This window comes from Xenopus laevis, chromosome 3S, assembly GCF_017654675.1.
Source record: "Xenopus laevis strain J_2021 chromosome 3S, Xenopus_laevis_v10.1, whole genome shotgun sequence".
NCBI lineage: Eukaryota > Metazoa > Chordata > Amphibia > Anura > Pipidae > Xenopus > Xenopus laevis.
In genome coordinates this window covers 126,166,837-126,303,026 of record NC_054376.1, presented here as the reverse complement: position 1 = coordinate 126,303,026, position 136,190 = coordinate 126,166,837, and the positions used below count along the sequence as shown (strand labels likewise).

Sequence of the window (136,190 nt, the reverse complement as noted above, 5' to 3'; positions counted from 1 at the left end):
GGCTGGACAATGAGCGTCTAACGACAACAAAAATAAATTCAGCCAAACCTCCAGTGATAGCAAAAAATCGAAACAAACGAGGGTGTTAAACCATACACATATATACATATTACATGAGTCTTGAGCATGTTCCATTGAAATGACAGGGGTGAAACAAACTGAAATAATGAACTCTGTATAAACAACTTTCTCCCTTCCATCCTTTGGGTCATGTCCCATGGTGACACTGAGTGCTATCTTTCTGAAATCTGTTGAGCATGCAATAATGGGCAGATGCCATTCAATTCACTTACAGTAACCACAGGCAGTTGGACCACTATTGGCATTTCCTTCACATGTGCCATCAGCCATTGCTATATTCGGCATACACCTAAGCACAGTGTTGGACAGGGTGGGATGCCAACTGAAAACTTCACCACAAGGGCCACTAAACCCATCATTGAGGCCCCCTGCTCCGTCACTACTCCCTCTTGCCCAACATGATCTCTTCCCAGTGGATGGGTTCAACCCGGGTTAGGCAAGGACTCATTATGCAAGGGTTTTAGAGTTACCTATTAATAAAAGTGGACCCGATACCGAGCCCTGAGGGACCCCACTAAGAACCTTACTCCAAGTAGAGAATGTCCCATTAACAACCACCCTCTGTACCCGATCCTGTAGCCAGTTTCCTATCCACGTGCAAACGACTTCATTAAGCCCAACCAGGGTCGGACTGGGGGGCCCGGGGCCCACCGGGACTACTGTCCAGGGCCCCTTCCGACCCCCCCCGCCCCCTACTGCGACGCGCCGAGTGCGCGCACACAAAGGCGCCGCTTGGCGCACCAGCGTGAAGGCGCCTGGCGCATGCGCAGAAGGCGCTGCGCTGATCGGCGCTGCGGGAGGAAAACTTTTTTAACGATATCTGGAGAGGTGTCTGGCCCGGTGGGGGCCCATTAAGGGTCGGGGCCCACCGGGTATTTTCCCGGTGTCCCGCCGGGCCAGTCCGACAGTGAGCCCAACAGACCTTAGTTTAGAAAGCAGTCGTTTGTGGGGCACAGTATCAAACGCTTTGGCAAAATCTAAATAGATCACATCTACTGCCCCCCCCACTGTCCAGCATCTTACTTACCTCATCATAAAAAGCAATCAAATGTGTCTGACATGACCTATCCTTCATAAAGCCATGCTGATTGCTGCTCATAATGCCATTCACTAGGACAACATTTTGAATGTGATCCCTTACTGGGGATGTTCTAGGTGATTTAAGTCCTGAAATACCAGGACCTGAAATACACTTATAGGCCAGAATTCCATTATATTAGGAGATTATTTTGTTCCCTAAAACTATACAAAGTCAGAACATTTGCAAAAGCCAAAGGGAAATTTGTCAGTAGGACCTCAACAAGTCTATATCAGCTTCTCAAAGGACATGCAAGTCCTACAATCAGCAAACACAATATTACCACAGACTCACATATCTCTGATAGATACAATATGTGGATTACTCACTCCAAGAGAAACATGGATCAATAAGTTCCAGTGTGGAACCACCAACAATTACTGGAAGTGTGTAGGGTGTGGGGCACATGCCTAGAAAAGAGTTTAGACTCAGTAAATTCCAAATCCTAAAATAAAATGGCTTGGATTTAGCCAAATCCCAAACCCAATCAGGGGGTCAGTGTATCCTATGAATGATATAGCCTTGGTCAGAAATATCCAAGTGTATACAAGTGTTTTCACAGCCTTTGCTTAAAAGTGTCCACACACGTATCGATAAAAACCCACAGATATTATAAATCAATTTGATTAAAATGGAGTCTGTGGGAGATGGCCTTCCCATAATTCGGGGCTTTTTGGATAAGGGATTTTTCGAATAGCTGCTCCAGCAGAATTCTGCACTGAAATCCACACTGAAATCCGCCTGTAGTGACACCTACAGGCTCTTTGTATAAACACCACACTAAGCATATTGACTTTACATTAATAGTGCAAACAGGTGGAACAAGGATTACATTTAATAGATATAAATACTAAATTCCAAGATTTAAGAGACACAGCAGGAAAGAGGTCACTGTCCCACAGAGCTTACAATCTACAACGGTTTTGCAAATTTGATGATATTTTTTGGCCACATCAGTGTCCCATATCTCTGGGATTCTGGGGTTCCCAGGTAGTTACGGGGTAATCTTTATTGGATGAGGAGGTTCTGGCAGCTAGTTAGGATTTATGTGAAGGATTAGTGCTTCTGCAATTGCCCAGTGTTGTCCAATCTTTTCCAGGGAATAAGATAAACAGAGATAAGGAGATATTAGAGCTACAGGGAAGGGAATTGTTTCCAAAATCCCCCAATCTCCTGTGTATTAGATACAGGAGTGAGAACTGGAGGGGTCATGAAGGGTATGGCTGTCAGTGAGTATGTGGCCAAAACCCCATAATATAAATATAAAGAAACATTTATATAAACAGGGAAGATACATGACTGGATGCAGAGGTTTAAAGCATACGAAAACCTTTAAAATAAGTGAATGTAAAATTGGTGAGGGGGGTATTCTAAGCACTTTTGTAATTTACATTCATTATTTATTTTGTTTTTATTCCAAGATATTAAGGGATACATGTACTGTTAATATGAATGAATTTTGTTCCAACAGCGCCACCTGCTGGTCAGTTTCCCACCAGTCTGACCACCAAGTAGTCAAGGAAGTTGTCAGAAGAAAGAAAGAGGCTGATGTTCTTCTGCTTAGGAAAAGAATTAGAAACCTTTCTCACATCTTTCCGAAGCAGAAGAACATCAGCCTCTTTCTTTCTCCTGACAACTTCCTTGACTACTTGCTGGTCAGACTGGTGGGAAACTGACCAGCAGGTGGCGCTGTTGTAACAAAACTCATTCACATTAACAGTACATGTACGAAAAAAAAAATCCCCTTAAAGGTGCGCCCCTCAATGATGGTGCCTTAGACAGCCACCTACTCTGCCTACCCCTAGTTCCGGCCCTGATCCCTGCAGTGAGCACCAACCATTTGGTTTTTTGGTGTGCTATTAATGTGGACATGGTCTTGCGGTAACATGGGTGTGGTTTGAAGTGGGTGTGGTCTAAAAACAGGGAGTGGCTAACACTGGCTTCCGTTATCGGCCCTCCACCATGTAGATTAGAAGAATTCTGGCCCTCGGTACCATAGAAATTGGACAGCACTGCTTTAAGGTATAATTTCGCCATCTGCAAATGTTTTCGTGAAACTGCAGCAAAAATCCGCTGTGAAAAATGTTGCTAAAAAGTCGCCAAGACAAAAAAGTCACCATAAAAAAATGTCTGTTGATTTTAATGCATTTGGAGTGAGAAAAAATTGTTGTGCGCGGAAACATTTGTTGTATGTTAAAAATGTTGTAATCCCATTAACTTCAATGCTCTAATTTTTTTTTCGCAGGGACAAATTCGCTCATCACTAGCCAGAAGTTTTATTGGAACAATGGCTGAATGACTGATAAATACAAGTTTGCCAATATCTGTAACGTAACGTTATTATTATATAAGTGGGGCCTAGACCAAAGTTTAAGCCTCCAGGGGGAAAAAGGTCACACAACCACTACCTTAGAGCCTTCAGCTTCAGTCTATAAAGATGTAAGGGAAGGAACAAAGTGGCAATCCCCTATGCTTTACATTACAAAGTTTCCTGTTTGTTGATCATTCCAGCAAATAATGTCCCTCCACTTTGACTTTTCACCCTCCACCCCACCCAAATATTCCACAGTAAAAGTTTTGCAATGCTTGTTTTGTTGCTCTTTCAAAAGTAACATGACTGATTTGCAAGCAGGATTCAACTTCATTTTCATAAAGGTTCATTGTAACTTCATTTTAAAATTTATAATGTACTATGTCTTTAAAATGCTGCTTAATAAATATACATGTCAATATATTCCCCTTGTAAGCAAGGAACGTTGTTGCAAAACAAAACCATTGTGGTTCAATAGAAATGTTGGTGTTGAGGTAGGTAAGAAAAAGGGAAAACTCTATCATACTTACCGTAATTTTCCTTTCCTGGTCCTCTCCATGTCAATACTTTTCGCGATAGGCCCCTCCCTCTCCTAATTATAGAATCCACCCATTAATTAAACCATAAATACTCACCCCTGAGCAGCCCGCCGGCGTCTAGTTACAAGTTCTTATAACATCAAACATTGCGGGCTGGGAAAACCTTGACATGGAGAGGACCAGGAAAGGAAAATTACGGTAAGTATGATAGAGTTTTCCCTTTTCCCCAGTCCTCTCCATGTCAATACTTTTCGGAATGTAGCAAGTTAAGTGTCCCCGGGTGGGAAAATAATATTCCTTCAGACATAATTCATGCAAAAATAATTTATTTAGAAGAAGCAGATTTAAGAATCCTTGAACAAAAGAGAGAATGTTCTGAGGATGCTACATCCAGTTTATAATGGGAAATGAAGGTGTCTGGAGTGGACCAGGATGCTGCTCGGCAAATCACTTCCACAGGAACCTCTGCTTCTGCCGCCCAGGATGCTGCTTGACCCCTGGTTGAGTGAGCTTTGAGACTGGATGGTTCTGGGAGATCCAAAGAAGAGTAGGCCTTCCTAATTATCCATCTTATCCAACTGGAAATGGATCTGGAAGAAGCCGCATTACCCCTTCTTGAGCCAAATGGAATAATGAAGAGTCTATCTGACTTTCTGATAGATTCTGTTCTTTTGCAATAGGCTCTGATATTTTCTGCTACATCTAGTGCTTGCAGCTCGGGAGCCCCTGGTTCTTCAGGAAAAGCTGGTAGGACCAATTCAACTTTGAGGTGAAAGGGTGAAACTACCTTTGGTTTAAATGCTGAAATGAACCTCAAGATAACTCTATCCTGTAATAAGGTTGGACTGTCTTGGGAAAAGCTAAGAGTCTGCAATTCGCCCACTCTTTTTGCTGAAGTGATGGCTACTAGAAAGACCACCACAACTGTCAGCTGCCATAACGACAGAGCCTCCGTGGAGTTATATGGAGGAGACGACAACATCTTAAAGTCTCTAGGAAGGTCCCAAGGAGGACACCTTGATCTTTTGACCAGTAAGATTCTGATTGCTGCTTTGAAAAATCTTGAGACCAATGGATGTTGAGACCATCTCTCTCCAGAAATCGCTGATATAGCCGAGACCTGTGTTCTTAAAGTACTAACCGACAATTGCTTGTCTATTCCGGACTGTAAGAATTCCAATACCTCAATTACCGAGATTGGGAAGACTCCAGAGATTCCTCGGGTGCTGGAGAATGTGTCCCAGATTCTAGAGTATATCGAGTTCGTAGAAAACTTTCTTGATTTTAATAGAGTTTGGATTACATTCTGTGAAAGGCCTTGAGATTCTAAGTTCTGCCGCTCAACCACCATGCAGTTAGAGCCAGTGACCCTGGGTCTGGATGGGTGAATGGACCCTGGACCAGTAAATCCCTTGAAACCGGAAGTTTCCATGGTCAATTTTTTGATAGTTTGAGTAGATCCGAGAACCACGGTCTCCTTGGCCAACCTGGGGCAATGCATATTACCTCTGCTTGGTCCTGCTTGATCTTCTGAAGCACTGTCTGAATCAGAGGTAGAGGAGGAAAGACATAACATAAACGGTGAGTCCATTTCTGAGTCAGTGCATCCACTGCTAGAGCCCCCGGACCCGGCTCCCTTGAAAAGAAGAGAGGACATTTGGTATTTCTGGATGAAGCCATTAGATCTATGTCCGGTTGTCCCCAAATCCGGACGAGGGTTCTGAAGATTTTCTGGTTCAGGCACCAATCATGTCTTCCTACTGCGAACCTGCTAAGGAAGTCTGTGGCTACATTCAATTTTCCTGGAAGATAAACAGCTGTGAGATTTACCAATGTTGATTCTGTCAAGAAAAAGATTGGTTCCACCTCTGCCAGTAGCGATGAACTTCTTGTTCCCCCTTGTCTTCTGATATATGACACTGCTGTAATGTTGTCGCATCTTACCTTTAGTCTTGTACCTCTGAGCTGATCTTGAAAGTGCAGGCAAGCTTGAAGAATAGCCCTTAGCTCCAATACGTTTGATGGCTCTTCTGACCAATGTGCTGGCCATAATCCTTGAGCTAATTGGGAACTTAGCTGAGCTCCCCATCCTTTTCCTGAAGCATCTGTTGATATTATCACCCAAGCTCCTGGAAACAGGTTGGACCCCTTGGACAGGTGATGAGGTACTAGCCACCAACTTAGATCCTTGATTAGTGAGGGGAATATCTCAATCTCCTGATCTTTGCTCCAGCCATCCCACTGCTGGATGAACACAAACTGTAATTGTCTCATTCTCCAATGAGCCCAAGGGACGAGCCTTATTGTGGAAGACATCTTCCCATGGATCCTCAGGCAAATTTCTGCCGATATCCTGGAGTAACCCTGACAGTCATCCTTAGAGACTCTAGTCTCTCCTTGGACAAGGCAATTCCTGGAGGCTATGATCGCTCCCAAATATTGTAGTGTCTGAGATGGCCGAAGTTGACTCTTCTGTAAATTCAGGTTCCAACCATGAGACTTGAGGAAGTTCATTGTTCGATCTCTGTGGCTGATGGATTGAGCTTGGGATGAGGCAAGAATTATGAGATCGTCCAGATAATGAAAAACCGGAATGCCCTGCCATCTCAGTTGGGCTACTAAGGTTACCATAACCTTCGAGAATATTCTCGGAGCAGTGGATAGGCCGAAAGGTAAACAGTGACATTGAAAATGGTCTTTGCCCACCTTGAATCAGAGAGAACTTCTGAAACTCCCTGTGGACTGGTATATGGTGATATGCATCTCTGGATTCAGTCAGAGGAGCAATCACACCAGAGGATTGGATGTGTTCTCTGGATATCAGAGACTCCATTCTGAATCTCTGCACCCTCAAAGCCTGATTGACCCTGTTTAGATCTAGGATCAGCCGCCAGGCCCCTGTGTGTTTTTGAACTATGAAGAAGATTGAATAGTTCCCTTGACCCCATTCTTTCCTTGGAACTAGTGATACCACCCCTTGATTCCTCAAGTTTGTCAGACACTCCAGAAAGGCTGCCCTTTTTATGAGGCAAGCGGGAAGAGGTGAAAGTTGAAAGAATGGAGTCTGAAGGTATTTGAACTCTAGGCTGTACCCATCTCGGATAATGCCCAGGATCCACTGGTCTTCGATAGACTTTTCCCAGGCGGTTCAAAACAGTATCAATCTTGCTCCTACTGCTTGCCCCTGGGGAGCACCACCTTCAGAACTGTTTCCTGGGATTGCTCGGGACTTTGCCTCTGGCCATTCTGAAGAATCCTGACTGTCCCCCTCACCAATTGCTTGATCTCTGAGCATCTGACTTTGATCACATGAAGGAGATCTGGCTCTGAACTAACCTCTTCCCCTGGCTGACTACTTATTAGGATATCTCCTTCTTTTCTTTTGTGGCAAAAGCTGACTCTTGCCTACTTAGGCCTTCCAGATAAGATCCTCCATTTTCTTACCAAATAATAATTGGCCCTAAAAAGGTAAGGAGCATAGAGACAGTTTAGAGGCATTATTGGCTTCCCAGGATCTAAGCCATAGGGCTCTCCTTGCCGAGACTGAGAGAGAGAGAGCTCTAGAAGAGAGGCGAATCTGGTCAACCAAGGCATTCATTAGGAATGATGATCCCAAGTTCCTTCAAACCATCAATGATTTCCGTCCTCTCCCGTCCTTCTCTCAGTGCTGACTCAATATTAGATAGCCAGACTTCCAGAGCTTTTTTCCAGAGCCATTGCTGGTTTAAGGGATTCTCCTGCCACCAGGAAAGCTCTCTTTAGATCTGTTTCCAGACGTCTGTCCTTTGAGTCCCTTAAGGTTGTGTGATCTTCAATGGGCAGGACTGTATTCTTTGATAAATTAAGGACTGGAGAATCAATCTTAGGGAGAGTAGAAATATCCTTGAAATCTTCCTCTTTAAATGGATATAACTTGTTGAACCGGGATTGAGTCGAACCCGGTTTGGACACCGTCTCCCAATCTGATTTCACCAGTTCTAACACCTACTGGTGTAGAGGAAAGACTTGGACTGAGCCCCTACTTTTAGGTAGAAAAGAGGATGAGGTTGCGTGTTCCTCTTGTTGCAAGGATAAGGAGCCCCTTACTGCCTTTATCAGGGGGTGTACTAAGGCTAAATTTGAAAGATTAGTCCTGTGCCTCTTCTTCATCCTCTGTTCCTGAATCTAAACCTGAACCTGCCCATAACTCCTCCTCCACCGGAGCAGGCAGATTCCGAGAAGAACCTCCAAAATCACTTGATACTGCCTGTACTTCCATGGCTACTGTCTCCTTGATCCAAGGCAGGATATCGGTATTGGGGCCCCCGAAGGTCCTGCCACCGCATTTAGGCATGCCTGGCATAATTTCTTGTCTGGGAGTGGTGACTCAGAGCATCCTAAGCATTGAGCTTGTGCTTGTACACATAGTAAGTAAGGTTGAAAAAAGACACATGTCCATCGAGTTCAACCTTTTTTTTTTTTTATTAACTACCTATCTGCCAGTTGATCCAGAGGAAGGCAAAAAACCCCATCTGAAGCCTCTCCAATTTGCCTCAGAGGGGGAAAAATTCCTTCCTGACTCCAAAATGGCAATCGGACTAGTCCCTGGATCAACTTGGACTATGAGCTATTTCCCATAACCCTGTATTCCCTTACTTGCTAAAAAGCCATCCAACCCCTTCTTAAAGCTATCTAATGTATCAGCATGTACAACTGATTCAGGGAGAGAATTCCACATCTTCAGAGCTCTCACTGTAAAAAACCCCTTCCGAATATTTAGGCGGAACCTCTTTTCTTCTAATCGGAATGGGTGACCTCATGTCAGCTGGAAGGACCTACTGGTAAATAAAGCATTAGAGAGATTATTATATGATCCCCTTATATATTTATACATAGTCATCATATCACCCCTTAAGCGCCTCTTCTCCAGCGTGAACATCTCCAATTTGGCCAGTCTTTCCTCATAGCTAAGATTTTCCCTTTACCAGCTTAGTTGCCCTTCTCTGTACCCTCTCTAATACAATAATGTCCTGTTTGAGTGATGGAGACCAAAACTGTACGGCATATTCTAGATGGGGCCTTACAAGTGCTCTATACAGTGGAAGAATGACCCCCTCCTCCCTTGACTCTATGCCCCTTTTAATACAGCTCAAGATCTTATTTGCCCTTGATGCTGCCGACTGGCATTGCTTGCTACAGCCAAGTTTATCATCTACAAGGACTCCAAGGTCCTTTTCCATAATGGATTTGCCTAGTGCAGTCCCATTAAGGGTATAAGTGGCTTGGATATTTTTACATCCCAGGTGCATGACTTTACATTTATCAACATTGAATCTCATTTGCCACTTAGCTGCCCAGATTGCCAGTTAGTCAAGATCCTGTTGCAAGTGCCATATCCTGGATGGAATTAATTGGGCTGGATAATTTTGTGTCATCTGCAAACACTGATACATTACTTACAACACCCTCCCCTAAGTCATTAATGAACAAGTTAAATAAAAGTGGACCCAATACTGAGCCCTGGGGGACCCCACTAAGAACCTTACTCCAAGTAGAGAATGTCCCATTAACAACCACCCCTCTGTACGCGATCCTGTAGCCAGTTTCCTATCCACGTGCAAACGACTTCATTAAGCCCAACAGACCTTAGTTTAGAAAGCAGTCGTTTGTGGGGCACAGTATCAAACGCTTTGGCAAAATCCAAATAGATCACATCTACTGCCCCCCCACTATCCAGTATCTTACTTACCACATCATAAAAAGCAATCAGATTTGTCTGACATGACCTATCCTTCATAAAGCCATGCTGATTGTTGCTCATAATGCCATTCATTAGGACAAAATTTTGAATGTGATCCCTTAACAAGCCTTCAAATAATTTGCCCACCACAGATGTCAAGTTTACTGGCCTATAATTGCCAGGCTGAGATCGTAATCCCTTTTTAAATATTGGAATAACATCAGCTTTTCTCCAATCCATAGGCACCATACCAGATGACAGTGAATCTGAGAAAATCAGAAATAAGGGCTGGTCTAAAACTGAACTAAGCTCTCTTAGAACCCGGGGGTGTATGCCATCAGGCCCTGGAGCCTTGTTTACATTAATTTGTATTAAAGCTTTTTGAATCATATCCTGAGTCACTGACTAGATTGAGCTGAACCATTCGTGCAGTTATTAAGTAAGCCTGTGAACCCAGACTCCTCTATTGTATACACTGAAGAAAAGAACTGATTTAACACATTTGCCTTATCTGTATCTGTTACAACTATACTGGTACCATTATTTAATGGAGCAACACTCTCAACCTGCATCTTTTTACTATTAATATATTTAAAAAACTTTTTAGGGTTAGTTTTCACCTCCACCGCAATTAACTCTTCATTTATTTTCTTAGCCTTCCGGATTGCTGATTTACAACATTTATTACAGTGTTTATATTCATTAAATGCACCTTCTGTCCCTACAGATTTGTAGTTATTAAATGCCTTTCTCTTCTTTCCCATTAACATCTTTACCTCTGTATTAAGCCACACAGGATGATTCTTAGAGCTTCTACGTTTAGTCCTTAAGGGAATAAATTGAGAACAGTAATGATTTAATATCATTTTAAAGGACAACCATTTCTGTTCTGTGTTTTTAGCTGAAAACCTAATGCCCCAATCAATGCTCTGTAGGGCAGCCCTCAAGGCACCAAAATTAGCTTTTGCAAAATTCATGGTTTTCGTTGCCCCAGTATATTTTTGTTTTTTGCACCAGACATTAAAAGATATAACATTATGGTCACTATTACCCAGGGGTTCAATGACCTGCACATTTGCTATAAGTTCTGGGTCATTTGAGATCACTAAATCAAGAATAGCATTTTTTCTGGTAGGCTCCTCAACAACCTGTGCTAAAAAACTGTCGTGCAATAAGTTTATAAACTTGTTCCCATTAACTGATCTAGCAGTACCGTTGCTCCAGTCAATATCTGGGTAATTAAAATCCCCCATTATCATTACTTTACCTAAACTAGCAGCCTTTTCTATTTGCATTAGGAGCTTTGTCTCTTCCTCCTCACTTACATTAGGGGGTCTATAGCATACGCCTTGTATATTTTCCTCTCTGGGAAGAGACTGTTCCTTTTATCTTTCTCTCGATCTCGACGGCTTCATAGTACTGTAAGGAGAAGAGAGAATAGATTAGAAGTCCTGGGACCTGCTAAACAAGCATCCCCTCCTGGACGTATGCGTGCTTTAAACCCCTGCATGATCTCCTTTTTTTTTTTTTTACCTCAACCAGGGGTGTAGTCCTTTTGGGGATGACGGCTGGAACAAGCCAGGAACTGGGAAAACCTGCCCCCCACCAAAAAAAAGCGCAACAAGAAGGGCACTGTGAATGAGCAGGTCCTGTATCCCATCAAAAAAAGGGCAATGTTCCCCTACCTACCAGAGCGAACACTAACGCAGAGCAGGAGCAGCGTGTCAGCACTCACCATGAACATGCTGAACTCTGCTTCCTGGTTCCCTATATGCATAGGAAGCTCCGCCCCCTGTATCGCGTTGCATCCTGCCTGTGCTGGCCGTGCTGAATGCTAACCTGGAAGGGCTCGTGCGAGAGAGAGAATAGCGCGGTCGCACCGGAAGCTGGGTAACCTGGAAGTGGCTTACCCAACTCCCCATGCGCCGCAAGTAATGGCTGCCGGCATAGGGCATAGAGGAAGCGACACGCTCCGCTACAACCTTCTATCCCTCGCCCCCCAGGACACCATATCCGTCGGATTGAGCTGACCTAACTGCCGCCATCCCCCCATATCCTTAAAAAGGTGAAATAGGGCGCGGGGAACCCAGCCTCCGGACGCCAACGTGGGCCGTTCTTAGGCAAAGGGCAGGGAGACTCACAGTCAAGATAAACGTGAAGCTTACCTTTTTCATGAGGCAGACTGCTCGAGAGCAGAGAAAAAAGGTCCTCTGGGACCTGCTGTCGGCAGCCCCTGCTACACCTCTGGCCAAAAATAAAAACGAGCTCCTGCAAGGAGCTAGGAGAAAGAGAGAACCCAAAAAAAGATGCCAGCGGGCTGCTCAGGGGTGAGTATTTATTGTTTAATTAATGGGTGGGTTCTATAATTAGGAGAGGGAGGGGCCTATCCCGAAAAGTATTGACATGGAGAGGACTAGGGAAAGACTTGCTTTTAAGGCTTTCAAGTCAACTGGGACAGCATAAACGATTATCAGGTACAAGGAGGCCAATAAATCATGCAAAAAAATAAAAGATAAAATCCAATGGAAAGGGTAAAAAAAGCAGTAAAAATAATCCCAATTTTTTTTTAAAAAATATGTAAATAGTAAAAAAAATTAAGCAGGAACGGGTGGGACCCTTATTATCAGAGGGGGGGTCAGCTGGTTGACGAGAACAGAGAGAAAGCAGAGATTCTGAACTGATATTTTTCATATGTATACAAAAATGAGGAACCAGTTTATGAATGTTTCCTTCTTAAAGGAACAGCAACACCAAAAATGTTTTAAATGAATGACAGTATAAGGTATTGTTGCCCTGCACTTGTAAAACTGGTGTGTTTGCATCATAAAAACTGCTATACTTTATATAAACAAGTTGCTGTGTAGCCATGGGACAGACATTCAATGTCATGTATGGTATAACAAACCCAGAACAAACCCCAAGGTCCAGGCCTTAGCTCACCCTTCTGCCTATAAGATCCGCCTTTGGCTTCGGGAGGAGCCCTCTGCTACTCAGATGCTGCCAGGTCTTAAAGTGAGAGGACAAAGGGGGAAGTTCTGGGCAGGTAAGGGAACCTTAATGTATGCAGGCAGAACAGGGAACAGAGAGTTAAGTTGTGGAATGGGCTGTGAGAGTACCAAACAGACAGTGCAGGACACTGGCATAAAGGCATAAAGGTATTCTCAGGGAGAATAACCTTTATGCCAAACTGGAAAAGTGTATCTTTGAGGTTACTTCCGTTCAGTTTCTAGGGTTTAATATTTCCAGCAAGGGTCTTGAAATGGATCCAGGCAAGGTGAGAGCTGTACTGGATTGGACCCAACCCCAATCATTACGTGCTACCCAAAGGTTCCTGGGGTTTGCAAATTACTATCGTCAGTTTATTAAAATTTTTTCGTTAATTGTGGCCCCCATTACTGATTTGACTAAGAAGGGTGCTGACCCCAGCATCTGCCCTCCTGAAGCGGTACAAGCTTTTGACTTCCTCAAGAAGGAGTTCAGTTCTGCCCCAATCCTTCGTCACCCCGATACTGCGCTTCCTTTTATAGTAGAGGTAGATGCTTCTGAAGTTGGGGCAGAGGCAGTCCTTTCTCAAAGGCATCCAACAACCAACAAGGTGCATCATTGCGCATTCTTCTCTAAGAAATTTTCCCCTGCTGAGATCAACTATGATATTGGGAATAGAGAATTGTTGGCTGTTAAATGGGCCTTTGAGGAATGGCGGCATCTGCTGGAGGGAGCAAAACACATGATCACGGTTTATACTGATCATAAGAACCTTCTGTACATTGAGTCGGCCAAGCGACTAAGTCCTAGGCAGGCTAGATGGGCACTGTTTTTTACCAGGTTCAATTTTTCTTTAACGTTTAGGCCTGGTTCCAAGAATACCAAAGCGGATGCACTCTCTAGAAGCTTCGAGTCCGATCCCTCTGAGTCTAGCGAGTGCATCCCCATCATCCCCAGGGAGGTAATTGTAGCTGCACTTGAATCTGACCTTTCCTCTTTATTGTCCCCTGTACAATCATCTGCTACGGTGGATACTCCCTCTGGGAGGCTGTTCCTTCCACAGGAGTTAAGGGAACAAGTATTGAAGGAGGTTCACGATTCTAAAATGGCAAGGCATCAGGGCATTTTTAAGACCGTGTCCCTGTTATCCCGTCATGTTTGGTGGCCTTCATTCAAACTGGATGCTAAAGCCTATGTTAATTCCTGCCCAGTCTGCCAAAGATCAAAGTCTTCTCGAAATTCTTCCCAGGGTCTGTTAATCCCCTTACCTATTCCAGAAAAACCTTGGTCCCATTTGTCAATGGACTTCATTGTTGATTTACCCCCTTCTCAGGGGAAAACGGTGATCTGGGTGTTGGTGGATAGGTTTAGCAAGATGAGCCATTTTGTTCCCCTTCCACACCTCCCTTCTGCTAAGACTTTGGCTGACCTATTTGTTACCCACATTTTTAAGTTTCATGGTTTTCATGAAAATATTGTTTCCGACAGGGGGGTTCAATTTGTTTCTAAGTTTTGGCATGCATTCTGTTCATTGGTTGGGGTTGAGTTATCCTTTTCCTCTGCTTATCACCCCCAAACCAACGGTCAAACTGAAAGGGTAAACCAATCCCTAGAACAGTACCTCAGGTGTTATGTATCTGACAACCAATCCGCGTGGGCGGAACTGTTACCTTGGGCAGAATTTGCATACAACAATGCTACCCATTCTTCCTCTGGAGAATCTCCTTTCTTTATTGTAAATGGTCTGCACCCCAAAGCTTTTTCCTTTTCTCGGTCTGGTTCCCCTGTACCTTCTGCCAATTCTTCTATCGAACAATTTTCTAAGGTTTGGTCACAAGTGCATGAATCCCTGTCAGCAGCTACTTCCGCTCAAAAAAAGGCTGCTGACAGATCACGTAGAGAGGCACCCCAGTATAAAGTGGGGGATCAGGTCTGGTTGTCTACAAAAAATATTAAGTTAAAGGTGCCCTCTCTCAAACTGGGACCCAGGTTTATCGGTCCCTATCCCATTTCTGAAATCATTAACCCATCTTCTGTCCGCCTGCAATTACCTGTTAATTTTAAGATTTCCAATTAATTTCATGTATCCCTCCTGAAACCTGCTCCTGTTATTCGTTCTTCGTCTGTGCCTCCCCCAGTGTTGGTCGAAGGTCAGCCCGAGTTTGAGATCCAAGAGTTCCTGGATTCCCGCCTCGTACGAGGTAAGCTACAATACCTTATTAAGTGGAAGGGCTATGGCCCTGAGGAGAACTCTTGGGTCTCAGTAGGGGACATCGAGGCTGACAAACTTAGGAAGAAATTCCATCTAAAATTTCCTGGGAGACCTGGGGGTCCTGTGGCCCCCCCTCGAGGGGGGGTAATGTAACAACGTTACCTGGTGGTCTAGTGGGAGGGGGTCTGCAGGGACGCCTGCAGCCCCCTCGGCGGGGACGCCCGCCTCGTTGCTCCTTTGGGCTGCAAATGGGGAATAGTTAGGGCGCGCACGGCGCGTCTCTTCCTGGTTTATGTGCGCATGCGCGCTGGCGTGTGACGTCAGCGCGCAGTGGCGCGAAATTTAAAAGTATTAAAGGCACAGTTAGGATTTTTATCATTGCCCGTGATAGGATTTTGTTCCTGGTGCTTTTGAGCTTTTGCTATATTCTGAACCTGTTTGATTCCTGTTTTTGATCCCTGCCTGGCTATTTGACTATTCTGATTTCTGGATTCTGACCCTTGCCTGATTACTGACTACCGCCTCTGATTAACCCTCTGATTGTCTCCCTGGTTTGACCCTTGCCTGTCTGATAACGATTATTCTCTGCCTGCCTCGACCCGGCCTGATCTGACTACTCCTTTGTCTAAACGCCTTGTACTGCGATCTTCTGTTCAAAGACTTTGCTTTACTGTCGTGCCCCTCTGCCTATCCAGAACCCTCATCTTGCACCTCTCGTTTAAGTCCAGGTGGCATCCAAGTAAGCCGAGGGCTCCTCCCGAGGCCCAAAGGCGGTCCCACTACTGGTGAAGCACGAGCCGAGACCAGGGTGCCTGGTGTTTGTTCTGGTGTTGGGTGCCGACCGTGACAATTACTCACTCCAAGAGAAACATGGATCAATAAGTTCCAGTGTGGAACCACCAGCAATTACTGGAAGTGTGTAGGGTGTGGGGCACATGCCTAGAAAAGAGTTTAGACACATCGACTTCACTCTGACCTACAATCTGTTGTTCAAGAATAATCAGGGATGCACTGATTCCACAATTTTGGGGTTTGGCTGGAAGCTGAACCCAACACAATCCATATCCTGGGGATGCAAATTAGGAAATTAACAGTAAAAAGAAAAATAATTGACAGGCTTCTGTTTCTTGAAGTGCTCAGAATCAGTAAATACCAAATCCTAAAATAAAATGGCTTGGATTTGGCCAAATCCCAAACCCAATCAGGGGGTCAGTGTATCCTATGAATGATATAGCCTTGGTCAGAAATATCCAAGTGTATACAAGTGTTTTCACAGCCTTTGCTTAAAGGTGTCCACACACGTATAGATAAAAACCCACAGATATTGTAAATCAATTTGATTAAAATGGAGTCTATGGGAGATGGCCTTCCCATAATTCGGGGCTTTCTGGATAAGGGATTTTTCGAATAGCTGCTCCAGCAGAATTCTGCACTGAAATCCACACTGAAATCCGCCTGTAGTGACACCTACAGGCTCTTTGTATAAACACCACACTAAGCATATTGACTTTACATTAATAGTGCAAACAGGTGGAACAAGGATTACATTTAATAGATATAAATACTAAATTCCAAGATTTAAGAGACACAGCAGGAAAGAGGTCACTGTCCCACAGAGCTTACAATCTACAACGGTTTTGCAAATTTGATGATATTTTTTGTCCACATCAGTGTCCCATATCTCTGGGATTCTGGGGTTCCCAGGTAGTTACGGGGTAATCTTTATTGGATGAGGAGGTTCTGGCAGCTAGTTAGGATTTATGTGAAGGATTAGTGCTTCTGCAATTGCCCAGTGTTGTCCAATCTTTTCCAGGGAATAAGATAAACAGAGATAAGGAGATATTAGAGCGACAGGGAAGGGAACTGTTTCCAAAATCCCCCAATCTCCTGTGTATTAGATACAGGAGTGAGAACTGGAGGGGTCATGAAGGGTATGGCTGTCAGTGAGTATGTGGCCAAAACCCCATGAAATATAATATAAATATAAAGAAACATTTATATAAACAGGGAAGATACATGACTGGATGCAGAGGTTTAAAGCATACGAAAACCTTTAAAATAAGTGAATGTAAAATTGGTGAGGGGGCTATTCTAAGCACTTTTGTAATTTACATTCATTATTTATTTTGTTTATATTCCAAGATATTAAGGCAGGGATCCCCAACCTTTTGAACCAGTGAGCAACATTCAGAAGTAAAAGGAGTTGGGGAGCAACACTAGCATGAAAAATGTTCTTGGGGTGCCAAATAAGGGCTGTGATTGGCCATTTGGTAGCCCCTCTGTGAATTGTCAACCTGCATTTAGGACCTATTTGGCAGTGCACCTGGTTTTTATACAACTAAAACTTACCTCCAAGCCTGGGATTCAAAAATAAGAACCTGCTTTGAGGCCGCTGGGAGCAACATCCAAGAAGTTGGAGAGCAACATGTTACTCATGAGCTACTGGTTGGGGATCTCTGTATTAAGGGATACATGTATTGTTAATATGAATGAATTTTGTTCCAACAGCGCCACCTGCTGGTCAGTTTCCCACCAGTCTGACCAGCAAGTAGTCAAGGAAGTTGTCAGGAGAAAGAAAGAGGCTGATGTTCTTCTGCTTAGGAAAAGAATTAGAAACCTTTCTCACATCTTTCCTAAGCAGAAGAACATCAGAGCAGCCTCTTTCTTTCTCCTGACAACTTCCTTGACTACTTGGTGGTCAGACTGGTGGGAAACTGACCAGCAGGTGGCGCTGTTGTAACAAAACTCATTCACATTAACAGTACATGTACGAAAAAAAAATCCCCTTAAAGGTGCGCCCCTCAATGATGGTGCCTTAGACAGCCACCTACTCTGCCTACCCCTAGTTCCGGCCCTGATCCCTGCAGTGAGCACCAACCATTTGGTTTTTTGGTGTGCTATTAATGTGGACATGGTCTTGCGGTAACATGGGTGTGGTTTGAAGTGGGTGTGGTCTAAAAACAGGGAGTGGCTAACACTGGCTTCCGTTATCGGCCCTCCACCATGTAGATTAGAAGAATTCTGGCCCTCGGTACCATAGAAGTTGGACAGCACTGCTTTAAGGTATAATTTCGCCATCTGCAAATGTTTTCGTGAAACTGCAGCAAAAATCCGCTGTGAAAAATGTTGCTAAAAAGTCGCCAAGACAAAAAAGTCACCATAAAAAAATGTCTGTTGATTTTAATGCATTTGGAGTGAGAAAAAATTGTTGTGCGCGGAAACATTTGTTGTGTGTTAAAAATGTTGTAGTCCCATTAACTTCAATGCTCTAATTTTTTTTTCGCAGGGACAAATTCGCTCATCACTAGCCAGAAGTTTTATTGGAACAATGGCTGAATGACTGATAAATGCAAGTTTGCCAATATCTGTAACGTAACGTTATTATTATATAAGTGGGGCCTAGACCAAAGTTTAAGCCTCCAGGGGGAAAAAGGTCACACAACCACTACCTTAGAGCCTTCAGCTTCAGTCTATAAAGATGTAAGGGAAGGAACAAAGTGGCATTCACCTATGCTTTACATTACAAAGTTTCCTGTTTGTTGATCATTCCAGCAAATAATGTCCCTCCACTTTGACTTTTCACCCTCCACCCCACCCAAATATTCCACAGTAAAAGTTTTGCAATGCTTGTTTTGTTGCTCTTTCAAAAGTAACATGACTGATTTGCAAGCAGGATTCAACTTCATTTTCATAAAGGTTCATTGTAACTTCATTTTAAAATTTATAATGTACTATGTCTTTAAAATGCTGCTTAATAAATATACATGTCAATATATTCCGCTTGTAAGCAAGGAACGTTGTTGCAAAACAAAACCATTGTGGTTCAATAGAAATGTTGGTGTTGAGGTGGGTAAGAAAAAGGGAAAATTCTATCATACTTACCGTAATTTTCCTTTCCTGGTCCTCTCCATGTCAATACTTTTCGCAATAGGCCCCTCCCTCTCCTAATTATAGAATCCACCCATTAATTAAACCAGGGATCCCCAACCTTTTGAACCCGTGAGCAACATCGAGAAGTTAAAGAAGTTGGGGAGCAACTCTATCATGAAAGATGTTCTTGGGGTGCCAAATAAGTGTTGTGATTAGTCAAATCTTGCCTCCAAGGCTGGAATTCAAAAATAAGCTCCTGCTTTGAGGCCACTGGGAGCAACATCCAAGGGGTTGGTGAGCAACAGGTTGCTCACGAGCTACTGGTTGGGGATCAATGAATTAAACCATAAATACTCACCCCTGAGCAGCCCACCGGCGTCTAGTTACAAGTTCTAATAACATCAAACATTGCGGGCTGGGAAAACCTTGACATGGAGAGGACCGGGAAAGGAAAATTACGGTAAGTATGATAGAATTTTCCCTTTTCCCCAGTCCTCTCCATGTCAATACTTTTCGGGACGTAGCAAGTTAAGTGTCCCCGGGTGGGAAAATAATATTCCTTCAGACATAATTCATGCAAAAATAATTTAATTCATAGAAGAAGCAGATTTAAGAATCCTTGAACCAAAGAGAGAATGTTCTGAGGATGCCACATCCAGCTTATAATGGGAAATGAAGGTGATTGGAGTGGACCAGGATGCTGCTCGGCAAATCACTTCCACAGGAACTTCTGCTTCTGCCACCCAGGATGCTGCTTGACCCCTGGTTGAGTGAGCTTTGAGATTGGATGGTTCTGGGAGATCCGAAGAAGAGTAGGCCTTCCTAATTATCCATCTTATCCAACTGGAAATGGATCTGGAAGAAGCCGCATTACCCCTTCTTGAGCCAAATGGAATAATGAAGAGTCTATCTGACTTTCTGATAGATTCGGTTCTTTTGCAGTAGGCTCTGATATTTTCTGCTACATCTAGTGCTTGCAGCTCGGGAGCCTCTGGTTCTTCAGGAAAAGCTGGTAGGACCAATTCATCTTTGAGGTGAAAGGGTGAAACTACCTTTGGTTTAAATGCTGAAATGAACCTCAAGATAACTCTATCCTGTAAGAAGGTTGGACTGTCTTGGGAAAAGCTAAGAGCCTGCAATTCGCCCACTCTTTTTGCTGAAGTGATGGCTACTAGAAAGACCACCACAACTGTCAGCTGCCATAACGACAGAGCCTCCGTGGAGTTATATGGAGGAGACGACAACATCTTAAAGACTCTAGGAAGGTCCCAAGGAGGACACCTTTATCTTTTGACCAGTAAGATTCTGATTGCTGCTTTGAAAAATCTTGAGACCAATGGATGTTGAGACCATCTCTCTCCGGAAATCGCTGATATAGCCGAGACCTGTGTTCTTAAAGTACTAACCGACAATTGCTTGTCTATTCCGGACTGTAAGAATTCCAATACCTCAATTACCGAGATTGGGAAGACTCCAGAGATTCCTCGGGTGCTGGAGAATGTGTCCCAGATTCTAGAGTATATCGAGATCATAGAAAACTTTCTTGATTTTAATAGAGTTTGGATTACATTCTGTGAAAGGCCTTGAGATTCTAAGTTCTGCCGCTCAACCACCATGCAGTTAGAGCCAGTGACCCTTGGTCTGGATGGGTGAATGGACCCTGGACCAGTAAATCCCTTGAAACCGGAAGTTTCCATGGTCGATTTTTTGATAGTTTGAGTAGATCCGAGAACCACGGTCTCTTTGGCCAACCTGGGGCAATGCATATTACCTCTGCTTGGTCCTGCTTGATCTTCTGAAGCACTGTCTGAATCAGAGGTAGAGGAGGAAAGACATAACATAAACGGTGAGTCCATTTCTGAGTCAGTGCATCCACTGCTAGAGCCCCCGGACCCGGCTCCCTTGAAAAGAAGAGAGGACATTTGGTATTTCTGGATGAAGCCATTAGATCTATGTCCGGTTGTCCCCAAATCCGGACGAGGGTTCTGAAGATTTTCTGGTTCAGGCACCAATCATGTCTTCCTACTGCGAACCTGCTAAGGAAGTCTGTGGCTACATTCAATTTTCCTGGAAGATAAACAGCTGTGAGATTTACCAATGTTGATTCTGTCAAGAAAAAAATTGGTTCCACCTCTGCCAGTAGCGATGAACTTCTTGTTCCCCCTTGTCTTCTGATATATGACACTGCTGTAATGTTGTCGCATCTTACCTTTAGTCTTGTACCTCTGAGCTGATCTTGAAAGTGCAGGCAAGCTTGAAGAATAGCCCTTAGCTCCAATACGTTTGATGGCTCTTCTGACCAATGTGCTGGCCATAATCCTTGAGCTAATTGGGAACTTAGCTGAGCTCCCCATCCTTTTCCTGAAGCATCTGTTGATATTATCACCCAAGCTCCTGGAAACAGGTCGGACCCCTGGGACAGGTGATGAGGTACTAGCCACCAACTTAGATCCTTGATTAGTGAGGGGAATATCTCAATCTCCTGATCTTTGCTCCAGCCATCCCACTGCTGGATGAACACAAACTGTAATTGTCTCATTCTCCAATGAGCCCAAGGGACGAGCCTTATTGTGGAAGACATCTTCCCTAGGATCCTCAGGCAAATTTCTGCCGATATCCTGGAGTAACCCTGACAGTCATCCTTAGAGACTCTAGTCTCTCCTTGGACAAGGCAATTCCTGGAGGCTATGATCGCTCCCAAATATTGTAGTGTCTGAGATGGCCGAAGTTGACTCTTCTGTAAATTCAGGTTCCAACCATGAGACTTGAGGAAGTTCATTGTTCGATCTCTGTGGCTGATGGATTGAGCTTGGGATGAGGCAAGAATTATGAGATCGTCCAGATAATGAAAAACCGGAATGCCCTGCCATCTCAGTTGGGCTACTAAGGTTACCATAACCTTCGAGAATATTCTCGGAGCAGTGGATAGGCCGAAAGGTAAACAGTGACATTGAAAATGGTCTTTGCCCACCTTGAATCAGAGAGAACTTCTGAAACTCCCTGTGGACTGGTATATGGTGATATGCATCTCTGGATTCAGTCAGAGGAGCAATCACACCAGAGGATTGGATGTGTTCTCTGGATATCAGAGACTCCATTCTGAATCTCTGCACCCTCAAAGCCTGATTGACCCTGTTTAGATCTAGGATCAGCCGCCAGGCCCCTGTGTGTTTTTGAACTATGAAGAAGATTGAATAGTTCCCTTGACCCCATTCTTTCCTTGGAACTAGTGATACCACCCCTTGATTCCTCAAGTTTGTCAGACACTCCAGAAAGGCTGCCCTTTTTATGAGGCAAGCGGGAAGAGGTGAAAGTTGAAAGAATGGAGTCTGAAGGTATTTGAACTCTAGGCTGTACCCATCTCGGATAATGCCCAGGATCCACTGGTCTTCGATAGACTTTTCCCAGGCGGTTCAAAACAGTATCAATCTTGCTCCTACTGCTTGCCCCTGGGGAGCACCACCTTCAGAACTGTTTCCTGGGATTGCTCGGGACTTTGCCTCTGGCCATTCTGAAGAATCCTGACTGTCCCCCTCACCAATTGCTTGATCTCTGAGTATCTGTTCTAGAACGAAATGACCTTTGATCACATGAAGGAGATCTGGCTCTGAACTAACCTCTTCCCCTGGCTGACTACTTATTAGGATATCTCCTTCTTTTCTTTTGTGGCAAAAGCTGACTCTTGCCTACTTAGGCCTTCCAGATAAGATCCTCCATTTTCTTACCAAATAATAATTGGCCCTGAAAAGGTAAGGAGCATAGAGACAGTTTAGAGTCATTATCGGCTTCCCAGGATCTAAGCCATAGGGCTCTCCTTGCCGAGACTGAGAGAGAGAGAGAGAGAGCTCTAGAAGAGAGGCGAATCTGGTCAACCAAGGCATTCATTAGGAATGATGATCCCAAGTTCCTTCAAACCATCAATGATTTCCGTCCTCTCCCGTCCTTCTCTCAGTGCTGACTCAATATTAGATAGCCAGACTTCCAGAGCTTTTTTTCCAGAGCCATTGCTGGTTTAAGGGATTCTCCTGCCACCAGGAAAGCTCTCTTTAGATCTGTTTCCAGACGTCTGTCCATTGAGTCCCTTAAGGTTGTCTGATCTTCAATGGGCAGGACTGTATTCTTTGATAAATTAAGGACTGGAGAATCAATCTTAGGGAGAGTAGAAATATCCTTGAAATCTTCCTCTTTAAATTGATATAACTTGTTGAACCGGGATTGAGTCGAACCCCGTTTGGACACCGTCTCCCAATCTGATTTCACCAGTTCTAACACCTACTGGTGTAGAGGAAACACTTGGACTGAACCCCTACTTTTAGGTAGAAAAGAGGATGAGGCTGCCTGTTCCTCTTGTTGCAAGGCTAAGGAGCCCCTTACTGCCTTTATCAGGGGGTGTACTAAGGCTAAATTTGAAAGATTAGTCCTGTGCCTCTTCTTCATCCTCTGTTCCTGAATCTAAACCTGAACCTGCCCATAACTCCTCCTCCACCGGAGCAGGCAGATTCCGAGAAGAACCTCCAATATCCCTTGATACTGCCTGTACTTCCATGGCTACTGTCTCCTTGATCCAAGGCAGAATATCGGTATTGGGGCCCCCCGAAGGTCCTGCCACCGCATTTAGGCATGCCTGGCATAATTTCTTGTCTGGGAGTGGTGACTCAGAGCATCCTAAGCATTGAGCTTGTGCTTGTATATTTTCCTCTCTGGGAAGAGACTGTTCCTTTTATCTTTCTCTCGATCTCGACGGCTTCATAGTACTGTAAGGAGAAGAGAGAATAGATTAGAAGTCCTGGGACCTGCTAAACAAGCATCCCCTCCTGGACGTATGCGTGCTTTAAACCCCTGCATGATCTCCTTTTTTTTTTTTTTTACCTCAACCAGGGGTGTAGTCCTTTTGGGGATGACGGCTGGAACAAGCCAGGAACTGGGAAAACCTGCCCCCCCCAAAAAAAAGCGCAATAAGAAGGGCACTGTGAATGAGCAGGTCCTGTATCCCATCAAAAAAAGGGCAATGTTCCCCTACCTACCAGAGCAGACACTAACGCAGAGCAGGAGCAGCGTGTCAGCACTCACCATGAACATGCTGAACTCTGCTTCCTGGTTCCCTTTATGCATAGGAAGCTCCGCCCCCTGTATCGCGTCGCATCCTGCCTGTGCTGGCCGTGCTGAATGCTAACCTGGAAGGGCTCGCGCGAGAGAGAGAGAATAGCGCGGTCGCACCGGAAGCTGGGTAACCCGGAAGTGGCTTACCCAACTCCACATGTGCCGCAAGTAATGGCTGCCGGCATAGGGCATAGAGGAAGCGACACGCTCCGCTACAACCTTCTATCCCTCGCCCCCCAGGACACCATATCCGTCAGATTGAGCTGACCTAACTGCCGCCATCCCCCCATATCCTTAAAAAGGTGAAATAGGGCGCGGGGAACCCAGCCTCCGGACGCCAACGTGGGCCGTACTTAGGCAAAGGGCAGGGAGACTCGCAGTCAAGATAAACGTGAAGCTTACCTTTTTCATGAGGCAGACTGCTCGAGAGCAGAGAAAAAAGGTCCTCTGGGACCTGCTGTCGGCAGCCCCTGCTACACCTCTGGCCAAAAATAAAAACGAGCTCCTGCAAGGAGCTAGGAGAAAGAGAGAACCCAAAAAAAGATGCCAGCGGGCTGCTCAGGGGTGAGTATTTATTGTTTAATTAATGGGTGGGTTCTATAATTAGGAGAGGGAGGGGCCTATCCCGAAAAGTATTGACATGGAGAGGACTAGGGAAAGACTTGCTTTTAAGGCTTTCAAGTCAACTGGGACAGCATAAACGATTATCAGGTACAAGGAGGCCAATAAATCATGCAAAAAAATAAAAGATAAAATCCAATGGAAAGGGTAAAAAAAGCAGTAAAAATAATCCCAATTTTTTTTTAAAAAATATGTAAATAGTAAAAAAAATTAAGCAGGAACGGGTGGGACCCTTATTATCAGAGGGGGGGTCAACTGGTTGACGAGAACAGAGAGAAAGCAGAGATTCTGAACTGATATTTTTCATATGTATACAAAAATGAGGAACCAGTTTAAAGGAACAGCAACAAAAATGTTTTAAATGAATGACAGTATAAGGTATTGTTGCCCTGCACTTGTAAAACTGGTGTGTTTGCATCATAAAACCTGCTATACTTTATATAAACAAGTTGCTGTGTAGCCATGGGACAGACATTCAATGTCATGTATGGTATAACAAACCCAGAACAAACCCCAAGGTCCAGGCCTTAGCTCACCCTTCTGCCTATAGCATCCGCCTTTGGCTTTGGGAGGAGCCCTCTGCTACTCAGATGCCGCCAGGTCTTAAAGTGAGAGGACAAAGGGGGAAGTTCTGGGCAGGTAAGGGAACCTTAATGTATGCAGGCAGAACAGGGAACAGAGAGTTAAGTTGTGGAATGGGCTGTGAGAGTACCAAACAGACAGTGCAGGACAGAATCAGGAGCCAGGATGACCAGGCCAGGTTCAGGATCCAGAAGAGTGGTTAAATAGGCATGGGTCGGTTCAGGTAGTGATACAGTAAGGTCAAAAACAGGCAAGGGTCAGGAACAGACGATCAGATGAGAATCACACCCAGGAAATAGACCTACATTGGGCAATGAGTGGTAAGGATCTTATAGGCAGGTAAGGGTCTTATAGGCAGCCTAATGGCTTACACAGATCACATGTGGTCAGATTGGCAACAGGTGAAACAAGCCAAGCCTACTTGCAATTACATGGAAAGTAAAAGGCGTGAACCAGGGCCTTAGCTGTCTGCTCACATAGAACAGCAGTAATGCAGATTTTCTGAGTGAAAGTTGGGGACAGGGGAGAAGAGAAGATGTAGTGTGTCATGGCAACATTTTTAGACCATGCCCCATTTGCAAAACACACTAACCACTCCCTATTTTACAAATACACCCTTAGTGAATATATAAATGAATGCAGTGGCAATTCCATGTATAATACCCCCAGAACTCATAGCAGGATGGCACAAAGGCAATTTCATGTATAAACACCCCCAGAACTCACAGAAGGATGGCACAGTGGCAATTCCATATATAATACCCGCAGAACTCACAGCAGAATTGCACAAATGCAAAACCATGTATAAATACCCCCAAAACTCATAGCAGGATGGCACAAAGGCAATTTCATGTATAATACCCTCAGAAAACATATCAGGATGGCACAAAGACAATTTCATGCAAAAATACCCCATAACTCAAAAGAGGATAGCACAAGAGCAATTTCATGTATAATACCCCCAGAACTCATAACAGGATGGCACAAAGGCAATTTTATGCATACTATCCTCAGAACTCACAGCAGGATTGCACAAATGCAAAACCATGTATAAATACCCCCAAAACTCATAGCAGGATGGCACAAAGGCAATTTCATGTATCATACCCCCAGAACACATATCAGGATGGCACAAAGACAATTTCATGCAAAAATACCCCCATAACTCAAAAGAGGATGGCACAAAGGCAATTTCACGGTTAATACCCTGAGAACTCATAGCAGGATTGCACAGTGGCAATTTTTTGTATAATTTCCCCTAGAACTCATAGTAAGCCACACACACACTGAAGTTGAGGTCAGTATTTGGGCTGATCGCACACAGGCTGACCTGATTCAAATCAATGGAGGAGGAGCACTGAGCAGATCTGCTTTTCTCAGCCAGCAAAATACACAGGCTGACAATAGCCCATAGCCATAGTGTAAATTGCAGTGTGTTGTGAGTTTCCTTAATGAGAAGAATCTAGGTTTTGTAGATAACAAGTTGTCTAATTCTGGGCAGTGTCATTCTGTGACCACTGGCATTTCAAGTACACAGAGGCCCAACCAGACCCCCACCAGCCCACTCCACAGTGACTGTCTATGGCAACTTACAGCAGGCCCTCTAGCATTTGCCAGAACTCACAGATTGCCAGTCCGGACCTCTTAGTGCAGGTTTGTAACCCTTGGTGCACTCGTTCTTGTGTATGTAGATTTAATAAAGGAGCCCTTTATTGTGCTATTTCTGCCATGAAACAAAGTAAGAAGTTGGCATAAGGTAGCACTTTTATCAGTTAGTGTAGGATGTGTTATTAAGTGAAAAGATAAAATATATAAGGTTCATTTCTATTGTCAAAATATATATGGTTTAAAGGAGGCTAGAGTGTCAGTCATGAAAATTCTTATGCATTGTTTATGTTTTGGGGTCTCTGTAAATTATATTGTTGGGTAATTATATGCATGATTGGTATCGAACTACTCAGAAGACTTATGCCATTCACTTTTATATTATTTTGTTATTATATCATTGAGATGGTAGGAAATATGATTCTATAAATTGCCAGCTTGGTGTCTCTTTTGAGAACTGCTGTTGATAATTTTAAACGTGTGGTTTGCTAGTTTTATGTAGAAAGAAGTGCATTTACATAAACATAGAGATATATGTATCAGATATAATTGTGTGCAGAAAAGATCAGTTGTCAGATGAGCAATCAGATTATATGGTAAGTAGGTCTGATCTGATGTTCTTCTGCTTAGGAAAATAATTAAAAACCTTTCCCACATCTTTTCTAAGCAGAAGAACATCAGAGCAGCCTCTTTCTTTCTTCTGACAACTTCCTTGACTACTTGCTGGTCAGACTGGTGGGAAACTGACCAGCAGGTGGCGCTGTTGTAACAAAATTCATTTATATTAACAGTACATGTATCCCTTAATATCTTGGAATAAAAAGAAAATAAATAATGAATGTAAATTACACAAGTGCTTAAAATAACCCCCTCATCAATTTTACATTCACTTATTTTAAACATTTACTTATCCTTTACGAAAAAATGGCCATTGACTTTAATGCAATTCACTAAGACAAAAATTCAGCTGTTATGAAGCTTAGCTTAGGGGTCGTCACTAAATATCCAGCAGAAAATGAAGTTGGTCTGTAATATAAGCTGAAGCTACAGGTTTGCTGATTATTCAATTCTGATGCTAATTGCACTGGTTTCTGTGCTGCCATGTAGTAATTATGTGTATTAATTACTAATCAGCCTTATATTGTGACATTTCTATTCTATGGGTACTGTATATTGTGAGTGGGTCCCTAAGCTCAGTAAGTGACAGCAGCACAGAGCATGTGCAGTGAATCAGCAGAAAAGAAGATTGGGAGCTACTCAATTAAAGGAGAACCAAACATTTTTTTAAAAAACCCTACCTCCTACTGTACATGTTGCTACAAATGGATCGGTTCCAAATTGCTTGTGTTGCAGGTTGAGTATCTGATATCAAAGACAGTTGAGAAACAGGAGACGGATATTAAACAGTAAAAAAATCACATTTTATTTTCCAAAATCAAAATAAAAGCCTGATGCATTATGTGTCACCACGGGCTCTATGACTAAGTGTCCCCTGATGACATGAAACGCGTCAGGGTTTTATTATAATTTTGGAAAATAAAATTTGATTATTTTTTTTTTAATATGAACAATCCATCTCCTGTTTCTCATCTGTTTATGGCTGGATATGTGCCAGCCTGCTTTGATGTTTCTGTGCATACTCGTCTACTTTTGAACTCTCCACATTGGTTACTTTTCTGCCTTATCTGATTTCAAAAGCAACAGTGAAACTGGTTGTGCAAATAAACAGAAGTTTCCTATGAAATGATGTCCGGTACTCCTGCGCAATGTCTGGATGTACCATTTGTAGGCAAAGTCCAAATACAAACATTAAAGTTTTCTGTTTTATTCAAATTGTTTATTTTAATGGCACAAATCCCTCGGTAAAATAAGGTTCTTGGATAGATCCAGTCATATACATTTTGCAGGAATATAATTAAAAATATAATTAAAAAATAGTTAAAAAAAAAATTAACAGAAGAAACATCCATGATAACATTTTACCAAATGTCTAAGAAGCAATTACTGACAATATATAATACAGGTATAGGATCCGTTATCCAGAAACCCGTCATCCAGAAAGTTCTGAATTACGGAAAGGCCGTCTCCCATAGACTCCATTATAATCAAATAAGACAAATTTTTAAAAATGATTTCCCTTTTCTGTGTAATAATAAAACAGTCGCTTGTACTTGATCCCAACTAAGATATAATTAATCTTTATTAGAAGCAAAATCAGCTTATTGGGTTTATTTCATGTTTACATGATTTTCTAGTGACGATTTTAAGTTATGAAGATCTAAATTATGGAAAGATCCATTATCCGGAAAGCCTCAGGTCCCGAGCATTCTGGATAATAGGTCCCGTACCTGTATTATATTATATTAATATATACTGTGTAGTGATGAGAGAATCAGTCTCTTTTCACAGAAAAAATTGCAAAACGAATAAATAAATTTGTGAAACAAAAAATTCACTAAATGCATTGAAGTCAATAGGCAGCAACATTTTTTTCTACGCGTGAAATTTTTTTACGCGCGAAACTATTTTTTATCATTCCAAATGCATTCAAGTCAATAGGGTCAATGGGCTCAGTGTGAACACCCACATGGTTAGGACATCAGGAGTAGGGATGGGCAAATTTGTTCGCCTTGTTTCGCCTTGGAAATGACGCCCATAGACTTGTTGTAATGGTGTCCACTTACCCTGGTGCAAGGGGGTCGGCCGGGACGCCGGATGCCTCCTCCGCTGGGACGCCCGCCATGCTGCCGCTCCTCTGTCGATCTGGGGCCTTGGGGCACGCGCCCCGCACGTCTCCTTTTTTATAGGCGCATGCGCGCTGGCGTGTTGACATTTTATATTTTCTAGTTGTCTGTTATAGGATCTTGTTCCTGGTGCTTCTGTGCTATTTGAGCTTCTGATTATCTGTGATTTTGACTACCTGTTGTGACCCCTGCCTGCTCCTGATGATTCTGACTTCTGTATCCTGACCCTTGCCTGATATCCGACTTCACTTATTCTTATTCCTACTGATTGATCTCCTGGTTTGACCCTTGCCTGCCTGACTCCATTTTGCATTCTGCCTGCCCCGACCCGGCCTGATCTGACTACGATTCAGCCTACGCTTTGTACCGTGACCCTCAGCCCAAAAGACTCTGCTTTACAGTTGTGCCCCTTAGCTTGTTCAGAACCCCTCGCTTTGCACCTCTCTTTATAAGACCTGGCGGCATCCAATTAGCCGAGGGCTCCTCCCAAGGTGAAAGGTGACTGTTAAAGGCGGAAGCAAGAGCCGAGAACAGGGTGCTTAGCATCGGTTCTGAATTGAGGGTGCCAACCCTGACACTTATATGGCATTGCGCGTCCAAAATAATTTCGCCGCGCGTCAAAAAATTTTTGACGTCCATAGACTTTAATGCCCATTTTGTACCCGCAAGGTACTTAATCATGGGCTAAAGTCTCATCTATAGGCAATCAGCTTTTATACAGAAAACAACCTAGAAGAAGAAAAAAATAAGAAAATAAAAAACCTTATTAAAGGGATAGTATCCCATAAAAAACAAAGTCATAAAATACAAAGTATATGACAAATTGTACAGAGTATTTAAGAGATTGGGGTCTCCAAGTTAATAGAATGATAACTCACCACATTTAGGAAGTGGCCCACGTGCACCGCCCTGAGCCCTCAGCATAGGGAGCAGACAACCGAAAATTCTTTGAAGCAGGCACTCAGTAAGGCAAACTTCCACCAGGCAAAGGTTTTCGAAGTGAATAGTAGTTTATTGTATCCACAGCCTTATGCATTTTGTGTTAACAAACAATCATAGGCTTGAGGCTGTGGATACAATAAACTACTCTTCACTTTCGAAATCCTTTGCCTGGTGGAAGTTTGCCTTACTGAGTGCAGAATTAGAGAGGCCGCATTCCAGTCGGGGAAAAAAAACCTTATTTTGTATCCACATTATTATTATTATCCTGGTATTGGAAGCTGAAAATGATTTTCAATTAGCACTTACTGTAAATTACTACAATCTTACCACTGGATTTTGAGCAGAGTGCTTGCATTTGCAAATTAGTTCTACTCTTTAGGGCAGAGACACACGCTCAGATTCGGAGAGATAAGTCGCCCATCGACAAATCTCCTCTTCTTCGGGGCAACTAATCTCCCCGAACTCCCCATTGTAAATCAGCAGCGGGATGGAAATCAGTGCGCTTCATTTTACAAAGTTGCCCGAAGTTGCCTCACGAGGAAACTTCATGCGACTTCGGAAAACAAATTGCTCTGATTGCCATCCCGCCGGCAATTTTGATTCTAGCCGACGGGAGGCAGTTTGGGGAGATTAGTCGCCCCAAAGAAGAGGAGCATCTGTCTCTGCCCTTATTGTGTTTTATAAGTGTTTTCTAATTCACATAATTATATGCTGGACGGTGCAGTCACTACTGTCAGCTGTATCTCCTGTAGTGTTGCACAATTGCATTTTTCTCCAGAAATCTGTGAGTTTGGAAATCTCTTTCACTCCACCCAGTTACTGATAGGACTGTGTACTCAAGGGCATCACCCTCACAGGGACATTCCATTTAAACTGCCCCATCCAGATGAGTCTGCTCAGTGTCCAGCCTGCACCATGGGGTATAGAACTCTCTGCCTGGTTCTGCTGTTGGCAGTGGCCGGATCCTATGCCCAACAGTGAGTATAAATTCCCTAAAATCCACATTTAATTGTCCATTCTTCAGCTCAGGCTGTTTTTATATTTCATTGCAGCAATTCTGCTAAACATTGCAAATATATGAAGTATTAGCTTGTATGGCTGTGTTACACCATCTTCCTGTTAGTGGTCCCCAACCAGTGGCTCATGAGCAACAAGTTGCTCTCCAACCCCTTAGATGTTGCTCCCAGTGGCCTCAAAGCAGGTGCTTATTTTTGAATTCCTGGCTTGGAGGCAAGTTTTAGTTGCATAAAAACCAGGTTTCCAGCCAAACAGAACCTCCTGTAGGCTGACAGTCCATATAGGGCATTTGGCATCCCCCAGGAACTTTATCATTTTTGAGCTCCCCATCTCTATTTTACATTTGAATGTGGCTCAAGGGTAAAACAGGTTGGGGACCCCTGCTCTGTATTATGTGTCAGTGACTGTGCCACGGTTTTCACACTCTTATCCATTTTTATATTATTTTAGATAACATCATAGCAGATGATCTGAATATACTTAAAGGATAAGCAAACCTTTAAAATAAGTAAATGTAAAATTGATGAGGGCGCTATTCTAAGCACTTTTGTAATTTGCGTTCATTATTTGTTTTGTTTTTATTCCAAGATATTACGGGATACATGTACTGTTAATATGAATGAATTTTGTTACAACAGCGCCACCTGCTGGTCAGTTTCCCACCAGTCTGACCAGCAAGTAGTCAAGGAAGTTGTCAGGAGAAAGAAAAGTGGCTGCTCTGATTCTTAGAACATCAAAGCAGCCTCTTTCTTTCTCCTGACAACTTGCTTGACTACTTGGTGGTCAGACTGGTGGGAAACTGACCAGTAGGTGGCGCTGTTGTAACAAAATTCATTCATATTAACAGTACATGTATCCCTTAATATCTTGCAATAAAAAGAAAATAAATAATGAATGTTAATAACAAAAGTGGTTAGAATAGCACCCTCATCAATTTTAGATTCACTTATTTTTAAAGCCATCAGAATGTTTGATAAAAATTTTAATAGTGAAACTGGGTTTCCTTGGAAAAATTCCTTCTCCCAACCCAAATGCTTATCTTGGGATCCACTTCCCTGGTTTTAAATATGTTCATATAAAACCCTGCACTACATTGATAAGCCCCAAGATGGCCAAAACTCATCTGTAGTTGGGTTCTCCTTGTCAACCGCTCTGACTGCGCCTTAAAACACAGTGGATGAGCGTAAGCCTACATGGTTAGCTCAAAAACCAGGATTCCTGCTGCTTGCCTTTCCACTTCAAATTAAATTTTTATTTAATAAAGTCTGAATGGCAAAAACTCATTAAAGGACGATGATGCATCTCAGGCCTGCCGAGGTTGCATATTAGTCAGCGGGAGAGGTCCATATACTATTTGGAAGTTTCCATGGTCTGCCCTGGAATTAGCCTGAAAATCCAACTATTTCAGGCTTTTCAGGCAAAAATACGAAAAATTCTGGCTTTTCGGGAAATAGCCCAAAAAATCGGGCAATTCACGAAAAAAATCAGATATTATAGAGTTTTTCCCTGATCCAATTAAATCTTGCTTTTTAAGAAGGTCAAATCGCGGATTATAGTTTGGTTGGACTTTTTAGTTTAAAAAAATCAGCTAAATTTGGATTTTGATAAATAACCCCCTAAAAGGAATTGTTTAGTAATACTAAAAAATACTATTAGTGTAAAATAAAAACTGGGTAAATAGATATGCTGTGCAAAATAAAAAAATGTTTCTAATATAGTTAGTTAGGCAAAAATGTAATGTATAAAGGCTGGAGTGAGTGGATGTGTAACATAATAGCTAGAACACTACTTCCTGCTTTTCAGCTCTCTTGCTTTCCACTGATTGGTTACCAGGCAGTAACCAATCAGTGACTTGAGGGGGGCACATGGATCATAACTGTTGCATTTGAATCTGAGCTGAATGCTGAGGATCAATTGCAAACTCCCTGAACAGTTATGTCCCATGTGGCCCCCCTTATAATCACTGACTAACTCAGAGCTGAAAAGCAGGAAGTAGTGTTCTGGCTATTATGTTGCACATCCACTCACTCCAGCCTTTATACATTACATTTTTGCCTAACTAACTATATTAGATACATTTTTATTTTGCACAGCCTTTACCCAGTTTTTATTTTTATACTGAACTGTTCCTTTAATGTTCAGCTGATGTGTCTTGTTTCATAGTAGACCTGTCAATCTTCACAAATTTATATTTCCAACTATATTTATACTGATGACAGGAGCCCAAGAAAAGAGAGTGGCTAGGTGATAACAAGGTGGATAGTATATAACATATATGTGTGTGCTGTATATAACTATAAAAATCACTTTATTCCCAGTTCTTTTATTTGTATATGCAAGTAAGCCAAAACTATGGCTAGGGGTGCCTTTACTATTGGGTAACATGGGAGCAGAAACAATGGAACGTTAAGTTCTAAACAATTCACTGATGTGTTCTACTACAGTACCCTACATTGGACAACTACCCCTTTAAAGGGGAACTAAACCCTAAAAATTATTTGGCTGGAATCTCAGTGGGCTCTGAGCAGCTGTTGAGAAGCTAAGCTTAGGGCTCGTCACTAATTATCCAGCAGAAAATGAGGTTCCCCTGTAATATAAGCTGATGCTACAGGTTTGCTGATTATTTAATTCTGATGCTAATTGCACTGGTTTCTGTGCTGCCATGTAGTAATTATGTGTATTAATTACTAATCAGCCTTATATTGTGACATTTCTATTCTATGTGCACTGTATATTGTGATGGGTCCCTAAGCTCAGTAAGTGACAGCAGCACAGAGCATGTGCAGTGAATCAGCAGAAAAGAAGATGGGGAGCTACTGGGGCATCTTTGGAGACACAGATCTTTACTGCTAAAGGGCTGTGGTTGCCTTGGGCTGGTACAGAAGCACAAAACATCATGTACAACATTTCTAGCTACTTCTTTAGTTAGGCTTTAGTTCTCCTTTAACTTGCATTGATTCATTGACTGGTCCATCAGGCTTTACTCCTTACTGTGATATAAAACTTCTAACTCTGGATCTGGATTTCTTTGCTTATTGATAGGTATTTAATAAAAAAAAAAATATTTTTCTCGCCACTAAAAGTTTTTATTTTAACTGGGAAGTCACACAACACTCTCGTCATCTTCAGCCGCTTCGGTCTTCTTCAGAATGACACCGGCGCTTCAGCAATTTTCGTGAGTTTCGGCGCATGTCCAGTTGTTGCGAAACAGAAAAATGCTCCAACTGTGCATGCGCCGCTTCGCTGGTCTCATTCCAAAGATTTCCAAAGAGAAGAAGATGGCGCCCGTGAACTCCGATACCTGAATCTGCATCGAGGGGTAAGTAAAACATTAGGGGCATTTGCCCGGGGTAACACTTAGGCTGGGGGTGGAGGGATGGAGGTCTATGTAGGGTAGGGGGTAGGGTTTTTTTAAAGGACAAGAACATCAATTTTTTTTTTTTAAATTTATTAGTATAGAATGAAAAGAAAACACAAAGACAAATTAAACTTTTAAATCGCTAAGTCTTTATCAAGAAATAACTTACCGAAACTCCGCTCGTGCTCCTCTTCAGAAAAGGCGACAGGGAGACGTTCCATCATGCGGCGCTCAATTTCTCCTCCCTGGCTATTTCCTATAAGGAAGGCAGGGAGGAGAAATCGAGCTCCCACACCCCATCCCAAACTCCGCCCACTACCGCTTGACTTGCTACTACCTTCCTCGTCGATAAGAGAGAGCGGCTGGGGAGGAGGGTTTTTTATTAGCTATAGAGGAAGCCGACCCCACAGTCCAGGCCCCTTCCATTTCCACGGGCCCCCCGGTTACTGCGAGTTCTGCTTTATAGTTACGCCACTAATTGGAGCAGGTTAAAGGGGTTAGTACAATGAGCGCAATAGCACACTCGGCTTTTTGTCGCCCCTTGTAACTGGCTTTTAGCTGCCACCTGAGGAATGAGTAGCCTTAGTGATATTCATCAGGGTTCCCTTAGCACGTTGGGTCTCCACACACTTGAGACTATTAAATCACACGTCCATGTCTTTTTTAATGTAGTATGCCAGATGTCATTCTACTTGCATCATCATTGGTCAATGGACATGTTTCAATGGATGCTGTTTAGAGTTCACAAATCCAAATCACCACTCTGGAGAACCAGTATACTCAATCAAATGATTCTTTATTTGGTAGCACTACATGTTTCGGATCTATCGGATCCTTCCTCAGGTGCCAGTGTTCTGAGGAAGGATCAGATAGATCCGAAACATGTAGTGCTACCAAATAAAGAATCACTTGATTGAGTATACTGGTTCTCCAGAGTGGTGATTTGGATTTATGAAGATAAGGAGAAGTGGCGGCTCCTATGCTCTGTTGGAGGAACCAAACACAATAAGGATAAAAAGAGGACCTTTACCTACACCTGATCTAACCTGTTTAGAGTTCACCCACAACGACGCTTCTCTCCCTCACAGATGCACTCTGATAACAGCAAGCTTGCTACGCGTAGAGACCGACGAGACCATTGTGGTCGATGCCCAAGGACACAACTCTCCATTCGATGCTAACATCTACATCAAGGACTTTCCTCAGAAGAAACTCAATCTTGCAACAGCCAAAGTCTCCTTGAATAAAAACAATGAGTTTCTTGGAACTGCCACGGTCAAGGTGAGATGGAATGACATGTGACTCTCTCCCAACCAGTCAATAAACGTGGCTCTCACAGGCAAAAGTGTGATTATGTGCGATTATTGGAATTGTCTTGGGTACAGTAAGTAGAGATGATTCTTTGTGGAATCCTGTGTGATATGGGAGATGTTTAGAACCCTTACTGTTTGTGTTCTGCCTATAATGTATTAATAACCTGTCTCCTCCAGATTCCCTCTGACCAACTCCCCAAAGACACAAGAAATAATCAGTTTGTGTATGTCGTTGTGAGTTCTAATTCCTGTACACTAGAGAAAGTTGTGATGTTGCAGTACAGCAGTGGATACATCTTCATTCAGACAGATAAGACTATCTACACCCCAGGATCTAAAGGTAAAGGCCATTTAATTTATTATAGCTCATATGGGGTAACTTGCAGCTGCTTATGGATATGGTTAGACATTTTATTTATGAACCCATAGACTGTCGCTGCTACTGAGAGATATAAGAAGCCAGTTGATGTCAGATTGACCTGCTCTTGCTATACAATGTTAGGGTAAAAGACAGCTAAAAAAAAAATCTCAACCCTGTTTCCGGATTAAATATATTTAATTAAACATCATCCGGTTTGGATCACTAGAGAATTAAAAGAAATGATCACCACATTTTGAGAAGCAGAGAACCTAGCCTGGTTAGGGTAAGACGGGCTAATTGGTGCCAAAAAGTCCTTCATGTGCAGCGTAAAGCCTTGTGAAGATGGAAGGTATTTACTCGCCTTGTGTCATACACATAGCACTGCCTTAAAGGATAAGTTAAACCTTTAAAATAATTGAATGTAAAATTGATGAGGGGGTTATTCTAAGCACTTTTGTATTTTATACTCATTATTTATTTTTGTTTTATTCCAGGATATTAAGGGATACATGTGCTGTTAATGTGAATGAATTTTGTTACAACAGCGCCACCTGCTGGTCAGTTTCCCACCAGTCTGACCACCAAGTAGTCAAGCAAGTTGTCAGGAGAAAGAAAGAGGCTGCTCTGATGTTCTTCTGCTTAGGAAAGATGTGAGAAAGGTTTCTAATTCTTTTCCTGACTGACCAGCAGGTGGTGCTGTTATAACAATATTCATTCATATTAACAGTACATGTATCCCTTAATATCTTGGAATCAAAAGAAAATAAACAATGAATGTAAATTACAAAAGTGCTTAGGATAGACCCCCTCGTCTATTTTATATTCACTTATTTTAAAGGTTTACTTATTCTTTAATACCACAAACAAGAGGTTAACTCTTACATGAGGCATTATGGGAAGAGACATGCAAATCACTCCTTTATGTCCCTGTGGCCAAATATGTATCTAGAACTACTGAAACCCCTAGTTTTATAGCTCAAACACAGTCTAATGCAGTGATCCCCAACCAGTAGCTCGTGAATAACATGTTGCTCTTCAACCCCTTGAATGTTGCTCTCAGTGGCTTCAAAGCAGGTGCTTTTTTTTGGATTCCAGGCTTGGAGGAAACTTTTGGTTGCATAAAAACCAGTTGTATTGCCAAATAGAGCCTCCTGTAGGCTGCTAATGCACATAGGGGCTACCAAATAGCCAATCACAGCTCTTCATTAGCATCCTCGGGAACTATTTTCATGCTTATGTTGCTCCCCAACCCTTCTTACATTTGAATGTGTCTCACACGTGAAAAGGGTTGGGGATCCCTGGTCTAATAGTTCAGAGACATATATTCGAACTTGCAGACAGCTTGTTTCAATCTTGTTAAATCTCATCAGTACAAGATATTGGAGTGTGGCTTCTGAGTGGCTAGGACTTATGGAGTAGTAAAGCAGAGAATCTAGCTTGGTTAGGGTGAGACGGGCTAAATGAAGCCAAAAAGCCCTTTATGTGCAGGACATGCAGCCTTAGGTGGCCATAGACGTTACAATTACGATCTATCCTGGAAAAGATGTTTCCAAGAAAGATCGTTCATTTCAACACACTTGTAGAGCTGAATTGTCGGATATACATATAGAAACAATAGAATTCTACCTGTATCTGATGATTGGGCACTAACTATGGCCGATTTTCAGGTGCCTTCAAAGGCGCCCGATAAAAATTTTCCATCCAGCCGATCAACGAGCCGAACGATATGCAAGTCTTCTGCCAATATCGGTTGGCTCTTTTCCCACCATACATGCACCGAATATCATACGAAAATTTGTTTCGTACGATATTATCTGTGCATCTATGGCAACCTTAAAGCCTTGTGAAAACAGAAGCTATTTACTTGCCTTGTGCCATATACATAGCACTGCCTTAATACCAAAAATGAGAGCTTAACTCTCACATAAGGCATCATGGGCGGAGACATGCAAATCACTCCTTTATGTCCCTATGTGGCCAACTATGTGGCCAACTCTGCATCCACAACTGCTGGTTTTATAGCACAGATACAGCCTAATAGTTCACAGCCATCTATCCAAACTTGCAGACAGCCTGTTTCAATCCTGGTCTCTTATGTGAGAGTTAACCTCAGTGGAGTAACTGGAGTGTGCCGGGCCCCTCCTGCAAAAAAACCTTTAGAGGGGCCCAGAGCACTACGATCCCCATCCTCCCGCCCACCACACACCCACATCCCGCCTCTGCCCCACCCACACCCTCACTGACTCCACCCATTCTGTTGAACCTTTATCTATAGATGAATTACAATTTCTGTAAATGCCTGGGAAATAAACCCAAGAGCTGATAAAGGTGAATTAGGTCTTTCATTTACTGTCTTTAAAACAATACTATTGATCTTCAATCAAACAGCAATATACTTTATTCAATCTATTTCTCTGCAGTTATGTACCGGGTTTTCTCCTTGGACTACAAGATGAAGCCAATCATAAAACCATTGGTCATCGAATTTGTGGTAGGACTTCTCTGATAAGATTTGGGGCTTTGCCAAATTCACTACAAAAACAGCAATGTATCCTGACTGAGGTTGTTATGGGTAATAGAAATGCAAAATCAGTCTGGAAATCTGAATGACTAATTCTACATGGCTTAAAATATGGTAGCCTTATTAGCCTGGAGGACAGCAGAAGTGAGGAATGAGAGGAGAAATGTATAATGGAGAAAGATGGCTTCTCTGTGGAACTTATACCATATTTGCTCAACAGAAAAGAGAAAAGTTGGGGGTTTTGGTGAGATTGACAATAACTATGCTGGAAATGTAACTGAACGACAAGGCAGTTAGAGCCAAGTAGAGTTATAGATACTGACATGAGTTTAAAGGATAAGCAAACCTTTAAAATAAGTGAATGTAAAATTGATGATTGTGTTATTCTATGAAATTTGGCAATGCACATTCATTATTTATTTTGTTTTAATTCCAAGATATTAAGGGATACATGTACTGTTAATATGAATAAAATTATTTACAACAGAGCCACCTGCTGGTCAGTTTCCCACCAGTCTGACCACCAAGTAGTCAAGGAAGTTGTCAAGAGAAAGAAAGAGGCTGCTCTGATGTTCTTCTGCTTAGGAAAGATGTGAGAAAGGTTTCTAATTATTTTCCCAAGCAGAAGAATATCAGAGCAGCCTCTTTCTTTCTCCTGACAACTTCCTTCCTGACTAGTGGTCAGACTGGTGGGAAACTGACCACCAAGTAGTCAAGGAAGTTGTCAGGAGAAAGAGGCTGCTTTGATGTTCTAAGAATCAGAGCAGCCACTTTCTTTCTCCTGACAACTTCCTTGACTACTTGATGGTCAGACTGGTGGGAAACTGACCAGCAGGTGGCGTTGTTGTAACAAAATTCATTCATATTAACAGTACATGTATCCCTTAATATCTTGGAATTAAAAGAAAATAAATAGAATAAAAAGGTTTACTTATCTTTTAAGAATCATAAAACCTGAGGAAGGTAAATCGAAAATTGAGAGAGGAAACAGAGCAGAAATCCCCTCCCCAATATATTAAAATATTTTCCTTTGGTGCTATGTTTTTATTAATGTGTTTCCATGTGGATAGGCCCTGCAGAAGGATTGAGCTAATGTTCTAGACCAGGGATCCTCAACCTTTTGAACCCTTGAGCAACATTCAGAAGTAAAAGGAGTTGGGGGGCAACACTAGCATATAAGGAGTTGGGGTGCCAAATATGTACTGTGCTTGGCCATTTGGTAGCCCCTATGTGGCTTGTCAACTTACATTGAGGCTCTGTTTGGCAGTACACCTGGTTTTTATGCAACTAAAACTTGCCTTCAAGCCTGGAATTGAAAAATAAGCTCCTGCTTTGAGGCCACTGGGAGCAACATCCAAGAGCTGGAGAGCAACATGTTGCTCACAAGCTACTGGTTGGGGATTACTGTTCTAGATCATAATGATACCTAACAGCAGTGATCCCCAACCAATGGCTCATGATCAACATGTTGCTCACCAATCCCTTGGATGTTGCTCCCAGTGGCTTCAAACGGGTGCTTATTTTTCAATTCCAGGCTTGGAGGCAAGTTTTAGTTTCATAAAAACCAGATGTACTGCCAAACAAATCCTCCTGTAGGCTGCCAGTCCACATAGGGGCTACCAATAGCAAATCCAACCCTTGTTTGCCCTCCAGGACTTTTTGCATGCTTGTGTTGCTCCCCAACTTATAGGCTATACGTTCATGTTTGTGGAAGAACTAGATGTATGGTCCCTTTTTATATTCAGACCTGAATTGAAGAAAGGCCTTGTCTTTGTAGAACCCAGAGGGCATCATTGTAGTCAGAAATTTCATCCAACCTGCCACTAAGTCTGGAATCTTGTCTGAGACATATAATGTGCCCCAACTTGTGAGGTAAGTGAATCATAAAGTTATAAGCTAAATGCAATCAGACAAACAGATAGCTACACATACATTACACTAACACATTGTCTAAAAGCTACTGATGTGCATAATTATTGACATTGCAGACAAAGGTCACCAGCGATGCTGCCCATAACAACCAATCAGATCGTTGCTTTTGTTTTCTAACTTGTAGGTGCTTGTTCAAATGTAAGTGCTGATTGGTTGCTATGGCCAGCATCACATTTATCTGTAAAAAAGAGTAGGTTTTACAGAAGCAGTTAATTTTTTTTTTAACATTTTTTTGTGTTCAATAGTTTTTTTAATTGTTTGCCATCTCCTTTCACTTCCCAATTATGAAATGGGGGGGGGGTCAGTGACCCCAACAGCCAAAAAAATATTGTTCTGTGAAGATAAAATTTGAATTAATATTTATGTTCTATTGTATTTCAGTTGGTGCATTTCCCAGATTCTAAGTAAAATTTCCCACATTTTAAGCCATACTTTTGGCCCATTTTCTTTAAAGGGGTGGTTTACCCATAAAGGAGAAACAAACCCCTTATTAAAAAACCCAACCCCCCTACTCCACACAGACCCCCCTCCCTCCTCCCCCCCAGGACAACTGCTACCCTGGGCAAATGCCCCTAAGTCTTTACTTACCCCTCGGTGCAGATTCAGGGATCGGAGTTCACAGCAGCCATCTTCCGGGTCTTTGGTAATCAGAGAAATTAACAGAAATTGCTGAAGCGCCGGTAGAAGACACGAAGACCCGGAAGATGGCTGCCGTGAACTGCGATCCCTGAATCTGCACCGAGGGGTAAGTAAAAAGTTAGGGGTATTTGGGGTAGCAGCTACGCTGGGGGGGAGGAGGGAGGGGGGTCTATGTGGGGTAGGGGTTTGTTTATCCTTTAAGTTAACTTTTAGTATGTAATAGAATGGTTAATTTTAAGCAACTTTTCAATTGGTCTTCATTTTTTCTTTTTTTATAGTGTTTGAACTATTTGTCTTCTTCTTCTGACTCTTTCCAGCTTTCAAAGGGGAGGTCACTAACCCCATCTAAAAAACAAAGGCTCTGTAGGGCTACCCATTTATTGTTATTGATACTTTCTATTACGTTCTATTACTCTCCTATTCATATTCCAGTCTCTTATTCAAATCACTTCATGGCTGCTAGTGGAATTTGGACCCTAGCAACCAGATGGCTGAAATTGCAAACTGGAGAGCTGCTGAATAAAAAGCTAAATAACTCAAAAAACACAAATCATAAAAAATGAAAACCAACTGCAAATTTACCTCATAATATCCCTCTCTACATCATGCTAAAAGTTAACTCAAGGGGAATGACCCCTTAAAAAAACACCATTTATCAGTGTCCAGCTAGCCTGCTGAGGTCCTCTGACTTTTTCTGGTGGACCCTGCCTTTCGGGGGTCTTTGCCCTTTGTGGAGCACAGAGCACTAACTTTTTTTATACCTTTTGCTGAGGCTGTCGAAATGTAAATGTTAAACTCATAGTAATTACATTACACAACCAATTGTGATATTACCATATCCACTGGCTTTTCTTCATTTGCTTCTGAACTGTCTTCATACAACTAAGAAATATGTCACCGACTGCACTTCTCCTAGATGGCAGCCAAAGACTCAATACAGACCACTGGGGTCTTTATGTTCATATGTTGCCTAGCTATTGCATCTCCTACCAATCACATATTGAACTCTTCCAATAGTACAGATAGAACAAACATCTCAAGAGAGCATATGGGTTGTGATGGCCAAGAAGCAGAGATGGTCTTTTGATCGAATATAGTTATTTCAGGACCAAGTAGAATTCAGCACATCACCCCTCAGACCTGAGAGACCAGCAAGGATACTTATAGTATAGAATACCTTCTTTCCACTCATGTTTTCATCAGCCTTCAGAACTGACTCTTAAAACATGGACTTGACTATGGTTCTCCTGAGCTTTACAATGGAAGCTATTGTCCCTTGGGTGCCACTACCATCAGGATGCTGATCATTCTCTAGTAATGAACATCTGCCCTCTGTGCTTGTATATAAAACATGGGGGATCAAGCCCAAAATGAATCAAATCCCTGAAGTCAGCCTTGTACAGTCCCACCATCCCCAATTCTTTCTTACCACTGCATCAACCTAAGGACTAAGGACTAACAGGACAACATTTGTTGTTCCAATTAATCAGGCAATGAAAAACTTGCAGAGCATGCTGGGTGATATCCCAATAACATAGTCTCGTTTGTATCTTGGCAGCACCGGCATATGGACTATCTCAGCAAAGTATCAAGCCACCCCTAATCAAAATTACACCACCAATTTTGAGGTGAAGGAATATGGTAAGTAGATCTTTGGATTGAGGCTTCGATGGCTGCGATAATATCTACCACAGGGATGGTCTTCACCTCAAAAGGCAATGGCTCACCATGTTGCAGAAGAACCATTTTGAGGTGACGGAATGGTAAGTAGATGTTCTTCTGCAACATGGCGAGCCATTGCCTTCATATGATGAAGAAGAAAGAGAACAAAAAAAAACTATTAGTTGCAAAGTGAGTTCTGTTATATTTTACCTGTAGTTAATATACTTGGCTGAACGCAATCAGATCTATCACTGGACACCTGTAATTGTGGGGGTCAGCTAAAGCAGTTTTTTGGGGGGGGTGCTACTTAACAAACACATCATGTTTATTTATTTTATTTTCTCTTTGCAGTACTCCCCACAATTGAAGTTATTCTGAAGCCTGAAAGTACTTTCTATTATACTTCTTCTGATTCATTTTCTGTTACTATTGAGGCCCAGTAAGTACTTGTAATAGATGTTTTCCTCTGCTATAGGGATCAGTGACACTCAGTGAGTATCTGTGCAGGGTGAGTGGGGGTATAGGGATCAGTGACACTCAGTGAGTATCTGTGCAGGGTGAGTGGGGGTATAGGGATCAGTGACACTCAGTGAGTATCTGTGCAGGGTGAGTGGGGGTATAGGGATCAGTGACACTCAGTGAGTATCTGTGCAGGGTGAGTGGGGTTATAGGGATCAGTGACACTCAGTGAGTATCTGTGCAGGGTGAGTGGGGGTATAGGGATCAGTGACACTCAGTGAGTATCTGTGCAGGGTGAGTGGGGGTATAGGGATCAGTGACACTCAGTGAGTATCTGTGCAGGGTGAGTGGGGGGTATAGAGATCAGTGACACTCAGTGAGTATCAGTGCAGGGTGAGTGGGGGTATAGGGATCAGTGACACTCAGTGAGTATCTGTGCAGGGTGAGTGGGGATATAGGGATCAGTGACACTCAGTGAGTATCTGTGCAGGGTGAGTGGGGTTATAGGGATCAGTGACACTCAGTGAGTATCTGTGCAGGGTGAGTGGGGGTATAGGGATCAGTGACACTCAGTGAGTATCTGTGCAGGGTGAGTGGGGGTATAGGGATCAGTGACACTCAGTGAGTATCTGTGCAGGGTGAGTGGGGGTATAGGGATCAGTGACACTCAGTGAGTATCTGTGCAGGGTGAGTGGGGGTATAGGGATCAGTGACACTCAGTGAGTATCTGTGCAGGGTGAGTGGGGGTATAGGGATCAGTGACACTCAGTGAGTATCTGTGCAGGGTGAGTGGGGGGTATAGAGATCAGTGACACTCAGTGAGTATCAGTGCAGGGTGAGTGGGGGTATAGGGATCAGTGACACTCAGTGAGTATCTGTGCAGGGTGAGTGGGGATATAGGGATCAGTGACACTCAGTGAGTATCTGTGCAGGGTGAGTGGGGTTATAGGGATCAGTGACACTCAGTGAGTATCTGTGCAGGGTGAGTGGGGGTATAGGGATCAGTGACACTCAGTGAGTATCTGTGCAGGGTGAGTGGGGGTATAGGGATCAGTAACACTCAGTGAGTATCTGTGCAGGGTGAGTGGGGGGTATAGAGATCAGTGACACTCAGTGAGTATCTGTGCAGGGTGAGTGGGAGTATAGGGATCAGTGACACTCAGTGAGTATCTGTGCAGGGTGAGTGGGGATATAGGGATCGGTGACACTCAGTGAGAATCTGTGCAGGGTGAGTGGGGATATAGGGATCAGTGACACTCAGTGAGTATCTGTGCAGGGTGAGTGGGTTTATAGGGATCAGTGACACTCAGTGAGTATCTGTGCAGGGTGAGTGGGGTTATAGGGATCAGTGACACTCAGTGAGTATCTGTGCAGGGTGAGTGGGGGGTATAGAGATCAGTGACACTCAGTGAGTATCTGTGCAGGGTGAGTGGGGGGTATAGGGATCAGTGACACTCAGTGAGTATCTGTGCAGGGTGAGTGGGGGTATAGGGATCAGTGACACTCAGTGAGTATCTGTGCAGGGTGAGTGGGGGTATAGGGATCAGTGACACTCAGTGAGTATCTGTGCAGTGTGAGTGGGGATATAGGGATCAGTGACACTCAGTGAGTATCTGTGCAGGGTGAGTGGGGTTATAGGGATCAGTGACACTCAGTGAGTATATGTGCAGGGTGAGTGGGGTTATAGGGATCAGTGACACTCAGTGAGTATCTGTGCAGGGTGAGTGGGGGTATAGGGATCAGTGACACTCAGTGAGTATCTGTGCAGGGTGAGTGGGTTTATAGGGATCAGTGACACTCAGTGAGTATCTGTGCAGGGTGAGTGAGGTTATAGGGATCAGTGACACTCAGTGAGTATCTGTGCAGGGTGAGTGGGGGTATCAGTGACACTCAGTGAGTATCTGTGCAGGGTGAGTGGGGGGTATAGAGATCAGTGACACTCAGTGAGTATCTGTGCAGGGTGAGTGGGGGTATAGGGATCAGTGACACTCAGTGAGTATCTGTGCAGGGTGAGTGGGGGGTATAGAGATCAGTGACACTCAGTGAGTATCTGTGCAGGGTGAGTGGGGGTATAGGGATCAGTGACACTCAGTGAGTATCTGTGCAGGGTGAGTGGGGGTATAGGGATCAGTGACACTCAGTGAGTATCTGTGCAGGGTGAGTGGGGGTATAGGGATCAGTGACACTCAGTGAGTATCTGTGCAGGGTGAGTGGGGGTATAGGGATCAGTGACACTCAGTGAGTATCTGTGCAGGGTGAGTGGGGGTATAGGGATCAGTGACACTCAGTGAGTATCTGTGCAGGGTGAGTGGGGGTATAGGGATCAGTGACACTCAGTGAGTATCTGTGCAGGGTGAGTGGGGGTATAGGGATCAGTGACACTCAGTGAGTATCTGTGCAGGGTGAGTGGGGTTATAGGGATCAGTGACACTCAGTGAGTATCTGTGCAGGGTGAGTGGGGTTATAGGGATCAGTGACACTCAGTGAGTATCTGTGCAGGGTGAGTGGGGGTATAGGGATCAGTGACACTCAGTGAGTATCTGTGCAGGGTGAGTGGGGGTATAGGGATCAGTGACACTCAGTGAGTATCTGTGCAGGGTTAGTGGGGGTATAGGGATCAGTCACACTCAGTGAGTATCTGTGCAGGGTGAGTGGGGATATAGGGATCAGTGACACTCAGTGAGTATCTGTGCAGGGTGAGTGGGGGTATAGAGATCAGTGACACTCAGTGAGTATCTGTGCAGGGTGAGTGGGGGTATAGGGATCAGTGACACTCAGTGAGTATCTGTGCAGGGTGAGTGGGGGTTATAGGGATCAGTGACACTCAGTGAGTATCTGTGCAGGGTGAGTGGGGGTATAGGGATCAGTGACACTCAGTGAGTTATCTGTGCAGGGTGAGTGGGGGGTATAGGGATCAGTGACACTCAGTGAGTATCTGTGCAGGGTGAGTGGGGGTAGGGTCAGTGACACTCAGTGAGTATCTGTGCAGGGTGAGTGGGGGTATCAGTGACACTCAGTGAGTATCTGTGCAGGGTGAGTGGGGGGTATAGAGATCAGTGACACTCAGTGAGTATCTGTGCAGGGTGAGTGGGGGTATAGAGATCAGTGACACTCAGTGAGTATCTGTGCAGGGTGAGTGGGGTTATAGGGATCAGTGACACTCAGTGAGTATCTGTGCAGGGTGAGTGGGGGTATAGGGATCAGTGACACTCAGTGAGTATCTGTGCAGGGTGAGTGGGGTTATAGGGATCAGTGACACTCAGTGAGTATCTGTGCAGGGTGAGTGGGGGTATAGAGATCAGTGACACTCAGTGAGTATCTGTGCAGGGTGAGTGGGGGTATAGGGATCAGTGACACTCAATGAGTATCTGTGCAGGGTGAATGGGGGTATAGGGATCAGTGACACTCAGTGAGTATCTGTGCAGGGTGAGTGGGGGTATAGGGATCAGTGACACTCAGTGAGTATCTGTGCAGGGTGAGTGGGGGGTATAGGGATCAGTGACACTCAGTGAGTATCTGTGCAGGGTGAGTGGGGGGTATAGGGATCAGTGACACTCAGTGAGTATCTGTGCAGGGTGAGTGGGGGTATAGAGATCAGTGACACTCAGTGAGTATCTGTGCAGGGTGAGTGGGGTTATAGGAATCAGTGACACTCAGTGAGTATCTGTGCAGGGTGAGTGGGGGTATAGGGATCAGTGACACTCAGTGAAGTATCTGTGGCAGGGTGAGTGGGGGTATAGGGATCAGTGACACTCAGTGAGTATCTGTGCAGGGTGAGTGGGGGTATAGGGATCAGTGACACTCAGTGAGTATCCTGTGCAGGGTGAGTGGGGTTATAGGGATCAGTGACACTCAATGAGTATCTGTGCAGGGTGAATGGGGGTATAGGGATCAGTGGACACTCAGTGAGTATCTGTGCAGGGTGAGTGGGGGTATAGGGATCAGTGACACTCAGTGAGTAATCTGTGCAGGGTGAGTGGGGGATATAGGGAATCAGTGACACTCAGTGAGTATCTGTGCAGGGTGAGTGGGGGGTATAGGGATCAGTGACACTCAGTGAGTATCTGTGCAGGGTGAGTGGGGGGTATAGGGATCAGTGACACTCAGTGAGTATCTGTGCAGGGTGAGTGGGGGTATAGAGATCAGTGACACTCAGTGAGTATCTGTGCAGGGTGAGTGGGGGTATAGGGATCAGTGACACTCAATGAGTATCTGTGCAGGGTGAATGGGGGTATAGGGATCAGTGACACTCAGTGAGTATCTGTGCAGGGTGAGTGGGGGTATAGGGATCAGTGACACTCAGTGAGTATCTGGTGCAGGGTGAGTGGGGGGTATAGGGATCAGTGACACTCAGTGAGTATCTGTGCATGTGAGGTGGGGGTATAGGGATCAGTGACACTCAGTGAGTATCTGTGCAGGGTGAGTGGGGGTATAGGGATCAGTGACACTCAGTGAGTATCTGTGGCAGGGTGAGTGGGGGTAAGGGATCAGTGACACTCAATGAGTATCTGTGCAGGGTGAATGGGGGTATAGGGATCAGTGACACTCAGTGAGTATCTGTGCAGGGTGAGTGGGGGGTATAGGGATCAGTGACACTCAGTGAGTATCTGTGCAGGGTGAGTGGGGGGTATAGGGATCAGTGACACTCAGTGAGTATCTGTGCAGTGTGAGTGGGGGGTATAGGGATCAGTGACTCCCCAGGTGCTGATATCAGTTCTATGTGCCCAGGTATCTGTTTGGGAAGCCGGTGGAAGGACATGCGTTTGTGCTCTTTGGGCTACAGTCGGACGACACTAAGAAAGGAATTCGAGAGTCTCTAGAGAGAGTACAGGTAGCACATAAATATTTGTGATCTCTTTTTACCATCACTTCACTGCACCTCTATTTCTCCACTACACCAGATGAGGGGCCCTAAGGTTCAAGTAAATAGGGGCTATGGAGAATTGGGCATAGTTTTCTCCTCAGGTGGACACCTGGAACTACCAATGCCGCACCCCCTTAACTTGAATGGAAAACAGGTGTCAAGTAAATAGAAGGTGGCAAATTCTTTGACCCTTCTTTGCTGGGTGAAATATGCCTGTACAGATGGTGCTGTTTAATTCCCCTGGGATTCTGGGGTCTAAACCTACAGATAATAGAATTATTAATGTTTGTTTTTTTTCCCTAACCCTTGTGGGAGTGAAACTTCTCCTGCTACACAGTACTACCTCTTTGGGATTAAGGGGCAGGACAGAGAGGCTTCATTAGAAATACAACTGCAAAACTGCGCTTGTTTTTGGGTTGTTATAAGGTACAAACATCTATATGCACTCGCCCCACATTTTGCTTGAAAGTGATGGAATTGGCTAATGGAGGCTCATTTTCTCCCATATTGGTGAATCATGCGCAAGTTGTAGGAAACCCTACTGACTGGGGGCCCACTGTTATTCCTCCGCTCCTCACTCAATCTCTTTATTCTCCTAGTCTTTCATTACTACTTACTATATTCTTTTTATTCTTCATTTTCCCATAAAGAAATAGGGAATGTCCACGAAATAGGCTAGAAGCAAGAAGGTCCACTGACACCTGGGCCCACCGGGAGTTTTCCTGGTATCCCGACGGGCCAGTCCGACTCTGCTCTGTAATTTGGGTTAAAAACTTAGCAGCGTGTTCCAACGTTGCTCACAGCATGTTTCACTGCATCTGTATATGAGTCCTGCTGTTCTCTAATTTGTATCTTTCCTCCTTTAATTACTCAGATAAACGAAGGTGAAGGACGTGCTGAGCTGAAAGCGATACACATTCGGAAGTCCTTTAGTTTAGCTGAGATGTTGAAATACAAGTTATACGTAACGGTCTCTGTCTACACGGCAACAGGTGAGAACTGGGGAACTTACACATCAGCGTGTGAAAGGGAGGTACTGAACCATAAAGCTCTAGTAAATTTAAATAAATAATAATGTAGGAATAGCTGACCTGAAGAAACATCTAATGCGTACAGGTCTAGACATGGGCTAAGACAGAATACTCCCTTGACATTGTCATTGCAGTGTCCGTTTCAGTGGCACATAGAGAACTGTCTTTAGGGGGTACAAAAAGCGAAAGCTGCCCCCAGCCCAACACATAATGGAGTCCTACACCATTTGTAGGAGGAGTGATTTACAGTAGTAGCAGGGCAAGGTGGGAAGAACTACAGTTTAATGTCTTGTCCAATCTGTGCACTTTCTGATGTTGTCCTCTAAAAAGTAAAGTACCGGGTTAGGTTTTGGAGGTCATGGCTGAACTCAATGTTCAAAAGATTGACTAGAAAGGGCCACTGATGTAGAGATGATTGGAAGCTTCTTCTCTTATAGACTAACATGGTTCTGCTTTGTTTCAAGACAGGCCAACAAATACCACTTGGCATTAGAACTGAGAGCATTTCCTGTTGAAAACATATTTTTTTTATAGGCTAGTGATTCTCAGATATGTTTGAGCCTGTATTGTGTTAGATATCTCTACCTTATGGGGAAAATGTATGTCTTTTGCAGGCTCTGACATGGCAGAGGCTCATTTAGAGAATATCCACATTGTGACATCACCCTACAAGATCCTTTTCACCAAAACCGCCCAATATTTCAAGCCTGGATTGTCTTATGACGTGACGGTAATAGCCTGTCTGAAATACTTCTGTTTTCTTGTATTCGAAGTTGGTGATACAAAGGCCCCCCTTATAAGTTGAAAGAAATTAGAGCCCCAAAGAATATTTTTTATAAACAACATTGGCACCAAGGCCCCCCTTACAAGTAAAAAAAATTGGGGCTCCAAATAATATTTAAAAAAAAAAACCATTGGTGGCAGGGGCCTATAGAATATTAAAATAATACATTGGCGGCCAGGGGATTAAAAAACACACATTGGTGTTCAGAGGAATTGAACTTGTGGCTTCAGGACTTCAACTTCACCTCCTTTCATGACTTTGGGTCTTTTCGCTGCTTCAATTTCGCCTGTTTTCGTGACCGGGTCTTTTAGGCGCTTCAGGACTTCAATTGCGGCTGTTTTCGTGACTTTGGGTCTTTTCTGCACTTCAGGACTTAAATTTCGGCTGTTTTCGTGACTTCAGGTCTTTTTGCCGCTTTGGGACTATCGGCTTCGGCTATTTTTGTGGCTTCGGGTCTTTTCGCCACTTCGGTACTTCGGCTGTTCGGCTTTTTCGGCATTCTGCATTTCGGCTGTTCGGGACTTTGGAAGGAGACAGCATGGCTTCGAGGCTGTCAATGGGCCCGGTACACTTGTACCCCCTATGCCCCCCCGATGGCGGCCCTGGTCAGGAGCCCAACATAGCGAATCCCTCTCATTTTTATCATCTAGAGAAGAGGAACTGGCCACAATAAAGCTTGGCCAATATCTCTATCTCTCGGGGCATAGATCACCCATAGGAAAAGTAACATCACTAGACAGTTATACATATATTTGAAGATAATACCACCAGCATTCTCCTGCCTGCAAGTTAAGGAGGCCACTATAATACTAATATTTAGCAATCCTACAGCCACTTCAGGTCATCTGCTAACATTGATTGTACCTCTCCTTCCAAAGCTGTCTTGTCTGCCCATTGGTATTTGGAACACTTATCCCTCATTCATCGAAAAAAAACCACCCACTTCTGACTGAATAGTCATTATCCATGTGTAAGGAGATAGAATAAAGTTTAACTAGCAGACACTATGACGTGTCTGGTTTTCAGTAGGGTGAAGTGTAAAGGGGTGAAAATAAAGAATTCATTTTTATAATGTAAATAGTTAAGCTAAGTCCACCTGGGAGCCTATATAAGACAGTGCCTTGCTGGGACTCTTCTTATTTTTGGCCTGGAAGAGCCAGCAGCAGCAGACTGAAGTGGCCAGACCCTTTGCAAGGTTGGTATTGTTAGGGCTAGCTAGTTGATAGCAGTGGCAAGTGAGTTTACTGTAGGAGTGAAGGCTAGAGAGGGCTAGTGAGCATGGACAGTAGGGATGCACCGAATCCAGGATTTGGTTCGGGATTCGGCCAGGATTCGGCCTTTTTCAGGAGGATTCGGATTCAGCCAAATCCTTCTGCCGGCCGAACCGAATCTGAATCCTAATTTGCATATGCAAATTAGGGGTGGGAGGGAAATCGCGTGACTTTTTGTCACAAAACCAGGAAAAAATGTTTTCCCCTTTCCACCCCTAATTTGCATATGCAAATTAGGATTCGGTTCGGGATTCGGACGAATCTTCCACGAAGGATTCAGGGGTTCGGTTGAATCCAAAATAGTGGATTTGGTGCATCCCTAATGGACAGCCTTTTGTCCCAACAAGGAGTAACAGTTGGGCTAAAGCCCCGAGGTGCACCAGAGTTATGAAAATGAGCTTTCAGGTGTGGGTTAGTGAAGAGCCTAACGGCAAAGAACGGCAAAGAATTGAGGGTTGTGATTTCCTTAGCAAAAGGGGGCCCATGTACAGCTAATAACACCCCTGTCAATGCATCTTACATGACAAGTGCCCTGGAGGCTTCAGATGGGAGAACTCTGTGTATGTGCATAAGTAGCCAATATCGTGTGACTAAGGTCTTTGTCGGCAACCAGTGCCCGTTCTGACTGTAAGCTGTTTCTCTGCCAGAGGCTGCTACATCAAAAAAAGTGTTTGAGTTCATAACATTTATTGTGGAAGTGGATTCTTCTAGCAGCAAAGGCCTAACCTATGAACATCTTAGCGTGACAGTTGCGCTCTAGCCACGCGTGGCCCTGTTATACACACTGCTTGATAAGAAAAATATAGCTAACCGGTGGTACCCAAAAATATTGTGATTTACCAGTCCATCTAGTGACTTTAAGATCACAACAGTTCATTATTGTAGAACTTTATGTCATTAAATGTATTCCCCCACATTGATAAACTTTGGTTACTCAACTCTAGGATGGTTGATTCTGCTATACCAAACTCATTAAGGAAAGAATTAATCTAATTCAATAAACATTGCATAAACTCAGCTATTCCCCCCTTCCTGACTGGGTTATGATCTCATCATGGTTCCACAAACAACACGTTGGAGTTACTGTCTTCAATCCATATTCATCCCAAAGTTGCCTTCTAGGAAGTCAGTGTGTTGGTCTACAAGTAATTATAAAGTTTTTTATGTTCCAGATTGGCCCTGTTCATGTGTTAATGCATTGTGGTTTTTTTCAGGTGTTTGTAACCGATCCCGATGGTTCACCTGCTAGTAAAGTCCCTGTGGTGGTTCAGCCAGGAAAACATCGTGGGGAAACTCAAGACGATGGAACCATTAGGCTGACACTAAACACTGATGCAGTAAAATCAAGAATGGAGATTTCAGTGAGTATCAAATATTTTGTTTTCAAATAAAAAATTTCAATAAAAACTGTTGCCCAGGCCCATCGTCATCACGGGAAGGCTCACAGTGATTGAGTATGGTAGTGCAGCCATTGCCTTTATATTTGATGTCAAATGCTACTTCTATTAGTAACTAGTTAATGTCAATAGTCCTACAGCTTTCTGCAGTGGAGAAATTCTCCTGCCTGCTTATAATCTGGCAGCTGGTAAAAGCAGTAGTAGTAGTAGTAGCAGATGTCACCTCTTTTAAGAGTTACAATGTGCCATTGTGATTGGATTAGTGGAAGAGTTTATATGCCGAGAACTTCCCACACCAGTCAGTTGAACTAAAGAAGCTGCTCGGATGAGTAGTGAAACGTCTTCATTGATTACTCTGCAAGTACAGTTGTTTTAGATTTACTTATACTAGATATACCATGACCTGGATGAATGAAAATCTTTCAAGTACCAGTTGAAGAATAGGGATGTAGCGAACGTCGGAAAAAATGTTCGCGAACATGTTCGCGAACGTCCGGACAAAAATGCGAACGGTTTGCGAACGTTGCGAACCCCATAGACTTCAATGGGAAGGCGAATTTTAAAAGCTAGAAAAGACATTTCTGGCCAGAAAAATGATTTTAAAGTTGTTTAAAGGGTGCAACGACCTGGACAGTGGCATGCCAGAGGGGGATCAAGGGCAAATATGTTTCTAAAAAATCCATTGTTGACACAGCGCTGCGTTTTGTGCTGTAAAGGGCAGAAATCACACTACGTCTCTCAGGTGGTGTTTCTGGAGACGGTATTATTATTGATATTTAGACAGAATGTGAAAAAGCTCACACAGCTAGGTGGCAGTGGTTTGAAGAACAGATGCAGATGAGAGATCAGCAGCAGGACAGACAGCTGCCCACAGCAGCTACATACAGAGCACTGCAGTAGAAGGTAGATTACTAGCCAGCAAAGCTACCTAACCTAAAATGTCCCTCAAATCCCTGCAGAGTTCTGTCCCTACAATACAGAGCAGTATCAAGTAGATTACTAGCCAGCAAACTTACTATCAACTGTCCCTCAAATCACTAACAGCTCTCTCCCTACACTAGCTCTTCCAAGCACACACAGGCAGAATGAAAAAACGCTGCAGGGCTTCAGTTTATATATGGAAGGGGAGTGGTCCAGGGGGTGTGGGGGTGGTCCAGGAGGGAGAGCTTCCTGATTGGCTGCCATGTATCTGCTGGTCTGGGGGAGAAATGGCAAAAAAAAGCGCCAGCTAAGGCGAACCCAAATTGGCGAACGTTGCGTTACGTTCGCGAACATTCGGCGGACGCGAACGGTCGATGTTCGCGCGAACAAGTTCGCCGGTGAACAGTCCGCGACATCCCTATTGAAGAACAATGCTACAATATTCGCCATGAAAATCAGCTTACACATGTTTCTAACCATTCTGATGACCAAGTAATCAAGGAAGAAAGAGGCTGCTCTGATGCTTAGGAAAGATGTGAGAAACATTTCTAATTCTTTTCCTAAGCAGAAGAACATCAGAGCAGCCTCTTTCTTTCTTCTGACAACCTCCTTGACTACTTGCTGGTCAGACTGGTGGGAAACTGACCAGCAGGTGGCGCTGTTGTAACAAAATTCATTCATATTAACAGTACATGTATCCCTTAATATCTTGGAATCAAAAGAAAATAAATAATAAATGTAAATGACAAAAGTGCTTAGAGTAGCCCCCTCATCAATTTTACATTCACTTATTTGAAAGATTTACTTATCCTTTAACAACAATTGGCCATTATGTAAAACGATTAGAACTATATTAGTTTTAGTTACATGTAAAAATTAAAAATGGAGACTTTAAGGATCAGAGGATAACAAGCATGGTAACCCAATCAGAAATGAAAAGGAATGACTTTTTGTGAATGTGGCCGTGTTTCTACTATGAAACTATCAATACCTTGTTCTGTGACCCCTGTGTATAACAATCAAGTAATAAAACAAAGCTTGTTCCTATTGGCTTAATTGTGCAGAATAGGCAAAGCCGCTGAAAGTTTAGGAAAACATGGGCCCATTTTTAGTAAAAGATACATGGAGCTATATGTTGGGCTCCTAGGATACTGGATACTTATGTTTTATATTTTCTGTTATTAGGTCACAACAGACAAAAAAGATGTGGAACCCCAGCATCAAGCAACTGCGAGTATGGTTGTTAAAGCCTACAAACCCTCCCCAGGGTCTGGGAATTACCTGCACATCAGCATTCCTGGATCAGAGCTAAAACTTAGAGACACTCTCGCAGTGAATTTCTACATCAAAAATAACGCTCCAGTTCAATTCCAGCATTTCACCTATTTGGTAACCAAACGTATAACCTCTGATTAATGAGTTTAATGATAATGACCTTTCCTAATATTGATTATTAAAACAACAAGGAACTTCAAACACATAGGTTGAAATTGAACCTATAATAACAGAACCCTAAGCCTACAGACTTCACTGCTAGTGGTCTTGTTGTAGTTAGAGTTGCCACCCGCTGGTATTTTACACCTGCCAAGACTGGGACCTTTATTAAAAAGTTACCGGCAATGCAGTTGCTGGTAAATTTGTAATACCCTTAAGAAAAGGCCGTAAAACACTCCAAAATTTACTAAGTAAAGTTTCCAAAGATTATAATTGGAGGCTAAAAGGATTGGGGTGTCTTGGACTTGATCCCCAATCATAAGCCCATAATTAACACGATGCCTAAATGGTCAAAATATGTAAGTAAAACGGCAATATTTATTCCCAACCTTGCCATTATACACATTTCAAATCAAATTAAAAACATGGGGTATTACATGTGGGAGAAGGGATCCCTCTCAAGTAAATGCTTCAAATGAAACGTACAGTCCAACCACCTTATCCCTGCTATTTATGCACAGTAACAAGCAAGTCATGGTGTGACATGTACAATAATGTTAAGCATTCATTTTGATGTAAATGTGTCCCGGGACTCAAAAACTTGTGATGGACAAAAGTCATATTCTGGCGTGGTAGCAATAAGTTATCCAACACAACCGATACTACAGCGGTTACCGTATATACTCGAGTATAAGCCGTCCCGAGTATAAGCCGAGGTACCTAATTTTACCTCCAAAAACTGGGAAAGCTTATTGACTCGAGTATAAGCCGAGGGTGAGAAATGCAGCAGCTTCTGGTAAGTTTCAATCAAAAAATGTAGGGTTTCTGCTCCAATTGGAGGTGCCGGCGTCTTGTTTTTGGATGCTGGCGACCATTCTTGGACGCTGGCGACAATTCTTAGGTGCCGGCAACTATTCTTAGGCGCCGGCGACTATTCTTAGACGCCGGCGACCGTTTTTGCGCTTGACCCGAGTATAAGCCGAGGTAGCGTTTTCATCATATTTTGGGGGCTTAAAAACTCGGCTTATACTCGAGTATATACGGTACATGTTATTGTTTAAGTTTCGGCTTGGTCGCGCTGAAGACCCATGTGTGTGTTGTAAATGTCTGGTGGAAGCCTATCCCAACGTTCCAGAAATAAAATCCCGGTATATTAGTTAGGTTAATCCTGATATCCATCCAGCCTCAGGTCGTTTATTCCACTGTACATTGTGCACGCCACAGTCCACGGAGAGGGGCCCCGTCTCCCCGATGCAACACAGCCGTTTTGCTACCGACCGTAGCTTTTATCCTTTAAGTCCCCAACTCAGCAAAGGGGAGAGGGGATTCATTGATTCTTCCGATCCATCCATAACAATGACTGTAATTGGATTGGACAGATTTGTTATGCATGATAATGATCAACCTCTCAGATAATAAATTCCGATAAATATTAATTTTAACTGATACATCAGTTTATCAATTTTGATAAGCAAATGTTTTCAATAAGCAGGGATTCGTGCGAAATTCCCCACTACGCCACCTGCAAATTTTTCCGCAAAACTGCAAAAAATTCCGCCGCAACGATAAAGTCAAAAAGACAAAAGTGTTGCAGAGACAAAAAAATCATCATAAGAAAAAATGCATTTGGAGTGAGAAAAAATTATCCCACGTAAAAAGTTTTTTTGACGTCTATTGACTTCAGTGCGTTTTTCTCACTATTTATTAAAGGGGACCCATCACCCAAAAAAAATATTCAAAATCCTATTTCATCACATTAGTCAAGCAAAATTAACTTTAATTACACTATATAAATTATTTGAATCTTGTTTCTTTCAGTCTGGGAACTCAAAATTATAGCAAGCAGGCAGGAGCCATTTTGTGGACATTGTTCCATCATCTCAGGAATCTTGTTTGTGCACCAGAATGGGGGACCTGATGTCCATCCCCATGTCCTGGTTACACAATTAAATGGTGAAGAGAATGGGGGAATGTGTGGAGAGAAGTGACATCTAGGAAGTGCTGAATGGAAAGTGAAAGTAATTGCCTGCCCCGCCTCTATGCCTAAGGCATAGAGGCGGGGCAGACAATATTTGATTGACAGCTGAGATTTTTAAATAAGCTTACAACAGTTATGAATGCTTTAATAAAAAATAGAAATTATATTTCATGTTTAGTTTGAAAAGGACTTTTATTATACAGATTTTTGTGTCTGGGTGACATGTCCACTTTAATTCAACCAGCCAGATCGTTTTCAAATCATGCTCAATTTTCAAAACAAATTTCAAATCAAGTTCAAATTTGAGATCAAATTCTAATTTAACTTTGTTTAATTTATCCCCGGGATAGAGAAGGGGGGGGAAACCCCAGCCAAAAAATATGCAAGGGCAAGAAAAAAGGGGGGGGCACGGGGAATTTTTCTACTTTTATTACCCCTTAAAAATGTCAGTGTTCCAGAAGGACACTATTTTTGAAGACTCTTCTTAAACCTGGCTATGGGGTGCTATGGGGTGATAGGGTAACTGATACTATTCATCCAGCAATTATTCTAAGTAATGTAAGAGCTTTGAAGTAAGAAGGGTGCGGTGGGATGTGACTCAGAGTTGGGGGATTATCCATCTATTTTGAAAATGTTGGCATGGCTGCTGTATATTGTACAACTTTCTCTTTAACTGCGTATCATTTCTTTCAGATCATGAGCAGGGGGAGAATCATGAAGGTCGGCAGGCAAGAGCGATTATCCAATCAGCCCGTTGTCGCCATGGCTCTGTCTATCACTGAGGACTACCTACCATCTTTCCGTATTGTGGCATATTACATGGTGACAACAAATGGAAGAACTGAAATTGTGTCTGACTCTGTCTGGGTGGACGTGGTAGATACCTGCATAGGAACGGTGAGAATCCATGTTGAAGCTCATTTAGATACAGGATAATTAGGTAGGTAGGGACTAGACTGGAGACACATGGCTTCACCTATAACTTCACCAACTTCCCATCAAGCTTCAACCCTTTTGCAACTTTCCAACCAGAAATGTGGCCTTGTGTTTTACAGAGAACCCCCGTGCCCTCATACAGCTCCATTTATAAAATAATGACCAAACCTGCTGTTATAGTACATAATATAGTCTGCAATATTTGTCTTTAGCATTGCCTGCTCAGCACTTTAAATAATTAAGTATCCAGAACAATTGTAGTACATTTTCTGTCCGGTTGTTTTAGCTACATGCTTTGTTTTTCTGGTTGCTAGAATCGCACTTACTTTAGCAATCAGGTAGTGGTTTGGAGAGCAAATTTGAAGATAATTAGCAGAGGGTTTCATTTAGACAGCATTTAATATTTCAGACTGGAGTTAGAAATGAAAGCCAAATTTTGAAAATTTTGTTGTACGGGCCCTGTGATTTCTAATGGTGGCCCTGCCGGGCCCACCCACAAAAGAACTTCAGAGGAGTCCAGCACACACTTCTATCTTATGGCCACAATCCGGCTGTCTGCCCTCTCACTCACTAATCCTCCCTCCCTCTCGGCTGACCACCTACCCTCTCATCCACCCCGCCAGTACTGCTTCCTCTATAATTACACCACTGCACCCGGGTCAGACTGAAGTGATGTGGGCCCACCAGGAACTCTCCACCCACTGCAGATCAACCTGCTTTTGATTGTCCTTCCAGGACCCACCAGGGATATTAAGGGAGGAAGTACATTTATAGCCTCCTCTATATTTTTTTTCTAATTGTCCATTTTAAACTGTTTATAAACAACCAAACCTTATATTTTTACATTGCCACTGGATTAGTCTAATAGATATACAGGTATGGAACCTGTTATCCAGAATGCTCGGGACCTGGGGTTTATCTGAAAACAGATCTTTCCGTAATTTGGGTCTTCATACCTTAGGTCTACTAGAAAATCATGTAAACATTAAATAAACCCAATGCTTCCAATAAGGGTTAAGTATATCTTAGTTGGGATCAAGTACAAGCCACTGTTTAGTTATTACACAGAAAAAGGGAATGTTTTTTAAAAAATTTGATTATAATGGAGTCTATGGGAGACGGCCTTAATTCAGAGCTTTCTGGATAACTGTTTTCACGATAAAGGATCACATACTTGTATATAAAAAAGTTAATATACACAATATGGCCAAAATATGTGAACACCCGTTTTCTACATTGGAATAGGCTATTTAAGCCACTGCCATAATTGGCCAATAGGGATGGGCGAATTGTTTTGCCTTGTTTCACCGCAGAAATTACACCCATAGACCGCCCATAGACTTTAATGGACGTTGGCAAATTTAGCTTGCAGCGAATTTTTGGAGAAAAAAAACGGGTCAAATTCGCCCAAGCCTATTGGCCAAGAATATCTAGAACATATACTGAAGAGCAAGAATAAATTCACTGCAAATTTCACCAAAATTGGCCTTCAGGTTGGACCCCCAACAGTCTACTACTACTGGGGCCACCCTAGGGGGCTCAGCTACTGTAAAAAGTTTGTAAACCTACGGTTAATTCACTGAGGAGTTCCATGACCATAGAAAGCGAAAGGTTGAAGGCTAAATGCGATTACACAGGTGACATTCAGAGATGACATTTAATATCCTCATACTAAATTATTTATTAGAATACACAAGTTTCATGAGTGAGTCGATGACATCACTGAGCGCCAGTTATAACCGATGACATCACTAAGCCTAGTTTCTAAGGATATGGTTTACAGGATATTCATGGCTCTTGTGTATTATAAATATAAAGAGCCTATTGCTTTGGTAACAGTGAGGGCCACAGAAGAGGGGTATTTGTATTATTCCTCTACAATGAATAACCTGACATGTTGATGATGGTTCTTGCACAGCTGGAGTTGAAAGGTTACAAGGATAAAGACAAAGCAGTCCAAAAACTGCCTGCAACCGTGCAGCTAGAACTCCGAGCCGACCATAAAGCCACCGTGGGGCTGGTGATTGTGGACAAGGGTGTCTTTGTGCTGAACAAGAAGTTTAAACTCACTCAGCGTAAGGTGAGAAACTCATTCCATATGCCTTATATTGATGCAAGAGAAATCCTCTATATTTCATAATACGTTTTATTAATTTGTATTTGTGAGTTGCAGAGTAAGACAATATTTACATGAGTATTTTCAATTTTAATATATATATATATTTGCTTAATTTAAAGCAAAGTAGTTTGATTCAAGTGCCCCTGCTGTGCCGGTGTTAGTTCCAACTCTGATTTCTAATTTCATGTACCTTAACATCCTATGGACACATGAAGATTTCTCCATGGACATATATTTACTGATGTCCACAACTGTCCCTGCTGCCTACAGGTCTGAATTTGTGGCAAGGCCAGAAAGGCCCGGGCCTAGTGTGGCAAAATTTAAGAGACGACATACCCCCCAAGCCGTATCTGGAAGAGCACTAAGAACACTGGGGAGCTTGCACTCCATGGGTTGGAGTTCGCGCGCTAGGACCTAGTGGCTGAGGGGTCGGCGCATGTGCTTGTAGGGAGGTGCGCACATTTGCATGCGGTTGCTAGGACCCAGGCGGCCTAGGCGACGGCGCTTGCGCTTGTAGGGAGGTGCATGCAGGCGCTAGGACCCAGGTGGCCTAGGGGCGCGAAAGGATGAAATCCGTCCCTAGCTGCCTACCATTGGCTTCTATAGGGACTGCCTGACGCCACTAGTGCAGATGATCCTTGGCTAGGGTTCCAAACTGTCCGGATTTCACCTGGACAGCCTGGTTTTTGAAAGGGCTTGTGGAGTAAAAAGTTATAAATTAGAAAATCCGGACCGGACATTGAAGTGAATGACATGGCGATCAGCCAATTGCTGATCGCCATGTCATCAGTTCCACCCCTGAAGTCACCCGCCCTGCCCCACGACATCAACGGCCCGCCTCCCAAGTCACTGGTCTGCCCCCCTGCACTTTTCACAAAAAGGTGGCAAACCTATCCTTGGCCTTAAAATGATCTAATATGCTTTGTCAAGCCAAGAACCCCACAACTGGAGTTTCCCATTAAGGCAACAAGGGGTGGCCAGGGACAGGGAAACACCCAGTGTGCTATCAGCCAATGAGCACTACAGGTAGGAAAGAGATTTGGTTGTTTCAATAAATGAGTCTCTATAACACTATGAACATAAACTAGGCATGCACAGAATCTACTTTTTGGGATTTGGACGAATCTCCAAATCCTTTGTGAAAGACTCGGCCGAAATTAGGATTCGGTCTGGCCAGACACAAGGATTCGGCAGAATCCTGCTGGAAAAGATCGAATCCCGAACTGAACCCTGGATTTAGTGTATACATAAATATTTAATTTGCCCCAAAAATCTGAATTTTAGTATCCCTATATTAAACAAAGAGAAATAATATTGGAAAAAGACAATGTTTAATAGGAAAAAAAGTGATCCACCTCTTATTTAAGAGTAAAAACTTTAGAATACTGGAGATAAGTGGAAGATTCCAAAAAGTCAAACATTTTTTCATCTTGTAGCTCATGTTAAAGGCACAGAGGAAACAATAAGCACAATGCAACTGCCTTCGAAAAATCACCCCTTTGTTTTTGGGCTGTTTTAATTCATTGCTTTGTTCAGGTGTGGAATTCAGTTGAGAAGTCGGACATTGGCTGTACTGCTGGAAGCGGTGCTAACAGCGCAGGGGTCTTTTATGATGCCGGACTTGCTCTACAGACTTCCTTCAGTATCACTACCCATCAAAGAATAGGTGAGTGGTAATGTGTTCTGCTTAGTAAATAAATTAAAAACATTTTTTAAAACTTTCCTAAGTTGAAGAACATCAGAGCAGCCTCTTTCTTTCTCCTGACAACTTCCTTGACTACTTGCTGGTCAGACTGGTGGGAAACTGACCAGCAGGTGGCGCTGTTGTAACAAAATTCATTCATATTAACAGTACATGTATCCCTTAATATCTTGGAATTAAAAGAAAATAAATAATGAATGTACAATATAAAAGTGATTGGAATAGCCCCCTTATCAATTTAACATTGACTTATTTTTAAGGTTTAATTATCCTTTAAGTGAAAAGGAACTTTAAATAAGCATTTCCATATCATCTAGATATTTTTCAGTTCTGACAATGATTTCTTTGCCCTCAGAGCCTCAATGTAAACCCGCTGCACAGCGTAAACGCCGCTCAACCACCGCTCTAATGGAGATTAAATCTGGCAAAGGTAAGATATGGTGGGTGAATGGTTGGATTCAAGATGGGTTTATATAGATGATGTACAATATTTTGCTAAATATTCCTTGATGTAGAAGAGTATGAGTTATAACCTGCACATGCTGGCTTTATATAATGTAATGTTATACAGTGAGGAGCTAAGAGACCACCTATGGAACCAGGAACCACTTCTTCTCTGATATTTTCTTTTCCACATTGCTTTATCTCCACAGGCTTTAAGTCTTAAAGGGGATGTAAAGGCAAAAAAATAAAATCCCATTTTTACTTTATTTAATGAAAAGAAAAACCCATCTCCAATATACTTTAATTAAAAAATGTCTACAGTTTTTACAAGAAACCTGACTGAATGCAGTTAAATTCTCCTTTCATTTACTTGCTCTGACTCGTGAGATAGGAAACTTCAGACGGTCCCTAACTGCTCTGCAGGGAAAGGATCATACTTTAATACTTCAGACGGTCCCTAACTGCTCTGCAGGGAACGGATCATCTTTCACAATTCAGATGGTCCCTAAGGAAATGATTATACTTTCAAACAGCAGGGGGGAGGGACTTCCCAGAACTCGGGCAGCTTTGTTTGTTTCCCTGTAGCGCATCGGCGACCGTGTAGAGATTCATATCTGCAGCAGTCAGAGCAAGTAAATGAGGGGGGAATTTCACTGCACACAGTTAGTTTTCTTATAAAAACTGAACAGATTTTTTTAATTGAAGTATATTGGGATATGTTTCGTTTTCAGTTAATAAAGAAAAAAAATTATTTTATTTTTGCCTTTACATCCTCTTTAATGTTTCCAACTCCAGCTGCAGGGACAAAGATCATGGAGCAGATAAACTGGGATTTTATTTGGATGATTTTTTTGCTGCAGCCACTGGTTTTGCAGAGTTGGAGACAGTTTGTATTAAACAATACAAAAACTATAAAATCCACATTAGATTACATGACAACACAGGACCCAGTGCAGTCTGTATATTCTGATTATTAATCAGTCTTGCTGGCAGATATTATTTGACTTGTGCTTTTTTGATAATTTATGACGATCCCTAAGCAGCCCAGAGCACACTGAGCATGTGCATAGTCTTGGTCTTGCCAAGTACATGATCGTGACCCCCTGTGGCCAATTTGAAAGCATAAATCATTTGTTTGATTAGGCTTGTGGTGCAGTAAATTCATGTTTATGTTTAGTATACAAAATACAGCATTTCTAGCATTATTCTATTTTAAACTTTAATTTCCCTTTAATTTAATTCTCGGTCATGTTACCAATTTGGATCTTCATACCGGAGCTTTCTGGATAACGGGTTTCTGGATAACCGATCCCATACCTCTATAGTCCAATAGAAAAAAATAGGACAATGAAAGGCATCCACAGGGCTGGAAAAATGAAGTACAACAATATTTATTTGTAGAAGATAAAAAGTTACACATCTCCATAGGCCCTACGCATTTCATGCCCTAAGGACACTTCTACAATTAAATATTGTTTTTTCGGCCCTGTGGATACCTTTGAGTGCTGGATAGCTATTTGTTTTATTTGCTTATACAGGTATGGGACCTGTTATACAGAATGCTCAGGACCTGGGGCTTTCCGGATAAGAGATCTTTCTGGATCTTGATACTATACGTCTCATAGAAAGTCATGTAAACATTAAATAAACCCAACAGGATGATTTTGCTTCCAATAAGGATTAATTATATCTTAGTTGGGATCAAGTATTAGCTACTGTTTTATTATTACACAGAAAAAGGAAGCCATTTTTTAAAAATTGGATTATTTGGATAAAATGGAGTCTGTGGGAGACGGCCTTTCCTTAATTCGGAGCTTTCTGGATAACGGGTTTCCGGATAATGGATCCCATACCTGTACTGGATTACTTTCCCTGAAGCTAAAGGGTTGGTGCACCTGGACCACCAGATGTACTTGCTGAGCTATTTATATTCCCTTTTCTTGTTAATAAAGGATTGCTTGTGCCAATGGTCTGATTATAGTCGGCTCCACCGACTTCCCAATAGTTCTGTTTGGATAAGTAATATGGTATACCTGAATAAAACAAAGACAGGCGGCACAATTCTTATAAATTGCTTGTAACATGAAGGGAAATACATGCTTGATAAATAATTTATTGAATTATGTATGTATGTTTAATTAACATGTGTATTAAATAGTAACATAGTAACATAGTAACATAGTAAGTTAGGTTGAAAAAAGACACAGGTTCATCAAGTTCAACCTTTTGACTTTTTTTTTAACCTGCCTAATTGCCAGTTGATCCAGAGGAAGGAAAATATCTTCCAAAAGAAGGAAAGAGATAATTACTTACCGTTAAGAACTGAATGGATTTTTTTTTTTGGTGTAGTACCTCTTGACCGCCTATGGGAGCGCTATTATTCTATTATTGATTTGCTTTGATATAAATGCATTTTAACTTTCAAATATACACATTTCTGAATTATAACACTAAGGGGGTTATTTACTAAACTCTGAATGCAAAAATCCCGAAAATTTCGTGATTTTTTAAAATAAAATCAGACTTTTAAAAAAATCACAACTTTTTCAGAATTTATTAAACTTCGGGGATGGAAAAGTCCGAATTAGAAAATCCAGCATCTCAGACCTGTCGAGGTTGCATATAAGTCAATGGGAGAAGTCCCAATGATTTTTTTTTTATGTGCGCTGGGTTTTGGGGTGAAAAATCCCAAAAAAAAATCGAATTTTTTCCCACAAAGCAAATTTTGCGGGAATATGTAATAATAAATAAGTGTAAAAAACTCGAGCAAATTTGATCCTCTTGTGCTTTTTATAAACTACCTTATGTTACAAGTGTTATGGGTAAGTAGCCTTAATTCCTTGTGTGTTTGCCATATGTTATCATAGAATCAGTAAAGAGAAACGCACCATGATATGTAGAACATCCCACATAAATTGTATGATCCTACAGCTTCAAACTACAAGGACAAGGCAAAGAAGTGCTGCCTGGATGGAATGCAGGAGAACCTGATGGGCCACAGCTGTGATCGACGTGCCCGTTACATCTTGGATGGGAAGGAATGTGTGGACGCTTTCCTGGACTGCTGCAAATACTATGAGAAGAAGAGGGAAGACGAGAGAAAGAGTAAAGACGAGGATACTCTGGAAAGAAGTAAGGAACCGTGGAAAGTTAGGTAAAGAGAGATATTTAAGGGCAAGGAAAACACTCCCCTTACCATTGGCTTCAAGTATTTTCACCCATAAAAGCATCATTGCAGTGCTCTTCAAGAGTGATTCAAAATTTGATGTGTATGGAAAACCATTGCCTTGGCCATCATCAAAATTATACACATACCTGTATCTGTATTTCTAATAAATGCTTAATACAAACATTTCATTGTTATCCCATCTTTAGAGATTAACTAAAATGCATCTGCAGGAAAAAAAAATACCAATTGATATTCATTCAAAAATATTTCCTATTGGCCAAAGGTTCTCATAGATAGAATTTTCACAAGCATTTTCAATTTTTGTGACAGAACAAACGGCGACCAGGCCACAATATCGGTCAGAGGTCATTATGGTATTAGCTATCTCTGATTTCATAAATATCTTGTGCCACAGGTGAGGAGGAATCTGATTACATGTTGGAATCTGAAATTGATATCAGGTCGGACTTTCCAGAGAGTTGGCTCTGGATAGAAAAGGAAATGACCGGAGTTCCGGACAAAGACAAGTTAGTGATGAAACCTTTGGCCAGCCCTATTTCTGGCTTGCTAAGAGAAATTCTTTGGTGTAAACAAAATCCTAAAGGCAAAACAAGGTCCAACTGGTCTTCCACAGTACCAGAGGATGTCCTAGTGGTCCCCAGCCTAGCAATGCACATTCCACCACCAGGTTGTCACATTTATATTATTTAGCACACTTCTCATTTCATTGTTTAGCTTTAGCCTTGGATGTCCATAAACAGAGCAAAACAAAAGGCAGACAAGGTACTGGACAATGCCAGGGTGGTGCAGTTTAGACAGGGTCTGTCCATGACATAAGGGGTCCTCAAACCCAACAAATAAGCTTAGGATGTAAAGTTCCACAACATGTGTTTACAATGTTCCTACCCAACCCTTTATGACTATGAAGATTTTCATTCATCCAGGTCATGGTATATCTAGTATAGGTCAATCTAAAAAACAACTGGACTTGCTGAGTAATCTGCTCGGATGAATAGTGAAACGTCTTCATTGATTACTCAGCAAGTCCAGTTGTTTTTTAGATTGACCTATACTAGATATACCCAAACCTTTAAATACATGTAATTACGCCATAAAATACCTGACTCCTGTTCAGAAGCTTCTTGCAGACTTTGCTTAAGAGTAAAAAGAGTTGGGGAGCAAAGCAAGCATAAAAAATGTTCCTGGGTAGTACCAAATAAGGACTGTTTGGCTATTTGGTAGCCCATATATCAGTGATCCCCAACCAGTGGTTCGTGAGCAACATGTTGCTCCCCAACCCCTTGAATATTGCTCCCAGAGGTAAAAAAGGTTGGCGACCCCTGACCTATATGGACTGGCAGCCTACAGGAGGCTCTGTTTGGCAGTACACATGGTTTTATTGCAATCAGAACTTGCCTCCAAGCCAGGAATTCAAAAATAAGCACCTGCTTCGGGAGCAACATCCAATGCCACTGGGAGCAACATCCAATGGATTGTTGAGCAACTGGTTGGGGACCTCTGCTCTACTCTCTATTACTAGTCAGTAGACTCTTAAAAGAGCACTGGTTGTTTGAAATCTAACATTAGAATTTTATCTTTTCAGGATATCAAAAAAAATCTTAAATGTTAACTTGAAAGACTCAATCACAACTTGGGAGGTTCTGGCTGTGAGCTATTCTGACAAAGGTAATTGTCCTTTATTCTCTTAGCTTGGGTATAGCATGCATATAGCATAGCCTTGTAGGAATTGCATACACCTACAGTACAAAATCTATTAACTAAAAACATCTTCTATTGGCCTTATTCCATATGTTTTGGAAAGCTCACATTTGTAATTTATATTCATTCATTCATTGTTTATTTATTTTTTATTGCAAAATATTAAGGGACACATGTACTGTTAATATGAATGAATTTTGTTCCAACAGCGCCACCTGCTGGTCAGTTTCCCACCAGTCTGACCACCAAGTAGTCAAGGAAGTTGTCAGGAGAAAGAAAGAGGCTGCTCTGATTTTCTTCTGCTTGGGAAAAGAATTAGAAACCCCTTTCACATGTTTCCTAAGCAGAAGAACATCAGAGCAGCCTCTTTCTTTCTCCTGACAACTTCCTTGACTACTTGCTGGTCAGACTGGTGGGAAACTGATCAGCAGGTGGCGCTGTTGTAACACAATTCATTCATATTAACAGTACATGTAGCCCTTAATATCTTGGAATAAAAAATAAATAATGAATGTAAATTACAAAAATGCTTAGAATAGCCCCCTCATCAATTTTACATTCACTTATTTTAAAGGTTTACTTATCCTTTCAACCTGTTGTAAAATATATACATGCAATGATATTAATTATGATATTATTGCACAGAACATGCATGGTATAGCGAAAAAGGATAGCACAGGAAAAAAATTATATTCCTTTTACAAAATGTTAGAAGGGTTGATTTAAGAAAATCGGTACAAAATTTCACAAGTACAGTTGCCATAGCAATACATAAGGTATTTGCTTTAATTTTTCAGCTTGTAATAGACTGTTCTAAATGGATTGCTGATCTATTGCTATCGGCAGCTGCCCTTTAGAAGCTACATTTGGAAATCGGTTCTATAGTCATTTTTCTGTTTGTTTTTGTTTAATTTACTTGTTCTGGGCCTTCATCCTGAGGTCATCCTCACAGTTTGGGAAATACTGTACAAATTGACTAGACTAAACTCTCTAAAATGATCTGTTTCTTCACCTTTCTCTTTTTTAGAAACAACCTTTCACCATTTTGTTACATCAGGTGGAGCTGCAGCCTTGAAAGTCCTCCATTCCCTCTTCCATACTTTCAGCTTACATTCCCTAATTCTTATTGCAGTCATTTCTGGTAGCTTTTGTAGCTAAGTAAATTCATGTTCTAGTTCAATATTTTTTACATTTTACATTCCTATCAAATAGCCTAGGCAGGGCTGGAACTAGGGGTAGGCAGCAAAGGCACCTTCCTAGGGCACAATAATAGAGGGGTACTTTTCTTTATTTTTTCTCTTATTGAAGCCCAATGTGCTTTGGTCACCCAGTGCAAAAAAGTGCAAGTGCAAAAAAGTGCAAAGGGTGCAATGACTAACTCTTAAAAAAGACAAAGTCCAATAAAAACTCCCTGGTCCCTGGCCAAAAGGCGCAAAAGATCCAGAGACTTCGGACTCCCCTTGCCGAAGCTAAGGGAAGACCCTTTATCCCCAAACCCCCCCCCCCGGCACAAAAGGCATAGGCAGTGGGCAAGGGTCTTCAGATCCCCATCACCGCAAGGCTAGGAGGATCCCTTTTTCCAATCCCCAGAGGGAGAGGGTACCAATGGACCTCCGAAGAGGTCCCAAAACGGAATGCGCCCTCGTAGGGCCAGGGTTCAGGGGAGGAAGGAACCAGATGGCCACACATCCTCTCATGGATTTTATTATTAAAGTTCAAGTGAGACAAGGAAGGGTATGCGAGAACCAGTTGGGTTGTAACTAAGATGGCTCACACCACATATCAGTTAGCACAATGCATTGATGGTCCACATATGTGTAGAAGTAGCACTGACCATCTTGTTAAGTCTTCTTAAATTACTAATTATTCTCAGTAAAGGGAGGAGATATTGAGATCCAGGACCATGTGATGACCCCCATCTGAATTTGTCTTTATTACTATTTATTCAAATTTCTTGACATTCTCTTTAAAATGCCATTACAGATGGGATTTTAGTGAACTAAGGTTCATGTGATGTGACTTTGTTTGAGACTGTTTTATTGTCTTCTCTTTACACAGGTCTGTGTGTGGCTCCTCCCCACGAGATTAAGGCAATAAAGGAATTCTTTATCGATCTAAAACTGCCTTATTCTGTTGTGAGGAATGAACAGGTGGAGATTAGAGCCATTATCTACAACTATAACAGCAACAGAATTAAGGTAAAGTGTGAAAAAAAGTATTGCAAAGCAGAAGGAATCTTTGGAAAGAAGTCTAGTTTCAGTTAAATTTCCATTTATTTATGGACTACCCTATAGGCTAAAACCTAGTGGATGAGCTTTAAACCTATGGTGAATTCAATGAGCATGATAGACATTTAAGGACTGAAGCTGGCCTTATTTCCAGCCTTAAGTCCCATGTTTCTTGCACTTTGCATCTTACCCTTGGCATATCTCCCTCTCTGCCTCATGAGGTGCTTCCTCTCTGTAGAGTTATTTATCCCAAATTTAAATTAACATTTTTTAAAAAAAACGTTTCAAACTTAAAAAATTTAAAATATTAATTTTTCGTCAATATGTGTAATAAATTTGGTTATAAATATGGACACTCACATCCAACTGTTTCTTTTCAGCATTCTGATTACAACGCTGGGCATACATTACAATACCTTGGAGCATATTGGCCCCACAGACTTCTTAGGGTCAAAATCTGAGCTGATGGAAGCAATGCTAGGGGAATGCATTTAAGGGAGGCCTGGCTGCTGCACATTCACATGCACAGTGTCAGACCAGGGCTGCTCCTGCTATGAGGCAAGGGGAGAACTTTGTCTCAGGCTGCATCGAGCAGTAAAAAGCCACCTAAGCCAGACAATAGCCTAAAAGGTCCACCACCACTCAAACAGTGTTAGACAGGACATAATATGGTCCACTAGAGTGTGTGTGTGTGTTAAAGAGCTCATTTTAGAATGCAACCACAATTGTGATTCAAGATTGGCAGGCACATTGATGATATTCATTAATAATGTTTGCCCATCGTTGCTCCTTGAACTTGTGAATAGTACGAATGCACCCAACCAGTCACTACTTACATGAAAATGCATGCACTGACACAAGCGAACCCTGGACTCCAGACCAGCCTGGGTATGTGGTAGTTTTAAGGTCCAGTAAAAGGTGTTAGCTAGACTTGGCTGAGGTCCACTGGCAGATCTTGGGGTACTTTGACAGGCCCACCCATCCCTGCACTCAATCAATAAAAATAAACTGCTTTGCACTTAAAAACGTCACTGTGTTCAAGTTTCTATGAGGCAGTAACCAAATGTAAACAGGGTTACACACACATATGCAAATTTGGAACTTGCAGTTTCTCCTGTATCAACTTGAAGAGGTGTAGGACTACCAAATAGCTTACACTGGTCTTAATAAGCCTTTATTGTTTGCCCATTAGCCAGGACCAGCATCCATCAATTTGTTTATATACAGTAACCACCAACTTGTAAGTAATGCCAACTTTATGTTTTCTTTATTTTATGGCATAGGTGCAAGTGCAGTTCAACTACAATAAAGAGTTCTGTAGCCTGTCCACACCCAAAAAGAAGTTTCAACAGGAAGTTTGGGTTGGTGCCGAGTCCTCCGTTGTTGTTCCTTTTATCATTGTTCCTCTCACCATTGGTGAGCATGATGTAGAAGTGACGGCAATGGTCTATAAGCAGTTTGTTTCAGATGGTGTGCTGAAAAAGCTAAGAGTTGTGGTAAGTAAGCTCCATGAACAATACATTTTAGTGCGCGTCTAAGAAAGAACTGTCTCTGTCAGAGTTGTTGTTTCTGTGTATTCATTTGGCATTTTCTTGTTGATCTGTTCTAGTCCGAAGGAATGCTTGTTTCAAAAACATTGACTACAGTTATTTTAGAACCAGAATTATTAGGAAAAGGTCAGTATTTGTCGTTTATATGTCATTTATATATATATATATATATATATATATATATATATATATATATATATATATATATATATATATATATATATATATATATATATATATATATATATATATATATATATATATATATATATATATAAAGGTTTGACCATATGGATTGTTTTTTTCCCACAGATGTGTGGCAAGAAGTAAAAATTGGAGCACTGATTGCACCAAATATTGTTCCCAAGTCAGACATTGACATCAAAGTCATTTTACAAGGTGAATAGAAAGAAGGAAATGTAGATGTTGATAAACATGTCTAAGAGGCTTCTCACCAGTTACTGCCATCTCATTCTATTTATTGACCCAAGTTAATATGATCTACAGAACCTCTGAACTTAGTGCTGTCCAACTGGTGATCCACAGCCCACCTTTGTGTGCCCCCCTCCCCCCATTAAAGCCTGGTGGCTAAAATTGCTTACTTTATGTAAAATGTAGAAATTATTAGCACTGGGATTAACTGGCACTTGCATTATTCACATCTCAAATTCAGGCTGTAAATCCCCATTTGGTGCTGCCATTGTGTGTGGCATATGTACTCTGCCTGCCCTACTCTGCCTGTGTGTGCCATAATCTGCCTGTTCTATGCTCCCTGTGTGTACCATACTCTGTCTGTCTGTCGTATGCTCACTGTGTGCCATACTCTGCCTTCCCTATGCTGCCTGTGTGTGCCATACTCTGCCTGTCCTATGTTCCCTGTGTGTGCCATACTCTGCCTGTTCTATGCTCCCTGTGTGTGTGCCATACTCTGCCTGCCCTATACTCCCTGTGTGTGCCATACTCTACCTGCTCTATGTTACCTGTGTGTGCCATACTCTGCCTTCCCTATGCTGCCTGTGTGTGCCATACTCTGTCTGTCCTATGTTCCCTGTGTGTGCCATAATCTGCCTGTTCTATGCTCCCTGTGTGTGTGCCATACTCTGCCTGCCCTATACTCCCTGTGTGTGCCATACTCTACCTGCTCTATGTTACCTGTGTGTGCCATACTCTGCCTGCCCTATACTCCCTGTGTGTGCCATACTCCACCTGCTCTATGTTACCTGTGTGTGCCATACTCTGCCTCCTCTACACTTCCTGTGTGTGCCATATTCTGCTTGTCCTACGCTCCCTGTGTGTGCCATAATCTGCCTTCTCTATGTTACCTGTGTGTGCCATACTCCTCCTGCCCTACACTGCCTGTGTGTGCCATACTCTGCCTGCTCTACACTGCACATATGTGCCATACTCTGGCTGCCCTATGCTGCCTTTGTGTGCCATACTCTGCCTGTTTTATGCTCCCTGTGTGTGCCATAATCTACCTTCCCTATGCTCCCGGTGTGCCATAATCTACCTTCCCTATGCTCCCTGTGTGTGCCATAATCTACCTTCCCTATGCTCCCTGTGTGTGCCATAACCTGCCTGTTCTACAATGCCTGAGTGTGCCATACTCTTTCCAGGCCTACTCTGCTTGTATGTGCCATACTCTGCCTGCTCTACACCGCCTGTGTGCACCACACATTGCCTGCCCTACTCTTTCTGTGTGCCATACTCTGCCTGCTTTACACTTCCTGTGTGTTCCATACTCTGCATGCTCTAAGATGCCTGTGTGTGTCATACTCTGCCTGTTCTACGCTGTGTGTGTGCCATACTCTTCCTGCCATACTTTGACTGTTTGTGCCATCCATACTCTGCCTGTTCTGTGTGTGTGCAATATTCTGTCTATTCTATGCTGCATGTGCTATACTCTGCCTGCCGGTGTGTGCCATACTCTGCATGCCCTACTCTGCTTGTGTGTGCCATACTCTGCCTGCTCTAGACTGCCTGTTTGCTCCATACTCTGCCTGTCTTACAATGCCTGTGTGTGCCATACTCAGCCAACTCTACACTGCCTGTGTGTGCCATGCTCAGCCTGCCCTATGCTGCCTGTGTGTGTCATACTCTGCCTGTTCTACGCTGTGTGTATGCCATACTCTTCCTGCCATACTTTGCCTGTTTGTGTCATCCATACTCTGCCTGTTCTGTGTGTGTGCAATATTCTGTCTATTCTATGCTGCATGTGCTATACTCAGCCTGCCATATGCTCCCTGTGTTTGACATACTCTGCCTGCTCTATTCCGGCCCTCGGTACCACAGAAGTTGGACATCACTGCCTTAACTATTCCTATTCATTTTTCATTGATTCTCTTTTATACTTAGGAACCCCAATTAGTCAGCTGGTGGAGAATGCCATTGATGGCAGCCGGCTTCATCACTTAATTCAGATGCCAGACGGTTGTGGAGAGCAGAACATGATGAGAATGACTACTAATGTCATCACTACTCGGTATCTTGATGCCACCGGGCAGTGGGAGCGAGTTGGAGTGGACAGAAGAGAAAAAGCCCTCAACAACATTAAAGATGGTGAGTAGATAAGGTGTGAGTGTAACAATCACTATGCAGAGTGATGCATCAAGTCCTTCTCAGACAAATAAAGGAGATTCCTTTGGGATGGAGGCCAATGAATGGCAGTTTTGAAGATTAAACTGGGCACTTTACTTACCCCTCATGTAGATTCAGGGATCTCAGTTCACAGCAGCCATCTTCCGGGTCCGGGACTGAGACCGGCGAAGCGGCGCATGGGCAGTTGGAGCAATTTCCTGGTTTGCGACAACTGCGCATGGGCCAAAAAGGATGGAAGTTGCCTAAGTGTCGGAAGAAGACACGAAGACCCGGAAGATGGCTGCCGTGAACTGCAATCCCTGAATCTGCACCAAGGGGTAAGTAAAAGGTATGGAGCATATCCCCGGGGGGGCAGCTAGGCTGGGGGGGAGGAGGGAGGGGGGTCTTTTTTCAGTAAGGGTTGAATTCTCCTTTAAAGGCGGTGGCGTGACTAGAATACGCTGGACCCCCCTGAAAAAAAAAATCTTCAGAGGGGCCTGGCTCACTCTGTTCCCCATCATCCCAACCCTTCTAGCCATTTCCTACCTTGTGGGAAGCAGCCCCGCAGTCCGAGCCCCCATGTTCCCCAGGCCCCCCTGCATTTGCTTACTCTATACTTACGCCACTGAAAGCAGGGGTTGATGTGATGTCTAAATGATACCCTAGAATTTTCTCTTAGTATACTAAAAACATAGATATATAAGGTTATATTACTATAAAACGTCTGTCTTTTTAGGTTATCAGAAAGAACTGGCTTTCCGGAAATCTGACCTCTCCTTTTCAGCATTCCAAGAAAGGCCATCCAGCACGTGGTAAGGCTCCTATATCGACATTCTCACTGCAACCAATTGCCACATTCAGCTGGTCTGATAATTCCACAAAGAGAAAGTGTGAAAGTGCAGTAGCATGGGGAGGCATGGATGAACAGTAAGGACATAAACATGCCCAAATGGGCATCCAAAAACCCCAAAACCTTAGAAAGTGGGACCACTTTCCAAACTATTATTCCTCCTCTTCTCAGTCAACCTCTTTATTCTCCTTGTCTTTTATATCTACTTACTATACTTTATTCTTCCATTATTAAGCCTATTTTGTCCCATAAAGAAATAGTGTTATGTCCATGAAATAGGATCAATGGTTAGAAGCAAGAAGAGCCACAGATACATTGGCCCAACGGGAGTTTTCCTGGTATCCCAGTGGGCCAGTCCGACACTAATTAAAGGAATGTTGTCATCATTTGAAAAAAAGCATAACTGATAATCTAACATCCCAGACCCAACTCATATGGGAGACTACGGAAGCTGGGTTGCTGCTTTCTTTCCCTGATACAAGAATCCAGCAACTTGACTGTATGTTTATTTACTGTACTGCCAAAACTGCGGTGTTTCCATAATAGATTGGTTACAAAGTTTTAGATTTCAGGCCAATATTAAAGGAACAGTAACACCAAAATATGAAAATGTTTTAAATTAATGACAATATTATGTCCTGTTGTGCTACACAGCAGCTTGTGGTATCTACTGTGTATCCTGTGCTTGAATGGCTGCCCCCATGGCTACACAGCAGCTTGTTTATATAAACTATAGTAGTACTTATCTGTTATCTACTGTGTATCCTGTGCTTGAATGGCTGCCCCCATGGCTACACAGCAGCTTGTTTATATAAACTATAGTAGTACTTATCTGTTATCTACTGTGTATCCTGTGCTTGAATGGCTGTCTCCATGGCTACACAGCAGCTTGTTTATATAAACTATAGTAGTACTTATCTGTTATCTACTGTGTATCCTGTGCTTGAATGGCTGCCCCCATGGATACACAGCAGCTTGTTTATATAAACTATAGTAGTACTTATCTGTTATCTACTGTGTATCCTGTGCTTGAATGGCTGCCCCCATGGCTACACAGCAGCTTGTTTATATAAACTATAGTAGTACTTATCTGTTATCTACTGTGTATCCTGTGCTTGAATGGCTGCCCCCATGTCTACACAGCAGCTTGTTTATTAATTATAGTTGTATTTCTGACCCAGCCAGTTGTACCAGTGCAGGGCAACAGAACATTATAGTGCCATTCTTTTAAAACACCTGTTTTGGTGTTACTGTTCCGTTAAGTAGTCCTATTTGACCACTGCTAAGCCTGCCAACGCCTTCTTCCACTGTAAGCCTTCAGAACTACCTCCAAATCCTGCCCTTTGGTCTGTGACTCAATGACTCCTAAACAATAAGTCTAATGCAACAATAAGTGTCTTCTCTGCAAATTATTGTTCTTTTCCTTCTCTTTCCAGGCTCACAGCTTACGTAGCTAAAGTGTTTGCCATGTCCAAGGAATACACATATATTGATGATAATGTTCTCTGTGGTGCAATCAAGTGGCTTATACTGGAGACGCAGATGCCCGATGGAATGTTCATAGAGAAAGGACCTGTCATCCATATGGAAATGGTGGTATGTGCTGGGCGATATCCATACAGATATGTTTTAGAGCTCATCTATGAAGGTGGAGCACAAAGAGCCATGGTTTCTTCCAAAAATGATCTCTGCCCTACATTTATACCCAGTGCTGTTGGGTACAACTCCATCATAATGTGCAAAAGTTAACCTGCACCGGCAATGGAAGTGTTGGGACATGGGCATCCTTTTGCATTTCCCTTTATAGCAGGCCCATCACTTGGCTCAAGGTTGGGGTGCCTGCGGCATGCAGGACTTTAGTGCAGGTCTCTGTTGCTAGGAGCACATGAGTGGAGCTAACATACACGTGCTGAGACAAGGACACTGTGTATACAAATATGCCCCTCAGCCTTTCATCTGTCTTTTCTTGCTCTTCTAATAACGCACCCAGGCAGTATATAAGGCAAGTTATGGGTCTACTTCTTTGTTCAGGAACTCTTTCTTGGAAGAGGTTGGACCTAGGGGAATATAATTTGTGTACCTATCCAAAGAAAATCTTTCTCTTTCCCAGGGTGGAAATAAAAAAGGAGCAGCAGAACCAGATGCAGCCCTCACTGCCTTTGTACTCATCTCTATGCTAGAGAGCCGGGACATTTGTACCCCACACCTGACTGTGAGTAACTGGGTCACACTGCTGAGAATCAATATGTCTTCTGTGTAATATGTGATATACTTCAGTGAAGATACAGCCAACCGCCCAACATTTCCTAACTGAAAAAAATATTTAGCCTTGTGCCTTTATATTGTCTCAGAATCCCTCGTCGATTTCTAATATCCTTATCATTTACAGTAGGGGGTATATTATCCCTTATAATACATGAGTGATACTCAGAGTCAGGCCCGGACTGGCAATCTGTGGGTTCTGGCAAATGCCAGAGGGGCTGCTAAAAGGTGCCATATAAAGTCAGTATTTAGTGGGCTCGTGGGGGCTGTTTGGGCCTCTATGTGGACTAATTGGGCCTCTGTGTACCTGAAACAGGGCCGGACTGAGGCTAAAAAGCAGCCCGGGCAAAAAAAATCAAAGCAGCCCACATGTAAACACTCAATGGTCTTGTACTCATTCACTTATATATTGGGGTAAAACTGCAAAAAATTATGTGCATAAAGAGCTGCCTCTCTCATTTAAAGTGATACTGACATTAAAAATTTTCATTTCAAAATATTAATCTACAATAAAAATTACATATAGGTCAAGTTGATCGTTTTTTGCTGATACAGTAGTTCTTCTTTTGTAATTAATTATTACTTGAAGTTCCTAAACCTGACTGTGTTGCTAATCTGACTGTCCCATCTCAGCCTGTCAGAGTCTCTAATGCTAACGGACTCCTGCTGCACAAATATGGCAGCCCCCTCATACAGGAAAATGGGGGCAAGAAAAGTAATGTAAAAGCATCAGGCAAATACTTTTATGCCAAATTATAAATAGCATTCAAAGATAATGTTTTGATGGATAATAAACAAGGTTAGGTAATGTAAAATATGTTAAAGAATCTGCAGCCTTGTGCCTTTATATGGCCACGGAACCCCTCAGTGACTTCTAATATCCTTATCATTTACAGTAGGGGGTACATTATCCCTTATAATACATGAGTGATACTCAGAGTTCCCTGTATAACTCAGCCTGCAGCCTTGTGTCTTTATATGGTCACAGAACAACCCCTCAGTTTCTTCTAATATCCTTATCATTTACAGTAGGGGGTACATTATCCCTTATAATACATGAGTGATACTCAGAGTTCCCTGTATAACTCAGCCTGCAGCCTTGTGCCTTTATATGGTCACAGAACAACCCCTCAGTGACTTCTAATATCCTTATCATTTACAGTAGGGGGTACATTATCCCTTATAATACATGAGTGATACTCAGAGTTCCCTGTATAACTCAGCCTGCAGCCTAGTGCCTTTATATGGTCACAGAACAACCCCTCAGTGACTTCTAATCTCCTTATCATTTACAGTAGGGGGTACATTATCCCTTATAATACATGAGTGATACTCAGAGTTCCCTGTATAACTCAGCCTGCAGCCTTGTGCCTTTATATGGTCACAGAACAACCCCTCAGTGACTTCTAATATCCTTATCATTTACAGTAGGGGGTACATTATCCCTTATAATACATGAGTGATACTCAGAGTTCCCTGTATAACTCAGCCTGCAGCCTTGTGACTTTATATGGTCACAGAACAACCCCTCAGTGACTTCTAATATCCTTATCATTTACAGTAGGGGGTACATTATCCCTTATAATACATGAGTGATACTCAGAGTTCCCTGTATAACTCAGCCTGCAGCCTTGTGTCTTTATATGGTCACAGAACAACCCCTCAGTGACTTCTAATATCCTTATCATTTACAGTAGGGGGTACATTATCTCTTATAATACATGAGTGATACTCAGAGTTCCCTGTATAACTCAGCCTGCAGCCTTGTGCCTTTATATGGTCACAGAACAACCCCTCAGTGACTTCTAATATCCTTATCATTTACAGTAGGGGGTACATTATCCCTTATAATACATGAGTGATACTCAGAGTTCCCTGTATAACTCAGCCTGCAGCCTTGTGCCTTTATATGGTCACAGAACAACCCCTCAGTGACTTCTAATATCCTTATCATTTACAGTAGGGGGTACATTATCCCTTATAATACATGAGTGATACTCAGAGTTCCCTATATAACTCAGCCTGTAGCCTTGTGCCTTTATATGGTCACAGAACAACCCCTCAGTGACTTCTAATATCCTTATCATTTACAGTAGGGGGTACATTATCCCTTATAATACATGAGTGATACTCAGAGTTCCCTATATAACTCAGCCTGTAGCCTTGTGCCTTTATATGGTCACAGAACAACCCCTCAGTGACTTCTAATATCCTTATCATTTTCAGCAGGGGTAGGTTAACCGTTATATTGAACAAACACTGCCAAAACACTGTACAGAAATTTCTAAAGAGATCTAAAGAAAACCACAACTTAAGCTTAAGCTCTTAAACTGAATGATGTAGAATCCCCAGGGTTTGTTAACTGTTAATGCTGTTCTTTACCCTAGAGCCTGGGAGATCATATTAACAGGGCTGTCAACTTCTTGTGGGCTAGATATTCACAACTGCGCAAACCCTATTCAATTGCAATCACATCCTATGCACTTGCACTGGCCGGGAAGCTCCAGGACACACAGATACTACAGAAAGCAGCAACAGGTAACAGCTATGTATATAAATGTGAGAAAGGTTTCTAATTCTTTTCCTAAGCAGAAGAACATCAGAGCAGCCTCTTTCTTTCTCCTGACAACTTCCTTGACTACTTGCTGGTCAGACTGGTGGGAAACTGACCAGCAGGTGGCGCTGTTGTAACAAAATTCATTCATATTAACAGCACATGTATCCCTTAATATCTTGGAATCAAAAGAAAATAAATAATGAATGTAAATTACAAAAGTACTTAGAATAGCACACTTATCAATTATTTTAAAGGTTTCCTTTAAGGAAGCCATAATCAGCAGCAGGGTTATGTGCAGGGAGCAGGTCTGGGCCGACCCTAATAGTAAAACACATTTCGGGCCAATTTTAGATTGTTTGTGCCTTTTGACACAGGGTGTTTATAGTAAAAAGCTTAGTTAATCATCTTAGCCTTTTGAAACTAAGAAAAACATCAGCACCTAAAAGCTTAAGAAACTCATGCAGGGAGTCTTTAAAAATTGCTCATGGGTACAAAAGGTGAGATTAGTTCTAGTGATTGATTGTTTCTTTTCATGCAATTTTCACTGCTCTTGGGAAGACATTATGAAATAGTCTTCAGGTTATATTTGTTATGCCGTCAGACCTCCTCTACATAAGGCAGTGATCCCCAACCAGTGTCAACATGTTACTCTCCAACCCCTTGGATGTTGCTCTCAGTGGCCTCAAAGCAACTACTTCTTTTTGAGTTCCTGGCTTAAAAGGCAAGTTTTGGTTGCACAATACCAGATGTACTGCTGAACAGATCATCCCGTAGGGTGCCCTTATCCCGTAGGATGCCCTTATTTGGCACCCACAGAAACGTTTATGATTATCATGCCCAAGTTGCTCCCCAACTCTTTTCTGGATTGAATGTGGCTCACATGTTAAAAACATTGGTGGCCCCTGATTTAAGGGAATAGTTCAAGCCCTGGATGACTTGGGTTGCAAGCTATGGCTTTCATTTTGTTTTTGCATTTGACAATTATCAGCCAATGGGATTACCAGCCCAAATGCCCTTGTTTAACAACCACCAAAATGACATAAAGGCATAACATTCCTGAGTAGAGAAAAGTAACCAGGCAGAGTAGAGATCTGTAAGGTTCTTCATTATGCATCATCAGGTGATTTCTGTTCAGGTTGATAATTTTTGGGTGCCTGAGCTGGACAGGCGTAGTTGGCTGCATATTGTTTTCCTGGTTTCATTGACACCTACAGCCATCAGTTAGCTCCATCATAAACTTTTTTGGACCTCCTCTGATTGTTCTTGCTGTGTTTTGTAGATAAGAGCCACTGGGAAGAGCCACATGCATTCTTTATCTCGCTGGAGGCCACATCGTATGCTCTTCTGACCCTCCTTAAACTGAAGGAGCATGATCCAACCAGGGCCATAGTGCGTTGGCTAAATGAGAAGAGATATTATGGAGCGGTTTTTGATTCCACGCAAGTAAGTGATGCCTTCCGGTTCACATTATCTATGCTATCCCCTTACGCAGTGATTGCAATAAGACTCTGTAATGTAATAATAGTCATGTTTATGTTTGTTAAAGGAGAACTAACCCCCCAGTAACAAAAGCCCACCCCTTAACTGCCTGCCATTGCCCCACTTTCCCTCTTATTTCTGGGACTGTTCATTAGTCAAAAAAAAGCCCCTGAAAAAAATCTGACCCTGAAAATTCCATAAAAAACTAGATTATGCCCAGCTAAAACGTACAAAAGTCTCCTATATAAAGACGATACTAACAGGTAGTTTATATTCTTATTGGTTTTCTATCAAATATTCGTATCAAACAAACATTGTAGCTCAGCCCAACCAGTGTCTCATGAGCAACATGTTCCTCACCAACTTCTTGGATGTTGCTCCCAGTGGCCTCAAAGCAGGTGCTTATTTTTCAATTCCAGGCTTGAAGGCAAGTTTTGGTTTCATAAAAACCAGGTGTACTGACAAACCCCGTGTAGGTTAGGGATGTAGCGAACTGCCGTTTATGTGTTCGCGAACGCCGTTCGCGAACACCGGCAAAAAATGCGAACAGTTCGCGAACAGTTTGCGAACTTCGAACACCTGCAAAATCGTTCGATTCGAACGATCGAAGGATTTTAATCGTTCGATCGAACGATTTTCATTCGAATCGAACGATCGAAGCCATTCTATCGAATGATTTCATTCAATCGAATGGCTTCGATCGTTCGATTCGAACGAAAATCCTTCGATTTTAGCGGTCGAAGGAATTGAATGGTCGAATGGTCGAACGATTTTTGTTCGAATCGAACGCGAACTCATATTGGCGAACGGCGCGCGACGTTCGCGAACATTCGGCGGACGCGAACAGTCGAAGTTCGTGCGAACTAGTTCGCCGGCGAACAGTTCGCTACATCCCTAGTGTAGGTTTCCAGTCCACATAAAGGCTACAAAATAGCCAATCCCAGCCCTTATTTGGCACCTCCCAAGGAATTTTTTCATGCTTGAGTTGCTCCCCAATTATTTTTATATTTGAATTTGGCTCTCTAGTAAGAACGGTTGGGGAGTCCGGTTCTAGGTGTTCAAAAGAGTGTTCCTTGATAACAACTGCTCATTATTATCAAATATCTCCATAAATGTGGCCCCCACACTGTGGTATCCTCCCCACCATGGGTGGCCATAGTTTTAGAAAGATATTTTTAAGATATTACTCATTAAGATAACTGGTATATTGCATTTTCCAGGCTACCATTATAATGTTCCAAGCTCTGGCTCAGTATCAGCTGGATGTGCCACATGTTAGTGACTTGAGCATGGACGTCTCTATCTACCTCCCTGAGAAAAAAAACCCTTCAGATATCCGCATTGATAATGAGAACGCCATGATGCCACGTTCAGAAGAGGTATGTATATGAGGCACGGCTCAGAGAGAGAGCTGCCACAAAAATATTTAAGTGACTAATGCAACTTAAACTTTAATATGTGATAAAAGAGGCACATCGTTTCTATAGAGCAAATGTGAATATAAGCAAATACTAAGATCAACTGATATTAAATATTGATTATAAAGACAATGAGCTTAATAAAAATAGGAGTAAAATAATATGTAAAGGAATATACAGAAGTAAGGGAATGCACATGTAACATCCACAGAAGAACCTTCTTTTGGAAAACGTTGCCTTTTACAGCGGTGATTGAAAGTTTGTCAACCCTTTTGAATTTGTAATATCTATGTATGAATATGATCTTAAAGGATACGTAAACCTTTAAAATAAGTGAATGTAAAATTGATGCGGGTGCTATTCTAAACACTTTTGCAATTTACATTCATTATTTATTTCATTTAATTTGCAAGATATTAAGGGATACATGTACTGTTAATATGAATGAATTTTGTTACAACAGCGCCACCTGCTGGTCGGTTTCCCACCAGTCTGACCACCAAGTAGTCAAGGAAGTTGTCAGGAGAAAGAAAGAGGCTGATGTTCTTCTGCTTAGGAAAAGAATTAGAAACCTTTCTCACATCTTTCCTAAGCAGAAGAACATCAGAGCAGCCACTTTCTTTCTCCTGACAACTTCCTTGACTACTTGGTGAAAGAGAAATTGATCTCTCAGCATTCCCTACCCACTTAAAGAGTTACTTGTGTGAATATTCAAGAGACAAGTATTTATGGATATTTACACTCCTGCTCTCTCACAAACATTTATTTATTCATTTTACAGACTACCATAAATCAAGACTTTGTGATTAAAGCTAAAGGCCCAGGACAAGTTCTTCTGACAGTAAGTACAACCTGAACCATATACTGTACTAGTGATGTGTGGGACGGGTTTTACCGAACCGCACCCAACCCTAACCTGCCCTCCCTCCACCTGGCACGCCCACGACTTCAGGGTTCTTTTTATAGACCCGCGCCAACCAGCCCTGGTGATGATGTCACAAAAATGGGCGGGACAATAAGGCGCGTGTCTTGCACCGGAAGTGCAAGGTGGCAGGCAGGGAGAGCAGGAAGAAATGCTCAACCCGCAACCGGAGATGGGAGGTCGGCCCAAACCTGCCCCACACGTGGGTATCGGGCCAGACCACACATCACTATACTGTACCTGAGCATGTTCGTTTATAGCCATGATCATCTTTACTCGTTAGTTAATAAGTTGTAGGATCAATTATTTCCCGTCATCAAAGCACTTCCTTGTCACGAATAACTTGCCACCCAACCAAAAGCTCAGTTGCATGAAAATAAGGACAACACATAATCTTCTATATTAAAGAGAATCACTAAGGGTCCTTTCCTTACCTTACCAATGTGCCACTGCCATATTTGTTTCCCACAATGCAGCGTTTTCTCACAATTCCAACTTAATTGCAGAAGGCAGGGGAAGATGTTTTTGTTTCTCCAAATTTTTGTGACGGTGTCGGAAGTCTTGTAGAGGGCACCCTCTTCCACATGTACCAGCTGGGGTCTTAGAGTTTGTTCATACAGCTGGACTGAAAATGATACTTTGTGTAATTAAAAACTATAGAAGAAAGTAGAGCACTTCAACAGTCTTGACTTCACATATTTCTTTAACCATGTGTCATTTTGATGTTTATGATGTCATCGTTTCCTAATAATGTTCACGGTGATGTCATTTCCTGTGCAGGTAGTATCTGTGTATCACAGTATTGAAATCGAGAAGCAAATGACATGTCAAAACTTTGATGTCTCTGTGAAGGTGAATGAAGAAAAAGATGGTGAGTGAGTTTAGCTGTTATTGTATAACTCTCTTTAAAAAAACCATGTGCTACTAAGAAGTAGATCCAGTGTTGTAACAGTAGGGGGAGCAGACCCTGAAGGTATCCAGAAGAAGTCAGGATCCAGATCCAGAAGAAGTCAGTATTCTTTCTCCTCAGGCCTTGCCTTCACCAATAGATTTATTAGTGTGTAACCCATATTTTTCTACCCAGAACTCCCACATAATTGGTGTAGAGCAGTGATTCCCAACCAGTAGCTAGTGAGTAACATGTTTGTCTCCAACCCCTTGGATGTTGCTTTCAGTGTCCTCAAACCAGGTGCTTATTTTTGAATTCCAGGCTTGGAAGAAAGTTTTAATTGCATAAAAACTAAGTATAGTGGCAAGTAGAGCCTCTTGTAGATTGCCAGTCTACAAAATAGCCAATCACAGTCCTTATTTGGCACCCAAGGGACTTTTTCATGCTTTTGTTGCTCCCCAACTCTTTTTACATTTGAATGTGGCTCACAATGAAAAAAGGTTGGGGAGCCCTAGTGTAGAGCAATGAATTACATCACACCGTCAGTCTCAGCTGGGCCCTTGCATACATGTGTTGGAGAGGTGTTGCAGAACTGTACCTCTCAGCTGCACAAACAGGATTTCTGGACTCCAGAAGTTTTAGCACACAAAATGAAGTATTCACATAGGACCAACAATGGAGTTCCCATTCCACTATGATCCCTACACTTAAAGTGGCCATAGATGTTAAGATTTTTCGACTATTTTTCGTGTGATACGACAATCCGTCAAATTATTGTGAGGTTAGTGGCTGATCAAGCAGAAAATTGATCGGCCAGTTTGAAAATCTTTATCGGGCCAAGCAGGCAGCTACCCACAGTTTCCAAGCTTCAACTAGACTTGAAATGGTCTTTTTGTTGATGGACAAATCATGCATTTACACAATCATTTCATGTCCTACAATAACAAAAAGATCTTTTAAAAATCAAAACATCTATGGTCACCTTAACATGCAGTATCACATTGGAAAAATACCTTCAATCTATATTTCTATGTTGGAGCTCAGAACTGCTCTTTCTAGCTGGCCTGCCTATCATACACCTACTACTGTATGTTCCTCATTCAAGTGGTCTTCCTTTAATGGGACCTTGTAGTCCCAGGCTCTCCAGCAGACATTCCCCTTCCTAAGCAGGTAGAAGAAAGAGTCCTGGACTTTCTGTCAGCAAGTAAGTTGAACTGGTTACCATCTAACCAGGCCAACAGAGAACACATGGTGTCAAGGTATCCAGGTTACAGATGCCAGGACTTTCTTAGGAAAATAGATGGAAAACCTAAAAGGGGTAGGTCCCTATATTTGTGTGCATATCCAGAAGGGCAGTGGCAGGGAATCCCAGGGAGTTATGCAGCTGGATCTCCCAGGTTTACTAGCAGCAAAGCTCAAAATGTCCCATTGCCCTATTGTGAGGTTTGTTTGTTTCCTTTTGTTAGTTCTTTTTGACCTTTGTTATTTTCTTTCTATTAAATCAGTGAAGGTCCCAAATGGTGCTGTGGCTGCAGTGTCAATTGAAGTCTGTGCAAGGTGTGTAAAGAGTATTTGTCCAATTATTCTGCATGACACTAAACAACCCCCAATACCTAAACTTTAATGTCACGTGGTTGCTGAGCCTTTTTCTTAATGCAACATACGCATTTAACTATGTTCCAACGAACCTGGAAAAAATACATTAACTAGACTGATCCCATATTATATAAAACGTTTTTTGCATTATTCTTTATGCGTGTGTAGGGAGCAAGGGGGATTCTAGGTACTCTTTATAAGTTTTCATGAGTTCCACCATGGTAAAACTGGTGTGCCAGATTACAGTAAGTTCCCCAAGTGGCCTCTGCCAAGGATAATTCCCAGGAGCCCCTTTCTAATTCCCACCATAGGTCTCCTACTGCATTACCACAAGTCCAAGTCTGACTCTGCTCCACTGCTGGTGCTGTTCATATTCTTTGCTTGAACCAGGTGTTGTCAAACTTATTAACGGTTTAGGGCTGTTCACACATTTGTTATTGATGACCTCAGCTTGGAATTTTATTGGAATTTTTCCTCTGCCATCACCCTGACCTATACTCTTGGATTCTAGATTGTCACCTGCCCTGAATACATGGCCTTCTTATAGACCATGTCTCTGCCCAGCATATATGTTTGGAAACACATTTACTGAGTACCTGCCAAAAGTGTAAATGTAAAATTAGAGTTCTTTAGATCATGCCACCAACTCACTGACCATGCCCAGACATTCCTTGAATAATCCAAATCCCACCCCCTTGTGACAATCCTGCCTATGTAGGTACAACTGGGAGAGACGATGCACCCAAATTTTACACCAGTCTGGACTTGAAAATCAATGGGACCAAAGTCAGAAAAACACCATAATAAAACTGCTTTTTTGCAACGTTTTCCTAAGTCATAAATACACAAGCTTTTTTTTGTATGAATACTGCTGTTGAGTACAAATGTACTGAAATGAGCTCTCATGTGAGTAAAGCAACTTTATGGCATACAGTATTTACAACTCATTCTACTCACCAGGTTTCTCAAAGATTCTGATGCCACCATGTCCATCATCGATATTTCAATGATGACCGGCTTCTATCCTGATACAGATTCCCTAAATAAGGTAAGTACCAAATATGTGGGGCACCACGTTATAAGTAGAATTGTAAAGTCCTAAGCCTAGTGGTGTTTATCAAGACAATAGATACATTGACGTGTATAATGAAATGTTGATACTTAGAAGACCATGAACAATGATGGGCAGCTTTCTCCCTGGCTTTCCATGACCCATGATAATCCTCTCTTACTGTTACACACAGCTAAAGGATGGAGTGGACAAATACATCTCCAAGTATGAAATCAACAAAGGAGCAAATGAGAAGGGAACCCTTATTCTCTACGTAGATAAAGTAAGTTGTGGGTGCTCTCCAGTCATACACATCCTCTCTAGCACATACTTTATATCTAGTAATCATTGATATATTAAGCTGATATTCTCCTTTTTCCCCAATTAGCTTTTCCATCCATAATTTTCCCCAATTAGCTCTTCATCCAAACAACCATTTTACTTCAAAAATCACATCACAACCCATTATTGCTCTAGTTATGTGAATTTCTGTTATTTCCTGGACAGGCCACAGTCTTCTCTTTGGACCTGTAGGGTGTTGTATGGGCCTCTGTCTACTTAAAAATATGATATAACATTTTGAATCTCAGTCCAGGCATGGAAACAATACTGTTTTCTGTAAAGTCTGTTTTCTCAATGCTTTGACACAATTAAAGATGACCCTCCTCTCTGCCCATTTCTCTATATTCATTTCTTTTTCCACTTTATTTTAAGATCTCCAACACTGAGCCAGAATGCATCAAGTTTTATGCTCACCAGTATTTTGAGATGGGTCTCGTTCAACCAGCTTCTGTTACAGTGTATGACTATTATACTCCAGGTAAGGGCGTTTATTATCCTCTGTTACGATTGATTTACTTTTCTTCTTGTAGTAGCTACATTACCTGGTCATGTGATTCAGAAAGAGCCAGTGCTGCACTATGGAACTGCTTTCTGGCAGGCTGTTGTTTCTCCTACTCAGTGTAACTGAAGGAGTCGCAGTGGGACCTGGATTTTTACACTTGAGTGCTGTTCTTATATCTACCAGGTTCTGTTGTCCCATTGTTCTGCTAATGGGCTGCTTGGGGGGTGAATTCACTCCAACTTGCAGTGCAGCAGTAAAGAGTGACTGCATTTTATCAGAGCACAAGTGACATGACTGGGGGCATCTGGGAAGCTGATAATATGTCTAACCCAATGTCAGATTTTAAAATTAAATATTAAAACATCCTTTTGCACTTCTGAAAAACGGATTTCAGTACAGATATTAACTATTAACTGATGGATTTTATAAAAAAAAACATGTTTTCCTATGACAGTATCCCTTAAATATCAATAAAATGTCAAGATCTTTGCCTCCTAGCTGTCCTCCCCTGAACAATGCTCCCTCTAAGCTGTGCGCTCATGGGTCAGCGCACACAACAATTGTTGTTTGAAAGTGCAAAATTTTGCATTTATTCTGATCTACGATTGTAGTTTTATAAAAAAAAAAAAAAAAAATGTGCGCACAAAAGAATTTTTCAGAGAAGGAATTAGAGGGAACATTGCCTCCGAACAGTGTTTCAAATATGAATGAAAATAAGATTTTTTTTTATCTATACAATTTGATGTCTGCTTATCTCTTTTCTGCCCTGACAGAGAACCGTTGCACCAAATTCTACCACATTAATGAGAGCAGTGCGCTATACGGCAAGCTTTGTTTGGGAGAGCTGTGCCGCTGTGCAGAGGGTGAGTCTGAAAAAAAGAAGTTTCCCTAATTATTAAATGGTATGTTCCTGTGTGTTTGCTTGAGGAGGGAATAGAAAGGTAAATGGGGAGAAAATACCACACTGGGGAAGGAGAAAATGGGTAAAGAATAACATAAATGGAAGGAAGAAGGGAGAGAATGAGAAGAAAAAGTAGAGAGCAGGGAGTTAGTACTCCCCTGTGATCCCATGGGGTTGGTGCGAGCAGGGATTAGGTTGAGAGGTTAAAGAGGGAGGTTATTGGCTGCCGGGCTGTTCCAGCGCTGCCTGGAGGATTCTTATTGGTGGTTTAGCAGTGGCACTGGTTAAATTTCCCCAAGTGGCGCAGGCTTACCCTCTTGCCTTGTCGAGCTGGTGGAGGATGACCCGCCCACCCAGTACAAGTATGGGACCTGTAATCCAGAATTCTCGGGACCTGGGGTTTTTCAATTAACGGATCTTTCTGTAATTTGGATCTTCTACTAGAAAATCATATAAACATTGAATAAAGCCAATAGGCTGGTTTTGCTTCCAATAAGGATTAATTATATCTTAGTTGGGATCAAGTACAAGCGACTGTTTAATTATAACACAGAAAAAGGAAATCCGTTTTAAAAACGTGGGTTATTTGATTATAATGGAGTCTATGGGAGACGGACTTTCTGTAATTTGGAGTTTTCTGGATAATGGCTTTCCAGATAATCGATCTCATACCTGTACTAAGATTTATTATATTTAAAATAAAATATTAAATCACGAAGAAGAAAAAAAATGACGTTGGTTGTTGCAGTTTGCATGGAGGAAATGCAAGTGAAAATGGTGATAAGTTGATTTCTGGCCTGGTTATGGCAGATCTTGTGTTGAAACACAGTCAGTATAATTGGGATCATTTAGGTTTTCAGGTACCAATGCAGAATTGGGAAGCAGGGCCAGAACTAGGAGAAGGCAGAAGAGGCAGCTGCCTAGGGGTAATGATTAGGGCCACGGCGCATCTACCTCTTCTGTCTAATCCTACACCAGACCTGCCACTAGACTTGCACCCGAGAAGTTACATTTCCTAGAACATTTGTGCCTGTTCCAACTCCTACAGTAACATACTACAACACTAACATACTCCTACAGTTACATACTCCTACAGTAACATACTCCTACAGTAACATACTCCTACAGTAACATACTCCTACAGTAACATACTCCAACACTAGCATACTCCTACAGTAACATACTCCAACACTAGCATACTCCAACAGTAACATACTCCAACAGTAACATACTCCTACAGTAACATACTCCTACAGTAACATACTCCTACAGTAACATACTCCTACAAAAACATACTCCCACAGTAACATCATCATCATCATCATTTATTTATATAGCGCTGTCAAGATACGCAGTGCTTTACTCCAACACTAGCATACTCTAACACTAGCATACTCTAACACTAACATACTCCTACAGTTAGATACTCCTACAGTAACATACTCCTACAGGAACATACTCTCACAGTTACTTACTCCTACAGTAACTTACTCCAACACTAGCATACTCCAATAGTAACATACTCCAACAGTAACATACTCCTACAGTTACTTACACCTACAATAACTTACTCCTACAGTAGCATACTCCTACAGTAACTTACTCCTACAGTAACATACTCCTACAGTAACATACTCCAACAGTAACATACTCCAACAGTAACATACTCCAACAGTAACATACTCCAACAGTAACATACTCCAACAGTAACATACTCCTACAGTAACATACTCCAACAGTAACATACCCCATCAGTAAATTACCCCACCAGCAACATACTCCTACAGTAACATATTACAACAATAACTTACTTCTACTGTAACATACTTCAATAGTAACATACTCCATCAGTAACTTACTCCAACAGTAACATGCTCCAACAGTAACTTAATCCAACAGTAGCATACTCCTACAGTAACATACTCCTACACTAGCATACTCTTATATTAACATACTCCAACAGTAACATACTCCTACAGTAACATACTCCTACAGTAACATACTCCTACAGTAACATACTTTAACAGTAAATTATCCCAACCGTAACATACTCCTACAGTAACATACTCCAACAGTAACATACTCCCACAGTAGCATTCTCCAACACTAGCATACTCCTACAGTAACATACTCCAACACTAGCATACTCCTACAGTAATATACTTCAGCAGTAACATACTTCAGCAGTAACATACTCCTACAGTAACATACTCCAACACTAGCATACTCCTACAGTAATATACTCCTACAGTAATATACTCCTACAGGAACACACTTCAACAGTAAATTATCCCAACAGTAACATACTTCTATAGTAACATATTCCAACAGTAACATACAGTACTCCAACACTAACATACTCCAACAGTTATATACTCCTACAGTAACATACTCCAGCAGTAACATACTCCTACAGTAAAATATCCCACAGTACCTTACTCCAACAGTACCTTACTCCAACAGTACCTTACTCCAACAGTACCTTACTCCAACAGTAACTTACTCCAACAGTACCTTACTCCAACAGTAACTTACTCCAACAGTGATTTATTTCAACAATAGCATTCTCCAACAGTAACAATGAGGAGTTGAGATTATTTTTGCTTTCTGTGTTCTGTAGTCTCTGCCTTCAAATTGTCTCTCTTTCCTCCTCAGAGAACTGTTTCCTTCGGCAGACAATTGACAAACAATACACAGCTGAAATGAGAAGTAAAATGGCCTGCGCTCCGGGTGTGGATTATGGTGAGAATCAGGAATTTCTAAACCCTAAACAATAAAAGGCTTGGTTCACCTTTAATTATAGACACAACAATAGAAACAAAGGCACAGTCTACTCAATGCTTCTGCAAAAACTCCAAGGCCTCTTTTAGTTAAGGTGAGATCCCAGCAAACGTTATTGGGGCCAAGCCCCTTCATCAAGCTGCTGAATAAAAAGCTAAATAACCCAAAAACCACAAATATTAAAATATGAAAACCAATTGCAAATTGTCTCAGAGCCGGAAGAGGATCGCTCCGTGGTAAGGTAAGTCAATAGAATCCCTTGGGGGTGCCTAATATTTGTCACCCCCAAGTGCAAGATGACTTTCCTTCTCCTTTAATTCATGCACTTTTATTTGCACTTGTGGGAGGGGCTTCCAGATTTTAAAGGGGAAGTTGGCACCTCAGTTGACACTCACCACACGGAACGCGATGATAACAATAACACAGAAGATTTTGTTTACGCAGGAAAAAGGAAAAGAGGGTTTTTACAACAGGCACACTTTACACTCTCCAGCAATCACTTCTTCAAACACTTCCAGTTACCAATATTACAAAGAATCAGTTCTGGGTAGGCCCATCTGCCTTAGGATCTTGGTTTACACCTAACCGCCTAGTGGTCTTGTCCCACTCTCCAATAGTGGCCCGATACCTTCTGGGTGATGCCCCTCCACTCTTCCAGGTTAGGCCCTTTTCCATCCAATTCCTGTCCAGAGACCCAGGTGTCCTTCCTACCTTGTCCTAAACTACCACTGATTCCTGTACTTACAGAATGCCTGTAGGAAACTAATTCCACTTTCCTCCATGATGAGGCCACAGCTGCCCTTACTAATTAACCCCACTGTCTCATGCACCTAGTGCTCGCTTACTTAAAATCTCACTGTCTATCTTTTTCCTATCTGTCATTGATGTCTCCACTAACCGACCAGCTGATGTTCCTTCAGCCACGCCCTCCCATCAAGACAGCTGACCTTGGGCTGGGCACCTGCTTTTATAGCCCTTATGTGTCCTACAGTGGCCTCTAGTGGCCCGGGGTAGAAATTACACTTAGAGTAAACAAAAAAATCTACTGCCATCTGGTGGTGATTTGCACAAATTACACCCAACAATTCTAAACACATACATTTTACATACATGCACATTTTTGTCACTCAAAAAGATAACATTTCCCTCACATAACATAACACTCTCATCACTTTACACCCCCTTACACACTGATGTTTGCACTTTTTGCATTTTCATGCTTTGCACGTAGGGTGAATGGAGCTTGAGGTCTTCACAGCAGGTCTTTATCAGAGAGTCCCCCTTGGCACCTGTGAGGCCTGTAGTTTGTGTCATTGTGCAATTGATCAGAACAGGCAGATCCCGCACTCCTGGTGTTAAATTCTTTCTTAGTTCTGGAAACGTTTACTCTGCTTCCTCCATTCATCGTTCATTTCATTCTCAGTGTACAAGGCTAACGTCAAGGAGGTGCAACACAAAGAAAGCTACGACAACTACGTGATGACAATAGTGAAGGTGATTAAGCAAGGTGAGCCTGCAGCAATTGTTCCATTTCTATTTAAAAAAACTAAAAAAATTCAAAAAGGTGGAATTGGGGTAATTATCAAAGGGGAAGTTAACTTAATTGTGTTTAGTTCAGGTCAGAACCTACAATTTTACTGTATCTTTCTGTATAAACGGATTTAATAGAAGCTCCCTGCCCCCCACTCTGCTTTATTTATCTGATCTGTTTTAATTACCCGCACGAAAATGACAGCCCTAATTATAGTATAGTGGCCCCTTAATATAATATAATAAATCATTGGTTTATTAGGGTAAAAGCAATACTATTTTTTTCTCATGTTCCTCCAGGTACAGATGAGTTTGGTGAGGATAACGAACGTAATTTCATCAGTCACATCAAATGTCGGAAAGCTTTAGACCTGATGGTTGGCAGAGATTACCTGATATGGGGTATAACCGGGGACGTTTGGAAACAGCCTAACGGGTAAGTGAGGTCACTACTGAGTTAAAAAATAAATAGGGATGCAACAAAGCCAGGATTGGGCCTCTTTTGAGCGGATAATGCCAAATGCCTGGCCGAACCCAATCCTATTCATCATGAGAACAAGGAAGTTACTGTGCAAGTGATTCCTTTTAAAGGGGTGGGTCACTTTAAATACTGGAACCCAAACACAGCACTGCATTCCCAAGACAAGGCCTTACCAGACATCTATAAAGAGGCAACATTATGTTTTCATCCAGCGCGTTAATACAAGACAGTCATTTATTTGTAGCCACTGAATGACACTGCTTGGAATTAGACAACTTGTTATCCACAAAATCCCCAGATCCTTCTCAAGGCATGGGCCTGCTTCAATAAAAAGATAGATACTGATTTTGTTGGAATTGTAATCATTGTTTATGCTTTTGTAGGTATGCCTACATCATTGGCAAGGACACATGGATTGAGTGGTGGCCAACGGAGAGGGATTGTCAGAAAAGAGAAAACCAAAATATCTGTGATATATTTGATGACCTTTCTGGATACCTGGAGATTGCCGGGTGCCAGAACTGAAAGAAGTGGCTTTTAACCCTTTATAGATAGCTCCAGACATCCCATTTCCTATTTTATATTACTTTCCATGGTTTATATATAGTCCATAAAAACACTTTATTCACCTGCATTGGCTTCTTCCACAGCATCTGTTCATCAACCATAATGTAACTACATATGACATTGAGGTTATAGTCAATAATGTGAATATTCCCATACATTTTATGTCCTACATATACTGCTGTCATTGGTCAATCCTTAAAATAGAGATGCCCAGTCCATAACCTTCCACTTAATAAATTTCAACTCTACGAAATCTACCACTAGCTACAATTTCATTGATTGGACACCCTTCTTCTGAGAAGTTAAGCTGGGCTTAGAAGCTGCCAGCCCCAAACTAAGATGGAAAATTAATGGCCCAACACACAGGGAAAAACACAAACTTAAAGCAGAGTAGACAAAGAGGAAAAGTTCCTTTGAATAAACGCAAATAATGAGGGTGCTAGAACAGATGAGACATCGGGAATACCATGAACAGTGGTTGGGAAGCCAGGACCAGCAAGGGCAAAGTCCATGAACAGGCTAGTTGGGACAGGCAGCAGGCCAACAGAGTCCAGAAACATGCCAGAACTTAGGACAGGCAGCAGGCCAACAGAGTCCAGGAACAGGCCAGAATATAGGACAGGCAGCAGGCCAACATAGTCCAGGAACAATTTAGAAGTTAGGTCAGGCAGCAGGCCAACTGAGTCCAGGAACAGGCCAGAATTTAGGACAGGCAGCAGGCCAACAGAGTCCAGGAACAGGCCAGAAGTTAAGACAGTCAGCAGACCAACATAGTCTACAAAAGTAGAGAAGATAGGCCTGGAGGCCAGTGCAGACAGGTTCTCAGGTTCAGAGGCCAGGGTAGACAGGTCCATAGAGGCAGGAGCTGGAACAGACAAGACTGCAAGCACAGAAGCTGGAGACAAGATTGCAGGCACAGTATGAGCTTGGTTTTAGCAGACAAAAAGCAGTTCAAACTGGAGTTCCACCTGAGAGGATAAATGCAATGGCTTTATTGGTTCTGAAACACCTAACTTTTATACTACTCGTGGGATGGAAGCAACTGACCAATAGAGAGTTGTAGTTCATTCACTTTGCTGAACACTGAGGGGTTACCAGCAGCCTCCTTAAGGTATGGCTTGGCCATTCTGTCACACTTAACCACTGAGGTGTAACTGGCAGTTAGGAGCTAATATTCTGGGTAATCAGGAGTATATCCATGAATGCAGAGGCAGAGAGCGATATTTAATTTTTGTTTGGAGAAGCTAAAGGTGGCACTAGTGGGATTATCATCTGATGGACTCAAAGTCTAAATGCTTAGAGGTGGCTCTTAAGTTAAGCATTTTTATCAGATTTTATGTAACGCTATACCACTGGCAGTGCCAACTTTTCCTGCACAAACCATCCATCTTATCACTTAGTGTGCAAATTGCTCCAACACCGGCAACTGAATTACTAAAATACCACCATCAATATAAATATACAAATGTTTTAGTTACATTTTACTCATTCCTGTTAACTTCAATAGCTTGCAAAAAGCTTCAAATAGTACAGGTATGGAACCTGTTATCCGGAATCCAATTATTCAGAAAGCTCTGAATTAGGGAAGGGCCTTCTTCCACAGACTGCATTTTATCCAAGTAATCCAAATATTAAAAAACAGTTTCCTTTTTCTATATAATAATAAAACAGTAACTTGTACTTGATCCCAGCTAAGATATAATTAATCCTTATTGGAAGCAAAACCAGCCTATTGGGTTTATTTCATGTTTACATGATTTTCTAGTAGACTTAAGGTATGAAGATCCAAATTATTATAAGATCCGTTATCTGGAAAGCCCCAGGTCCCGAGCATTATGGATAACAGATCCCATACCTGTATCCACTCTTTTGCAACTTATAATAATCACTCACAGAGTATGAGTGCCCGTTCTTATCATATGCCAGTGTTTTCCTCATTATGGATATTTTTTCTTTCTCATTAGAATAACTTGTAGTGATGGGCGAATCTGACCAAAACAGTAAAAATTCACCGAAATGCATTGAAGTCTATGGGCGACAACATTTTTTTTTTGACGTGCGACAAATTGCGCAACATTTTTGACGTGCAACAAATTTTTTCACCCATTAGGATCAATAGGCATCAGTTTTGTGGCGAAACTTGGTGAAGAATTTCGCTCATCACTAATAACTTGTTAATAATAACATGTTAAAGGTTTTGTAAAATGTAAATAATCATAAAATTTACATCATCATCCCACCATTCCCTAGCAGATGGTATCTCAGAGAAACATATATTTGTTAATGTGTTTTTGCAGCTATTAGATTGAAAGTTGCCTATGACAGTGAATTAGAAGACTTTTATACTTTTATATTAAATAGCTAATACTATGAATTTGAATGCGTCTGAATTCGAACATGGAGTTTTGGATACACTAAAGCTCACTGGCAGCCCTATCTGTCAGTTATCCTCAGTGTCCTTTTGAGAGGGCTCAGTCATGGATTGAGGGTTCCTGTCTACATGGTAGGGTTGCCACCTGTCCGGATTTGACCCAGACAGCCCGGTTTTCAGAATGGTTGCCTGGGTCAAGACAGTCTTTTTCACAATAAGGAAAAACGGGTAGGATTGCCCTTGATCAGGGCTGGAACTAGTAGTAGGCAGAAGAGGCACCTGCCTAGGGCGGAACAATAGGAGGACACTAGGCAGGTACCTCTTAAATTGTGTTCTGCCTACCCCTATTCTGTTTTCAAGCCATCCTTAGTATCCACCCTTTGTCCCCTCCCCTCTGCCACTCCTACCCCCTCCCCTCCATCGCTCTCCCACCTCTGTCCCTGTCCTGCCCTGTCATCTACGGAAGGGGACCAGCTGTCTTGGCCCTGCCCTTGATTGACATGGCGATCAGCCAATCTCTGGTCAAACATCATAGACCCGCCCCATGATGGCTCCCGCTCCACCCACAACATCACTGGCCCTCCCCTCTGATGTCCCCCCTGCATGGATTGTGGGCCATGGAAAGGTGGCAACCCTACTACATGGGTAGCTTTGCAACACCAACCCCTGTTCCTACAATTATAACAAACTGGTTTCTGATGTTGGACACTGTTCTTGACCTGGGTTCTATAAGGACTGTGAACAACCTTCACTAATAGGAAAGTATTCTGTTGTTACTCCATAAGGTTTGCTTTCATTTTGCTGATCTTAATACTAATCTGAGCCAACTGTTTTCTTTGACATGCACGATCATTGCTTAATTTTTGTTCATCCATTGAGACCATGAGTAAATCCATCACCTAGTTTAGCAGAAATTACTAATAATACTTTCCCATGGCACATTATCACTGTTTTTATGAATCTGTTGTGATAGGAAAGTACAGTTTCACTTGGCTCTTGTTTTACCTTGAGTACTTTCCTCCAAGCTTTTGTGGGACTGACCGTATGTATGGGGCCATTTATCAACATGGCCGTTCAGCGACTGCATATAATGCATGATGGCTTGATCAGGACAACTTGACACTCCATGTCACTGGATGACACATCTTTTAAATATTGGGCAAATACATGAGTGTGATGGAACAACTCTTTGAGGATTCTAAGGTGAACCTGCCATGACTACTGAATGACCTATCCCAGGATCCTGTGCTGCTGTACTTTGAACATGTGGAAGCTTGGCACAAACCCCCTCTGGTATTAATCTCTATTACATACTTATAGATCCAAAGCTCCACTTTACACTCATTAATGACCAACAGAATTCCTATAAGAAATGAGCAAACAAAGATTCACAGTAAAAGGAGAACAGTTTTTCATTCCTCTTGGATTTTACCCTCTGGACAGAGAAAGGGGTTATTGAGGCAGTTACGTGTTAACAGTAAATGGAATAAAAAAAAAAATAATAAAAAAAGGTTAACTAAATGTAGCACACACATGGGTTGGCCTGAGAAGTGTGTGAGTAGTTTGACTTACTGCCAGTCTATGCCAGGCACCCTGGGGCTATGGGCAACTCCCAGCAGTGTGTATTGGCCCCTTTAAAAGGCACCTGTTGGGTAAAAATGTTATCCCCAACCAAAGGTGCAGGCTAAAACAGGGATAACAGTAGTTTTTTAAAAAAAAAATTCCCCCTGCCAGCGCTATGCTACCCACACCAGGAGGGAGCTCCCGGTGTGAGCAGCTATGTCTGGTCACTCGCATGCACATGATGAAAAGCTGCCCCGAATTGCTCATTATGAGAATGCACATGATGTCACATGCGCGGTATGTGCATGCGAGTGACACAACATCGCTGCTTGCACCAGGAGCTCCCTCCTGGGAGCGCTGGCGGGGTGCATTTGTTTTTTAAAAAAACTACTATCCCCAACCGGAATGCGGGCTCTATTAGTCCACTTTGGTTGGGGATAACATTTTTACCCATCAGGTGCCCTTTAAGCACCTTACTCTCAGGTGGATCCTGGATGTCTCTAGGTGCACAGATCATTCAGACTGAAAGGAACAGCCCTCCAGGGTGATTGCTTCAAACAGATAAACTTCTTTGTTGGACAATGGCAGATGATATAACTCACAGCAGTCAGGCAGTATAACTCTCTATGTACAATCACAGCACCCAGTGGAAAACCTTCACACTTTCTGATATTGCCTGTAGATCCCTCTCAGGGGGTAGTGCAGTCTTGGTGATGTTCCTCAGCACTAGAGATTCCACATGGTATCTTGCTCTTTGGCACTTTCATTGCTCCTGACCTCACCGCTCGTGTCCCTGTCTGATGGCTTGATCACCACAAGGGTGCTAACCCCAACTACTCTCCTTGTTGGAGCCAGGATCTGCTCACTAAATAATGTGCCACTATCTTTCACTCCTAGAGCGACTATAACATGAACTCCTGTCACTAAATAAACTTTCCCTGATAGTGTCCAGACCAACTGCTGTACCGAACTCCCTGAAAGGTAGGATCCAGGAAGAGCCTCACACCTGTGTGTTCTCCCTTTTAAACATTTAAACACTGCCACCTACTGGGGAAATCTTAAACTACAATGGACCCAGGAAAGGGACATAGCTGCCTCTGTGAATCAAAGGACCACTTAGGTGTTCAAATACAGGGGAATACAGGTCTCTACATAAATTACAACTATGGATCCAGAAAGTTTGTCTATATGGCATTAGCTTCCAAGCTATGACAGACATATTGCCATAATTCCTGGGACACTTGTATAACAGGGCCCCTCATGGCTGGTAGGCAAATGTCATGTAGATATTTATCAGTATAAGGTCTTTACTGCAGAAGGAGACACTCCACAGTAATTGCATTGAACTTAAACAATTTTATTGATGTCGCAGCCTTCTGCAGGGCATAATTTACAATGCAGACTGGGTCTCTGGTTGCCCACAAGGGTTTTCTTCATATAATATCAGTTACTCACATACACCACAACATCCTCCCTTCTGAAGCCTCCAGGGCCCTTGTCATATAAGATACACCTACAGGCATGTCGCAGCAGGAAGGGGTGGGACCCTTACTATCAGAGGGGGGTCAGCTGGTTGATGAAAATGTAGGGATGTGAAAATCTTAGACACCCTTACCCATTACAGACAGGCACATCCATAGTAAAATGGACACCTCAGTGGGTCCTTATGGGGACCTTGTGCTTATGTCATCCCTGCAGTTCTCACAGTGGATGCTAGATGGCACTTTGGTATAATATAAAAGGGCTTGAAAGCCAAGAGGCCATTGCTGCTGAACCTTTCCTCTGTTAGGCCACAGAGGTTAGGGTGGTGGAACTCATCCTGAGTTTAGTGAAGTGATAGTTATACCCTTTAATAGATCACTCTAGGAGTGATAGATAGGGTATTTAGTTGAGCAGCTCAAAGCTCCGCCGAGGAGATTAGAGGGATTAAGATCCCGGGTATTACTGACCCCATAGTAGGGCCTAAGTGTTAAACTCAGGGAAGTAAGAATTTCTGAGTTCCACTTAAGGTAATCCTGAAGATTGGGGAAATACCTTCCAACAAGCTGCATTATTCTCTACATGTATTCCTTACTCTTCAGAGAGTTGTTCTATATTCATACAGTGAGTATATAGTGTTACCTTGATTGATCTACCTTGATTGATCTCTGTTTTACTCTATGTTTCATGCTCCATGGTGAACTCTGGTTTTGGTTAATAAACTCCGTTTATTGTTTAAGCAAATAAAACTACTGGCGCCCAATGTCTTGTGCATTGCACACAGTTACAGTTATACTACAACCTGCCTCCACCCTGCTGCGAGGGCTTACCCCTGAGAAAGAGAGCTCATCTGTGGTCCCAGCCCACAAAGGAAAGTAGCTGAAACTGTCTTCACATAAAGCAGTTTACTATAGCACTACATTTTGGCGCCCAACGTGGGGCCCTGTAAGGGTAAACTGTAATACCGCACCGCAGCCTAGTGTGACAGGCGCTGCTGGTGCGGACGCAATAGATAAAAGGAGGATTTTGTGGTTTTTGCCTCCGCTGATAAGTTCGCTGTTGGAGCTGCGCCCCGCTCTCTCTACACGAAACAGTGTAAGCCATCATGCCGCTACTCCGTCCCCAAGAGGTACACGCATGGGCTGTAGCAGAGCACGTTAACCCCCACTGTGCTTTTGCCGTGGATCGAGTGCCACCAGGGTGCGGCATAAAGCTCATGCATCCTACACTCACTTACCATGTGAGATTTAAGGGCATCCGACTTGTGGTGGAAAAGGACTCTAGAGTCCTGGGTTACCGGGTAAGGCTGTATCATGGTCCCGTGAAACTAGGGGATGATGAAGGGCCGTACACTATTTACCCGGAAGGTACCCATCGGTTGCCCTGTTGTATATGCCGGACCCGAAACATCCCTGCCACTCGAACTTAAAATAAAGACTGAAACTCCTGACCCCACCACAGTGGTTAGCAAATCTGATTTCCAGGGAAAAGTAGAGGCTACGAGCCCGAATGTGGGGACTGTTTCATCCACTCTGGTTATTGCCGGAACAAAATACCCTAAGCTGAAGCTTTTTTCGGGAAATATTCCTGTCCCTGAGGGAGAGCAGGGTTTCGAAGAGTGGCAGGAGGTTGCAGTTCAAATGCTGGAAGAGTGTCCATGCCCCGAGGGTGATAAACGGATCCGTTTAACCGAAAATCTGCGCCCTCCAGCCAGTCAGGTGTTTAAACTGTTTTGCAAGGCTCATTTAAAAGCGTCTGTCAGAGATTTCCTGAAGACCCTAGAAGCGGTGTATGGGGCTTGTGACAACCCGCATACTTTGCTCCATATGTACCGAAGTTTGTATCAAGAGGAAGGGGAGAAGGTGTCCACGTTTGTGCAACGGTTACAAAGCAAGCTATGGACATTAGTTCACAAGAACATTATCCCTGTTTCCGAGGTCGATGAGATGCGACGTACCCAACTCATGCAAGGACTGCAGGGGAGCCACCCCATAGCCATGGAGCTGCGCATAATGTACCGGCAGGGTACCCCACCTGAAATGGGTGAAATCATGGGCGTAGTAAAGGAAAGGGAAGCTGAATTGGAGAAAGTTGCAGCTCACAGTAAGAAGGCAACTACGGGGAGTTTTCCCTCCGCTCGGAAGGATCCCAGGGGAGTTTCTGGGAAGAAAGAGGATTCGTTCCCCCGGCCTAAGAGGGTGTCCCTAGAAAAGACTGCCCGTTAAGACTGTTACCGTTGTGGACACCAGGGTCACCGAGTGTACCAGTGTTACCCGGCAGTAGACTCGGGGGACCTCCACAGTAATGGGGGCCGCTTACCCCGGAAACGAAAGGGCACACAGAAGAGTCAAAAATCTGGTACGCTTCCCGGCGTAGGAAGACGGTGTACTTTCCACCTGTTCGTAAATGGGGTCCCGACCACCGCATTATTTGATACGGGCTCCCAATTGACCATTATACACCGGCCGTTCTATCTTCAACATCTCAGCCACCTCCCTTTGCAAACTGTGGGTCCAGTACCCGTATTCGGTGTGGGGATGGGCCCTACCTACATGGATGGCTGTGTGGAAGTACAACTGCACATCCCTGGACTTGTAGGAGACAACGACCCACCTATCACTGTCGTGGCTTACGTGAGTCCTCCGCCTGGAGGTAAAGAGGCTGCCCCCGTGATTGTAGGCTCCAATGTGAAGGCTGTAGAGGAGGCTTTCCTCCGGTTTCTCCAACCCAGGGAGGGTACCCCATTTACTGTGTTGCCTGTATCTCCAGAGTTGCAGGAGATTTGCCAGACCTTTGCCCCGGAGTCCCCTGGGGGTTGTGTAGGAAATCCTTGGCATCCAGTAGAAATTCCTCTAGGGGGAGTCCAAAGTCTGCAAGTGTATGTGGAGATTGTGTCTACTACTCCTGGCAGTTATTTCTTACTGGAGACCGACCCCCACGAAGATGCCCGAAATGGTTGGGAGATAGTTCCTGAGAGAAAGGACTATCGGCGAAAGTGTCCCCGAACTGATGTGGTTACGGTTAAAAATATCACCTCCCATACCGTCATCATTCCTGCATGGCATACAGTTGGGCATTGTTACCCTGTGGATAGTGTGAATCCATGTTTAGTCTGAATGGGGACAGTGGACACTAAACTCACGTTTAATCTGGAGGAGGCTGATGATCCCGTGGAACATCGTCATATGTTTGAGCAGAAGCTATCGATGTACCAGGATGTTTTCTCCATAGATGAGATGGATGTGGGTTGCGCTAAACATGCAGAGCATAGTATCCGATTGAGTGATGATACTCCCTTCCGAGAGAGGTCTAGGCGAATTCCCCCTCGTGATCTGGAGGATGTTCGGAAGTATTTGGCGAAGATGAAGGATCAACAGATAATTGTTGACTCTCAGCCCGTATGCTTCTCCAATTGTGATTGTACGAAAGAAAAATGGTAGTGTTCGTCTGTGTGTGGATTATCGAACACTAAATAGACGCACTATCCCGGATCAGTATACTTTGCCCCATATTGATGAGGCCCTGGATGCATTACATGGTAGTGCATGGTTCCCTGTGATGGACTTACGGTCAGGATATTATCAAATTCCCATGGGGAGGGATGATCAAGAGAAGACCGCCTTTATCTGCCCATTGGGGTTCTATGAGTTTACCCGCATGCCTCAGGGTATAAGTGGAGCTCCTGCCACCTTCCAGCGTCTCATGGAGAAGGTGTTGGGCGATTTGACTCCCAGACATTGCATAGTCTACCTGGACGATATAATTGTGTTTGGTTCCACTTTGGAGGAACACGACACCAGGTTGTTTAATGTCCTGGACCGTCTTCGGCAGGAGGGTCTGAAGCTCTCTGTTGATAAGTGCAAGTTCGCTCGTAAGGTAGTGAAGTTTGTGGGGCATATTGTATCTGCTGAAGGAATTGCTACTGACCCCGAGAAAGTCGCAGCTGTACGAGATTGGCCACGGCCTAACAATGTGACTGAACTTAGATCCTTCTTGGGGTTCTGTGGATATTATCGGAGATTTGTTGAAGGATATTCCAAACTTGCTCATCCTTTAAATGGATTGCTGGCAGGGCCTGCCCCCAAAGAGACCAATTCCTTCCAGCCTTCCGTTAAAGCTAGGTGGTCCACAGATTGCGAGGAAGCTTTCCAAACTCTAAAGAAAAGACTCACGGAGGCCCCTGTCCTCGCTTATGCAGATCCCCAGAAACCGTATGTTTTACATGTTGATGCCAGTTACGAGGGACTGGGGGGCATCCTTCACCAGGAATACCCAGGAGGGTTGAAACCGGTTGCATATGTTAGCCGAAGTCTTAATCCAGCTGAAAAGAATTACCCGGTGCACAAATTGAAGTTCTTGGCGTTGAAATGGGTAATTACTGAGAAATTGCATGACTATCTCTATGGGGTTAAGTTTGAAGTGAGAACGGATAATAACCCGTTAACGTATATCTTAACCACTGCTAAGTTGGACGCTGCTGGGCATAGGTGGTTGGCAGCCCTGTCTAATTATCAGTTCTCTTTGAAGTACAAGCCAGGTTTTAAAAATGTGGGGGCTGATGCATTATCCAGACGTCCTGGACTTCCCCCTTATCTAGAAGAAGATGAATGGGAAGAGATTCCCAGCTTATCGGTGGCTGCTTATTGTGCCACGGCAGCTATGCAGAATGGTCAAATAGCCTTTTCCGAATTGAGGTTAGTGGATTCCTTGGGGGAAAAGAAGACTGCATTCCATCTATGTATGCCTTTCCCACAACGTTAGGAGTACCCAAGAGTCTACAACTGAACACTGATGATATCATTCGGGAGCAAAAGAGAGATCCGGTGGTTCGGTATGTTCGCGAGGCTGTCGCTAGGAGAAATCCTGAGCTTATGAGAAAGACTATACCTAAGGAAAGTCGGATATTCCTGAAGGAATGGGATAAATTTAAGTTTATTGATGGGAGCCTCTGCAGGGTTCAGTTGTTTCATGATCACCCGGAAAGGAGGCAGTTGGTGCTACCTCAAACCTATTGGCGGATTGTTTTGAGGAGCTTACATGACCAACATGGTCATTTGGGGGTGGAAAAAACTTATGGTCTGATCCGTGATCGGTTTTTCTGGCCGAGAATGAGAGAGGTGGTGGTCGATTACTGTAGGCGTTGTGTCCCTTGTTTGCAAAGAAAGTCTTTACCCACTCGGGCTGCTCCCATGGAACACTAAAAAAGCCAAGAGCCGTTGGGTTTAGTCTGCATGGATTTTCTGTGTATTGATAAAGACTCTAGTGGGATTGGAAACATATTAGTTGTAACTGATCATTACACTCGATATGCTCAAGCCTTCCCCACTAAGGATCAGAAAGCTGCCACGGTGGCTAAGGTGTTATGGGAGAAGTTCTTTGTCCATTATGGTCTACCCAATCGGCTTCACTCTGATCAAGGGAGAGATTTAGAGAGTCGGTTGATAAAGGAGCTGCTTGACTTATTGGATGTGGCTAAGAGTCGCACGACTCCCTATCATCCTGAAGGGGATGCTCTTCCTGAGAGATTTAATCGAACACTGTTGGACATGCTGGGTACTCTTTCAGCCACAGACAAACCCTCTTGGAGCCGTCATGTAAGTGCTTTAGTTCATGCCTATAATTGTAATCGACATGAGTCTACTGGGTTTTCGCCCTATTTCCTTATGTTTGGAAGGGAAGCTCGACTGCCTATTGATGTTCAACTGGGGGTTTCCACTGATGGAGTTGGATGTAAGGAGCACTATCAGTATGTGAATCGTCTTCAGACCAGTTTGAAGGAAGCTTATCGCCTGGCTGAGGAAAATGCTGCAAAGGTCAATGCCGGCAATAAAAGACGTTTTGATGCTAAAGTACGGTACAGAGAATTGAAGCCTGGAGATAAAGTGCTCTTGCGGAACTTAGGTCCCAATGCAAAGCATAAGATGGCTGATAGGTGGAGGAAAGAGTTGTTTGAAGTAGTAAGCAAGCTACCCAGTATTCCAGTGTATCGGATTCGGAGTCCGGATGGAAGAGTCAAGGCTTGGCATCGAAACCACTTACTTCCTGTGCCCCAAATTCCTCAGATGATTGCTGATCCTGATGTGGTGGAGGATACAAGTGTGGCTCTAAACGATGATGAAAGAGGAGAAGGAGTTCTACCTACAATTGACAGTGGAGAATCGCTTACATCAGGTGGAGGGAGTGACATTATACCCCAAGGAGGTGAATTGGATATTGATGCTCCTCCATTTCAGCCTGATTCTCAAGGAAACTCAGCCCATGAAATTGATGTGCAGGGGGGTTTGAATTTGGACTCAATTGGGTTCAGAGGATCTAACATACCTAACATTGGTGAATTGAGAAGAGGTGATCGAGTTAGAAGGCCTCCTCAACTATTTACTTATGACACTGTGGGTAGGCCCTGCTATGAAGTGCCTAGATATTTTGGCCCTTCTCCGACAGAGTTTAATTGACGCTCATGCTAGATTGGTACATATGATGCCTGTGTGTTATTAGATGTGGAACCATAAAAGGACTGTGGGTTCGACTATTTGATGGACTAGAATACTGATGTGTTTGAAACGCAGCATCTCTTACTTCTACCTTCTTTTGCAGGTGTTTACTGATACAGTTTACCTGCCCATGAATGAAACTGTTGCTATTAATATGTTTCTTCCCAGCTATGCCATTGTACCTGGGTTACTCAGGAGAGTTACCCCGAAGAGGTTATAAGGTAATGGTATAGAAATGCAATGTATTTTTGGTCTCTGAAAAGGTTTCTTGCATGATGTGCCTTAACTGCTATATTTTTAGTATTTGCTCTTTGAAAGGTTCCTTGCCGGGACGGAAGGAATTCACCAGGGGGAGAATGTAGGGATGTGAAAATCTTAGACACCCTTACCCATTACAGACAGGCACATCCCTAGTAAAATGGACACCTCAGTGGGTCCTTATGGGGACCTTGTGCTTATGTCATCCCTGCAGTTCTCACAGTGGATGCTAGATGGCACTGTGGTATAATATAAAAGGGCTTGAAAGCCATGAGGTAGAGGCCATTGCTGCTGAACCTTTCCTCTGTTAGGCTACAGAGGTTAGGGGTGGTGGAACTCATCCTGAGTTTAGTAAAGTGATAGTTATACCCTTTAATAGATCACTCTAGGGGGCAAATTCACTAAGCCGCGAAGCGCCGAACGCTAGCGTTAATTCGCTAACGTTTGGCATTTTCGCTCCTGCGCAAATTCACTAACGAACGCTGGCATAGTTTCGCTAGTGTTACTTCGCAACCTTACGCCAGGCGAATTTTCGCTAGCGACGAAACTACGCAAATTCACTAACTTGCGCAGTGTACTGAACGCTACCTTTTACGCTAGACTTCCTTCGCCACCTCAGACCTGGCGAAGCGCAATAGAGTAGATAGGGATTGTTTAAAAAAAAGTCCATTTTTTTCTAAGTCCCAAAAAACGCTGGCGTGTTTTCTACCTGATGGCTGATAGGCTGAAAAAGATCGAAAAATTTTTGGGGCTCCCCTTCCTCCCACCTACATTTCCTGACTCATGGCAACTTACCTAGACAGTGGGCACATGTGTTTTCTAGGCATTTGTAGTGCATTTGTAGTGCAGATACGTGTTCCTCCATTGAAATTTGAATTTCGCGCCGTATGCAAATTAGCCTTCGCTAGCGTAACTTCGCTTTATATAGCGAATCAACGCTAGCGCAACTCCGCAACCTTACGATACCCCTGTGCGCAACTTCGGATTTTAGTGAATTTGCGGAGCCCTGGCGAAACTACGCCTGGCGAAGTGCGGCGAAGTGCGGCGAAGTTGCGCCTGGCGCAACTTTGCATCTTAGTGAATTTGCCCCTAGGAGTGATAGATAGGGTATTTAGTTGAGCAGCTCAAAGCTCCGCCGAGGAGATTAGAGGAATTAAGATCCCGGGTATTACTGACCCCATAGTAGGGCCTAAATGTTAAACTCAGGGAAGTAAGAATTTCTGAGTTCCAGTTAAGGTAATCCTGAAGATTGGGGAAATACCTTCCAACAAGCTGCATTATTCTCTACATGTATTCCTTACTCCTCAGAGAGTTGTTCTATATTCATACAGTGAGTATATAGTGTTACCTTGATTGATCTCTGTTTTACTCTATGTTTCATGCTCCATGGTGAACTCTGGTTTTGGTTAATAAACTCCGTTTATTGTTTAAAGGAACAGTAACACTAAAAAAATTTTTATTAAAATATCCATTTCCTCCCCACTAATAATAGATCTACCCTGCATAAAGTTTATTAATATCAATGCTTTATTAAAAAAATACTGTTTGAAAACACTGGTTCCTGTCTACTGCAAAACGGCGATATGGCGACTCACTCTGCAGATCTGCGCTCCACACCTTCCCCCTAACCCGACGTCTGCCTAAACCGGAAGCTAGGCAGGAAGACTACTTCCAACTGAAAATGTTCAGCAGCACTAAGGGCAGAAAACACTTTCTGTTTCCACCAATTTCCAAGCTTTCTCTATGTAGCCCATTCTTACACAGCATACAAGCCTTATTTTGCGGGAAGTGGCAGAGATCCCCTCTTTTCCCCAGCTTACCCCGTAGTGGCAGGACTGCGGGAACACTGAGCGCTGCCCAAGTGCTCTTTCCTATGGTAGCAGGCAGCTGATGACAAGTCCGTGGTACCTGAGGAAAAAAAGAAGTCGGCACGTCGGCCCCCGCACCCGAGCCCAGACAAGAGCCTCTCAAAGCCCCTGGCAGCAGAGACCAACAGAGCCGGGAGTCGTCGCTAAACACAGAACGCCGGTCCGCAGCCTTCAAATTGCCAGAATCCAGCCACACGGCTCAGAAGAAAAAAGCGGAACCGGACCCGGCGAGAGAGAATGCAGAGACTCACAGCCGCGATCCAGCCTCCATGTGCAGTCTGCCTCTATTTTACTCACCTGCCTCGTGAGTGACTTTGTTCCAGCATGTTTGGCCGCTGAGGATGTTAAAGTGTTTCGAACAGTGGCTGCAGGTTGTGGGACAATGGCCGGCTCCGGTTCCGCTTTTTTCTGGAACAAAGTCACTGGAACAAAGTCACTCACGAGGCAGGTGAGTAAAATAGAGGCAGACTGCACATGGAGGCTGGATCGCGACTGTGAGTCTCTGCATTCTCTCTCGCCGGCGCCGGTTCCGTTTTTTTCTTCTGAGCCGTGTGGCTGGATTCTGGCAATTGGAAGGCTGCGGACCGGCATTCTGTGTTTAGCGACGACTCCCGGCTCTGTTGGTCTCTGCTGCCAGGGGCTTTGAGGGGCTCTTGTCTGAGCTGGGGTAGCAGTTGCTGCAGACTCTGGGCTCGGGTGCGGGGCCGACGTGCTGTCTTCTTTTTTTCCTCAGGTACCACGGACTTGTCATCAGCTGCCTGCTACCATAGGAAAGAGCACTGGGGCAGCGCTCATTGTTCCCGCAGTCCTGTCACTACGGGTTAAGCTGGGGAAAAGAGGGGATCTCTGCCACTTCCCACAAAATAAGGCTTGTATGCTGTGTAAGAATGGGCTACATAGAGAAAGCTTGGAAATTGGTGGAAACAGAAAGTGTTTTCTGCCCTTAGTGCTGCTGAACATTTTCCGTTGGAAGTAGTCTTCCTGCCTAGCTTCCGGTTTAGGCAGACGTCGGGTTAGGGGGAAGGTGTGGAGCGCAGATCTGCAGAGTGAGTCGCCATATCGCCGTTTTGCAGTAGACAGGAACCAGTGTTTTCAAACAGTATTTTTTTAATAAAGCATTGATATTAATAAACTTTATGCAGGGTAGATCTATTATAAGTGGGGAGGAAATGGATATTTTAATAAAAAATTTTTTAGTGTTACTGTTCCTTTAAGCAAATAAAACTACTGGCGCCCAATGTCTTGTGCATTGCACACAGTTACAGTTACACTATACCCTGCCTCCACCCCGCTGCGAGGGCTTACCCCTGAGAAAGAGAGCTCATCTGTGGTCAAAGCCCACAAAAGGAAAGTAGCTGAAACTGTCTTCACATAAAGCAGTTTACTATAGCGCTACAAAAACAAAATAAAAGCGCAGATTCTGAATTCATATTTTTCGTCTGTCTACACAAATGAGAAACCAGTTATTGAAGGTTTCCTTCTTAATAGTCCCAATTCTAGTAATACAAGTAATGATGCATGGTTCACACATGAGGAAATTCTAATTGGACCAGTGTTGTTAGTGGAGTACCGCAGGGCTCTGTACTAGGTCCCTTGCTTTTCAACTTGTTTATTAATGACCTGGAGGTGGCCATTGAAAGTACTGTTTCTATTTGTGCAGATGATACTAAATTGTGCAGAACTATAGGTTCCATGCAGGATGCTGCCACTTTGCACAGTGATTTGTCTAAACTGGAAAACTGGGCAGCAAACTGGAAAATGAGGTTCAATGTTGATAAATGCAGGTTACAACACGGATTGGTAGATTGTGTGTATATGTAGATATATTAGATCCTTATTTAACCCAAGCTATAGGTGGAGGTCTGACCGGGTCAGATGAAAAAGTATTAATATAGTTTAAGAAAAAAAGAAACCCCACCAAATAGAAGTTTCTATACCTATACCAAGTCAAATTGAACCATAAATTGCAAAATCAGGCTGATTAATGATAATAATAATTCATTAATAAAAGTGCTGGTTATTAAGTTAAATAAAGTGCTGGTGCAAATAAATAAAGTGAAATTAATCAGTACCGAAGGCTGATAACAAAATTAATTATTTCTGAGTCCAATGGGTGTATTACCCCACCAATAGATTCCAGTAGTACCCCTTAATAAATAAATTCATTCATTAATTCATATAGAGTGTGATTAAACCAGATAAATATAGTAAATTAGTATTGCAATAAATTACACCAATAAAGTGCGGTGCAATAAATAGGTTAAAAAATGATACTTGGTAATTAATTAAATGGTTAAAAAGGAGTTGGTAAAAGGATGGCCAAAATTCAAAATGGGTTAAAAGGTTATTCGGTCATATTCCAAGATTAGAGTTGAGAGAAATTGGAAAATATAGCAGGTGGAGTTGTCCCAAAAACTAACTGCCTATTTCGTTTCTAGAGCCTGGGACACCACAAAGTCAAGGCAGGACAGGGTAACCGGAGCTGTGGCCTTGTAATTTAAATTGCCCTAACAATTAGAAGAGGCTAAATAGCCCTAAAAAAACACAAACTCACGGCCCCTTAGAATGGAAGGAAGATAGAAGAGGTGGTATAGTAAAGTATTTAGACCAAAATTCCTGCCCCCATAAAGATATCCAGTATATTCCCTAATGGAATTGTTGTTCAGAATCAAATTTGTTAAGATAAGGAGATCAATTTTCAAGAGAACGCCGACGCGCCTTTCGCTTAGAAGCTTTGTCAACAACAATTCAATTAGGGGAATATACTGGATATCTTTATGGGGGCAGGAATTTTGGTCTAAATACTTTACTATACCACCTCTTCTATCTTCCTTCCATTCTAAGGGGCCGTGAGTTTGTGTTTTTTTAGGGCTATTTAGCCTCTTCTAATTGTTAGGGCAATTTCAATTACAAGGCCACAGCTCCGGTTACCCTGTCCTGCCTTGACTTTGTGGTGTCCCAGGCTCTAGAAACAAAATAGGCAGTTAGTTTTTGGGACAACTCCACCTGCTATATTATCCAATTTCTCTCAACTCTAATCTTGGAATATGACCGAATAACCTTTTAACCCATTTTGAATTTTGGCCATCCTTTTACCAACTCCTTTTTAACCATTTAATTAATTACCAAGTATAATTTTTTAACCTATTTATTGCACCGCACTTTATTGGTGTAATTTATTGCAATACTAATTTACTATATTTATCTGGTTTAATCACACTCTATATGAATTAATGAATGAATTTATTTATTAAGGGGTACTACTGGAATCTATTGGTGGGGTAATACACCCATTGGACTCAGAAATAATTAATTTTGTTATCAGCCTTCGGTACTGATTAATTTCACTTTATTTATTTGCACCAGCACTTTATTTAACTTAATAACCAGCACTTTTATTAATGAATTATTATTATCATTAATCAGCCTGATTTTGCAATTTATGGTTCAATTTGACTTGGTATAGGTATAGAAACTTCTATTTGGTGGGGTTTCTTTTTTTCTTAAACTATATTGATAAATGCAGGTTATGCACTTTGGCAAAATAATATAAATGCAAGTTATACACTAAATGGCAGCGTGTTGGGAGTTTCCTTAAATGAGAAGGATCTTGGGGTCTTTGTAGATAACAAGTTGTCTAATTCTGGGCAGTGTCATTCTGTGGCTACTAAAGCAAATAAAGTTCTTGTATAAAAAAGGGCATTAACTCAAGGGATGAAAACATAATTATGTCTCTTTATAGGTCCCTGGTGAGGCCTCATCTGGAGTATGGGGGCAGTTTTGGACTCCAGTCCTTAAGAGGGATATAAATGAGCTGGAGAGAGTGCAGAGACTAAGTGCAACTAAACTGGTTAGAGGGAGGGAAGAGTTAAATTATGAGGGGAGACTGACAAGGTTAGGGTTGTTTTCTCTGGGGGAAAAAAGGCGCTTGTGAGGGGACATGATTAGACTTTACAAGTACATTAGAGGACATTATAGACAAATAGCAGGGGACCTTTTTACCCATAAAGAGAATCACGTACCAGAGGCCTCCCCTTCAGACTAGAAGAAAAGAAGTTTCATTTAAAGGAACAGAGTGGGGGGTTCATCACAGTGAGGACAGTGAGGTTGGGGAATGCACTGCCGGGTGATGATTCAGTTAATGACTATAAGAGGGACTTGGATGATTTCTTGGACAGACATAATACAAAGGCTATTGTGATACTAAACTCTATAGTTAGTATAGATATGGGTATATATCATTTATGTGACAGTAGGGAGGGGTGTGTGTATGGGGCTGGGTTTTCATTTGGAGGGGTTGGACTTGATGGACTTTGTCTTTTTCAACCCAATTTAACTATGTAACTATGTAACTATGTAACTATGTAACTAACTATGTAACTATGCAACTAACTATGTAACTATGTAACTATGTAACTATGTAACTATGTAACTATGTAACTAACTATGTAACTATGTAACTAACTATGTAACTATGTAACTATGTAACTAACTATGTAACTATGTAACTAACTATGTAACTATGTAACTAACTATGTAACTATGTAACTAACTATGTAACTAACTATGTAACTAACTATGTAACTATGTAACTATGTAACTAACTATGTAACTATGTAACTAACTATGTAACTATGTAACTATGTAACTAACTATGTAACTATGTAACTATGTAACTAACTATGTAACTATGTAACTAACTATGTAACTATGTAACTAACTATGTAACTATGTAACTAACTATGTAACTAACTATGTAACTATGTAACTATGTAACTAACTATGTAACTATGTAACTAACTATGTAACTATGTAACTATGTAACTATGTAACTATGTAACTATCTATGTAACTATGTAACTATGTAACTATGTAACTATGTAACTATCTAACTATGTAACTATCTATGTAACTATGTAACTATGTAACTATGTAACTATGTAACTATCTAACTATGTAACTAACTATGTAACTATGTAACTATGTAACTATGTAACTATGTAACTATGTAACTATGTTAGCTGTCCAAGGGGTTCCCTCTCCTAAGGGCTATTACTCCTGATCTCTGCAGTTTCCTCACATACACGTCCCAAGCTTCTCACGTAGGCTCTAACCAACTCCTGAACACTTACTTCCCTCTGAATAAATATTGCCATGACCTGATCTGTACCAGGATTGCTGCACCACAACATGAATTATTTAAGTACATGTAGCTGTTTTTATGGTTAAAATGGGGACTTTTGGTGGTTCAGGCTTTATCTCACAATGAAGTCAATGGCACTTTGCTCTGTGGGTAGTGATGAGTGATTCTGATGTGTTTTATTCCACTAAAAAATGTAAGAAACGCATTGAAGTCAACAGGCAATTTTTATTTTTTTACTTTACTCACTCAAAATGTAAAAACGCCAATGAGCATTTCCAGATATGTCCAAAAATACTTTCAAGTCAATAAATCCTTGCTTTGGTTTTTTCTGCAGGGTTGAAGACTTACTTTCAACTCCATACCTCCCAACTGTCCCTTTTTCGGAGGGACAGTCCCTCTTTTGACAGCTCAACCTGCAGTCCCTCATTTGTACTGGAAAGTCCCACTTTTCTCTGCACTGAACAGCCAGAAAAAGAAACAAAGTTTCTCACTTAATTGGCTTTTAGCAGAGAGCCCAGAACAGCTAATAAGATGCAAATAAGATACTTTGTAACAATTTTAAGACAGAAAAACACAGTTTAGATAAGGAGAAATATTTTCAAACTTTCATAACCTGCCAAATTTTGTAAAACAAACATGGTAATTAGGGGGTGTGGCCACAGAAAGGGGTGTGGTCAAAGAAATTGCTGTGCTACGTGCGGGAAAAAAATTTTTGTCCCTCTTTTTACTTCCAAAATGTTGGGAGGTATGTAACTCCATTTACAATAATACGTAGAACACAGGAAAAATACATTTAAAACTTATGAAATGTAGAACATGGTCCAATCTTTATTAATACAACATCCCAACAACCTTATGTATCTTTTCTTTTCCAAATGAACTGGGTGGCAAATGGTAAAGAAATTCCAGCATTTGTTTATTTCTTTGTAATGTTAATTGTGATAAGCCTCTATCCACCCTTCCTCCCAGGTCATTTTCCCCCAAATGTGAGGGCAAACAAACCAGGACCCTCTGTAATAAACTCCGCATATGTGTCCCCAAGTTGTCTTGTAAGAGCTGTGCACTGTTTGGGCATGCTCAGTAAAGTTAGCCTAAATGGGGAGAGTAGTGTGTAGTGACTATAAAATTGAGTCTGGCCATATGGATAAAGAGCCGCCCATTTACCAAGATCTTTTCCCGATATGCCCACCTTGAAGTTGGACTATATGAAGGCCGACAGTCTGATTTTTGCCACAATATCAGTCAGATAGGCCCATTTTCTTCCCCATACACAGGCAGATAAGGAAACAATCCAGGCTGAATGGGCAGAATGAGAAGCTTCTGTGGACAGAATCAGCAGATGTTACTGGTCCCCACAGCATATTCAAGTTAAGGTGGCCATACATGGGCTTATAAAAGCTGCCGACAGACCAGTCTGTCCAAAGTCTGCCAGATGTCAACAGGACTAAAAATGCGGTCCCACGATTCGACCGCCCATTACCCTTCGTTATGATCCGATTATTGGGCCCTAGGGCCCATGATCAGATCAGCCCGATATTGCCCACCTCAGGGTGGGCATATGAGGGAGAGATCTGCTCATTTGGCAACATTGCCAAACGAGCGGATCTCTCAGTGAACTGAATCTTCTGCCACAGAGATCCTCTATGGGTGCCCTGGAGATGCACATGCGCAATAGAGTAAAATTGGGATCTCAACTGTAACATAATAAGATGAGTGTGAGAAAGTGACCTTATTTATAATCAGGGAACATGAAACAAATAAATCCTCTCATTAGTTTTCTTGCAGGGCTGAAGTTTCACATGGATTTGAGACTTGTCAGAACTCCTTCTTCCCACTACTCCAATCTTACATGAGAAACCTTCCACTAATACTTCATAAGGGACTCAAATCCACAATCCCTTGCTTAGGAGGCCAAAGACTTGACACAATGTCAACTTCTCCAATGAACTACCTTACATGAAAAACATACACCAGTCACCCCAGATGGGACTCGAACCCACAATCCCTGGCTTAGGAGGCCAGTGCCTTATCCATTAGGCCACTGGGGCTTACACTTGGGTCCCACTGTTCCTTTAATGCTGTTTGCAGTCTCAGCATTCCAAGTGAATGAACTTTGGTGGGAAAAGTTTTACTCTGTGACAGCAGACTGGCGACACTTCCAGCTTTATGGTCCTTAAGGCAAAACATGATCATGGATTTATACATCCTACAGGATGACCGACAGAAAATAGAACAAAAAAACTGAAATAGAAATTATATTCAAACAATTGTGGAAAATGGTTCTTTAAAAAAGTGAAAATCTTTGGTGTCCCCAAATGCAACTTTTTAAAGTAGGCGTAACTTTTTTTTTTAAATCTCTTAAATTTCTTGCTTTTCATAGGATAATGTAAATACAAACATTCAATGTTGTCATTGTTTTTGCATATTTGTCCTTTTTGGGGAAGGGTAATTTAGTATGGGGAAATCCACAAAGTGAAGAGAAATAGCAAATTTGTAAATATCTTGCCAGTACATTTACTCATTCTACCGAATGTTTATTATCATCATTCTTACTTCCAGTCTCTTATGATTCTTTGTAGGTGTCCCAGAGTGTCCACATTTCCGTGTGTTTGTCTACTTTGTCCGCCAATAAAGCTGTCAAATATAACAGGTTTTGTGTCCGGCTGATTTTTTCTTCTATTCCATGAGTTTCTATTGATGTTTGTAACCATTGTTTTGCCAAACCTCTCTTTGCCACAGCTAATATTTGTCCCATTACCATTGACTTCTGGGACTTCAGGTCTCTCTCTCCTTATCACAGTGGGCAGGGGACAGATTATCTGAGATTCAGAGGAACTTCAGAGAGACCCAATTTTCTGTTTCAGGTATTCGGGGAGATTAGTCACCCAGCAACAGGAGTGACTAATCTCCCCCAAACTGCCTCCTGCCGGCTACAATGTAAAGCACACTGGTTGCCATCCCGCTAGCGATTTACATTCTAGTCGGCGGGAGGCAGTTTGGGGAGATTAGTAGTAATTTCGTCTACTTGCTTAAATGCCCCTGTGGCATGGGATTAGGGTTGCCACCTGGCCGGTATTTTACTGGCCTGGCCGGTAAAAATGATGGCTGATCCCATTTATATTAATAGGGAAAAAAGATAAATATATAGGAAGGCCGGTATTTTTTTCCAAAAAAGGTGGCAACCCTACATGGGATATGTAGGTCAAACGCCAAGAGCCGTAAAACATGTATAAAAGAACATAGAGGCAGCATATGTAACTTTAAACAAGGAACAGTCACGGACACAACAGTCTCCAGACACTTTAATGCAACAAACCACAACCTTTCTCAACTTATGTGGACACTACTTGAGGTTGTGCCTCTGCTAATAAGAGGAGGTGACATGAAGAAGCATCAACTTCAGGGCAGGGGCACAGGGGCAGATTCGGGGAGATTTTGCCTCTTCTTCGGGGCGACAATCTCCCCGAACTGCCTTCCACCTGCTATAATGAGAAAACGCCAGCACAATGGCACTTGCGGCGCTTCGATTTCTCACGAGGAAACTTTAGGCGACTTTGGAAATAGAAGCGTCGTGAGTGCATTCCGCAGTCAATTTTTCATTTTAGCAGGTGGAAGGCAGGGGGCAGGCAGTGTCGCCCCGAAGAAGAGGCGGTCAGTCAACAGACGACTAAATCTCCCCGAATCTGCCTGTGTGCCCCTGCCCTCACAGAGAAGCTTTATGGATAAAAAAGTTAAAGGAACAGTAACACCAAAAATTTTTAGTGTTTTAAAGTAATGAAAATATCATGTAGCGTTGCCCTGCACTGGTAAAACGTATCTGTTTGCTTCAGAAACACTACTATAGTTCATGTAAACAAGCTGCTGTGGAGCAATGGCGGAAATTGAAAAACGGCTATATGACACAGGTAAACTAATGGATAACAGATAACACCATTAGACAGACAGAGCTTATCTGCTATCTGCTGTGTAACCTGAGCCTTTTCTTCTTTGAATGGCTGCCCCCATTGCTACACAGCAGCTTATTTATATAAACTATAGTAGTACTTATCTATTATCTACTGTGTATCCTGTGCTTGAATGGCTGCCCCCATGGCTACACAGCAGCTTGTTTATATAAACTATAGTAGTACTTATCTGTTATCTACTGTGTATCCTGTGCTTGAATGGCTGCCCCCGTGGCTACACAGCAGCTTGTTTATATAAACTATAGTAGTTCTTATCTGTTATCTACTGTGTATCCTGTGCTTGAATGGCTGCCCCCATGGCTACACAGCAGCTTATTTATATAAATCTGAAAGCACCTGAACATTGAAGTAAACCCTGGAAGCTTAGACTTAAAATCTGATGTTTTACCAAGCGGGCTCTATGGCCTTAGTATCGGTTACTTACTCCATTTAAAACTAAGAACAAATGTCAATTTCTGTGATGTTTGAAAAAATGTTATCAAGTTTTACAAATATATTTAAAAACTGCCGTGACCCGGATTCGAACCGGGGTTGCTGCGGCCACAACGCAGAGTACTAACCACTATACGATCACGGCAAGCTACTTTCAGAGGCAGGAACCCAACATATATTCTCAGGACTGTAACCTTTCCAGTGTACCAGATATTATAATCTACCTCTGGAAAAGTGAGAATCCGCTATCCTCTGTACCAGATATTCAGGCTCACCATCAACAGAAATTGAAGGAGGAGAGAAATTCTGACAAACAACTCTGGCAGGTTTTAACAGAGACACATGAAAAGAGTTAGAAATATTGAGTTCAGGAGGAAGTTCTAATTGGACACTACAGGGATTAATGACTTCAGATACAGGAAAAGGACCAATGAATTTAGCCCTAGCTTGGTAGAAGGAATTGTCAAAGGAATGTTCTTAGAAGATAACCAGAGCCTGTAACCAACCTGATACTCAGGAGCATCTGAGGAAAAACCAGAAAATGGAAAGGCTCTAGGATGGTAGCCAAAAACTCTCCAGTGGACGCATGAGTAGCATTATTGTATGCAAACTCAGCCCATGGAAGAAAATCTGCCTGTTGTGATTGATTATATGAGATGTAATATCTCAGATATTGATTTGTCCTTTCCACCTGGCCATTAGTCTGAGGACGATCAGCAGAGGAAAAAGACTCAATCCCCATAAGACAACAAAAGGCCAAAATCTTGATACAAATTGAACCCCCAATCAGAAACAATGTTCAAAGGGGCCCCATGAAACTTAAATATATCAGATAGGAAGAGTTTGGCAAGAGATTTAGAAGAGGGGGGTGTGGGGAGGGAAATAAAATGAGATATTTTACTGAACCACTACCACCCACATGTCAGTATTCCCTTTAGAGGGAGGTAATTCCACAATTAAATCCATGGAGATATGGGTCATTGGCCTTTCTGGAAGAGGAAGTGACTGTAGCAGCCCCTGAGATAAAGGCAAGAATCATTATAATTATAATTATCAAAACAATTATCAATTACCTCAATTGATGAGGGTGATATTCAAAGAAATTTTGCAATGTACATTCATTATTTATTTTCTTTTTTTTCCAAGATATTAAGGGATACATGTGCTGTTAATATGAATGAATTTTGTTCCAACAGCGCCACCTGCTGGTCAGTTTCCCACCAGTCTGACCAGCAAGTAGTCAACGAAGTTGTCAGGAGAAAGAAAGAGACTGCTCTGATGTTCTTACAAAAGTGTTTGGAATAGCACTCTCATCAATTTTACATTCCCTTATTTTAAAGGTTTACTTATCCTTTATCTGCTAATGATATTAAATGGGCTGAAACTGAAAATTAATGCAAACTACAATTGGGGTCACTAAAGACCATAAAGCAACATGTACAGCAACAATCAGGCCCAAACATGCAGCACGTATAGTGGTTAGTACTCTGCGTTGTGGCCGCAGCAACCCCGGTTCGAATCCGGGTCACGGCAGTTTTTAAATACATTGGTTATACTTGATAGCATTTTTTCAAACATTACAGAAATTGACATTTGTTCTTAGTTTTAAATGGAGTAGGTAACCAATACTAAGGCCATAGAGCCCAGTTGGTAAAACATAAGATTTTAAGTCTAAGCTTCCAGGGTTTAAGTCATTTACATTAAGTTATGTAAAATATGTAAAAACCTGCTGCACTGCTAATTGGAGTGAAATTTCTTTTGAAAAAAGCAGCACTATTAACAAGTTTAGCCATGACAGTACCCTCTTAAGGAAAGATGTGCAAACACCAGAAGATGGGAATTGAACCCACAACCTCTGTCATATACAGTGATTACATTGAAGCAGATTGGCAACACTTGAATGTGAAGATATTTTTATGATCCTTAAAGGAGAAGCAAACCCTAAAGTTAAAAAACCCTACCCTCCTCTACCCTACATAGAACCCCCTCCTTCCTTCACCCCAGCCTAGCTTCTACCTTGGGCAAATGCAAGACCTTACTTTCCACTCGGTGCAGATTCTGTCCAGCGGAGTTCATAGGCTCCATCTTCTTCTCTTCAGTAATCTTCAGGAAGTAAGTGCTGTATTGGTGCATGCACAGTTGGAGCAATTTTCTGTTTCACGACAATTGCGTATGCGCCAAAATTCCCAGAAATGGCAAAAATGTTGGGAGAAGATTACCCAAGCAGCTGAAGATGGCCTCCTGACTTGTGCCCAACCATCTTTACAATAGAGAGAACTACACAAACAGAGTTCACTCATATAAAGGCAGTCAGCTATTTTACAGTAGAGGTGGATAGCTCAGTCTGTAAAGCATCAGACTTTTAATCTGAGGGTCCAAGGTTCAAGTCCCTGTTCAGGCGCTGAATGTTTTGGAGCGACATTTATACAAGCTTGCAAGTTATTTCCTACAAACTCATCCTGGTGAAGCAAAGATCTAAAGCAGGGCCTGGCTCATAGCTTAAAGGGAAACTATACCTCCAAAATGAACACTTAAGCAACAGATAGTTTACATCATATTAAGTGTCATATTAAAGAATCTTACCAAACTGGAATATATATATTTAAGTACATATTACCCTTTTACATCTGTTGCCTTGAACCACCATTCAGTGATGGTCTGTGTGCTGCCTCAGAGATCACCTGACCAGAAATACTGCAGCTCTAACTGTAACCAGAAAAGATCACCTGACAAGAAATACTGCAGCTCCAACTGTAACCAGAAGAGATCACCTGACCAGAAATACTGCAGCTCTAACTGTAACAGGAAGAGATCACCTGACCAGAAATACTGCAGCTCTAACTGTAACAGGAAGAGATCACCTGACCAGAAATACTGCAGCTCTAACTGTAACAGGAAGAGATCACCTGACCAGAAATACTGCAGCTCTAACTGTAACAGGAAGAGATCACCTGACCAGAAATACTGCAGCTCTAACTGTAACAGGAAGAGATCACCTGACCAGAAATACTGCAGCTCTAACTGTAGCAGGAAGAGATCAGCTGACCAGAAATACTGCAGCTCTAACTGTAAAAGAAAGAAGTGTTTGTCTGTTTATTAGCTCATGTGACCTAGCAAGTAAAGTTTGTTGATAGGTTTGTGTGCACAGTGAATTGTACGATCCCAGGGGGCGGCCCTTATTTTTTAAAATGGCAATTTTCTATTTATGATTACCCAATGGCACATACTACCAGAAAAGTATATTATTTTGAAAATAGTTTATTTAAATGAAGCAGGGTTTTACATATGAACTGTTTTATGCAATATATTTTTATAGAGACCTACATTGTTTAGGGGGGGGGATAACTTTCCTTTAAAGGATCAGTAACATCAAAAAAATTAATTAGTATGGAACAAAAAAAATGCAGAGACAAATAAAACTTTTAAATCACAGAGTCTTTATGTAGAAATAACTTACCGAATCTCCGGTTGTGCTCCTCTTCAGAAAAGGTGACCTGGTGCTCCATCGTGCGCCGCTCGATTTCTTCTCCCTGCCTTCCTTATAAGAGATAACCAGGGAGGAGAAATCGAGTGTCGCATGATGGATAGTCGCCGTGTCGCCTTTTCTAAAGAGGATCTCAAGCGGAGTTTTGGTAAGTTATTTCTTAATAAAGACTTAGCATTTTAAAAATTTAATTTGTCTTTGTGGTTTTTTGTTTGTTCTATGCTAACGATCTTTTTAAAAAAACATTGATGTTACTGTTCCTTTAATGTTCCTTAAAGGATAAGTTAACCTTTAAAATGAATTAATGTAACATTGATGAGGGTGCTATTCTTGGAAATGTTGCAATGTACATCCATTATTTATTTTCTTCTAATTCAAAAATATTAAGGGATACATGTACTTTTAAAGGACCAGTAACATCAAAATGTTTTTTAAAAAACATTTGTTTGTATACTACGGAAAAAAAAAAGAATTTCCTAAGCAGAAGAACATCAGCCTCTTTCTTTCTCCTGACAACTTTTTCCTTGATTACTTAGTGGTCAGACTGGTGGGAAACTGACCAGCAGGTGGCGCTGTTGTAACAAAATTCATTCATATTAACAGTACATGTATCCCTTAATATCTTGCAATCAAAACAAAATAAATAATGAATGCACAATGCAAACGTTCTTAGAATATCACCCTCATCAATTTTATATTCACTTATTTTAAAGGTTTACGCATCCTTTAACTGTATAAATCTGCTTGTGTTCACTGGTCAGCCTTTCAGTGTTCTGTATGTGATACTAAGGCTCCAGAAACAGGTGGCACATTAACAGCAACTTTCTGGAAGTTTATTCAGCAATGAACATATAACTTAACACCAAACATCAGGGTGCAACCATGCTGTGCAAGAAAGAGAGTGAGAGAGGGAGAGAGAGACATAGCAGAACAGGCACTGGAGAAAAACTGCTGAAGGTGCAGCACAGCGCCCTCTATATTACTCCAATGGTAAAGTCACAGACAAATACACTACACTGCTAATGATTTTAAAAGGGCTGAAACTGAAACTGAAAATGGATGCAAATTATAATTGTGGTCAGAAATGAACAACAAGCAACATGTACAATAATCAGCAGCTTGCCCTGATTGTATAGTGGTTGCTGGTTGGTATTCTACATTGAGCAATCCAGGTCACAGCAGTTTTTACCCTTCTTGTAAATCTGATACTATTTTTTTCTAACATTGCAAAAATTGCCTTTTGTCCTTAGTTTTAAATGTCGTGCCTACTTACAGGTTTGCATCTGCTTTGGTAGAGTAAGTAAACAATCCTAAGCCCAGTAAGTAAAGTATCAGACTTTTAGTCTGAGGTTCCAGGGTTTAAGTCAGTGTTTGGGTGCTGATTATTTGAGAATGGCACTTGTAAAAAGTGTAATTGATTGATTCTATAGCTAGTGATGTTCAAGCTGGCCCAAAATGGGTTGAGGGTAGATTTGCTCTGAATTCTGCCCTCCCTATCTGACACTTTACTAAGGCCTGTTTCAGCCTCTGGCAGCCTCTATTTATAGGTGGGTCAGATGTGAGTCTATAAATAGAGGTGGAAGGTTGAGTGCAGACAGGTTAGGTTTTAAGTGTAAAAAATGGCTAATTAGATTTTCTATGTGGACCTATTTATGTTTACTATTGTGGTCAGGATAGAAATATAAACAACATGTACAGCAATACGTACTCACAAACAAACAGCTTGCCGTGATCGTATAGTGGTTAGTACTCTGCATTGTGACAAGAAATAAGGAATGCACACTCTGTAAATGAATAAAAACGAATTTTATTCCATGCTAGTTACCCCCTATGCGCCCTATGCGTTTCGATCTACAGAGGTCTTCATAAGGGGCACAAAAATAAAAAAAAAGGCCTTTTTTTAAATTTTTGTGCCCCTGATGAAGACCTCTGTAGGTCGAAACGCATAGGGCGACATGCTGTTGCTATGTGGGGTAACTAGCATGGAATAAAATTCATTTTTATTCATTTACAGAGTGTGCATTCCTTATATTTTGTCTTCATGCATGGTTTTTTTGGAAACTACAGATGGGTAGCTTCCTATAGGATTAGCACCTCGCATATATTTACTTTTTGTAGTTTTGATTTTTGTTGTTTTGTAAGTACTCTGCGTTGTGGCCACTACAACCCCAGTTCAAATCCGGGTCACGGCAGTTTTTAAATTTCTTGTAAAACTTGATACCATTTTTGCAAACATAACAGAAATTGCCCTTTGTCCTTAGTTGTAAATGGAGTAAGTAACCAATACTAAGGCCATAGAGCCCAGTTGGTAAAAAATAAGATTTTAAGTCTAAGCTTCCAGGGTTTAAGTTGCTGTTCAGGTGCTACTGGTGTGTGTCTGTGAGTCTTTACTTTCCCCTCGGTGCAGATTCTGTCCAGCGGAGTTCATGGGCGCCATCTTCTTCTCTTCAGTAATCATCGGGAAGTAAGTGACGTATCGGTGCATGCACCGCTGCAGCAATTTTCTGTATTTTCTGCCTGCTCCAAAACTCCCGGAAATTGCTGAAGCGCTGGGAGAAGACGCAAAGATTACCAAAGCGGCAGAAGATGGTGCCCATGAACTCCGCTGGACAGAATCTGCACCGGTCTATGTAGGGTAGGGGGGTAGGCTTTTTTTTAAGGGTTGCTTCTCCTTTAAGGCAAACAATAATCATGCATTTACACCTCCTACAGGATGACTGACAAAAAATAAAAAAAAAACCCAGTAATGGAAACTATTTTCGAATATTTGTGGAAAATGGTTTCTCAGAAAAAGTGGTTTCCTCACATGCAACTCTTTATAGTATTTGTGCCATTTCAAATGAAAGAAAGTTAAACAGAATCGAGCTTTTAAATACAAGTAGAAATTGCCATGAACTGATCTGTACCAGCTGCGGCCACAACATTGAAACAGCTGTTTTCAAACCAACTGAAACAAGGCGCTTATGGGTAGAGATGTAAACTATGTATAAATCGATAACGGGGCCATATAATAAACCCCATTGAGAGGGGGAGATACGTTACGCTTATTAAACACTAGTGATGGGCGAATAAATTTGCGCCCGCGAAAATTCGCGGCAAAAATTCGCCGGCGTCAAAACTTTTTTTCCCGAAAAAACGGAAGCCGGCGTCAAAAACGGGCGCCGGTGTCAAAAAACAGACGCAAATTTTTCGGCGAAGCGAAACGGCGCAAATTCACCCATCACTATTAAACACCTGTGAAGCGTTCTGGATACTTACCTTGAATACACGTAATAGACATGGACTGAACAGCAGATTTGATATTTCTCATTTTGTATAAATGAATTGATTTTTTTTGTATATATTTCTCTGGTTTATTATTTCACGTTTCCGTTTGATTGGATACTTTGTAGGTTTCCATCCACCTTTTTATTTGGCACATTCTTCATTGTATCATTGTTGTAGCTAGATAGGTATGCATAATATTCATGGGATCTAATGTATGATTTAATATCAGAAGTCCACCACTAGAGGTCGTGGTTAGCCCTACCTATTTATACCGACTCTCACCAGTGTTCCTTTGTGCTTATGATTAAGGGCGGCTGTGCCCGAAATGCGACATACAACCATGCTGCGTGTCTTTTAAATATGGATGAATAAAGATTTACGCTACCCGGTGTGCGAACTCCACCTTTTGTTCTCCTATTGTATGCGGCGTAGGACGCCAAGGAAGTCCAGCACTTGGCTGTAAACTGCCAGATTTCTACCTTGCGGTGAGTCAGAGCGGTTGTATTTATTTGCATTCCATATAATAAACTATCTAATGCTTTATTTACCAGTTGGCCCAGTCCATGCAAGGGCACCTTCTGATTAGAAGAAAGGAGGATCCATCTTAATATCAATAAAGAGTTTGTTGCAGTGAGAGCTGTGAAGGTGTGGAATTCTCTTGTATTATAAATTAGCTTCAGGAAGGGTCCTGCACAGATTGCTTCAAGAAGGGGTTGGTGGCTTTTTACAAAGTGAGGAAATAAAGGGTTTATAAAAAAAATAGCCCTTAAAAGAGAAGGAAAGCTACCAAAGCAGTTTATTACAAATAGATTAGCCACAATAGTGCAAGCTGTACCACTATATTTAGTCTGCAGAATGCTTTTCCATACCTGAGTAGACAGCTCTAGAAACTAGACACTTTGTTTAGGATAGCAGCTGCCATATTAGCTTGGTATGACATCACTTCCTGCCTGAGTTTCTCCCTGCTCACTAATAGCTCTGGGCTCAGATTACAGCAGGGAGGTGAGGAGGGAGGGGGAAAAGGAAGGGGGAGTGGGAGAGAGGAGCAAACTGAGCATGCTCAAGCCCTAGCCCTGGAGGTTTAAGATGAAAACAGGAAGTCTGATACAGAAGCCCATGAGTACACAATAGAAGGTAAGAAATGTGATGTTTCTTTTGACAGAGGACTCAGAGCAGCATTACTTTGAGGGTTTACTGGTGTATTTATATAGACCTTTTCTGATAAAACGTACTTAATTTTTGCTGTTCCTTCTCCTTTAATACAAAGTTCATATGGGAAGTGATCTGATCTTGGAGCCAGGAAATGATTATTTCCCGCTCTGAGGGGAGAAATGGGAAGACTTCAGATGTTTTTTTTTGTCTTCCTCTGGATCAGTTGGCAGTTGGGTAGGTTTCACTTACCTAATTTTCAATCTGTGGTACATATGGCATTGCTGTCTGGAGCATAAATCACACATATGTTAAAGGATTATATTTATTAGAGCCTGCCAAAAGTATTCTGCTTTGTTTCAGTTAGAAAATGTAGGTCCAATGTTGCTCACAAACTTACTGTAACTTTTAATGCTCTTCTTTACCCTAGAGCCTGGGAGATAATATTAATGGGGCCACCAACTTTTTGATAGGTAAATATTCTCAACTGTGAAAACCCTATTCAATTGCAATCACAACCTATGCACTTGCACTGGCAAGGAAGCTCCAGGACACAGGGATGCTACTGAATGCAGCAACAGGTAATATTATATATCACTGAAAGGATAAGTAAACCTTTAAAATAAGTAAATATAAAATTGATGAGGGGGCTATTCTACGCACTTTTGTAATTTACATTCATTATTTATTCTGTTTTTATTCCAATAAATTAAGGGATACATGTATTGTTAACTTGAATTAATTTTGTTACAACAGCGCCACCTGCTGGTCAGTTTTCCGTCCAGTCTGACCAGCAAGTAGTCAAGGAAGTTGTCAGGAGAAAGAAAGAGGCTGCTCTGATGTTCTTCTGCTTAGGAAAGATGTGAGAAAGGTTTCTAATTCTTTTCCTAAGCAGAAGAACATCAGAGCAGCCTCTTTCTTTCTCCTGACAACTTCCTTGACTACTTGGTGGTCAGACTGGTGAAACTGACCAGCAGGTGGCACTGTTGTAACATAATTCATTCATATTAACAGCACATGTATCCCTTAATATCTTGGAACAAAAACAAAATATATAATGAATGTAAATGACAAAAGTGCTTAGAATAGCCTCTTCATCAATTTTACATTCACTTATATTAAAGGTTTACTTATTCTTTAAGGCATACTGTGCTATAAGGTGTATTCAATAAAACAGGGAGCTACAGAATGCAAATGGAAAATGATTAGCAGCCAACACAAAACTGCAAGGTCCCTGCACCTTAGAAGAGCCACCTATCCAAATGCAAAGACATCATTTGTGATTAGTCCCATCATGAAAAAGTTGACAATGTGAGGTTGTAATGGAAGGGGAATGGAAGAGATCTCCATAGGGATACTGGGTGAACAAGGGACTATATAATATCTAAATTGAAAGACAAACAATATTTAAAATGACTTTGAAGGACATGTAAGTGAGATGCTGAATGTAGGAGAAGATCTGAAGAAACGGGAGAAGCTTGTGGGCAAATGAGACCCAAAGTTTCACTCCTGCATGTGATTCTTGCTACTGGATCAGCTTCTTTTCATGTATGCCTACGTCTCTCCCTTGGCTTATGTCTGCCCATCAATTACAGTTTAACTTTGCTAGCCCTCGACGGGAGTAAATATTTTTGACTAGACAGAAGCAATAACATCAGGTCATTACCCCTGTTGGCTTTCTGTAAAGTGATTAAGTGATTATAGCACAACAGGAGGAAAGAGCAAGAACATAAGGAAGGTCCCAGGCATATATTTATATTCAGGGGGCAAAGACACAAAATGAAATTGTAAGCAGAAATGGTATTATATCTCGCTTTCTATACATTCCCCTCTATCTTATACAAAGGCTGACCATTATTCTCAGGCTGATCTCCCGCATACTTTTTCATTTAATTCAGTAATGTTATATTACCTATTTAAACAAAGCAGGGACAGACCAAATGAACAAAGAGATGTTCACAGACTGTATTGGAGGGGGTATCGTAAAAAACGGGCTGGTATTGGAGCAAAAAGAAACTCTATGAAACAATGCCACTGTATACCAGGAATGCTGATGTGCACAATGGCCTTTTACATTAATTTCTAGGAGTAGGTACAGCCAGTAAGTGGTTTTAAAGGATAAGTAAAGCTTTAAAATAAGTGAATGTAAAATTGATAATGGGGCTATTCTAAACACTTTTGTAATTTACATTCATTATTTATTTTCTTTTAATTCCAAAATATAAATAAGGGATACATGTACTGTTAATATGAATGCATTTTATTACAACAGCGCCACCTGCTGGTCAGTTTCCCACCAGTCTGACCAGCAAGTAGTCAAGGAAGTTGTCAGGAGAAAGAGGCTGCTCTGATGTTCTTCTGCTTAGGAAAAGAATTAGAAACCTTTCTCACATCTTTCCTAAGCAGAAGAACATCAGAGCAGCCTCTTTCTTTCTCCTGACAACTTCCTTGACTACTTGGTGGTCAGACTGGTGGGAAACTGACCAGCAGGTGGCGCTGTTGTAACAAAATTCATTCATATTAACAGTACATGTATCCCTTAATATTTTGGAATTAAAAGAAAATAAATAATGAATGCAAATTACAAAAAGTTCTTAGAATAGCACAATCATCAATTTTACATTCACTTATTTTAAAGGTTTACATATCCTTTAAAGAAGAACGAAACACAAAAAAGGAAAATGACTAGAAATGGTGTATTTTATATAGTAAACATACTGCACCGACCTAGAGGTTCAGCAGTCTCATAACAAGTAATGATCCAGGCTTTAAAGTTGTGCACAGGAGATTGTCATTTTGGATGTACTATTGCCATCTTTAAGTCTCGGCACCACCGCACATGCTCAGTGTACTCTGGAGAAGCTATGTCTCAGCAAGGAAAAATTGGGGGTCATCAATTATAGAAGCTGATGCTACAGGGTTGATTATTCTTTTCTGAGGTACCATGTAATAAGAATTTAAATTCATTATGAATCAGCCTTATACAAACCATGTGCTTTGAATGAGCTGAGAAGAATATGGGAGCTGCTGGGGCATCACTTGAGGCACATATCTTCCCTGCTAAAGGGTTGTGGTTGCCTTGAGCTAAAACAGTATTTCCAGCATACCTCTTTGCTTTTCTTTAGTTCAGGTCTTTAGTCAATCACCAACAATTTAGCACAGTATTCTAAGCACAGAAAGCTGAATGTCCACAGTAAAGAACTGTAGTTTTCCTTGTTTCATTCATTGAAGGCAACATCATATGCTCTTCTAACACTTATTCAAATGAAGGAGCTTTGGCAAACCAGGGCTAAAGTGCATTGGCTAAATGAGCAAAGATATCATGGAGCAGTTTTTGATTCCACACACACAAGTAACATAGTAAATTAGGATGAAAAAAAGACACACGTCCATCAAGTTCAACCTTTAACTCTATTTTAACTTGCGTAACTGCCATTTGATCCAGAGGAAGGCAAAAAAAAACCATTGGAAGCCTCTCCAATTTGTCTCATAATCCTGTATTCCCTCACTTGCTATAAATATAATCCAACCCCTTCTTAAGTCTATCTAATATATCAGCCTGTACCACTGATTCAGGGAGAGAATTCCACATCTTCACAGCTCTCACTGTAACAAACCCTTTCCCAATATTTTGGCAGAACCTCCTTTCTTCTAATCGGAATGGGTGACCTTGTGTCAGCTGGAAAGACCTACTGGTAAATAAAGCATTAGAGAGATTATTATATGATCCCCTTATATATTTATACATAGTTATCATATCACCCCTTAAGCGCCTCTTCTCCAGAGTGAACATCCCCAATTTGGCCAGTCTTTCCTCATAGCTAAGATTTTCCCTTTACCAGCTTAGTTGCCCTTCTCTGTACCCTCTCTAATACAATAATGTCCTGTTTGAGTGATGGAGACCAAAACTGTACGGCATATTCTAGATGGGGCCTTACCAGTGCTCTATACAGTGGGACCCCCTCCTCTCTCGTATCTCTGCCCCATTTAATACAAGTCAAGACCTTATTTGCCCTTGATGCTGCTGATGCCACTTAGCTGCCCAGATTGCCAGTTAGTCAAGATCCTGTTGCAAGTGTCACAACCTGGATGGAATTAATTGGGCTGATAATTTTGTCTCATCTGCAAACACTGATACATTACTTACAACACCCTCCCCTAATTCATTAATGAACAAGTTAAATAAAAGTGGACCCAATACTGAGCCCTGAGGGACCCCACTAAGAACCTTACTCCAAGTAGAGAATGTCCCATTAACAACCACCCTCTGTACCCGATCCTGTAGCCAGTTTCCTATCCACGTGCAAACGACTTCATTAAGCCCAACAGACCTTAGTTTAGAAAGCAGTCGTTTGTGGGGCACAGTATCAAACACTTTGGCAAAATCCAAATAGATCACATCTACTGCCCCCCCACTGTCCAGCATCTTACTTACCTCTTCATAAAAATTAAATTCGTCTGACATGACCTATCCTTCATAAAGCCATGCTGATTGCTGCTCATAATGACATTCACTAGGACAACATTTTGAATGTGATCCCTTAACAAGCCTTCAAATAATTTGCCCACCACAGTCAAAAATTGATGCTCATTATCTTCCTTCTAACACCTTGCAGGTCGTGGCTCTTACAGTTGTAGATTGTTATTATGGCAAGTATGCCCTTTCACACCAACTTTTCCTCTGTGAACAAGTAGACTTTTAAGCCTAAAACCTAAAGGAGACTATATGATATGACAATCATGATCATTGCTGCTTCTTTTTTTATTGCCCCTTCCACTACCCAGTCGCAGTTGAGAAACCTCTTTTCAAGTCTATTATGTTGCTGCTCATTACAATGACTGGTATTTTGCATTGGCCCAGGCTACAGTGATAATGTCCCAAGCTCTGGCTCAGTATCAGCTAGATGGTCCAAGTGCTAGAGAATTGAATCACGGTCTTCCTCCTGAGAAAGATAACTCTATAAATATCCACGTCGATAATGAGAATGCTTTGAAGCCACATTCTAAAGAGGTATGTATTATGTATAAGGGATGGCTGAGAGCTCTCATAAAAAATATTGGTCTTAGAATTGCTAATCATGCATTACAAAAAAATGAGTTGCTTTATTATTCTGTAAATGGTGATAATATTGTTGATATTTTGATGCTATACTTAACTTACCCAATGGCCCCAAAGCCCTTGAAGAGCCTTGGCCTCCTTAATGATTCTGCCCCATTGTTCTCAAACTTGGGCCTTGTTTCTCCATCCTCTTACTTGGAGTTTCCTCAGATCAGCCTCTACTTCATCCAGCCACCTTTTCCTTGGTTGTCCAGCTCTACTACTCAGGCTCCTGCAGCTTTCCAACCTTTCCATATGGTCAAAGTTTATAGTCACTTTTTTTAAACAACCTTAGGGTTCACTCACGCTAAACAATTACTTATACCTATACAGCATATACCCATATACCTATAACCATTCGTTTTCATGAAGTGTGTGATGCACCGTGATCAGGCCTCATGCCAGATGGGGGACCTTCCAAGCCTACTGAACAAATCTTTCCCAGTGCCTTAAATGAGTAATAAGTAGTAATTAGATATGCTACTATACAGAGAGCTTTAATCTTCAGCCAGTGTTCCTTTACTAATGTCTTTGGGGCATTTGCCATCTGGCAATAAAAATACTAAACATAATAACTGCATATATAATAAGTGCCACATACTTCATATTGCAAGGAAGTCCAGATTCTGTTAACAAAACGTTATTGAAAACACAACATGAGTTATAAACAGATCATGATATAATACTTCAGGAGGCTACAGGGCAGGTGAGTTCCGGATGGCCTACCCTTGCTGATAAAAAGAGACCATATAATGAATATTTTATTTAGAAGACCACAATTTAGCTCTACCTACCTCTTCAAACGTCTACTTAGATTCACTCATGCACAATAGAGAAAAAGTTTTAAATCTGACTCTACTGCACACGTGTAAGTCAGGGTTAAGTGGTGGTTCAATTTCAGGTTTGCCTTTAGTATGTAGTAGAATGGCATATTCTTGCAATCTTTCCACTGCTCTTCATTCTTCATTTTTTTAAATAATTTTTTTAGCATTTGCCGTTCCATTTTCTAATTGGACCAGTGTTGTTAGTGGAGTACTGAAGAGCTCTGTACTTTGCTTTTCAACTTGTTTATTAATGACCTGGAGGTGGCCATTGAAAGTACTGTTTCTATTTGTGCAGATGAGACTAAATTGTGCAGAACTATAGGTTCCATGCAGGATGCTGCCACTTTGCTCAGTGATTTGTCTAAACTGGAAAACTGGGCAGCAAACTGGAAAATGAGGTTCAATGTTGATAAATGCAGGTTATGCACTTTGGCAGAAATTATATAAATGCAAGTTATACACTAAATGGCAGTGTGTTGGGAGTTTCCTTAAATGAGAAGGATCTTGGGGTCTTTGTAGATAACAAGTTGTCTAATTCTGGGCAGTGTCATTCTGTGGCTACTAAAGCAAATAAAGTTCTTGTATAAAAAAGGGCATTAACTCAAGGGATGAAACATAATTGTGTCTCTTTATAGGTCCCTGGTGAGGCCTCATCTGGAGTATGGGGGCAGTTTTGGACTCCAGTCCTTAAGAGGGATATAAATGAGCTGGAGAGCGTGCAGAGACTAAGTGCAACTAAACTGGTTAGAGGGAGGGAAGAGTTAAATTATGAGGGGAGACTGACAAGGTTGGGGTTGTTTTCTCTGGAAAAAAGGCGCTTGTGAGGGGACATGATTAGACTTTACAAGTACATTAGAGGACATTATAGACAAATAGCAGGGGACCTTTTTACCCATAAAGAGAATCACGTACCAGAGGCCTCCCCTTCAGACTAGAGGAAAAGGATTTTCATTTAAAGGAACAGAGTAGGGGGTTCATCACAGTGAGGACAGTGAGGTTGGGGAATGCACTGCCGGGTGATGATTCAGTTAATGACTATAAGAGGGACTTGGATGATTTCTTGGACAGACATAATACAAAGGCTATTGTGATACTAAACTCTATAGTTAGTATAGATATGGGTATATATCATTTATGTGACAGTAGGGAGGGGTGTGTGTATGGGGCTGGGTTTTCATTTGGAGGGGTTGGACTTGATGGACTTTGCTCTCTTTTCAACCCGATCTAACTATGTTCCCTTCTCCCTCTTTCCTATATATATCAGTATCGCTGACAGATTAGGCAGATATCCAACAAGACGGGCTGAATATACAACTACCTTTGCGACTTTACATAGCCTTTTTGAGACCCCTGACCAGCAAAGATCTGAAATGTTTTTCATCTGCAGTTTGAATTCAGCTATTCTTTATCCTTCCCTGTCAGAGAACCACTGCACAAAATTCTACCCCGTTAATGAGAGCAGTGCACTCTATGGTGATATTTGTCAGGGAGGTGTGTGTCATTGTGCAGGGGTCAGAATCTCTTATTCTTAATTAAAATATGCTTTGTATGTAAATCTGCCCCCTGTCACGATTAGCCAAAATGTAACATGTAACAGTAGTTCAGACTCAACCAAAGGGAACTGGTGCAGTACAACCAATGTGTATTTATGGGGTTACGGGGTTTCACCAGGATGTATCTGTTCTATGGATAAAAGGCAGAAGTCACATGGAGATTAAATAATAATAATTCATCACAACAGTGAAATAAAAGGATTGGGTAGTACAGAATAGCACTGGGTTGACAAGTAAAGATTAGGAATAGAAGGATAATACTAAAAGTGGAGCAGAACAGAATACGCAATGAGGATAAATGACCACACTGGAGAAGCAGAAGAGAAAGGAGAAATGGGTAGAGAATAGAACAAGGGGAAAGAAGAAGTGAAAATGGGTGGAGAATAACATAAGGGGAAAGACGACAAGAGAGGAGGAAAAGAGTAGTGACTAACACAAGAGGAAAGAAGAAGAGAAAAGAGAAAATGGGCGAAGAATAACATGAGGGGGGAAAAGAAAAGAGAAGCGCAAAATGTAGAGAATTATACGAAAGAAGAAGAAAAGGAGAAAATGGGTAAAGAATAACACAAGGGGAAGAAGAATAGAAAAGAGAGAGAGAAGTGTAAAGAGAAAGTGAGCTATCAGGGAATGGGGGAATAATGGGGAGAAGAATACAGATATTTTCTGGAATGAATAGCACAACGCTGAGAAAAATAAATGAGAGGACAATGACAGAATGGCAGTGGTAGATTGGTAAATATATGAGCATGAAATCTACTGATGTTAACGGAATTGTTCAGTATATCAATAAAAACTGGGTAAATAAATAGGCTGTGCAAAATAAAAAATGTTTCTAATATATTTAGTTAGCCAAAAATGTAATGTATAAAGGCTGGAGTGAGTGGATGTGTAACATAATAGCCAGAACACTACTTCCTGCTTTTCAGCTCTCTTGGTTTTGACTGATTGGTTACCAGGCAGTAACCAATCAGTGACTTAAGGAGGGGTGCACATGGGTCATATCTGTTGCTTTTGAATCTGAGCTGAATGCTGAGGATCAATTACAAACTCACTGAACAGTTATGTCCCATGTGGCCCCCCTTATAGTCACTGACTAACTCAGAGTTAGAGAGCTGAAAAGCAGGAAGTAGTGTTCTGGCTATTATGTTACACATCGACTCACTCCAGCCTTTATACATTACATATTTGCCTAACTAACTATATTAGGAACATTTTTTTATTTTGCACAGTCTATTAATTTACCCAGTTTTTATTTTTACACTGAACTGTTCCTTTAAAGTCCCACTGCACTAACTTTCTTTATTAAAATTATGTGCAGAGAATGTAGCATTGTTACAGATCCCTGTTAAATAAATGTACATAATCCAACAGTAACAATCACTAGTTTATTCCAGCCTTCTCTGTTCAACAGTCTCACGAAAATTTTCACTATCCCCCAATTACAGGGAACTGTTTTGTACAGCACCAAATTAACTCTGCAGTCACAGCTAAAATGAGACTGAGTGTGGATTATGGTGAGAGTTTGACATTTCTAAACCCTAAACAAAGAATGAATCCCTTCACTCCCTTCTAAATTCTGTCTTTCTGTCATTCTAGAAATGTTTACTCTGATTCCCCCATATTCATTGTTTATTTCATCCTCAGTGTACAAGGCTAATGTCAAGGAGGTACAGTACAGAGACACCTACAACAACTATGTACTGACAATTATGAAGGTAATTAAGAAAGGTGAACTTTTTAGTGGGAAAAAAGATAGATTTTTATCGGAATTTGTTAAACCCCGAGGGTGTTAAAAGTCCAGATTAAAAATTACTCCAAACCAGACCTGCCGAGTTCATGAATAAGTCAATGGGAGAAGTCCCAAAGATATCCTAAACATTCATTATTTATTTTCTTTTGATTCCAAGATATTAAGGGATACGTGTACTGTTAAAGAACCAGTAACATAATTTATTTTAATTTGTTTCTACATCACGAAAAAAAACCACCAAGACACATTTAACTTTAAATTCGATAAGTCTTTATTAAGAAATAACTTACCGATTCTCCACTTGCGCTCCTCTTCAGAAACGGCGACAGGGCGACAATCCATCATGCAGTGCTCGATTTCTCTTCCCTGCCTTGTATAGGAAATAGCCAGGGAGGAGAATTTGATCATTGCACGATGGATCGTTGCCCTGTCGCCGTTTCTGAAGAGGAGCGCAATCGGAGAATCTGTAAGTTATTTCTTAACAAAGACTTAGCAAATTTATAGTTAAATGTATCTTGGTGTCTTTTTTCGTTATGTAGAAACTAATGTTTTTTACATTTTTTTATGTTACTGGTCCTTGAATATGAACGAATTTTGTTACAACAGCGCCATCTGCTGGTCAGTTTCCCACCAGTCTGACCAGCAAGTAGTCAAGGAAGTTGTCAGGAGAAAGAAAGAGGCTGCTCTGATGTTCTTCTGCTTAGGAATAAAATTAGAAACCTTTCTCACATCTTTCCTAAGCAGAAGAACATCAGCCTCTTTCTTTCTCCTGACAACTTCCTTGACTACTTGGTGGTCAGACTGGTGGGAAACTGACCAGCAGGTGGCGCTGTTGTAACAAAATTCATTCATATTAACAGTACATGTATCCCTTAATATATTGGAATTAAAAATAAATAAATAATGAATGTATAAATGATAAAAGTGCTTAGAATAGCCCCCTCGTCGATTTTACATTTACTTATTTTAAAGGTTTACTTATCCTTTAAGAAAACATGTTAGAAAACAGTATCAGGGCCCAGACAAGGTATAGCAACCAGACATTACAATTAGGTCAATGTATGAGTCTTTACATTTTCGGGTGGTGGCACACGTGGCGTTCCGGGAAATTAGCCGCTCAGCGACAAATCTCCTCCTCTTTGGGTGACAAATCTCACCAAAATGCCTTCCCGCTGGCTAGAATATGAATTGGCGGCGGGATGGCACTCGGACCACTTTGTTTTCCGAAGTCACCTGAAGTTGCCTCACAAGGGAACATAAGATCAACAGACGCACAGTTGGTCAGGTAATTTCGATTGCGGTATTCATATTATCTATTATATTGAATGTCACATCAATTAAGTCATATGATGCCTGATTTTCTGATAATATCATTTTGGCTTTGATCTCCATGAGCTTTGAGCTCCAGCATGAACTTTAACTTGCTGTTTACAAATCCTGACCATTTCCAATACAGCACTGCGAAATACATGTTAATAATCAATTTAAAATAAGAGCCAAAAAGGCCACTTCTAAATTCAATCCACCCACTCCAAGTTACGGCTCATTATTCAACTCATTCCAACTCATTCCAACTTTCTCATATTCCCAGT

General features: G+C 42.0%; 1 protein-coding gene and 2 non-coding genes across 3 annotated transcripts; 1 reads left to right on the top strand and 2 right to left on the bottom strand.

The window, feature by feature from the left end:
- The first annotated feature begins 31,263 nt into the window (after nt 1-31,263).
- On the top strand, nt 31,264-94,160 carry LOC108703502 (A.superbus venom factor 1). Its single transcript, XM_041588930.1, has 41 exons — nt 31,264-31,366; nt 35,853-36,045; nt 36,255-36,417; nt 38,859-38,929; nt 40,737-40,831; nt 43,089-43,171; nt 43,544-43,631; nt 48,380-48,482; nt 49,390-49,507; nt 50,161-50,276; nt 52,816-52,962; nt 55,105-55,308; nt 58,025-58,228; nt 60,186-60,347; nt 61,923-62,052; nt 62,444-62,518; nt 65,464-65,664; nt 66,117-66,228; nt 67,305-67,387; nt 69,479-69,618; nt 70,932-71,144; nt 71,258-71,324; nt 71,511-71,597; nt 73,554-73,757; nt 74,512-74,587; nt 76,062-76,221; nt 76,736-76,837; nt 79,275-79,425; nt 80,724-80,887; nt 82,144-82,302; nt 83,123-83,182; nt 84,044-84,134; nt 85,658-85,709; nt 86,709-86,796; nt 86,993-87,082; nt 87,514-87,619; nt 88,417-88,506; nt 91,200-91,286; nt 92,749-92,832; nt 93,156-93,291; nt 93,720-94,160. Exons 1-41 carry the CDS (start codon nt 31,305-31,307, stop codon nt 93,859-93,861), a joined length of 4,959 nt encoding a protein of 1,652 aa, XP_041444864.1. The 5' UTR covers nt 31,264-31,304; the 3' UTR covers nt 93,862-94,160.
- A 20,891-nt stretch (nt 94,161-115,051) lies between these two features.
- Nucleotides 115,052-115,124, bottom strand: trnar-ccu. The gene has a single exon. It is a non-coding gene; the product is annotated as a tRNA-Arg (tRNA).
- A 2,422-nt stretch (nt 115,125-117,546) lies between these two features.
- Nucleotides 117,547-117,618, bottom strand: trnah-gug. Its single transcript has one exon. It is a non-coding gene; the product is annotated as a tRNA-His (tRNA).
- Nucleotides 117,619-136,190: the final 18,572 nt, after the last annotated feature.

Coding starts and splice junctions, on each gene's coding strand:
- LOC108703502 (XM_041588930.1), top strand. CDS start 31,305: ATGGGGTATAGAACTCTCTGCCTGGTTCTGCTGTTGGCAGTGGCCGGA. Junction 31,367..35,852: donor GCCGGATCCTATGCCCAACA/GTGAGTATAAAT, acceptor TCTCCCTCACAG/ATGCACTCTGATAACAGCAA. Junction 52,963..55,104: donor AATCAAGAATGGAGATTTCA/GTGAGTATCAAA, acceptor TTCTGTTATTAG/GTCACAACAGACAAAAAAGA.